At 37.0% G+C, this 123,702-nt stretch overlaps 8 protein-coding genes and 2 pseudogenes across 11 annotated transcripts; 5 read left to right on the top strand and 5 right to left on the bottom strand.

Annotated features, from left to right (window-relative positions):
• The first annotated feature begins 8,199 nt into the window (after positions 1 to 8,199).
• Positions 8,200 to 21,913, top strand: LOC132114716 (TGF-beta-activated kinase 1 and MAP3K7-binding protein 3-like). The gene is made up of 7 exons (XM_059522994.1): positions 8,200 to 8,366; positions 16,490 to 16,658; positions 17,460 to 18,621; positions 19,330 to 19,490; positions 19,918 to 20,011; positions 20,136 to 20,207; positions 21,083 to 21,913. The coding sequence occupies exons 2-7, from the start codon at positions 16,557 to 16,559 to the stop codon at positions 21,208 to 21,210; spliced, it is 1,719 nt and encodes a 572-aa protein (XP_059378977.1). The 5' UTR covers positions 8,200 to 8,366; positions 16,490 to 16,556; the 3' UTR covers positions 21,211 to 21,913.
• Positions 21,914 to 23,335: 1,422 nt separating this feature from the next.
• Positions 23,336 to 33,075, bottom strand: LOC132114717 (transmembrane protein 47). Its single transcript, XM_059522995.1, has 3 exons — positions 32,624 to 33,075; positions 24,166 to 24,306; positions 23,336 to 23,710 (listed from the first exon to the last, which is right to left on the bottom strand). Exons 1-3 carry the CDS (start codon positions 32,856 to 32,858, stop codon positions 23,532 to 23,534), a joined length of 555 nt encoding a protein of 184 aa, XP_059378978.1. The 5' UTR covers positions 32,859 to 33,075; the 3' UTR covers positions 23,336 to 23,531.
• A 2,457-nt stretch (positions 33,076 to 35,532) lies between these two features.
• Positions 35,533 to 38,896, top strand: LOC132114713 (transmembrane gamma-carboxyglutamic acid protein 1-like). The gene is made up of 4 exons (XM_059522992.1): positions 35,533 to 35,611; positions 36,154 to 36,197; positions 36,623 to 36,783; positions 37,630 to 38,896. Exons 2-4 carry the CDS (start codon positions 36,188 to 36,190, stop codon positions 38,101 to 38,103), a joined length of 645 nt encoding a protein of 214 aa, XP_059378975.1. The 5' UTR covers positions 35,533 to 35,611; positions 36,154 to 36,187; the 3' UTR covers positions 38,104 to 38,896.
• Positions 38,897 to 42,739: 3,843 nt separating this feature from the next.
• LOC132115026 (oxygen-dependent coproporphyrinogen-III oxidase, mitochondrial-like) lies at positions 42,740 to 44,614 on the bottom strand (annotated as a pseudogene).
• Positions 44,615 to 46,463: 1,849 nt separating this feature from the next.
• Positions 46,464 to 50,369, top strand: LOC132115217 (coiled-coil domain-containing protein 181-like; annotated as a pseudogene).
• Positions 50,370 to 51,718: 1,349 nt separating this feature from the next.
• Positions 51,719 to 62,025, top strand: LOC132114712 (fibronectin type III and SPRY domain-containing protein 1-like). The gene is made up of 13 exons (XM_059522991.1): positions 51,719 to 51,867; positions 53,516 to 53,611; positions 53,825 to 53,956; positions 55,320 to 55,421; positions 56,364 to 56,386; positions 56,774 to 56,895; positions 57,620 to 57,829; positions 57,915 to 58,013; positions 59,014 to 59,167; positions 59,392 to 59,474; positions 59,578 to 59,829; positions 60,317 to 60,405; positions 60,986 to 62,025. The coding sequence occupies exons 1-13, from the start codon at positions 51,853 to 51,855 to the stop codon at positions 61,094 to 61,096; spliced, it is 1,488 nt and encodes a 495-aa protein (XP_059378974.1). The 5' UTR covers positions 51,719 to 51,852; the 3' UTR covers positions 61,097 to 62,025.
• A 22-nt stretch (positions 62,026 to 62,047) lies between these two features.
• On the bottom strand, positions 62,048 to 71,530 carry LOC132114711 (signal-transducing adaptor protein 1-like). 2 transcript variants are annotated; one of them, XM_059522989.1, is made up of 14 exons: positions 70,966 to 71,530; positions 69,414 to 69,485; positions 69,086 to 69,205; positions 68,866 to 68,922; positions 68,410 to 68,549; positions 66,270 to 66,401; positions 65,913 to 65,985; positions 65,242 to 65,344; positions 64,319 to 64,411; positions 63,748 to 63,837; positions 63,553 to 63,618; positions 63,357 to 63,422; positions 62,920 to 63,036; positions 62,048 to 62,781 (listed from the first exon to the last, which is right to left on the bottom strand). In XM_059522989.1, exons 1-14 carry the CDS (start codon positions 71,056 to 71,058, stop codon positions 62,738 to 62,740), a joined length of 1,266 nt encoding a protein of 421 aa, XP_059378972.1. In that variant the 5' UTR covers positions 71,059 to 71,530; the 3' UTR covers positions 62,048 to 62,737. The 2 variants fall into 2 exon arrangements, with proteins under 2 accessions (XP_059378972.1, XP_059378973.1); XM_059522990.1 differs by having other exon boundaries at positions 65,913 to 65,982; positions 70,966 to 71,527.
• A 2,282-nt stretch (positions 71,531 to 73,812) lies between these two features.
• Positions 73,813 to 78,914, top strand: LOC132115025 (MPN domain-containing protein-like). Its single transcript, XM_059523446.1, has 13 exons — positions 73,813 to 73,816; positions 74,395 to 74,588; positions 75,097 to 75,318; positions 75,457 to 75,568; positions 75,696 to 75,780; positions 75,932 to 76,028; positions 76,144 to 76,216; positions 76,306 to 76,382; positions 76,467 to 76,635; positions 76,736 to 76,806; positions 76,894 to 76,983; positions 77,257 to 77,349; positions 78,418 to 78,914. Exons 1-13 carry the CDS (start codon positions 73,813 to 73,815, stop codon positions 78,502 to 78,504), a joined length of 1,374 nt encoding a protein of 457 aa, XP_059379429.1. The 3' UTR covers positions 78,505 to 78,914.
• An 891-nt stretch (positions 78,915 to 79,805) lies between these two features.
• On the bottom strand, positions 79,806 to 103,260 carry LOC132114710 (endophilin-A2-like). Of its 2 annotated transcripts, XM_059522987.1 has the most exons (10): positions 102,889 to 103,260; positions 89,318 to 89,386; positions 88,622 to 88,694; positions 86,766 to 86,909; positions 86,528 to 86,661; positions 85,965 to 86,123; positions 84,055 to 84,158; positions 83,829 to 83,962; positions 83,520 to 83,567; positions 79,806 to 81,169 (listed from the first exon to the last, which is right to left on the bottom strand). In XM_059522987.1, exons 1-10 carry the CDS (start codon positions 102,931 to 102,933, stop codon positions 80,976 to 80,978), a joined length of 1,104 nt encoding a protein of 367 aa, XP_059378970.1. In that variant the 5' UTR covers positions 102,934 to 103,260; the 3' UTR covers positions 79,806 to 80,975. The 2 variants fall into 2 exon arrangements, with proteins under 2 accessions (XP_059378970.1, XP_059378971.1); XM_059522988.1 differs by lacking the exon at positions 83,520 to 83,567 and having other exon boundaries at positions 102,889 to 103,255.
• Positions 103,261 to 104,475: 1,215 nt separating this feature from the next.
• Positions 104,476 to 119,587, bottom strand: LOC132114709 (nuclear receptor ROR-beta-like). Of its 2 annotated transcripts, XM_059522984.1 has the most exons (11): positions 119,471 to 119,587; positions 114,159 to 114,244; positions 112,157 to 112,192; positions 111,383 to 111,524; positions 110,655 to 111,110; positions 109,930 to 110,051; positions 109,589 to 109,721; positions 108,926 to 109,033; positions 108,493 to 108,603; positions 108,272 to 108,384; positions 104,476 to 107,416 (listed from the first exon to the last, which is right to left on the bottom strand). In XM_059522984.1, the coding sequence occupies exons 1-11, from the start codon at positions 119,475 to 119,477 to the stop codon at positions 107,255 to 107,257; spliced, it is 1,476 nt and encodes a 491-aa protein (XP_059378967.1). In that variant the 5' UTR covers positions 119,478 to 119,587; the 3' UTR covers positions 104,476 to 107,254. The 2 variants fall into 2 exon arrangements, with proteins under 2 accessions (XP_059378967.1, XP_059378969.1); XM_059522986.1 differs by lacking the exon at positions 112,157 to 112,192.
• Positions 119,588 to 123,702: the final 4,115 nt, after the last annotated feature.

Raw genomic sequence — 123,702 nt, 5'->3', positions numbered from 1 at the left:
GTTTTATAGAAAGATATTTACTGTAAATTATGTGGTAATTCATACCTTTTCCATTGGCAAGCCAAAAAACACAATTTTACAAAATAAATTTTTTCAGCATTTAGAATTCTTCTCCCATTACAGTGTATTCCAGTCATCCACATTGTATATATAGACGCTTGCATCAGGTTTGTTTGTTTTCATTCATATTTTCCACACAAACATCAGCTTGTTTACATGGAAAGCTGTCGTTGGCTGTTGGAGGCAGTATGGCTTTATCTTGAGAGTCTGTGGCTTGTCCAGTCAGTTCTGACCCACTTATCACGGTCACATATAGAGACGTGTGATAACCCAGATATCTCAATGGGTCATTCTATAACAATATTACAGCATATATATATATATATATATATATATATATATATATATATATATATATATATATATATATATATATAGACAGATAAAAATGGCCACTTTCAACTTTCTAGACAGCAGGTCTTGTTGCTGTGGTGACAGACCTGTCAGTGGAAACAAGTTTATTTGCTCATTGCTCTCTGACACAACAGCATGCTTTTGAAATGAACAGTTTTGATGCCTCCCGCAAAGCATTCATGAATTTAATTAAAAATGACTAATAATACTGAAAACACACTTTAGGCGCAGTATGAGCAGGATGGAACAGAACTGATTGCATCTCTCTACCTCACCAGCCAGCAGTGCCAATAAACATATTATTTTAATTTTGGGGGAGATTTCTGTGAACCTTTAGATAATTATTGTCCATTTTCATGTTTTCAAATAATTAGTTCAGCAAGTGTTCACCAAGATGAGCTGGAAACCTCAGCCTGAAGGACAGTCATCTGTAACATGAGCTCAGACCCAGCATGCATCTCTCGCACCCTTCAGACTGTGACACCTTCGGTACTGGAAGACTCATGTTAAAGGGGTTTAACCAGCAGCTTTGAGAAGCATTCAGAAGCTTTAGAAGGAATATGCTTGCATGAGATGTTTGTAGTGTCATGCAAGGGATTGCATTTCCTACCAAGGAAATAAAAAATAAGATATGTCATAGTTACTGTTCATACAATTCTGACTGCATTTTATGAATATGTATGAATACTGTTTCAACCTCTGAAAGTTGCTCAAAAATGTATTTTCTTCAGTTCAAAGGCTAAAGTGCTATGCTAAAAGCTCCACTCTGGAGACCAATGGGGACAACAAGGGAGAGCCTGAAATAGCCCCCCACCTGTGGGGAGAAATCAGAGCTATATAGACTGTCATGCCGCTTGAAAATGTGTTTGTTTCAGCAGTTCAGTGTGGTTTGTTTATCTTGTAACCATAGTAACTTAGTACTAGTGCATGTGGGGAAATAGGAAGTAAAATTGCCATGCGGTAATCAGCTACAGGAATGTGTGAGCTCTATCTATGGGCTGAAATGTGTGCCACCAGAAACTGTATTTGAATTGCTAAACTTGAATAATTGCATTGAATAACTGAATCTGAATAACATAATTTGAAAGTTCTATGTTTAATTTGAATCATTGCATTGAAAAACTGAATCTGAATTGTATAATCTGAAATTGTATTTATTCAAAAACTGAATCTGAATTGTAGTCTAATAAAATTTGTCCAATAAAATTTGATCCTCACTTAAAATTAAACACGCTATATATCTTCACATTCACTTCACACAATTCAGATTCAGTTCTCAAATTCAATTTCAAGTTACTGAGACAGACATCCGGGTAGTTGGAGGATGAAGGAAGAGCAATCGAGCACAGATCGATAGATAGCGTTCATTGGCGCACAGGAGCCAATCAGCACCTACGTTTTGAAGCATAGTACGTACCCACCATGAAACAAGGAAGAAGTGCTTGCCTTGCCGACTGACTTGACCACCATGGATCCGGTGTGATAAGAATTTTTATTTTTAAATATGAAAGACAAGAAAAGGAAAGTGCTAGTATTAGTTGGTTAAGTGCTGGCGAAGTTAATGTACTGTAATTACTGATTGTCTATTATTTAAGAAACTTTTGTTTTCAAAGAAAATCATACAGTAATTATCACACTATTTAAATTATGATGACAGAAATTACAATTGTAATTGACCATAACTCATAACACAGTACATAAAATAGTACATTATAATAATAATTCTACTGATTTTTTTTTTTTACACATAAATTGTCAAGCAATATGCACACTATCAATGTAATCCATTTATACATTTTTCGAAATACATAACATTTCAAAGAATCTTTACAGAAAGTCATACTGTTGTGTCTATATGGTCAAAAACACCCTCACTATTTTAATAGTTGGTGCTAAATGCTTTAGTCTTCATACATACAGCAAGCAAGCCATAGGCAACAGTGGTTAATAAAGAAAAATCTGCAAGATGTTGATAATGGAGTAAAAAACCTTTGGAGAAACCAGACTAATCAAAAACACTGGGGACCAGTTCTCCTCTGTATATTCAGTCTGAACATTTGGTACAATGTCAATAGTAGTTAACAGTGTTACTGCATTGATTCAGCTGTAAGGTTAAAGGTTAATTGTGCCATGTACAGGCAGTAACATTGTTTTCTCTGTGGCCCAGGTGATGCAGGCAGTGTTAGTGAAGAGTTCTAAGGTGCAGTCATCCATCAATGAATCCTTGCTGTTTTGCTGAAACTGGAAACAGTTCATCCTACAGTATGTGAAGTCCATATTGGAAGATTGGGGAATCATCAGTCTCAACGTAACTCGAGAGTGTCTCGGGACAGAGCTTCTGTGGTAAAGAAAAATATAAAAATGTTTAGGAACTGTAATATAATAACAATAATTATTTCCTCTCTGCCTGTGTAATATACAGTACAGTATGCTGGAAGACTTTCTTGACATCATGCAGAACGGGGTCAGAAGACATCAGAAGCAGGAAACATCAAAAATCATTGTTAACCGTAGAGCATCGGTTTACAAATCTTTCAAAATCAAGTTATGATTTATGTGTATGTTCAACTCAGTCTATTTTGCATTCAAACATTGCTTTAAATTCTTTCACCTGCCTCTTGTTTCTCAGAAACTGTGGTGTATGTACGTGAATTATTCTTTCTCTATTGTGTGTTTGCAAATTTGTGCCATTTACTTTTTTGTTGCTTCTGTAGGATCATAGCTTACAGGTGATCCCTGGATTCTTTGACATGATATGAGGTACTTGGCCCCAAAAGTTTGAGAGGCTTAGGTTATTTACATTTGAAGGAGAATATAGAAGCGTACAAACCTAGAAATGCTCACTTTTGTTTTGAAGTTGAAGGAATGAAGTCAGCTTTGCTGAAATGACAAAACACAAGTATGAAATATAATGTAAAATTAAAATGTAAAAATGTGTACAATAAAGTTAAAAAGTGGACTTTTGAGAGAAAGCAATTTTGCTATGGTCAGGACTAACTGATCAATAATAATCATATGGGAACAGTGACAACCAAAAAAAAAAAAAACCTTTGTACTGTTGAAAATAAATGTATATCACACAGCACAGTCAGCCTTTATGGTAACAGCTCAGTCAATTTAAAAAGTATTAAATCCAACTGGTCAATGCATTAATCCATTGGTGGGGAGACAGATGCTTGGAGGGATAGATCTAACTAAAATGCGACAATATATTGACATTTTTTTATTGACTAAAAAAATATACTAAAGTTTGATGTTGGGCACTGGGCCCAACAGGACCATGGGAAGGTATTGCATCTGTGAGCAAATATGTTGAATTTACTATTTCTGAGTTGTCTCCTTGTCAAAACATAGTGAGACATACAAGCTTACTACTCTCTCTCTCCCTCTTAGTAAGCAGTACCTTGACAATGACAATCACGAGGAGTAGTTATCGTAAATAATCACGCTGAAGACATGACCAGTCTACTTGGCGGCAACAACATTTTCACCGGAGGAAGAGGCAAATGCTTAGAAATAATAAACGCCAAGCAAAGATGTTGTTACCAGAGCTACATAACCACAAAAACGTGGGATAATAGCTACTGTGTTTGCAACACATCGAGAAAGATGTAATTTCCCCCGTTTCTACAAAACAGCTACAACATTAAACTAAAGATAGTTAGATCGTGAAAAAAAATAAATTGTCATTACCATATTTGTCCCAGGCGGATCCATGGTGGTCAAGTCAGTCGGAAAGGCAAGCACTTCTTCCTTGTTTCATGGTGGGTACGTACTATGCTTCAAAACGTAGGTGCTGATTGGCTCCTGTGCGCCAATGAACGCTATCTATCGATCTGTGCTCGATTGCTCTTCCTTCATCCTCCAACTACCCGGATGTCTGTCTCAGTAACTTGAAATTGAATTTGAGAACTGAATCTGAATTGTGAGAAGTGAATGTGAAGATATATAGCGTGTTTAATTTTAAGTGAGGATCAAATTTTATTGGACAAATTTTATTAGACTACAATTCAGATTCAGTTTTTGAATAAATACAATTTCAAATTATACAATTCAGATTCAGTTTTTCAATGCAATGATTCAAATTAAATAATACACTTTCAAATTATGTTATTCAGATTCAGTTATTCAAAGCAATTATTCAAGTTTAGCAATTCAAATTCAGTTTCTAGTGGCACATATTTCAGCCCATATCTATCAGTCGTTCTGAGTCGATCGCTTTTCCTTTTTCCTTTTTGCTAAGGCAACGTCTGTAAGTATTTCTCATCGTGTAATATTTGGTTACTGCTTACTTTTAAGTTAGTAAGATTATTGAGACGGTTAAATTAGTTTGTTTATCGCTGCTGGTTGTTTCTACTAGCTTGATTGTGTTTATCATATAGGCTACACTGCTATGTTAGTTAAGTGGTGCTACTTACACTGTTATTGTGTATTTGAGTTTGATTAATAATATAGACATCTCATTGTACTGTATTGCAGTTTCACAAAATTCCCAGTAAACTTCATGGAAATGAATCAACTGTGTCCTGGAGTTTCTTGGGAGTGTTTAAGCTGAATGGAACATAGCCCATGACATAGACAGCTATTCTGCTAAAAAATATCTTCTTTGTAAAACTATTGAGCAGCATTGAGTCATAATGTGTCCATGCTGTATAGTCAAGCCACCTTTGTTTATATAGCGCTTTAAACAAAATACATTGCGTCAAAGCAACTGAACAACATTCATTAGGAAAACAGTGTGTCAATAATGCAAAATGACAGTTAAAGGCATTTCATCATTGAATTCAGTGATGTCATCTCTGTTCAGTTTAAATAGTGTCTGTGCTATCATTTGCAATCAAGTCAACGATATCGCTGTAGATGAAGTGACCCCAACAAAGCAAGCCAGAGGTGAAAGCATCAAGGAACAAAATCTCCATCGGTGACAGAATGGAGAAAATAGTTGTTTCTCTGATCTCAGCATGGAGATTTAACTGCATTCTTTGTTTATTGAGGTTTTTATATATTTTTTTTTTCATTAATTCATATTAAAAAAAAAAATTAATTGCCCATTTTGGCATTGTTTGGTAATGAGACCTTCACAACAATCAAAAACTTTAAAGGAATAATTCACCCAAAAATGAAAATTTGCTGAAAATATACTCAACTTCAGGCCATCCAAGATGCATGAGTTTACTTCTTCATCGGAACAGATTTTGAGAAATTAAGCATTACATCACTTGCTCACCAGTAGATCCTCTGAAGTGAATGGGTGCCATTAGAATGAGAGTCCAAACAACTGATAAAAACATCATAATAATCCACAAGTAAGATTTCAATCCATCAATTAGCATAATTGACAGCACCCATTCACTGCAGAGGATCCATTGGTGAGGAAGTGATGTAATGCAACATTTTTCCAAATGAACAAAAAATTCATCTATATCTTGGAAGGCCTGAGGAGTAAATTTTCAGCTATTTTTAATTTTTAGGTGATCTACTCCTTTAAGCAGAGGGAAGAGCCTTGTTAAGAGTATACCATGTGTATCTTCTTTCAGATGGGCATGACTTGACAAACACTGCAATAGGAGGTGGTATAAATAGCTCATCGCTCTAAGAGTGGTGAACAGTGCTACAGCGGGACTTCTCTGTTCAGGTGAAGCGGAGGCAGTCTGGCGCTTCCTCAAGTTGTGACTTGTGACCTGTGACACCAGATGCACATTAAAATGGTTTATTGTGGTGGAAATTGTTAGAATGGATCCAGCAACAGTAGAAGAAGAAGAGTGATGTCAAATGTAATTAAACCCCTCTTTACTTTTTTATTTCTTCTCCTCTTTGCCTCTTTACTACTGTTTTCTTGTCTGCCTTGCTCCTTCTCTCAACAAGTCACCTGTTCGCCTGGTTGGGCATTTACTCTACAACAGGAACAGGTGCAGATCACAGCAGGACACTGGGCAGGATGGAAAGTTTACAGTTGGTTTGAAAGAGAAATGGTAACACTTGAAACACTTGTATTTGTTTTACAGGTGCTGAAATATGCTACAGAACAATTCACTCAGACATGCTCCAATGTTTCAGGCAATGTTAAAGCATTCAAGTACTGTTCGCAAAACATTAAGATATCCATTTTTTTTTTATCATGACTGAGGTCTAAAGGGAGCTGTATTTCCTCTAGATATCTGCTTTAAGAAGCTGAAGTATTCACTATCAGGTACCAGAGCAAAGCTGAATTAGGGGCTTGTGACAAGTGAGAACTGGCTAAATGCAGGAACTCAAAGAAGAAGTTGCCTTATCAATCTCAAATAACTTTGCTATTATCTAAAAACTCTTGATGATATAAACCAAGTCTTGAAGTTGTGCTTTGTCTTGAGACAAACCTTGGTCTTAGTGCATATCATCTCAGAACTGCTGTGGCTGCTGCTCTCGGCATCGCTATCTATCTTGCCAACTTGTGTGTGTTTGCATTGTCGGGGTGCAAATTAGCAGTATTTGTTCACTTATTGTAACTCCCCTTTTATGCAATTTCCTCCTTTTCTTCACACTCTGCCCCCACACCTATACCCCCAGTGAACAATGCACCTTTTCAAAAAGTTTTTACAACCTGAGGTGTGAAAAGCACCTCTAAAACAGGGGTTTCATGACCCTTTAAGCTGGAAGTCTTGGTCTCCATTTTGGTTAACTAATCTTAAAAATGATAATCTAAAAAAGTGCTGTAACAATTTTTTTTGCTTCTTATTTAATATTAAATAATGCATTAATAACCATAACTAATTGCACCTTATTATAAAGTGTTCAGTGTAATTATCAAATGTCATGAAGGACTATTTAACATAAATCAGTTAAAAGTTATCAGTTCATAAATTAGTTGTGTTCATCGATATATCCAGAGGGAGGGTTTCAAAGCTGTTTGTTATTATGATGCTAAATTATATCTATATCTATAGCTGAGCTGCAGTAAATGACACACACACACACACACATACATATATTTGCTTTCTAAATCAGGCTTTGGGTTGTTCTTTATTATCAAATGGATATAACATGTTAGATGTTTAACATGTTAGAGGTCGTAGAAATGTATTTATTAACCCTAAAAAGTCTGTTGTAAGGCTTTAAAATTATCCACATGATCACAACTTTGATGAAAAACTTGGTTTATACACATGCCTACTGTGGTCTGAGTTAAAAGTTTTTAGCAAGTAATTAATCTGTATAATTTGGTACATGAACAAGAATAGTTTGTATATTGTTAATAATATTTTAGGTTGAACACTTAATGAACTGAAGCAACTTGATTTTTTTTTTTTTTTTTTTTTTAGAATATCTCAGTGATATATATTACATGCTATCAGAATTCAATCTTACATTTTAGCCATAAATGTTATTATTTTTTGTGTATTTTCACTCTAGGCTGAATGAACTGTTCAATTAAAGAAAAAAATGACACTGCTGTGTATAGACTGTATTGGTTACTAATGATTTATCAATGTACACTCTGAAAAAAAGGTACAAAAGCTGTCACTGGGACGGTTTGGGTATCCTTTCAAAAGGTAGGCTACACCGTATTTATCCCTAAAGGATGCATATAAATACTTACTATCGTACATATTGGTATCTAAATGGTAAATATTAGAACCTTTTGAAAGAGTCTCGCTGCAGTGACAGATTTTAATTAGGCCTAATTTATTTTATTTTTTTCTTTGCTGAGAGTGTAAAGGTTCTTTTTTCTTTTACCCCAGCCCAGCAGAGGGCATTTTTGTGCCGTACATCGTTACATGCAAAACCTTCAACCGGAACGACAGAGGAAGAGAAAGGCGTAAGGGAAGACAGTTTTGATGCGACTGTGCTAACCGCTGTGGTCCCAGTAAAACCCCGGTGAATCGTTATTTTTCGATCACCTCAGCAGTACGGTGACATCCCCCCTGTGAAAAACCTTGCTTGGATGGTCAATGGCCGTGAGGCTCCGGCGCACGGTATGTTTTCGTACATATACGTAACTGTTATCGGCACGGCGAGCAGCCAGCCGTTGTTTGCACTGCACCGAAACTGACAGCAAGTGCTCGTTTAAACGGCTGCTTGGACTTTTTCACGATGTTAGCAAGCTTTTGACAGGAATAAAGCGCAGGATTAATTAACGTAAGACGTCAGTCAGATAAACACGCGGGAGCGGCGCGCTACGTTTCCGTTTCTCCCCGCGGCTAAATACCGGACGGCTAGCGGCTGTGCTAAATCTAACGGTTAATAAACAGCCAGTGTTTTTTCCCCCGGAGATGACTAACGTTATGTGCGAGTGAAACGACTGTGTTTATCGTGTTATTTCTAAATGCTCAAGAACACTGTGTAAGCTTTTTTTTTTTGCAATAAGACACCGTTTGTGTTGATCCCCTCAATTGTTCCTCCGTTCTATCTTTGTTCTGTAAAAATAGCGTTGTGTTGTAGCTCTTAAACGGATTTGGCGATGGCTCGTCGTGGTTTCACCGCTACCAGAAGGCACCAGACACAGGAACTGGGCAGAACTGTCGCTACTTCACTTTAATAGGTAACAAAATGTGTTTTTTATTGATGTTTAGCTGGCTCAGCTAGCAGGAGACAGCGCTGGAATGAACCTGCGCTTGGTTTGTGTTTTCATGAAGAACTGAAACTGTCAAGGGAACCCAAGTTGATGTCGTTAATATAATCTAAAATGTTGCTCTTTAGTTTTAGTTTTGCTGGTGACTCGGACTTATTGTATATAAAACTGGTGTTGCTTTCAACTGCATCAATTTGGCTAGTTTGAGGTTGGCATCCGAGCCTTTGAATTGGCTTATGTTTCGTTTATTAAATAAGGTGTTAACAGCGCTGCAATTATGCTTATGACAGTTAGTAACACCTGTCGTGTGTGGATGGATGAAGTCGAGCGGAGGGAAGTTGTATACATGAAACACGGTTGATGTCTCAGGTTTCAGGTCGTTGTTAGTGGTGAGATCGATAAACACAACACAAGCCATTCTTATGCACCGCCTCACACAGGACTAGCGTAATATGTCTTTTAGCTTTGCATTTACATCAGAATTTAACCTGAGATATACCATATAAACATGTATTTTTTCTGATAAATAGCAGTTTTTCAGGTGTAGGTTTGAAGCCTGTGTTCCTGTCCGGTAATGCGACATGTTTACACTGCGGCAGCCGAGAGTCTGAGGCCGTCCTGTGCATACGCGACCTTAACCATATAAAGCCTGACGTGTGAAATAATAGGCAGAAAAATGAGTTGTTTGATACCATACTAATGATATGTTTGATACATCTAGCTTATGTAGAATATGGAGCTCACATTCGAGGAGGGAAAAAAACAAGTTTATTCAGAGGCTCCAAAAAATTCACTTTTGTTCAGATGTTATGTTAGTTGCTGTTAGTATTCCATAACAAAAAGATGAAATCCTGACCGCTTGTAACGTAACTTAGTAAGGTCTGTATAAACGGTCACTCAATATATTGCTCTGTATCTCCTTAGGGAGATGATATTTTAATCTTTAGTTTTATGATCAAAGGACTGTAATATTAATTATTAGCACATATAGCTACTGCAGTGCAATACAATGATGATTACGTGCAGAGGTCAATCAATATATCGGTTTTGATATATATCTGCAAAAATCCTCACTGATAGTTTTTCTGGGTTGCGTCCATTTCTGGAGTGGCTGAGAAGGTCAGCTTTCATTATACAGTACAAGAATAGCATCTAGAGGCAGAAATCATTGACGCGTCATCAATCGCCGCATTTCCACTGTCGGGCCAGTGCGAGCCAGGGCTTAAAGCGGGCCGGGCGGGGCTAATAGCCTCGGGCCAGTAGCACCGAGGCCAGAATAGCGCTGGGTTTCCACAGTTAGGGCCTGAAGCTCTGCTGCGTCACTAAAACACGCCCTTTACAAGCCTCTCAGAACAACGTCATGCAACCCCATCATTTCACCAACAAAGAGAAGCTATCAGAAAACTAATAAGAAATAAATCACTAGAACATGCACAATCACACAGGAACATGTTAAAAGCAGCCGTTTGTTTGCATGCTTTGTTAAATATTCAAATTCAAAAGCATCGACGTTTTAACTATAGAATAAGTGATACATTATTGATTTAATTTATCAGGACTCAAAATTTATCACACATAAATACACTTATTTCTATTTCATTTATTTATTTATTTTAACGCTTATGAAAATAGCCTGCTTATTCAGTCGAGCCTGTTTCTTTTTATTTGTAGCCACAGCCTATCCGTCACATTTAGAATGAATGATAATATCTCTATTTTTATAAAAGCTCCCTAACAAAAACATTATTATATTTTTTATGATAGGCAACGTGAGCTAAACTCTCGAGACGAGGCTTGTGACAGATAATATAAGTTACTAAATAATTACACGATTGTGATAGAGAATAAGAAGCTGACGTCTGATTTCTTCAGGTGGTCATATTTACATAGTCTTTTACATCGCTTAAAATATTTCTGCCTTGTTTAGGTGATTATAATCCACATCGGATCAAGTTTTTTCAAACACTCGCTGCTGACTGAAAGTGAGTTTTGAGCTCAACTGATTTAAAAAAGTGTTTAATGCTGGTGTTAAAGCTGTTAGCTTTCTGAAATGATCCGCAGCGCAGACGCTCTCTATTTTAAAAAAAAACTCCTGAACAGAAATCATTATTACATTTTGATGATATATGCTACGTGGAGCTAAACTCTCAAGACGAGACTTATGACAGATCAAATATGTTAAATAAATACACAATTGTGATAAAGAATAAGAAGCTGACGTCTGATCTCTCCTGGTTGCTTTTACCATGTTTACTATGGTAACGTTATTAATGTTTAGCGTGCATAATCTTTTACATCGCTTATAAAGATTTCTGCCTTGTTTAGTGATTATAATCTACATCGGATCAAGTTATTTCAAACACTCGCTGCTGAGTAAGAGTGATTTTTGATCTCAACTGATTTTAACAAGTCTTTAATGCAAAAGTTATATAGCTGTTATCTTTCTGTAATGATCTGCAGCGCTGACGCTCTCCAGACGCGGAGAAACTCCGCCTTTGTTCATAACACCTCTTCTAGCTCCAGCTGGCCTGCTTTGGCCCAAGGTTTTCGTCGGGCCAAAAAACCCTGGCCGTTGGCCCCGAGGAAGCCCCGGCGAGGCACGATCAAGCCCTGGAAGTGACAGTGGAAACGCGACTGGCCCTGGCACGCACAAGCACGCCCGGTTTAAGCTCGCCAGTGGAAACGCGACTATTGAAGTCATTTGAGATACTGGTCTTGGCCTACCTGAAGGACATCACTGGACCCTTGCTGGAACTTCTTCAGTTTACATACAGAGCAAACAGGTTTGTGAATGGTCAGTCAACATGGCAATGCATCACTTCCTGCAACACCTCGACAGACCTGGGAATTATGCAAGGATCTTATTTGTAGATTTTAGTTAGGCCTTCAATACCATCATGCCTGATCTTTTCTCAGCTCTCCGTACCTACCTCCACTTGTCAGTGGATTACCAGTTTCCTGACAGACAGGCAGCAACTAGTGGGGTCGGGGAAACTCACATTCAGGACTCTCACTATCAGCTCTGGTGCCCCTCAGGATTGTTTACTCCCCACTGAGATCCCTCTGTGAAGTCTCCTGAAGTTTGCAGACACCACTACAGTCATCGGCCTCATCTAGGATGGTGAGGAGTCTGTTTACAGACAAGAGGTTAAGCAGTTGGCTGTCTGGTGCAGTCTTAACAACCTGGAGCTCAACACACTCAAAACAGTGAAGATGATAGCGAACTTCAGGAGGAAACTTCTTGTGTGTGTGTAAACACTTGGCAATAAAGCTCTTTCTGATTCAGATTCCAATTCTGACACTGAATCGCATGCGATTTATCGTGCAGTCCTACTAAACAGTGTGTACACATTATACTGTAGTGCATGTTTTCATATCATTACTAAGTAATTAATTTGTTGACTAGATGTTGCATTCATGGAGAAAAGACAGCAGTATGTATGAGAGGCTGAGAGGACACAAACATCAGCAGCACTGCAAATGCTTAAACCCTCTGGGGTCAGCAGATATGCCGGCACATTTTTTCTTGATAACGACGATTTTTGATCGTATAGATAACAGAGACACATCATTTGAATATTTAAAGGGTCTACTTTTATTTGAATACACTCATAACAACAAAACTTTGTGCTTTTGTAAAATAAAGGAAACACAAGGGTGTACTTTCTGCCGTCTCTGTCTCCGTGAACAACTTTCTGAAACAGGTCACAAAAATTAACCAAAACTCAGCGAATACTTGACGCACAGACAGGAGTAATGCATCTATAGAAAGCTTGAAGTGTCTACTTTTAGATGAAGTAATTCATATTGAAAACAGATTATTATCTGATAAAGTAATATGTATGACACTTCAAGTTTTCTTATATATAATCTTTGTGTGTGTGTGTGTGTGTGTGTGGTGAGAGAGAGAGAGAGAGGGCTATACGATATAACGAGGTCATTATTCAGAAACCAACTAAATTAATTAGAGCGGTGATACAGGAAGTGAAGTAAACCGAAGAGAATGTCAAAATAACAGAACATAAACCTGACATTTACAGGTTTCTCAGAAGCAGAAGTCCTCATAGTTGGGTAAATTTCTATAGTAGTGAATGGGAGACTGCCAAATATATATATATATATATATATATATATATATATTTACATACCTGTTTGCTCAAATAGCAAAATCCACGATAGTGTTTTCATGACTTTCAAAACGGTGGAAAAAAATAAGAGAAAGACTGATAATGGCAGAGAGAACCATGTCAAATTTACCATTACTCCCATAGACGCTGTATTAGAAACACTCTTGCATTAGCAATAATAACTATTTTTTTGTGTAATGTGATGCAAAGGTAATATAAGTATAGTCTTCAAAATTAATATACAAAAAAAAAAAACTTTAGTTGTACGGTGAGGATTTACGATGCTTATGACCATTGAAACGCATCACAGTCTTGTGAAAATGGTCTATAAGATGTTGGGCTATTAATTGTTAGCCTCAATGTATAACAGTTAGTTCTGATCCTCGAATATGACTGGACAAGAGACTTTCTGCAGATATTTCACCTGTGCGTTCTAGACGGGCTGTCAGGCATTGAGTCTTTAAAATGTTCATTCAACTGCACGTTCAAAAACGCTGATTCATTCAAAGAGAGATGTAATGAAACATGGTGTTGAAAACATTTTAACACTATGGAGCCTTAGTGCAAATCAGCATGCTACACATTGTTATAATTACTAACTTTTTTAATATAATTCAGTACACATTCATGAAGTGTAAAATGAAAATGGCGTAACCTTAAGTAAAAAAGAAAACCGCAAATATAGCGGTTGCTGCAGTTGGCTTGTCAATAGTGTGGCATTGCGATTTTTGTGGTTATTGCAACATTTCTATCTGTGTGAAACCAACGCAAGGTCCAGTCTTTCCTGTCTTAACTCATTATCTGTAATGTGATCACGCACAGTGCACTTCATTCATAGGACAATCATCCACGTAAGATGCACAAACAAACCCCCACATCGCCTCCATTAACAAAGTGTGAAGGTTCATCAAGTTCATCTCAGCTACTTTCCGTTCCTGGAAGAAGAATCACTGTGAGGAATAAGACAGAATTTACCTCAGAAGAAGAACGTAAAGCAACATGAGGCTTGAGCAGCGGAAGAGATCATTTCTGATGAGTAAATCATTTTTAAATAGTTGCATTAGTTATTTTGTTATTTTACTTTTCTCAAACTATAATTCCTGACTAAATGTATGAAATCAAGTAAAGCATTTTAAAATGTTACGTTTCATTGTCGCACAACACAAGGATGTTATTAATGTTAAATAAATTATAAAACAATACAATAAAAAAGTAATATGAGGATTTAGGCTACACTGACTGTAACACTATGAGTGTTAGAGTCTTAGAATGTTAAAACCAATCTTTACTGTGAAATAGTCTGTTTGTGAATGTAGAGGTTTATAACGTGCTTAACAATAATTTAGTTTCTCAGAAATAAACTGTTTTTGCATTGTATAATACATACAAAACATGCTTGTGTTTGTTTACAAATTTTTTTTTTTTATGTATGGGCAACATTAGTGATTGCTAATGTAATAATATAGTTGCTAAATATATCAGCATGCTAACAGATTGTTGTTTTTTAATATTTGTATTTTATTTATTTATTTATTTTAGTAACCAGATACCTTGAAGACTAAGACTTCACTTCAAACTCTTTTCCTCTGAGAGTGCTGTACCAACATCAGAAGCCGTTCAACTATATTGGGCTGATATTCTACACAAATATGGTAAAATAAGCTCCATTACTACTGATGATGTGGCTGTTGTTTTTCATGAATGCATGGAAAGAAGCAGCAAACAGATTAGAAATACCAGGTATGGTGTACTTGTTCCAACGGTCGAACAGGATCTGTTTGCAGCAATGGCACAAAGGTGTTTTACTTTTCAAGTCTCTGTGTTTAGATCGGTGTGCTCAATATTGTGTCTTTGATATTAAATGTGTGTATATTTTGATTATACTGTGTTATAAATAAAATACAAATAATCAAAACTCCCATTATTTTACTCTCATTCTTTCTTGCCTGCCTCGCAGTCACAGTTGCACCGAAAACTCTCTAACCATTAGGCCACGACTTTCCCACAGTTGGGGAAGTCATGGCCTAATGGTTAGAGAGTTTGATTCCTAACCCTAAGGTTGTGGGTTTGAGTCTCGGGCCTGCAATACCACGACTGAGGTGCCCTTGAGCAAGGCACCGAACCCATAAATGGCTGCCCACTGCTCCGGGTGTGTGTTCACGATGTGTGTGTTCGCTGCTGTGTGTGTGCACCATTCATTGAATGGGTTACATGCAGAGCACGAATTCTGAGTATGTGTCACCATACTTTACTGTATGCCACTTTCACTTTTTCACTTTCATTGGCCATTAGGGGATATATATATATATATATATATGTTATTTTTATTTTATAGAAAAAAACTGTAGTCTACCACATCCAGTTCTCAAAAGTCTTCTGAACAAATGTTCTCTATGTGTTTTATGGCCTTAATTTAGTGACATAAAAATATTTGTTTGTTTTTTCACTAATCAACCACACATAAATGTTTTCTCAAAAACGCAAACATGTTCATTGTTGCTTACATATTACTGTAGCACAGTTTGTGCTTGATACAGTGTAATCAGAATTTAGCTTTGAATATGTTTTTAAGATCCTGAAAAAAGCACAATGTCAGGGCATGTCAAAACTCACCCACGGCCCCAAAACCCCCTCAGACCCCAGAGGGTTAATGTCACGATTGTTACCATCTATTTTCTTTAGTTTATATCCTGCTGGTAAAATTACTGCATTTGTTAGCAAGCAAAGTTGCAGATTTAAAGATGTGACGTGAGAATGCAATCTGATATGTTGCTTCAGACGAAAGAAATCCTGCAGTGCCATTCACACAGTTTTCCAATATATTTGTCCCGAATCATGGTTAATGCACGTAATGACTTCACCCTAGGCTGTAAAATTGTGCATTTTTTCATTTTTTCAGTGAAATGTTTGTCTTTCTGTGGCTCTAATAAAGTCTGTGCTTATAGAGACCTAAAATATAGATAGCGCTGTTTCTTACCGGTTTACACTTGATGTGAGAGTATACATACAATATCCATATTTATATAACTTCAATGCTATGGGCTTTGTTTATATATTTAAAGATGGCCATCTAGTTAGAGTGAGTTAATTTCAACATCTACTAATACAAATTTTAAAGTTTCATCTGTTAACATTAGTTAATGAAATAACTAATTATCAATATATAATATTTAATTCATATCTAATTTTTTTTTTTATAGTAAAGCACTATTTTACATTTTGTCATTCTGGTTACATCCTACAGGTTTGGAACAACATTAGTGTGTGAATTAATATCAGAACTGTCCCTTTAATGATTTCTATTTGTTGCAAACACCCCAAGCTAGTTTGTTGGCAGTGCACAATAAGTAGTCAAACTCAAATCTGTGGCTCTGATGGGATGTTATTCGTGTGTTGTCAGGGGATGAGAGGAGAGCAGGTGCTGCGCTCCTGGCTGCGGACTCAGTGACTCTCTCTTTGGACTCAGGATGGCGCAGGGAGGGCCTCAGTTGGACTACCTCATACTGCAGGACCTCAAACAGCGCTTCCCAGAGATTCCAGAGAAAGTAGTGTCTCAGTGCCTTCTTCAGGTGAGAACCAGCAGTCACCGCTGAAACAAATGGGATGTTAAAAATGTGGCCTGCTCCAGCACTTTGAGACATTTTTACCCAAAACACATTGAAATGAAATGAAAAAAACACACACACACACTATCTAGTTTTAGTTTACATATTTAGATTATCTTTAGTTTTCTTTCTTTCTGCCTAATAAACCATGGGGATAAAATGGCTTTCCTGGGATAAATGTCAAGCCAGATGGCATGTTGTTTTATTAATATCTTTTATTGAGGTGATTCACTGATTTATTGTTTGAATGTTGTAATAAAATTGACAATTTGAAATGTGAGGCATTGCTTTATCAAAAATAATGTTATTCCTCAGATGTCACGTTCATCTCCAACTCAAATATTTTACACATATTTTGCAAATGATCTTATGAAAATCACCTTTTTAAGTAGGTTAACTGAGACAGATGATACACTACCATTTAAATGTTTGCAGTTAAGATCTCTTAAGCTCACCAAGGCTGAATAAAAGAGCAGTATTTATTTAAATAGAAATATTTTGCAATGCACTGTCAGTTCTGATTTAATGTAATGCATTCCTGCTTAACACAAAAATAAAAAAGATCTTACAGGCCCCAAATTTTTTAACTCTGCCATATGTATACCTTATGATAATGATGTGCAGTGAGTGTTATAAGTAATATTTTTTGCTGTGTCATTCTGGCTGAATGCCATTACTGTTCTTTTCAATACATTACTAATGCCATCAGAGTGACTTCAGGTGCAAAGAACATGTATACTTCACTGTCTTCCATTTCCTCTTCAGAACAACAATAACCTGGACCTCTGCTGCCATCTGTTGGCTCAGGAGAGTAATAGATACCTGTATGAGGAGTACCACAGCCCAGATGACTTGCACTTAAACCGGAACCACATGCTGCGCATTAGTGTGGGTTACCCTGCTACTGAAGGGGCTAAAAATAGTGCTGGTGGCCGAGCTTTGGTCCACAGTTCCAGCGATGGGCACATCGAGCATCCTCGAAGTGGTTTCCATGAGCCCCTCTCTGCCCCCGCTACTATGGCGCCATCACCCGGCTTTAACCCCTTCTTCATTAACGATCAAGGACGCTCAAACATCCCCACCCCTCCACCCAGCATCCAAGGCGTGTCGCCCACATACCACCCTGTCCCACGATACATGACTCCTATAACAGTTACCCTATCCCAGAACATCCCCTCTGCCCCACAAGCACTGCAGATACCCCCTGGTGTCTATTGTAACAGTGGGAACACGGTGTACATGCGTCCCTCACCGTCTCAAAGTCCTCAACCCACTCCCTGGTCCTCATCTGGGACATCTGTGTACCAGCAGTCTCCTTATGCTACTCCGACATACCAGTCTCCTTACAGCTCTCCCCAACATCAGGTCCAGCAGCCGCCTCAGGTGTTTCTGCCCATAAGTCCCCCGACCCTCCCTGGGCTGTCCTATCAGCAGACGCCAGTTTCCCACAGGCCTTTTATGTCCTCCAAAGTCCCTATGAAGAACCATATAGAGATCACACTGGAGGGACAACGATCACGGAGCAACTCACCTGTACATGCTCCGCAGGGAACACTCTATATGGCCAACAGCCCTTCCCCAAGTTCCCCATCCCGGGCCATTAGTATGACCGGACCCCCCGGGGCCTCCATTCATCAAGGAATGTATGTCCACCAGGGTGTGGCAAGGCCCCGGCCCGCATCCTCTCCTCAGCCGGCCAGCTCTGCGTTCATCAAGATCAAAGTGTCCCCTGGACAGGCACAGCGTTCCTCAAGCTCTCCACCAGTTGAGACAGAATCCCTCCTCAATATAGTGGACCAGGGCGAGCGCCACGGTGCACCTCCTCCGATCCTACCCATCTCTGCCCTGCCAGGGAACATCTCCAGTCAGATAAACCGCATGCCTAGACGATTCAGCTCCGGCTCGGATGACTATGCATATACTCAAGGTATGAATCTGCTTATGTAACCCCTTATGTGTATGTATATGCAAATAATTAAGTTCATCTATATATATATATATATATATATATATATATAATTTGTTTTATTAATTCAGTACTTTTATTCAGCAAGGATACATCGAAAGTAAATGCATGTGCATGTTACAAAAGATTTATTTTAAATAAATTCTGTTCTTTTAAATGTTCTATTCATCAAAATAACAACTCTTTTCAACATTAATAACGGATTGTTTCTTGTTGCTTGAGAACCAAGCCAGCATATTTGAACGATTTCTGAAGGGTCATGTGGCTGCTGAAAATTCAGTTTTGCCATCACAAGCATTACATTAAAAAAAATGCAATTTTATTATATTTTGATCAAATAAATGCAGCCTTAGTGAGCATAAGAGCATATATATATAATATAATTTTCTTACTGTGTAAATAGTTTTATTGTATTGTGGTTTACTATATATAGTTTGTTAGGCAGTTATCCAGTGAAGCAGATGTTTCTTTATACACATTTATGGAAAAAGAAGAAAAAAAACTATACTTGGGATGAGCAAATAACTCTTTCCTGTCAAAGTGGTCATTTCCTGTCCAGGATAAGCTTTTTATGCAACTCCTTTGCATCTGTTTATGGTGTTTATATGCATCAGTGTTGGGTGTATGTAAGTCTTCAGTTTTATATGCTTGTGTATGTCTCCTTCTCAGCACTGCTCCTGCACCAGCGTGCTCGGATGGAGCGTCTGATGAAAGAACTCATGCTGGAGCGGCAGAAACTGGAGCAGCTGAAGAAGGAAGTGAATGAAATGGAATTTGACGCCCTGCAGAGACGCTTCAGACGGGTGAACAGCACCAGCCTGATCCCTCGGGTAAGTGAGAGACAAGGCTTTTATAGTGTGTATAGTGTGTGAATGCATATTTTTGAAGGACTGCGGAACACACACCCACTTGTTTTACATCGCTAATAAAGGGAATAAATGAATCCTTATCAAATTCTCCAAATGAGCCTTGTGTATAAAAAACATACACACCTAGAATCTACGTGCAGAATGTGCAAATACTATGGGTTGTAAATGATTCACATCTGTTTATTCGGGTTCTCGCTCCTTCTGCATGCTTCACAGACTGAATGAATCTCTTTTGAAAAAGGTTAAACCTCTTTACATAATGTACCCATCCAGTGCAACTGTCATCTCTTTCCTCTGAATTTAACAAAGTTAAACAGTGATAAGCTGCCTTTATTTGTGCAATTAATGTGAAAAAGTAATGTACTTTGTGTCTGTTCACATTTCCTAGCCTGAAGATATGACCAGAATTCGGTCGCAAAACAGACAACTCCAGATTGACATCGATTGCACCTTAAAGGAGACAGACCTGATGCAGTCTCGAGGTAGCATGAATATACTCCTCTTTATGACCTGAACATTAGCACGACTGCACAGATTGTTGGAAATTATGTTGAAAATTGACTACCATTTGCTTCATCCATCTCTTATTTTTAATTTATGTTTTAGGCAAGTTTGACGTGAGAACCATGAACAACTTTTATGATAATATTCAGCCTGGTCCTGTTGTACCTCCAAGAGGTGGGAATTCAATTATTTTTTTAAATTTGATTAAGTCAACTGTCACAATGTTGCATATTTAAACATTTCATTATTTAATTTTTTGGTAATTCTTTACAATAAGGTTCAATTCGTTAATATTAGTAAATGCATTAGGTATAGGTAAAGCGTTAATTTTGGTTATTAATTTCTACATGTGTTAATACATTTTCAACATTTCAAATGAATTCTGTGTTCCTGCAGTGTCATAATTACCATAATTGTTAGATGATAACCAGGACATTACACTAAAGCGCTGTCATTTTGAGGGTTTCCACATGTTGTAGCAGCAGTCAGGTGGTAAAAGTTAGAGCTCTCCAAAAGCTCTTGTGAATTTAATTATGCTTCAACATTTCAGCAAGAGAAAATATTTGGCCTTAAATGTAAAAAAAAAAAATATATATATATATATATTTTTTATATATATTTATTTATATATTTATATAAGACATATTAACTAATGTTAACCGATTGAACATTAAGTTACAAGTTTTGTAACTTTGCTATGCTAGAATGTATCCTAGATGTGGTTTTCATTAAAAATCTCATTGTATTTGTAGACTAACCTCCACTGAGCTAAAATTAGCCCTTTGCTCTCTGAATATCCTGTCAGATTTGTCCTGACCTCTGACTACACCAGTGGAGTGGAGGGTATTAGGTTGCTTGTTATCATATAGCGTTTCTTGCACCCTAGTACTATTTTCATCGCTCTTTTGTTGCTATGCGGGTCCAGTGGCCCAAATGTCAATGGGTGTGGCAGAATGCTAGAGCTTCCTCAAGCCTTCAAATTTAGCTCACAGCAGTAAGAAATAAGTGTGTGTATGCTGTTTTCACACTGTTTTGTCACCTCTCTCTAGTTAAGACTCCGGTCGTGCAAAGGGACGAGGATTTCGAGGGTGCTCAGTGGAACTGTGAAAGCTGCACTTTTCTTAACCACCCTGCGCTGCACCGCTGTGAACAGTGTGAGATGCCACGCAACACTTGAGCCGGCTTCACCGCGACCCTTCCGACAGGCCATGAACCTCACTCTTCCTACTAATCTTCTGTTCCATCATGCAATGTTCAAGTCCCACCTATCATTCGACGATTTTCGTCCCTTGTGCCCTCAGCTTCACCCAGCAATAACTGAGCCATACCCCACAGAAAAAGAGACAACTACTTAATATTATCCAATCAGACCCACCTTGTGTTTCCTCTTGAGGAGCTTCCTGCACTTGTATTTCCTTTTTTTCTACTGAAAGTTTCTTTAAAAGAGGAAGTAGGGAGATTTGACTTCACAGAAACAAGGGATTTATTGATTGGCGCTGGAGTGGACCAAAAAGGTGTGGTTTTAGGAGAGGGTGGAGCTTCCAGATGTGGGGGAGGTGTGGTTTACCAATCTACCATTCCAAGAGACTGTGGTGTTTACACAGAAAAAGCCCAAACAATCCCGCGTGCAGGGCTTCTCTTACAACACATTCAATGTTTTGAGATAAGCAGGGGCTGAATAATTTTAATGTAGACTTTACACTGTATGTGCTCACTATGAGCTCTTCTCATGAATGATGAACACTACAAGACCTGCATATGAACCTATACCTGGTACTTTTATGCATATTCCGCACTGTATTCTGTTTAAGATGTTGATTTCCTGTGCAAATGCCTCAAATTGCTGAACTTAATAAAGGATCTCATTCTATGTGACTATATGCTGATGTTGAGATCATCCAAATGTAAAACCATGAATGTACCACATTGTTCTTTTTAAATGTTTATTTGATTAGTATATAAATTAGAACAGTATGCCACAACTGCATTGAGGACCTAAAAATCCTAACAGAAAGCACACAATCTCTCAAACACGCACTCAAATGATACATACACCCTAATTCAGACACATCAACATGCGCACAACAGACTCACAGTGCTAAAAAAACAACCCTACAGTCTGCCTTTAACTACCTGTATGGATACTTGTGCAAAAGACTAATAATCACTCCAGATACCAGTCAAAAAACTAGTCTATATGAAAGACCTAGGTTTTCTACAATGCAAAGTATCTTCTACCAAATCCCTTTTAAACTGAATATGCAGATTTTTCGTTGTGTACAAAGTAAGTAATGACAATTCATGTGCTATGTACATGATCTGTGCTTAAAGTAACAGCTGTCTCCATTTCTTAGCATTTTATGAGAGCAAATATGCTTTGATTGATACACATGGAGAAAGGGGTGGTCAAATTTACTGTTGTATGGCAAATTTTTGCATTCGAAATTGAGTCATTTCAATAAGAATCCGTGCAAAGGGGAATTCGCTGGAGGGTGCAAGATTTTGCAGTGGGTTCAAACTAAGTTGTCGCATTAAAAATAGCTATTTCAGTAAGGATCCAAGCAAAAGGGGAATTTCATGTGAGGATGAAAAATTTCTGAATATGTTTAAATTGGTCACGTGAAATCATTGTGTTGACCAATAAAGTTGCTGCACCTTACGTTGCAATTGACCTTGGAAAGTTCTCTCTTCTTTTTTTTTTTAACATTACTAATATTTACCGTTGATCAGTGAAATTCAGTCATTCCAACAGAAATCCATGAGATCGGGAATTTTACATCAGTTGCCCAGGCAGATTTCACTTGTATTCAAGTTGGTCACAAATTCCCCACGCTGACCAACAGAAAGCTGCTTGGTATGAAAGTGACTTAAAGCTTTTGATAATGGAGCTTTTTTACGTGCAAAATTTCGCAAACTTTGCTGCACCTTAAGAGTAAGTTCTTTGACCAGTTTATAATTAATTTCACTGATGTTGCACTGATTAGTACTTTCTTATTTTAAGTTAAAAAAAATCTGCATTTTATGTTCTCAGGTGCATTCTTAACAGTTTAATTTTGTCTTTAAACCTGTCTTGTATCTCGCAAGTATTAAAACAAATGTGTGGCACAGTTTTATTCTGTCAGATTTGTAGACTTCTGTCTGCCTTGTTTCAGATCCCAACACAGATGGAGGTTTCCCCACTGATTGACTGGCAGTATTTCTGTGAACACAGGCTGACATCTGGAGTCAGATGCTCATCTGACAGTCAGAAGAAGATCAGAGGTGTTAGAATGAGGAGAGAGAGAGATGACATGGAAAAAGAATTAGAGTTTGATGATGGGGTTTAATTGTGTGAAAGAGTAATCTGAGGGAAAAAGGATCCAAATCTATGCATCTAACAGCTCGGCATTGCCCTGCATTTTAAGGGTCTTTGTGTGTTTGCAAAGGGTCAGTTCCAAATGAACGTTCAGTGCAACAGTGAAGAGGACATTGAAGTTCATTATGGGTGTCGTAGCATGTTTAGTAGTAATCTTCGTAGTTCTTAGGGTTCAGGCAGTAGAGAATAGCTCCTCCGAAGGAGAAGATGGTGGCTCCCCAAGCCAGACCGTAGCCCCAGTTAAACTCGTGGTATATGCTCAAACTGATGGTCTCGATGAACTTGATGGGATACAGCACCAAACAGCAGGCCTGTAGGACCACTGTGAGAAACAGAAGAGCGCTGGCAATGAAATTTGAAATCATCAAAGAGACAAAAGTAGGTTAAGAACATTAAAAGTCTGAAACCTCAATGGGCTTTATTTCTTGATAAGCTCCTCAACAATGTGAGCGACTTCAAAGCAATGTAAAAATCCTCTCAAAAGAGATGTGGAAATGTCTGGTTTCGAAATACCTTACATCTTTTCCCTGTGATGCGTTCATATCGAGAACAACTGATTACTGAAGCAGCTGTGTGATGTGGCTTGGAAAAATAATGCATTTGCTGTTTCCTGGTCCATTAGCCGCAGGAGTTGCGTCTTGGAGCCAACAACACATTTTAAATTCATAATACATGAACCCTAATTTAATGTGCATGGAAAACAGAAATGAGAAACCAACTCATTAATGTTTTCAATGTAAGTGTGTGTGAGTGTATGCACGGTTGTGTCTATTTCACCTGCAGCAAAGAGCATAACAGCGACTGGTCGGTAGAAGCGTCTCCTGGAGCGAATGCAGACAGACACCAGGGCCACCAGGAAGGAAAGGAGAATAAGGAATGCTCCACCCAACAACAAGGCCAATGTGGCAATCTGCCAGTCTGCATTAAAAAAATACATAAAAATGCATTATATTCATAATTATCATATTTTATCTGATGAAAAAAAAATCCCATGGGATATATGCCTCATTTACTATATGTGCTAAAGAAACCTTCAAGACATAACCATCCAAAATGACCACTTTTACTTTTTGTGTCCTTTTTTTATGTAATTACATGGAAATCATTAATGAACATAGTATTCAGAAATTCTCCTTTTGTGTTCCTTAAAAGCCAATAGAATAGATTAAGGGTGAGTGGTAAAACTTTACAATAAGGTCCCATTAGTTATCATTAGTTAATCTACTAAATAGTTTACTCTGGTCTTTTAAATAATATTATCAGACTTCTGGTTTTAAGATTAATAAATACTTTACAAGTCATTTTTCATTCTTAGTTTGTTAACCTATGTAGTTAACTAATGTTAAGAAATGGAGCCTTATTTTAAAGTGTTACCAGACCGGTAAATAATGACAGAATTTTCAAATTTTTGTAAACTATTCCTTTAAAAGACTCTTAACATGCTGAAAAGTCAATACACACATGGCTACAGAATGGCTGACACGAACACTCACACCTTGGGTTTGCGTAACTGAAGGAATGAACCTCTACGGGCAGCAGAGAGCTTATCGACAATTCTGGCGAGCTAAATGGGGCATCATGTAATGTATTCCTCCCTCCCTTTCTTCTTCAGTCCCTCTTATTTCTGCTTTTCATTCAAGCACTCTGATAAACTCAGCTCGAGTAGGGCCCAGAAATAGCACTGAATCCTCCATGGAATGTGGGAGTGAGGGAGGGGGCAAAGAGAAAGAGACAGAGAGGAGGTGCCTGACACAGTATGCCTGCTTCCATATCTGAAGACATGAGAGTATATGTGTGGAATCTCACATGCAGTTTGGGACGACTCCTGAGGAATCTCATTAGGTAGGCAAAAGGGGAAACGCATTATGAGCAGATGAGGACTCTCTGAGGACTGACTGGACAAGTTTTTTTTTAAGCTATAGGGAGGCTGAGGGATTCATTTTTTTTTCTAATTTGTCATATTATTTCTAACTCAGAATGTCAAATACTTCAAATTATTTAATAGTGAGTAGCTTACATTTAGAGACAAATATGGTTCACCAAAAAAAGAAAAAAAAGATCCAAACAAAGCAACATTTTCTTTATTGTATGAATCAAAATGAAAGATTTAAATGACTAGTTTTGAATCAAGAATGAATCAGCGTTTTGCATGAATCAGTTGAGTGAATAATTCAATGACTCAATCATAAGGACAGTTATTTGTTTTGAATCATGAATGATTCAGCGTTTGTGAACTAATCAGTTAAGAGAATGATACATCGACTTCAAGGTATGTCACTTGTGTCATAAATGAATGGTACGGTCCCAAATGTGGACTTACAATGGCCGGTGGGCCGACAGTCAGGTGTTACAGATTCCTACCCGACAGTCAAAGCAGTGTTATGTCACAAAAGTGTGGACTCAGAGGAAGACCCCAATGATTTTGGGGCCATTTGGGTCAGGGCCAACCAGTGTTTGTAAACAAATCAGTTGAGATAATGATTCAGTGGCTCCCTTAAAAGGCCAGTCATCTGTTTTGAATCATAAATTAATTGATCTGAATGAATCGGTATATATTTCAATGACTCATTTGTATGGACAGGAATTTGTTACAATTTGTTACATTTCTAAATTAAACATTGTTTTTAACAAATGGGTTGAATGAACAACAAAGACTGTTGCATCATTGTAGCTTGCAGAAAGGCTTACTTACATTTTACTTCCAGCATGTCTGTTTTTTTCCCCTCAGTATAGGGAATTTGGGGAATTTTAAAGATGGCTATTACACAACAACAAAAAGAATAAGATACCTCTGTTTACTCAGTGCTAACATACATCTAAAAATCGCAAAGTTTCATTAACTTTCTGCTATTCAGGGGCAAGCAAACAATCTATTGCAACACTATCCATTATAAATAAAATCATAGACACAGTGTGTTTGTACTGTTACACAAGTTACAAAAACAAGTACATTACAGGAACCACTGGTCATTAATAATTTAAAAGGTTTGTTGTTTTAGATTTGAAAAACTCTGACTGGTCTTTTATTACTATATAAATGAGGCCAACAATAGCAAACTAGGACATTTTGACTAACCATCTTCTCCTGTATTGTGTTCACAAACGAGTTTCTCAAGAGTTACTTCAGAAAGTTAAAGAAATTATATTATGAGTGAGTGAAGTGACATTCAGCCAAGTATGGTGCTCTGCATTTAACCCATCCGAAATGCACACACACAGAGCAGTGAACACACACACTGTGAGCACACACCCGGAGCAGTGGGCAGCCATTTATGCTGCGGCACCCAGGGAGCAGTTGGGGGTTCGATGCCTTGCTCAAGGGCACCTAAGTCATGGTATTGAAGGTGGAGAGAAAACTGTACATGCACTCCCCCCACCCACAATTCCTGCCGGCCCGGGACTCGAACTCACAACCTTTCGATTGGGAGTCCGACGCTCTAACCATTAGGCCACGACTTCCTATATACATTAGAAACAAAGGCCATGATAATGTTTTTTAGTCATCATGTGATAAATGATTCAATTACTGAACCTGAGAAAGGATTCAAAACATTTCATAAGACATTTATGGCTGTTTGTTTAAATAAAACCATAAAAGCCCTGGATCCTGTCACAGGATTTTGTTATCACACAGTGATATCTGTAAATAGAAACATCTTCATCAGCTCAGGAAAATGATCTATAATTTTCTCTGCTGGAAAATAATCATTTCTAGCACTAAATCAAGTCAAAACATAATTTTCAGAAATTGCTGAGATTCAGCTTCATTCCACCGTACTATAGTTTCAAACATACACAAAGCCTTTTAAAAATATATATATATAAAGTTTATGATTCAGCATAATAATGATGTCTGTCACCGCAGGAAGTTGGAAAGAGATGTATGAAAACAGAGCTGCTGATATTTGCTTCCATATAAAAAATTAATTCTGACACCTCGATCTCCGACCCCTCTGGAGAGCTACCAAAAGCCTGCAAATCATCAACGAAAGTGTCTTTGGGAAAAAGATTTTGACTTCATGTACCCTTGAGGTCTACATCTGAGGGGTCTCCGGCAGAATGGAGCTTATCCAAAAACCCCTGTAGGACTACAGATGGAAATGAGGATATGACATAAAAATAAAAACATTCATTACTTTAATCTGTTTTTCAGCAAGCAAGTGCCTCTTATGCCGCGTTTCCACCGAAACTACCCGGAACATTTGTACCAGGAACTTTTTTCCCCAGGAACCTTTTTCCCCCCAGACCTGTTGCTTTCTGTGTTTCCACCACGGTTTAAAGTACCGGGAAGATTAGGCAAATAGACTGGTGACGTAGGTCTGCGCGCGTTTCTCAATACAAAGTACTCTGATTTTGGACGTGCATCCTCGGTAGATCAGACTTTGCTCATTCGACTCGGGAGTCGTACTTCATAACTTCAGTCAGCTCGCCTTGGTTACTGCCATTTTCCTCTCTGTATATTTACAATAAAATGAAATAGGATATCAAATACCACTGCCTCTTTTCGTTTTCATTTAAGCATAATAACAGCTGCAGAAATGTACTTAGTTCAGGGATATGTGTATATATATACAGTCGTGGGCTAAAAGTTTTGAGAATTACATAAATATTAGTTTTCAAAAATATTAGTTTTTTACTTTGCTGCTAAACTGCTTTTAGATCTTTGTTTCAGTTATTTCTGTGATGTACTGAAATATAATTACAAGCACTTCATACATTTCAAAGGCTTTTATCGACAATTAACATGACATTTATGCAAAGAGTCAGTATTTGCAGTGTTGGCCCTTCTTTTTCAGGACCTCTGCAATTCGACTGGGCATGCTCTCAATCAACTTCTGGGCCAAATCCTGACTGATAGCAACCCATTCTTTCATAATCACTTCTTGGAGTTTGTCAGAATTAGTGGGTTTTTGTTTGTCCACCCGCCTCTTGAGGATTGAACACAAGTTCTCAATGGGATTAAGATCTGGGGAGTTTCCAGGCCATGGACCTAAAATTTCAACATTCTGGTCCCTGAGCCACTTAGTTATCACTTTTGCCTTATGGCACGGTGCTCCATCGTGCTGGAAAATGCATTGTTCTTCACCAAACTGTTGTTGGATTGTTGGAAGAAGTTGCAGTTGGAGGGTGTTTTGGTACCATTCTTTATTCATGGCTGTGTTTTTGGGCAGAATTGTGAGTAAGCCCACTCCCTTGGATGAGAAGCAACCCCACACATGAATGGTGTCAGGATGCTTTACTGTTGGCATGACACAGGACTGATAGTAGCGCTCACCTTTTCTTCTCCAGACAAGCCTTTTTTCCAGATGCCCCAAACAATCGGAAAGGGGCTTCATCGGAGAATATGACTTTGCCCCAGTCCTCAGCAGTCCATTCACTATACTTTCTGCAGAAGATTAATCTGTCCCTGATGTTTTTTTTGAGAGAAGTGGCTTCTTTGCTGCCCTTCTTGACACCAGGCCATCTTCCATAAGTCTTCGCCTCACTGTGCGTGCAGATGCACTCACACCTGCCTGCTGCCATTCCTGAGCAAGCTCTGCACTGGTGGCACTCCGATCCCGCAGCTGAATCCATAACCTAGGTTATGGAACGCGCTTCCCATTGCTGTTAGAGAGGCTCACACAATAGCCAGTTTTAAGAAGCTGTTGAAAACTCATCTTTTTTAAATTGCTTTTATGGACTGTCAGTAATATTCTACTGTGTTGTACTGTAATGAGTATTTTATGATTTATACTTTTTACTTTGTATTGCATTTATTGTAGTTTTTGAATTTTATTTGTTTGTAGCGCTTTGGGTTCTAGAAAAGCGCATTATAAATAAAATGTATTATTATTATTATTATTATTATTATGCTGCTTGAACTCAGCTCGCTTTGGCTACTGCAATTTTCCTCTCTGTATATTTACAATAAAACGAAATAGGATATCAAATACCAATGCCTCCTTTCGTTTTCATTTAACCTGTTAACCTGAACCCCCCATTATGGGACTCACAGCTGAAAGTGCTCTAACTACCTTATAATTGTAATAGTTTCCTACTTTAGTGTGTTACAAACATAATTGTGGTGTCTTTAGAAAGAAGACCCTTTTTGCTTCACTTTTTATCAACCAGATTTGATAATACTCAAAAATATTAAAAGTTATAGACACTGAAGTGCCTTGAATTTTTTTTACCACTCTTAAATATTTTTTTTTTTGATATAAAAATACATGAAATGAGACTGGCTGCAGTTCCTCTGACAGCCACTGGTGTCAGTAACGGTTAGAAATTTCAGAACCTACGCAATGCTCCTTTAAGATACTGATGTAACTCAAATTTAAATTGTAAAAAACTAGGTGAACTCTTTGACCATCGACATTTATGAATGTGATATTTTGCTAATATAATAGACAAATTAATAACAAAATAAAATGTATTCTCTAAAGGCTTATTATAATAAAATAAAACATTCTTATCTTCTAAAGTAATGTCAATTCCTGAAATCTCTTCAAAGAAGATCCTAAAATCACACCAGAATAATTTAGTACAAATATACTTTCATCATTCAAATTACAAAAAACACATTTCAAATCAATATCCTTCTTAAATCTTTTAATAATCTCATTTACTGGATAAATACAATGAATAATTTTAAATGAAACCTCGCGAATCTTATTGATGACACAGTATCTCCTGGAGATTATAAAAGCCTCCTCCCAATTAATGTCCTTAAAGCGGGAATTCCAAAAACTTTTAGCTGGGGGTATTCTAAATGGCCGATAAATCTGTCTAAGAAAATTATTATTGCATTTTTTATCAAGAGTACTTATACCATCTAACTTTACATTTAAGTCACTAGTTATGTTCAAATCAAAAGCATCAGCAGCTCGCATCAACTGAAGAAGACCAGAAGGTATAGCATCAAAGACCACTGCATAATCCTTTGCAGAAATTGGAAGTTTAAACTTATTTAAAAATTCTCCATATGAAAGTAAAACACCATCAGGACGAAACAACTGTGTCACCAATATAATATTATTTCTGAACCAATAATCGAAAAAAAGTGTCTTATTCTTATATTTAATATCTTTATTGTTCCAAATCAAACACCTGTGGGGAGAGAAATTATGTTTGTACACCAACAACCAAGATAATAGAGCTTGTCTATGAAAGTTAGACAGCTTAAGGGGAATTTTATTTATATCAAAATTACAATTGAGGAGAAAAAAAAAGTACCACCTTGCCAGCAGGGACTTTCTGAGGGGCATTTTTTTACCCGGAACTTTATTTAGTGCCTGGTTCCTGCGGTGGAAAAACACAGAGAACCAGGCCAAAGTCCCTAGTTCCTGGGTAAAGTTCCTGCGGTGGAAACGCGGCATTAGCTAGGTTCTTTCAATCAGATACCGTGATGAGGGGAAAAAGAAGTCCAATCTTATAGACTGAATTACGTCAATAAGACACAGTGCCTCCGCAGACAGGAAGGGAAACCAGTGTAGCCTACACTTTGTGTCGTGGACTCCACACTGAACCGCTGCCTCTTCACCAGTCGAGCGTAACATCAGCACAAAAAGACACTCACACACTTTCAACAAATAAATGTTGTTCACGAATATCTCTCCCCAAGAGCTTTCCCAACCTCAGATTTCCACTAAATGTGTACATGTAAAAGGGAGTGTGTTTATGTTAGCATATCTGCTGTTAAATTGACAGTGATAAACTTAAAATGATACCCTGGAGTCGATGAAATATGCCTGTATATAGTAGGCTGTGGAGTCAGCCGGTAATTGCGAAGCTAATGAGATTTAGTTTAATGCACAGTTCATGACACAGAGGAAACAGAGGAAATGGAGGGACTGATTACAGAAAACCCAAAATCAATAATGCACTGCAGAGGGAAGTCATTCACCCAGGCCGCTCTTTTGGTATTTCGACTAAAGCTTTATGACTTTATATGGAGTCAAACTGTGCCTCTTAAATATGACGGGACAATGTCCTGAGCCAAATAAGTTATCACTGCACACCAGAGCAAAAATAACACCTTAAATCTTAACTGCTTATGGCTATCCGAGACTTAACCTTTAAAAAAAAATTGGGCACCAAATATCTCTACCAACATACAAGAATATGAAGGGGGAAGTGCCCCCAAACAGCGGTTTATTCGCTAGTAAACCTTCACAGATGCCAAAAAGGAAGTGTCTTTTTCAGGGCCAAATGACATTTCTAGAATGCAGCACTTGTTTCCTTGGTAACTAATCTGTCCACATTAGGGCCTCTAAGGAGCTCTCCTCTCACACTTAACCTCACTCCTTGGCCGGTGAGGACACCGTAACAAAGGCTCATTTTATAGACAACAAAAGCAGAATGAAACCCCAGCTGGACCACTGATTCCATCACACATTCCCACATCATCCAAAAGCCCTTCCACCAAACAAGCTGTGAATAAAATACAGCGTCCTAGTAAATGTTAAGGATCGATATCAATTAATTAATGAACAAACATTGTCTCTGTAATTAGATTAATCCTGACTTGCTGTAGGCTGGAAAGTCTTTTTATTAAACAAGACGAATTCAAGTGATACTAACTAGTAACACATACTGGGCATTTATTTTTAACTATAGTCCCTAAAAATAAATCCTAGTGATTGAAATTAGCAAATAATCCAACAGTACCTAAATTATTTTTTATCTATATGTACTTACTCGTTATATATAGTAATTACCTATTAGAATGTTTTATTTCAATAGTTGGTAAAACCTATTAAGATTTTTTACTTAATCTAGAAAAAAAAGCAACTGAAATAAAGAATGTAACTAGTAACAATTGGAATAGATCTCGAATTATATAGGATATCTAGGCTATTTAAAAAGTAGGGTAATATTGTTGAAATAGAAGTAACTTTAAAATGCATACTAATTAAAGGACTAAATGTGCAAAAAAAAAAAAAAACCTGGTCATCCCTGCTTTAATCTGACAAAGAAATGTAAAACGCAAATTGTTGACTGTTCTCAGTATTTAGAAAAAACTGGTTAAGCATGAGCTGAACAATGAGTGATAACGATGCGCTTGGGAGCGAAGGGCCCCTTTTGTTGATCTCATAAATCAAATATGTGCCTTCAGGGCCATGTTGCAGAGCTCACTAAAGTTAAAGAGACTGCGTCCTTTTTTGTTTCCCCCGAATCTTAAAATATGTATGTGCAGCATCCTGTCTGAACATTTGCAATGTGTATTGCAAAGTTAAAAAGTAGCGGCTCTCACCGGTCCCTTTCTGCCCCAGCGTGCTGTCGCACTTCCAGTCCGCGGAGGCAGCGTGCTTCCTGCACGACTCCCACAGGGACAAGTGGTACTGGTCATCCGCGGTGACCCACGCCGGGCTCAGCACGGCCCCAACATCCAGGCACAGCGCGAGGAAAATACACACCAGACCCACCAACTTCAGGGGCGTCAACGCCGACACGCGCACCTCCTCCGCTCCGCTCACGGACGAGGCCATGTCGGTTGGATGCGCCGGTGATGTGGAGCGATGTTGTGATGTGGAGCGATGTTGCGCTGCGTCGCGGAGAAGCCAGGAAAGATGATCCCAGACAATGTTTTCGGATCTGTGTGCGCGAGCAGTGTTTTGAAGATCGTGGAGCAGCTGCGCGAGAGGGACGCTGTAAGCAGCTGCCCTTGCGCTTCTGTGGACGCGACTGCACTGTACATTATTGAAAAATCTCTGCTTCTCCTGCAGGGTCCTAGTGCCTAGCTAGAACTCCCTGTTCACAAACGATGAAATGAAACGTTCCAAGCGGAGTGAACAATTCATCAAAATATGTGAACCTCCCGAGCCTTCCGAGACGCAAAAACCTGACAATTCGATTGATAGAGCAAAACCTAAACTGCTTTAATAGCCAAACAATTTAAATTATAGAAATAGAATATGTAGCTAGCCTATATGTGTTTTTTTTTCTTTATTTATTTTCATTTAGGCTATTAATTTATGAATTAACAAGCAAACCCTTTTTTCACTCAAGAAGAGATAGCCTACATTATTGTAGACTATGTACAAATAATTTTTTAGGTTACTGCATGCTTTTTATTAGGTGAATCATGGCTGCAGCAAAACAAACCGGGACATTAAAAGACAATATGCTTATTAATAATACTTAATAGTAGGATATAAAACATAATGTGCCGAGAGATAGCTGCGGTTTAGCATTTTAATAAGCCTATTTAACATGGAAGGATCACTTGACCTTTAAAAAGAATCACTGAATCGTTTTCCTAACCAGTTTTTTTTTTTTTTTTTTTTTTTTTTTGAAGCGGACTGTTCAAAAGAATCGATTTGCGGAAATGAGTCGGACGTCCCGTCACTGCTTCTCAGCTGGCGTTTAGATTGTGGCATATTTCTCTCGCACGATATTCCCTCATTTGATATTTTCTCCCATTCTCCCTCTTCATTTAGCTATCTGTGCTATGTGCTCTCACAAACACGCACATAGAGCAATGTGTCTTATTTCAGACAGATAATGAATAATCTTTCTCAGTATAATTAGAGACACATGAGTGCTGATAGATATAAATGCTTTCCTAACGTTGTGTGGGAAAGGGAAAATATTATTTCATCAAAAAATTAACTGGTGCATAATATAGCCTATCTAAAACTGTTCATTTAAAAAGTAGGCCTTTTATTTTTTTGCAAGTATATGAATGCATATTCATTAGTAGAGAAGCATGAATCACTAGCTCCGTGAAATTCACTTATAAGTCAAAAGACAGATTAATCAATTTCCTTCTTTTTCCACATTTTTCGTGATTGGAAAGTCTGTCAACAAAGGACACCTGAAATTCCATTACACCATCAATCGCTTGGCCTTGCTAATAAAAGTATCTAACAGAAAGAGATAACACCCTCAATACATTCTTTGTTCAGTTCACAAGATGTACACCATTCTTCTGTAACTCCACCGTGTGTTAACATGAATGAGCTTTTTATGTGGAGTAATGAATAATTATAAGTACATTTAAAATGAATTATTGTTAACAGGTCAAAAATACTGGTTTACCTTGAAGGTAGAATACATTCAGAATTTAACAGACTGGCAGTCTCAGTTGCATGCAGGCAATTTTTTTTCCCCCTCTGCAAAGATGAGACAAATTCTTTCTCCTCTCATCTATTCAGGTCAGTAAGGTTTTTTCTTTGTTTGCTTGTTTTTTTATCAAGGGTTTTGTGAAAGAGACAGGAATAATATGATATACTGTGTGTGTATTGCATCCTTCTGCTTGTTTCAGAAATGAATATGTATTGTACTGATTTTAAACGCCATTTGTTGTTAGCATTATAAGTGCATTTTTGTCCAACAATATAAGCAAACATTAGCTAAATCAAGAGAAGTAGCTGTAAATAAAGCACACATGCATAACACATTAAATGCTTAGCTAGAATACATTAAAAGAAAAAACTGGACAGTGTTGTGCATATCTTAATACTGCCGGTCAAGGTTAGATAATCAAAAATCAAACATCATAGGCCAAATGTGTAATCAGAGACAGAAGAATAAAGAATCCTATATAGCCCCAAAAAGACACTATTCAAGTTAATAGTGTAGCAAGACAAAAATTTTGTCCATGTTGATTAATACACACATCAGAGAAAATGAGCGAGATTACTGTGATAGCAGTATTTCATTTTATTCACTGATTTTAGGCTACTTGTTTATTTGTAAATGTTCCCTTATACAGTTTGATAGAAGGCTAATGTACAGTTTTTGCTTTGCCAAAAAAAAAAAGAAAGAAAATTCAGCAACAGTGAAATTTTAATTAAAATCCCTTTTCTAGAGAGTGACATGAAGAAGGAAAAAAGAAAAAGAAAAGGGATGTGATGAGATGAGATGAAAAGCAACTGTTAAGACTATGTATTTATGACAGGAATAAAGTATCCATCACAACCTGATCACATTTATTTAAGATTTATTTAATGCACTAATGTAGTTCACTTGTTTCACGTATTCACCGTATTTTCTGGCCAGTCATTATAACCTAAAAGCCGATATAAACGTTACGAATTCCTTCCTGTCTCATATACCTACAAAAAGGGATTTATAAAAGAAAAAATATTGTTCTGTAATTACCGCCCATATCCCACAACCCGCGTCATCAGCTTACTATCATGTTCTTCACTATTACTACCAGTTCATTCTGGCTCCTCACTGCGCATGCGCCGAATCAGGACAATTGGACTGTTTACGGCGCTTTGGGGTGGAACGGGTAAACACAGTTTTTGTTTATTCTGTTAATCTGATTTAAAGTCGCAGCCTTTTTCTAATTATTATATACAACACATAAAGCTTCAGACGCGTCAATAGATATATTAATTTGTGCCGTTTTTATGTATAAAACCGCGTCGACAAGCTTCAGGCGATAGTCATCACGTAATGACGCAATTTTGTATTCCTGTCATGTTTTTTTAACGTCTCTTGGCTGCAGCTGTACGTTTCTGTATAGTGAAACGTACGTTTTGTATACGTAACGTTTCCCGTTTTTATTCGTGTGCTGACAGTGATTGACGTACATGCTAACGTTAGTACGATAACAGTCCTTGAGCCATACAAAATGATTTATGTTTTTGGACAGATTTTTGTTTGTTTATTGTGATTTAACACATGGACATAGCTCTGTAGAGTTGTATGCCGAATTCCATCGAGAATATTGCTGTTGTTTTAGATTTGAGAAACTGAAAATGCAGAAGTGATGTCCTGTAAAAGGGTGGTCGTTGATTAAATCTGGTCGTCTGTTCTGTTGTCCCCTAGTACCAGTTTCTCTCTTTGAAAAGCTGCAGGAATCATGGGAGCTGGTGAGTCTTTTTTATACTATAGTTCTACAGACTATTTTATATTTAAAAGGATACCGGGTTTTTTTGTGTGTTTTTTTAAGGTTGCTAAGATATGTAATGGGTGTGTATGCGCAGCCAGCTTGTGATCTCATGGATGTCAAGTGAAGGCGATGCATCTTTCTGTGCTTGGTTTTAGTCACAGATTATCAACAGGGGTCTTGGCCTACATAGCACCTCTAATATTCAACTCATGCTTAATCAGATAATTATGGATCACAATACAGCATCGGATTTATTTCTCCCACTCTCAATGCTGAAGAACAGTAGGCTACTCTTTCACAAGCTCCCTATGCCTGGGAGTAACCTGCATTTCAAAGAAATCACTGTCAGTTATAGCCCCCCTTCTCATTTCTGTGCTGTGTGCTTATTGTTTGTATGTCTGTCAGTGTTCCTGCCAGCAGATGCCGCGCACTCAGTGCTGCGGAGACTCCCGAGAGCAAACTTCTTCTTGGAGGAGATAAAACAAGGGAACATCCAGCGAGAATGCAGGGAGGAAATCTGCAATTATGAAGAAGCCAGGGAGGCGTTTGAGAATGATGAAAAAACGGTGAGTTTGGGTTAGATGCATGCTTATGTCTTTGCATGAACTTGAACACAAAGTCCTCTTCGTCATTACACGCCATGGCATTTCCTCTTGGCAGGAAGTGAGCATTATCGACAGGAAAAGGCTCAGTGGATACACATTTTCTCCGGATGGTTAATTATGCATCATTCAGATTAAGGATGTTTGAGTCATTTACTTGTGGGTGTTTACATTGTTTATACGAAATAACAGAACAATATAAAGTATGTTTTTATGTAATGTGTGCTCTTGTCGAGTCCAGTACAGGGCTGCATGATTTGGGGGGAAAATATAATTGTTTTTCTTTTATTTATTTAATTTTCCTCAGATGATTGTAACAAACTAAATTAAATAAAATCAATACAGGTTTGATGTGCTTGTTTGTAGATATGCACGCATGCATGTTTGTCCAAAAATATTTTTTTAAATAAATTAAATTAAATTAAATTGTATTTTTTTTTTTTGATTTCTTAATATTTGTACTTAATACAAATATTAAAGGAAATAAAGAAAAAATAATACAACAATAATTTTATTTACAGTAAAACTTTCAAATGACAAGATTCGTATAGATGGCATTCTTTATTTCTTCATTTTCAAATATTAAACTCTTTTGTTGTAAAACCTCAGAGAGCCTTTCAGCTTCTCCTTTGTTGACAACAAATGGTTTGAAACTGAGCACTTCATATTGCTAATCTAAACACTATTTCAATGTGGTGCACAGTCGTTGGATAGGGTGTGGTTTTTGTTTTCAATACAAGCAAGTTTGTTTTGCTTATTTACATGTATCCAGACAATGTCCTTATCAAATAGTTGTTTTCTCCCTTACAGAGGCGTTTCTGGGAGGAGTACCAGCGTGAGAGCAGCCCCAGGCCTGGAGGACTGGAATCCATCGCTGGTGGCATTCATTCTCTGTACCTGATCTTACCCCTGCTGCTGGTTTTGCTGCTCATTGCTGCAGTTTCCATCACGGTTTGGAGATGCCACTCACGCAAAAGATACCAGCAAAGCCCTGCCATTGGGCGTCCACAAAGAGACACAGCCCTATCAGTGGTGTCCATGGACCAGTCGGGTCGGCACTACCATCCTGACATCAGTCCTCACTCAGAGATCAGTGCCCACAGTAGCCCAGCCTACCCTGGTGCTGACCTCACACCTGGGCGGGGCAGTCAGGGTGACCCGCCCCCTTCATATGAGGAAGCTGTGGGGCATACAGATATACAGATTGAAGCGGAGCCTCCACCACAATATGAAGACATCATCAGTAACCACAGTAATACAGTTATCATCTCCCAGGGAAAGTGATGGATCTTCCAGGCATGTTATCCAGCCTCATGTAGGGATGCATCTTGATGCCAATACACCAATACTGTAAACCCTGTCATTTCTTACTCGCTGTGTCTCGCTTCTCTTTCATAGCTTATGTTTTGGCGGGATGTGAACATGCTTTGCCCCATTTATTTTTTAAGTACTAGAAATATTTTTTTACAACATCACTACTTCTGTGACAGGCTTTTCAACTCCAGCACTAGCAAAACAGCTAAACTTTACTTAATGTGAAGAGAAAACAACTAATGCAATAACATTATCCACAGTTCTGTAACTCAGATACTGATAAACATTGAGATGCTTTGATTTCAGAGATGTTCGTAGAACTCAAAAAAACATGAGTTCTGATCCATCCCAAATCCAGTGACGGACAACTGTGATGTCATCAGCCATTCTTTTGAGTTAGTAAGTCCTATGAATGTCAGAATATCTTAGAAAGGAACTGAACATTTGGTCAGTTGTGGCCTCTCTTGGCACAATTAAAACATAATTGTAAATAATCAGATTCAGAGGGAAAAAATGCACAATAATTTCAGGAAGTTTAAATTGTATTGTTTACTGAAATTCAAGGTTCACTGTAACCTTTATTAGTTGACATTTAAACGTGGGCTATCTTTGTGTAATTGCATAGACGTCACTGGGCACTGTGAAAGCCTCAATGAAATGCTGATATTGGGTTGATTTTTTTTTTTTTTCACTAGTTGAGGCATTAAACACTGTGTTAGATTTAGTTATCATGTTGGAAACATTTCAGCTGAATGGATAACAAGTTAACAGTGTGAGTTAGCTGAGAATACATTGCTGATAATATTGACCAAACAAATTAAATCCAGATTTTATGTAGCATGATGGTTGTTAATGCTGAATCAGCCTCAAGTTGGTCAACCAAGTCAACATGTGTGGGGTTCTGATTCATATTTGGATTAAGGAAAATACAATACTGAATGGAATAATTCACCCAAAAATAGAAATTTGCTGAAATTTTACTCACCCTCAGCCCATCCAAAATTTAGATGAATTTGTTTATTGGATCAGATTTGGAGATATTTAACATTACATCATTTGCTCACTAATGGATCCTCTGCAGTGAATGGGTGCCATCAGAATGAGACTCCAAATAGCTGATGAAAACATCACAATAATCCATAAGTAATCCACAGGACTCCAGCCCATCAGTTAACATATTGTGCAGTGATGTTTGTAATAAACAAATATATACTTTAAATAATTGCTTCTGGCCAAAATATGAGTCCTCTATCCAAAATAAAAATTTCAGTGAAACATTCTGAGGCACCCGTTCACTGCAGAGGATCTATCGATAATTTTTGTGTGACGTCACACACTCATAGGAAGGAACGCCCACCTGACTGCCAGTTATTTTTACACAGTAGTAAAACGGAGATATTAAAAGGTGAAATTCAATAAACACCTTACTGATGATGTATATTTTGTACAGGCAAGTATATGAACCCATAATATAAACACAATGTGCAATGTTTCACGTTAAATTCACGTTTCTCATAGAAAACCCTTATAAGGAAAACACTGAACCATTAAGCGGATTTATATTCCGGCCTCATCTGCTTGCCTTTGTAAACTATGCATCATTAATATGCTAATTACTGAATTTGATCTTTTAATACATTAAGGCACTTTAAGTATTTTTACAACGTTTTTCGCACTGTTTACTAAAATTGAAATATTGCCATGGGTGCTAAATATGGATTGCAAATTGCCAAAACTTGCATCTTGTTCACATACCTTTGTTTTATTCTTTTTACAGGTGATTTAAATATTTTGCCGCTGTAAGACAGGCTTGTGCTGCAGTTCTATGGATGTTTTGCCTTCCAGGTCTTCGAGCCAGTCACATGACTGAAAGTGGTGTAGTGCTAAATTTCTCGGAATCTGTTGCGATGAAGAAACAAACTAATCTGTGTCATGGATGGATTGAGAGTACATTTTCATCAAACTTTCGTTTTTGTGTGAACTTTTTTTTAACTGTTGTATTGTGCAAGTTTGGTTTGCGGTTTGCCATTTCAGTCAAGCCACAGTGAGTTCAATGGCAAAACGGTCTATGCACACAGTCCAGTTTGGCAGTTTACATGGTCACAGCCTTGTGAAATTATTCTTTATTGTAGCCAAGGAATAAACAGGCATATTAAGCATCCCAAGCTGGGAATTCTAAGAAAAGCAAGATGAATTGTTCATTGTGGAGGTAATTACTAAGGAGCAAGAAGCATGCTTTTTGTTTGTTATGAGCTGTGTGCAGACTCTCTGAGATGATTGAGAGTAAATAACTGTTTTTTTCTCTAACCTCTTATAGAATGTTGGAAATAACAATTATGACTTGGCCATGTTGGTGTTTTTTATCTGAGCTCTGGTATATTTTGAATGTGTTGAAGGCTGTTTTCACACTTGGTTTGATTGTTGAAACAGTGGTTTGATTAAACCCCTTCTGCTTTCACACTGTAGTTTTGGGTCAGAATCGTACTATGTTTGCATTTACAATGCAAGTGTTAGCGGCAGCTGTGTAACACTATAAATAGAGTGTGCTACAAAGCATAACTCTTTCCCCATGACATGATTTGTGTTTTTGGTAACACTTTAACCTGACACCTTTATATATTATAAAGGTGTTTATAATGTACATTGTAAGGCATTCTTTATTTTTATAAATAATTGTAACCAAAATTAAAATGAGTTATAATATTGGCAGATTCCTTGTTACATCTAAAATTAATTGTTTATCATGTCTTAATACATAATATAAAAATGTAACAATGAATTAGGCAAGTATTGTGGTTACAATTATTCATGAGATCATACAATACATTTTAAGGTGTACATATATGCGCTTCAGGTAAAGTGTTACTGATTTGACCTTCTGAAATGTCTCTTCAGACAGTTAAAAAACAATTTTGGATATTTGACACTAACTATTATGTTGGGCTTGTCTGTGTGTTTTACAACGTTAACCTCAAACCATTACTGATTTCTTAGTCTAGTTTTCACCTCAGGCCTAGCTAAACTAAACAAAAACCAAGAGAATTTTAAATTAAGAACAAATTATGGGAACAAGCAGTATCAGTCCCCTAAAAAATAGAAGAAAAACTCAAGGAAATATTCAGTATTAAATATCAGGAAAGTGTGTGCTTGTGGGTGGGTGGGTGGGAGGGTGGTTGTGTGTGGTGGGGGGGGCATAATAGAAAAATCTACTTATTGTACTTATTCAGTATCTAAGTGAATGCACTTTTTTTAGAGCACTGATTGCTCTTTGTAAATAAATATTAATTGATGTATAAAGGAATTCTTTTATTGATGTATAAGATTTACATTTTTTAGGAAATGCTGTTTGGTTTATCCTTTTGCCTTTCTACCGTTTATATTATCAGTTCATTGACAACATGCTCAGCTGACATAAATATGCAATAAAATACATCGCCAGCACTAACTCCAGAAACCTTTGTGAAGAATCAGAATAGTCTCATTCTGCCTAAAATTATGTTGTGAAAGGTTATGTGAAATAAGAAAATACTAAAAAAAAAATCTTTCGAAATACTATATGATGTTGTAAGTTTGGCTGACTTTCTGATGTTGTTGTATGTGTACATGTACTATTCTCAACATTGATAATAGAGAGAATTTCCTGAGTGCCAAATCATCATATTAGAATCATCAATGTTAGAAATGGCTGCTAAAAATTCAGCTTTGCAATCACAGGAATAAATGTATTTGTCTTCAATTTTAATATATATATATATATATATATATATATTTTTTTTTTTTTTTTTTTTTTTTACAAATAATTAAATTGAATTGTATTAATTAACATTATTACAGTTTTTAACTTGTCTTTTTTATATAAACAACGAAAATCCTTTGAAAACAAAATGGCATAATGTACAATGTATTTGATGTTTTGAAGTATTCCCTTTTAGGTTTTATAAATGCATTTGTGGGGTTGAATACATATCATGCAGTTTTCTTATTTGTAAAAGCTTTTAAAGGCATGTCAGAACTGTTATTTTTTTAGGTTTATAAACAACTAGACTACTGTAAATCTGGTCAAAAAAGTATAGTATATCACATTAAACGACATATAAAAACACTTTATTATTTTGTAATACAGAGAATATCAACATTATAATGTCCTGAGAATACTTATACTTTTTTTCATATTCCTTTTTTTTTTTTAAACAAAGTACAGAAATCGATATGTGTAATAACATATGACAGGACATAAAACTGCTTTGAAATTTGGCATAAAGAAAATTAACAAGGTAAGAAACACAATAATGGAATGGCACTTTCATCACCACATGGTAAACATGACCATTTAGACATATGATTAACACATCCATTCAAAACAGCATACCAGAGTCATTACAGGTTTTGAATACACCAGTAGTCATGATTAAAGCAGTGCAAGCAGAAACAAAGCTGTAACTAACACTGTCACAGGAGTAAACACTGCATTTCCAGTGAATCCATACAGCCAGTGGCAGTGATAGAAAAATCATTACAGCCAAGCCAGTAACTGTAGTACTGCAGTTAGACAGCATAAACGATCAATAAGTCAAACGATGAGAACTGTTTTGTCTGATTCGTCTGGCGTGGAAAAATTTGTGTTATAAGTGAACCTCAGGGGAAACATGAAAAAACCTTTACATTTATTTAAAATCTATAAGTAAATGCTATAAAATATTGAAAAATAAAAGCTCAAGAGGATGATCCACGGTAACAGGCAGTAGCAGATGTGACAAAGTTTGCTAAATACAAAATCCTTAGCAGTAAGTGGTAGGGACATCAGGATGCTCTCGATGCGAGACCCATGTGTGGCCAGGCCGAATTTCACCCCTGTGTCATACACCAAGTTAAATTCGACATATCTAGGAAACAGAGAGCTCGGTTAGCTGCTGAACATTTATAAATGACATACATATTATATGAATAACAACATCAAATTAAATTCAAAGGTCAATTACAAATGCAGTCATAACTGTGCTATATTATCATACTGTAACATATTGAATAATTATGAACATTATTAATACTGAGTTATTTTAACAAAAACTAAAATAGACTGAATTTTTATATATTTTATATATTTATTAAGATTTATATATTTTAAGATTTTTGTATGTTGCTGGCAATTTAATATTTTTTTAGCATTATACTATAAAGCAATAAAAATATATATACATTACTGAAAAGTTACTCAAAAGTTTGGGGACGGTGGGTTTTTAAAAAATGTGTTATATATATAAAACCCTCTTCATCAGCATGGACTCCCTCTTTAACCAACCTGCCTCTCCTGACTTGCTGCCAGTCCTTCTCCTCAGGAGTAAAGGAGTCATTTAGATGTTTGTATACAATGGACAGGTAACAAGGCACCACAGTTTTAGCGCAGCTCTTCACAAAATTAAAGACCTCCTCCTGATTGGGGGAATTCAAATCATCAAAAAAGATCCCTACAATGCCTCTCGTCTCTGCTCGTGACGGATGTAGAAGTAATTGTCACACCTTAAGAGAAAAAATAAATATATAAATACTGACACTAACCTAATATTGAAAAGTTCAATGTTGTTACAAATCTAGTTAGTTACAAATAAAATTAAATTTAACAATATTATAAAATACAAAAATGAAGTACTAACAATCAAGGATTTGAAAGACTTTTGTCTTTTAAATGAGCATCGGTCTCATTCATTATAAACAAAACAAAATTTAAAGGGATGCCTTGAAAAAAAAGAAAGAAAAACAATGACTGCTGTAAACAATGAGAATTCTTATCACTGCTGAACAGTTCAAATCCACCCTGAAGATAAAACGCTCATACACACATCCTTACACCCATAACAGCTGTAACACACCCAATTCAAACTACACACAACAGTAATCAGATTCCTACCACTTTTTGAAGTCTGAGTAATACTTAGGATGGTGCTTGTCACATGCTTTCTTCAGAGTCTTGTGGAAATGGGTGGCATCTTCCAAATCAACATAAACAGGAGTGAGATCTGTTCCACCACCAAACCACCACTGCATTGTGCCTGTGACAAGGAGGGAGATGGATTGAGAAAGTGATGGGTGGTGGTCACAGATAACAACATCTCTCTTCCCAGTTCCCAGAGCCTCGAATGACTTGGCAAGAACACTCATCGTCTGCCTCCTCAATCTCAAAGTATCTGTAGTTAAAGTGCACTGTGGGAATGTGGGGTTTTTTGGGTGTATGACTGAACTCACACCCATGGCACAGAACGGCAGCTTCCCTGGAACACAGAGATATTGCTATGGTAAAAACAACAGCATCAAGTCACATCATATAAATCTTCCTTCAAAATCAATAATTCGAACTTATTACAAAATTAAAAACTAGAAGTAGGACTGAATATATAAGGAACTGGTTTCTGTCACACTCTGCGTTCACTTCGAAATGAGAAGTCAGTCTCTCACCATCTTTCCCTTTCAGAATTTTTCCACGGCACAAAGTTATAATTTAACCAAAAATGTCTTGTTTTTTCACAAATAAAACTTTTTTATATCATAAATGACTTTTTTTTATTTCATTATTTCCACTTTTGCAGTTTTGTTTACCAAAACATATTTTTTTTCTTATGTGGTGGAAATGGGCTCCTACATACCTTGGCGTGTCTTGACTTTTCGAGGTGTACTATGGGAAATGGCGTTTCCCCCCTATGAACTATGTATGAACTGTTTTATTTAATCTAGTACGGACTACATATACCATAAACGTGAAAGTATAAACTAATCGTGATATGTACTTCCGAGCTAATAAATATAAGAAATCTTTGAATAAAGTAGTGCCAGTACCTTTAAGTTATTTTTCACTCGCTGTCCTTTATAAATACCTTTTAAAATATTATTAATAGTATAATAATATTAATGCAGAAAAACCGTTGCCTTTGTGCTAGTGTCGTTGACAAGATTTTTCAAGAAAGTGAAATCTAACTGTATCACAGATCAAATCTGGCTGGATCTTCCGTCTATATTTACAAAGAGTCTGCGCATGCGCGCGCCCAACGACACATCGTGTTGTGCGTCTCTATGGCAACACCTGTTACACGCTGCTTAGAAGCATAGACCGTAAAAGAAAGCTTAGAAGCTGAGGCCAACAGAGGATTAGAGCGAGCTGCTCTCTAATGTACAGGTGCGCGCACAGACCAGATCTCTGGAATATATAGGCTGGCTAATGAATTATCATTTATTATTTTGGCACTTAAAGTGAAGCAACACCAAACAGAAGTTCTGAAGGTAAGCTCCATACATTTTCAGTCGCGGAAAGTAATAAAATTGAATTCTAAAAGCAGACGATAGGTTAACTCTCTTATGCAATGACAACACCACCAGGTTCTGGGTTGTAATATTAGCCTTAATGCTCATTAAATTGTTATTTTATCACGGGAATTTCATATTATATTTATAATTATTTAGGCATTGCAGTGCATTTAGTGGAATGACCATATGTGGCATTTACAATATGAAATATAAAACTTCCCTTTAAATATATAAGCTGCGTCTGCAAAGTCTGAGGTTAAAAAAAATAATAAAGACGAATGAATAACCATTTAGAATTAGAAATAAGATATTTCTCATTGGACAGCAATGGGGAATATTGTTAGTTTAATTGTCACTGTATGTGGACCAGTGTTGTTTTAGTATAATTGAGATACTTTTATAATTGTATTAATATTTTGAAATAGTTCATTTTTTTATTTTGCTGTATTAAAGTCATGCAATTTTGTTGTGTTTTATTGTTGTGTTTTATTGTTGTTTGTGTTAGATTTTTATTCAGTTTTAGTCCTTTTAAATTCATGAAGTTAAATCAAGTTATTATATTTTAATTAACGATATAATTAATATATATAAATAATATATATATATATATATAAATATATATATAAGGTTTTAGTTTTAGTTGACTATAATAACTTCTGCTCATTATGGATCAGTTGCCATGTCTACACACCCCTGTTTCACTTTCTGAAACTAATTAATGAGACTCCAAGTGGTTTGAATCTAAAGCCCTAATGCATTTGGGCGTTTTTTATTACATAACACTAGCTACATTAATGTCAACAATCCTACCAAGTGTGTGTACATTTATGTGATATGTCACCTATTTAATTGTAATTTTATGTAACTAAATTAAAGTGAGAATTATGAATGATCAATACATTTGTCAATGAAATCTAACATTCACTAATAAATGGACAAATAATTATTTAAATAATTATACATATTTATAATCATTTTTTACACCCATTTTTTTTACTGTGTGCTCCATTTTTTATTTGTTCTGTGTCTTAGGATCCTTCTATATTGAGAAAGTGAAGAGACAATGAGTGATTCTGCAGTCCAGAACACTCCAGATGAGTATGAGGATGACTTTGAGAAAGACCTGGACTGGCTTATCAGTGAGGAGAGCAAGTATGAGGAACAGGTGAGTGATTCAATGTGCAATGATGGCAGAAACTGGACTTCTGGTCTCTGAGAGTCTTCTGGTGTGTGGTATTCCATTACACAGACGCTGTACCTTGTGTGTGTGTGAAACCTTCCCCACTGACACAGATCCATACACACTTTCACTCACCCAGAGAACTCTGTCTCATGGCACTGCATTATTCAACACATGCGATCTATGTATCTGATTCACCCTTCAGAAAGCATGCTGTCCTTAAAGGGATAGTTCATCCAAAAATTAACATTTTGTCAATGTTTACTCGCCCTCAGTTTTTTTCATTGCTGAATACAAAAGAAGATATTTTGAAGAATGTGGGTAACCAAACAGTCTTTGGTCTCCATTGATTACCATAGTATTATTTGTTTCATATTATGTTAGTAAATGTTGACCAGCAACCCTGAAATTCTTCAAAAATACCCACATTCTTCAAAAAATATACTGTTTGTTTTCAAAAAAAGAAAAAAAGGTCTGGAACAACTTGAGGGTGAATAAATGATGACAGAATTTTCTTTTTTGGGTAAACTATCCCTTTAAATCACACAATGCCAAACCCCTTTTATTGTTGGTTTTCTCAAACTGAACACATAATTTTTTCCAACAAAGGATCCTGATGACAATGACATTGAAGCTCAGATAGACAAAGAGCTTGAAGAAGATGTGCACAAACAAAAGGAAATGGTTGAAGAAGAAGCGGATGAAAGGTGGCCAACGCCCATGGAGCCATTAGAGGGTGCCTTAGATACTGACAGGGATGACCTTGTAACCTCTCCAGATGTACAGAACAATGAAGAAAAGAAATATATTTTGGATACGATTCAAGAGGCTAACAAACAACTCCAGGACCAGGATCCTCCAGACCAGAGCCGGTGCAGACACCTGCAGTTTAAAGACACTCTGGTTGACCTGGTGGTGCATGTGCATGAGTTTGACGCTCAAGAGAACAACGCCACCTCATATGGGGATGTAGAGGAAGAGCAAGAGGTATCTGCACAAATGCAGAGACTGGAGATTGGAGAGCCTGATGATGAACACAATGAGGGTACAAAGGAAGGACGGGTTTTGGTTGAAAGGGATGGAAAGTTTGAGCTGGTGAGTCTAAAGGAGGTGGAAAGTCAAGGAGTGCTTCCTCCCTTGCCGGTTTCTCACAGTGGCAATCAGCGAGCATCTTCATGGCAAAGTGAATCTGGCCTCCATCTCTGCAAGAGTCCTGTCTCCTCACTGAGGCAAAATTCTACCTCACCTTTTCCTCCTGGCATTGAGTCTCTATACATCCCCAAACCTCCGCCGAAGCACAGAAACGGGCCCTGTTCTGCCAGGCCATCCCAAAGGGGAGCATGGGATCAGGTCAACAAGCGCAGGGTCCAGTCAGCAAATGGAGCTCCATCACATGCTACTTTCACTCTGTCACTACAGCAGAAAGAATTACTTGCCAAACTTCAGCAGCAGAGAGAGAGGCAAGCAAAAGAGGTGTGATGTGGTTTTAATATCAGTTTAATATTACATTACATTACATTTATTCATTTAGCAGACGCTTTTATCCAAAGCGACTTACAGATGAAGACAGTGGAAGCAATCAAAAACAACAAAAAGAACAATGATATATAAGTGCTATAACAAGTCTCAGTTAGGTTAACACAGTACACGTAGCATGGGATTTTAAATAATATAATAAATAAAAAGAAAACGGATAGAATAAAAAATAAAAATAAAAAAGAATAGAGCAAGCTAGTTAGAGGTCTTTGCACACACACACACACATACATATACAATTGCATAATGAATGAAAAGAAAATAGAATATAAAAAGATTAGAAAGGTAGTTAGATTTTTTTAAAGAATAGAATTAGAATAGTGAGTGCTAAAGTTAGAGGGTCAAATAAAGATGGAAGAGATGTGTTTTAAGCCGATTCTTGAAGATGGCTAAGGACTCAGCTGCTCGGATTGAGTTGGGGAGTTCATTCCACCAGAAGGGAACATTTAACTTAAAAGTTCGTAAAAAATGACTTTGTGCTTCTTTAGGATGGCACAATCAAGCAACGTTCACTTGCAGAACGCAAGCTTCTAGAGGGCACATAAGTCTGAAGTAATAAATTTAGGTAAATGGGTGCAGAGCCAGTGGTAGTATAGTGATATAGTATAGTATAGTGATATAGTGGTAATATCAGTTTCTGTCATGATCTAACAAAAAACTGATTTAATTTCCTGTTTTTGTTCTGACCTCCTTTCTGCCTCTTCTGTTTCTTTTTCAGGATGAACTGAAGAAAAAAGAAGAAGAGGAACAGAAGCGTCAGGAGAATGAGTTAGCCTTCCGATCATGGTTTATGAGGAAGAAAGAGCAGCTGCAGGTGGAAAGGAGGGTTCAGAAAGCTCAGGAAATGGAAAGGATGAGCTGCATGGTATGTCCACCAGGGGGAGCCGTTTAACCAGAAATTGCGTTCCCAGGAACCCCCCCCCCCCCCCCTGCATAAAACATGAAGTAAATAAATATTATTATTATTATTATTTAAAAATATATATATTTCATTATTATAAAGACATAATTGCAAATGAAATAATAACCTTCTACAATCTAATTGTCATTATAAAATCAAATTTTATATTTTTATTATAATATTTTTACATTTTCATTATTTGATTAAAAATAAATGTTAAATACGAATATTATGAAATATTATTACACTTTAAAATAACTGTTTTCTGTAACTCTGTAAAGTTTTCTGTAATTTCTGTAATTTATTCCTGTGATGGCAAAGCTGAATTATCAGCAGCCATTACTCCAGACTTCAATGTCACACATTTCCTGTTATTATAATAATAATATTCCTTATTATTATCAGTGTAGAAAACATTGTTCCCCTAAATAAGTGTAAGTCTGTGGGAAATACTGGAATTAATTTATATATGTATTTTAAATGTATATTTATATATTTGTGTGTATGTGTGTAATTTATTATTGACTTAATGGCATTACACCGACTGTCACTTTAATTGCTTTTGTTGTTCTGCCAGAGGGACTGTGGTGACCCAGAGGAGGCCTTTAAAAATTGGCTCCAAAAGAAACAGGAACAGCAGTTCAAAGACAAGCAGATAGAAGAGATAAAGAGACTGGAAAAGGAGAGCGGCTTTTGCCTGCACAGTCGAGAGGAGAGTAAGAAGGCCTTCAGAGAGTGAGTTCAGCACCATATATTATCCTTTTAAAATCAGGAAGCAGAGGGTGAATTGTATTTAAAACCAATGTGAAAGCATTTCCCTCTTGCTCTGTTGTAAAATAGGTGGCTGAAACGAAAGCATACAGAGAAAAGAGCAGAACAGCAGGCAGCTCGAGAGCGCTCACGCAGACTCATGCTGGAAGAGCGCAGAGCAAGACACATACCACTGCACTGTCAATGAGATCAAACCCTTCCAATTCAGTGACCCCTATGGATACTGCTACTGATCACCTCGTGATGTACATGTGACCATTGATACCATCAGGATCTGAAGTTCTAATTTCAAGAGTCATCCATACATCTGTATCTATGGATACTGTTCTATTGATCTTATTAAAGTTCTGTCTCATCTCCATGATACAGTGGATGAAAGAACATGTGGTTGGGAACACAAGCAGGAGCTTTCTTTTATTAATTGTCTATTCATCCTTTTACAAAATACAGAGATCAAACAGGTGCTTGAGTGGATATCCCAACAGCTTTAGGCACTTAAAATAATTGCTGCTCCATGATGATTTAATAAAGTTTTGCGTAACTGCTGAATCACCAGATATTCTCCTTGTTTATTTATTTATTTTTTTTATAGCTGGCTATCCTGTAGATTTGTCCACTGCTGGCTCTAGTGTGCCACACAGATACTGCAGTCTGCAGGAACAATATTAAAGCAGCAGTTCAGGCCCAAAGCTTCAGATCAATGATTTGAATGTGAGCAGCTGACATAAAATGCTTTGGAAAATGTTTATACTTCAGCTAAAACTATTTTAAATGGCATTCCTTTTATCATTGTTTTTGCATGCATCTTTATGACCTTATATTAACTGAGAAACCATATGGAATATATGTAATTTTAAAATATTTTACTAATTGCAGGATAATTAAAAAATAAAATGTAGGGATGGTGAAACTGTGTTTAAAATAATTAAAAATAAAATAAATATACATTTTGCTATATACATTCATACAAATTAAATCATAATCTGAATGTTAATGAAGAAAGTTCATAGGTATGTTATGCATCAACCATGTGCTACAGGCATTATAAATAGTTGGTTCTAGTCTGATGTGTATCATCCTGTGTTTGTTAATTTTTTTATTTATTTTATATTGATTTTTACCCAAGTTAAATGTTTCACATTTTTAAAGAAATCAAGACACCTAAAAATAAAAATTGTTTTGCACATGATCATTAATTCCACAACAGTCCCAAACCCCTCTTTAATATATATATATTTTATTACATAGTGTTCCTGTAGCTCAATTGGTAGAGCATTGCGCAACGTTGGGGGATCAATTCCCCGGCAACACATGATAGGTAAAAATTGATAGCCTGAATGCACTGTAAGTTGCTTTGGATAAAAGTGTCTGCTAAATATATATATATATAAAGCCTTGTACACTATCAATCAAAGTTTTGGAATAATTAAGATATTTAAATGTTTCTGAAAGGAGTCACTTATGCTCACCAAAGCTGCATTTATGTGCTGAAAAATACAGTAATATTACAATTTAAAAGAATGCTGTTTACTTCTGTGATAACAAAGGTGATTTTTAGCAGCCATTCCTGGAGTCTTTAGTGTCTCAAGTGATCCTTCAGTTGCTTTTTTTTTTACATTTATTTTTCAGCAAATAAATGCATGCTTAAAATTAAGAGATTATTGTAATTATTACAAACTTGTGACAGGTAGGCTATTATTGTTCAACATATTGAGAAAAATATATGTTCCTCATATGACACATACGAGTTTTTACTGGCAACAAAAGTTCACATTTAAGGTTCATATTTTGTTTCAAAAAATTACATGACATAATTAATAACAGTGAACAGTTGCACATTTGTGGTGAAGATAAATTAGGAAACCACATTACCCAGCATCCTTGTCGTGCGCCTGCGCAGAACTCACTTTGCCGCTAATGAGTTGTTGAGGGATGCAACGCTCCATAGCAACATCAGTACCAGCGGAGGAGCGCTGTAGCAGACGACCTGGGATATATATCCTGAGAATATCTGAAACAGGTGCTGCACGCGGACAGCATGGACGACCAGAAGGTAAGAGGCAACCGCCGTTATAGAAACATTACGAATGACGCGCTACAGATGAAAAAGAAAGAGGATGCTGCGTGAAAAGAGATACTTAATCCAAAATACCGTTAGCTTGTAGCTTCACTTGTCACGTCCTCCACCCATTGTGTTTGTGGATATAAGTCCTTATAAAGGACAGTCTGAAAGTAACAACTTCGCACGGTTAGGATATGCACGGTATTTAAATGTATGACGTAGGCCTGTATGTGAAGATTTCCTCACGTTGATTAACAACAGCCAATGTGATTCACCAAAAACCGCCCGGGTTCTCTCAACTCTGTAACGCGAAACGAGTATTGTTTCAAATATTCAATACAGGAAATGCTATGAAGGGAGGAAATAATATTTCAGTTTAGTCATAGATGATGAATACCCACATTGCCAGAGAAAATGTTGGTTCGGGGGAACCCTAAACCGGCCTGTATTGTTACAAGGTTCTGGCTTCAGGGAGACGCCCCGGATATAAAGCCGCTCCTGTGTGTCTCATCATCAGGGACTTGATGAAGAAAAAGGCCTGGATGAGAGGAGAGTGAAACATGACATTTCTGGTTAACCCTATGTGAGCTACAGTGATATCAGCTCACTCTCCTTCATCTGTGTAACGTGCTTTAGCAGTCTGCACTTGTCTCCCCATGAAACACTCTAAAACAGACAAGGGAACAATGACGTCGATGGCAAAGTATCATCTGAATGAGATCTAACAAATTGATAAAGGTGCACTAAGTCGTTTATTGCTAATTAAATCGTATTAGTTTTTTGTTGTTGCGAAAATAGCACTTTTGATAAATATTAAAATTATTCCAGTCATATCAGTCTTCTAAAAAAAGAAGACTGATTTTAATTACATGACCAGCCATCATGCAATTGTTCATTTATAAATAACTCAACAAACCAAATAATAGAACAAATATATTTCCATATATACTGTATAGTCACACTATTAGCTCAGAAAACATACAATTAAAAAATATGTAATTGTTCATATGTGATCTTTATATGTAATGAGCTTAAAAAACATGTTGCTGTAAGCACAGTAATAAAAGCTGTAAAAATGTTATATATTAATTTCATATCATTTCTATAATCTATTTACATTGTTTAAATTAAAGGCGTAAAATTGTCAAAATACAATTATTCATGTGATCGTTACATGCAATGAGCTTAAAAAACATGTACAGCAAGCAAAGTATTAAAATCTTTAAAATGTGTTTTATTAATTCTATATATTTGTAATGCAATAATATTATTTAAATTAAAAGTGTGAAATGGTCAAAATATAATAGCTCTTGTGATATTTATATACAATGAGCTTAAAAAAAACATACATTAGCAGAGTAAGAAAATATAAAAAAATGTTATGTATTAATTCTGTATAATTTATACTATTAAAAGTATAAATTAAAAAAATATAACTGAACTTTATGTGCTATAATAAAAGCTAACACAAAGGAATGATACAATTCTAATATATCTATCACTACAATGAATCTGCTTTGTGAGACAGGCCTCCGTCCCGCACGTGTTGCCATTGTTAACCTATTATTGCTTTAATTAAGTGTTGGTTTTATATAACTCATGCATGTGAAACCAGAAATGCATTCATACTCTGTTTCAGGAGTCACTGAGGAAGATTATCACTACGCTGGCTCTGAAGAATGAGGAAATTCAGAATTTTATCTGCTGTCTAAAACAGAGTCTAGAGAACCTAGAGGTAAACACCTTCTGCTCTTTTTATTCACATATTCATAATGAATTGTTTGATGAATGAGGAAATTTCTTTGTCAGGTCTCAGATGGCCCAAATATGTTGCAAGCACAGTGTTTGTCCAGACACGTTTCACTAAACCAGCAATTTGCAACAGTAATACCATTTTAAGTCAGAGGAGGACAATCCAGCTTTAACTCTGCATTTTTGATGTTTGCAGGCGAATTCAAACCGAGTGCAGGAGGATCTGGAGTCAGAGTTTACTGCTCTGCATGCTGTCCTGGATGAACTGAAAGAGGGCATGGTCACACGAATCAAACAGGAAAGAGCCGGTCGCACATATGAGCTACAGGTGAGAGTGCTGTGAGGATCCCTAGCCATAACACAGGTTAAGACATTCTTCCTAAATTAATTCAAATGTTTTATTTTTGCTAGACTGATTGATCAGATATATCAGTAAAAGGCAGAGTGAGATGGCTTTAGAGCTTGTGCATGATTTAGATGTGTCATGTTAAGAGAAGGATAAAAGACACCTTTGAGGATTACAGTGGGTGTGTGTGTATGTGTGTGAATAATCCAGATTGCATCCTTGTATCCCTGTACGGTACATCTGAAACAAAGCAATTTACAGCACACATTCTTCCTATCATCTCTTTCACTGAGTGACATCTGTCATTACAATCTTTGTTTCTTTACTTCTTTGAAAGAATATTATTTCAAAGCACTTCCTTGTGACTAATTGTGTGGCCCTGAAGTTACAAAAAACTAAATCCTGATGAAGATAGGCTCTGTGTGATAGGCTGTTATTACATTTTTGAAGCCTAGGTATGCCCACTTTTTTCTATTTCAGTTATCCACTAATGCTTTTTCGTCCTGTTCGTAGTTATTTTATACTACATGACATATGATTACCCATAGAATTTATTTATTTATTGTTTGTTTTTGTTTTTTTGCATTTTGACTGCCTTTCAAAAGTTTGGGATCTGTAAGATTTTTAATGTGTTTGAAAAAAGTCTCTTATGCTCCCCAAGGCTGCATTCATTTGAAAAAATAATAATAATAATAATAATTCTGTAGTATTGTACAATATTATTAAAATTTAAAATACCTGTTGATTTGAATATATTTTAAAATGTTACTTATTCTTATGATGGCAAAGGTGTCACATGATCCTTTAGAAATCGTTCTAATGTACTGATTTGGTGCTTAAGAAACATTTCTTACTATCAATATGTTGAAAACATTTAATATTTTTGTGAAAATAAAATCAGGATTCTTTGATGAATAGAATGTTTTGTAGCATTAATTTCTTTACTCTCACTTTTGATAAATTCTTATTGCATCCTTGATGAATAAAAGTATTCTTAAAAAAAATCTTTCAGACCCCTGACTTTTGAACAGTACATTGCTTACACGAAAACACATTTTGACTAAATGGCAATTACTTGAACAGGTGGCAAAGCAATTGTAATAATGTAGCAAAGTATTTAAATCAAATGCAAATTAAGTTAAGCCTCTAGTATCGAGAAAAACAGCAGTATGCAAAATACAACAAAGCTACAACAATTTAGCACACTGCTAGATAAGTTTATAAGACTACCAAAAGTCAGAAAGATAATTAAGTTACTATAGATGAATAGAGTTATTCAATCATTTATTAAACTTCAGCCAGATTATTTAATTGTCCAGTGATATTGTTGTGATGGTCTTTTCAGAGTCAGTTGAGCGCATGCACCAAAGCCCTAGAGAGCTCAGAGGAGCTGCTGGAATTAGCCAATCAGACGCTCTGCTCATCTGAGAATGACAGCTTCACTGAGGTACCGCCCACTTGGAATCTTTACAACACTGTTACAACTAAATGACTCATCTATTTACACTTAAAGGGCTCCTATTATGCTCCTTTTTACAAGATATACTGTAAGTCTGAAGTGTCACCAGAATGTGTCTTTAAAGTTTTACCTCCAAATGCCTCACGGATCATTTATTGTTTCATGCTGCTGCTCCCTGCCCGCTTTTCAGAAAAGGGTAGTGTCTTTACGGTTCGTGCATTTGATACATCAGCAAAAACAAACAAAACATCTTCATGCATTTAAAGCCTTGTCAGTGTAAACTCCCGATATACAGTTTTCTTAGTCCACAGAAAGCCAGCTGTCAGACGGCAAGCTGCACATAAATGCACACATGTATGATTGTATTAGATCGGTGAAATGGTGTCTCTTGGATATGGTGACAACACACTAATATCACAACTCAAGCAGGCCTCGTCCCTTCATATTTTTCTGTTTATGCCTTGGACGGGAATTATTTAAATTAGGGACATTTATGTTCCTGGAAGAAGAAAAAAATATTCAACTCGAGGCATTTAAGGGAGTTCAGAAACAGCACTTATTGGTATAGAGAATAACTCCCTAAAGAGTGGACTTTGCAGATCTTTCTCATGCTCAAACCACAACATAATGCACTAAAGAAATTTGAAAGTGTAAAAAGCATAAAAGGACCACTTTAATGGCTTTATGGTGTTTCAACCATTTATCTTTTTTTTATAAATATTTGAATGAAATTATATTTTTACAATTGCTTTTAGGAGACTTTAGCTGTTGCTTTCTCTAACAAAGTGGTCAGATTGTGTCAGATGCTGCTGGCTTTTCATGCTAACATGTGCTGGTATGACTGATGTATCGTGTTTTGTTAAGACTCAGTTCTCTCGCTCCCTATCTCTCTCTGTCCCTTCTTCTTTTTCTCCTTCCTCTCCGCTGCAGGCTGCCAAAGGGATAAAGGATAGGTACTGTACAGATGTCCTTACTTAGATCTTTGATTGAGTTCAATACACAGTGTAGAACATCTTCAAACACTCCTCCTGAAAGTTCATTCATTTGATCATTAACTAATTATATATATATATATATATATATATATATATATATATATATATATATATATATATATATAAGCAAAATTCTAGTAATTTTATTAGTGATATTTGACTCATTTTCATTGCGTCTGACTCCCCAAGTGTGTGTGTGTGTGTGTGTGCATGGAGTGATTTACTGTACTCTCATTGATGTTTCCTTCATAACATTCCCACATTCCTGTTCTCAGTCTGTCAGATGAGTTTTTTTGTCTTTGTAGACTGACTGTGAATGTTTATTGTGGGTCCGTGTATCTGCAGTGTGACTATGGCTCCAGCATTTCGTCTCTCCCTGAAAGCAAAGGCCAGTGACAGTATGAATCACATGATGGTGGACTTCTCTCAGGAAAGAAATATTCTACAGGCCATCACATTTCTTCCAGGTCGGTGTATCATCAACAAGGAAAATGTCATGAACGGTTTAAGCAAACTGCCTAATTTGCATGTAACCGGTTTTACTGGTGTCATGCCAATGTGTGGAGTGTCGATATATCTGATGGTGTAACAGCTTTGACATCAAGATCCGAAAAATACAAGACTTCCAAAATATCTCATAAATGCTGACTTGATTTTCTTGTTTACTTGTCTAGTCGATTCAACCTGAGGCTGGGTAAAAGGTGCCATTTTAAGATCAAATTAAATCAAATAGAATTTTAATCAGTGGATAAATTATAATAATAATTGTAATAATAATTGTATTAAAATGAATATAATAATTTATAAACATTTTTCACGTTTAATAACTATAATAATTTCAGAATTCCAATATATAACTAATTAACCATGGCACAATTTTCAGAAAATCTGACAGTAAACTAAAAACAAGTGTGTCACTAGAGTGTGCTTCCAGTGTAGGTTGATTATATTTTGACTGAGTTAGTTTACATTTTTATGACTTCGTTATCTCTCTTTTACTGTATCAAATAAACAAAGTTATAATAATATAAAATTATATATACATATTATTTACATTTTGAATGACGCCAATTTCAGAATTTCCGTATCTCATGTTTCGGATTATTGGGACTCGTGAAAATTTTAGGCTTTGGCTGGTATCTCTATAGAAAGGTCTCCGGTATCAGATTTCTCTGTTTATCTCCCATTTAGTGCCTGCTACACCAGAAATTCACGTGGCTGAATGCCAGGTGTTTGATAACACAGTCACAGTGGTGTGGACCTTACCTGGATCCGACTCCAAAATCGACCACTACATCCTGGAATATCGGAGAACAAATCATGAAGGTCCTCCTCGGGCTCGAGAAGACTACCCCTGGATGGTGGTGGAAGGGATAAAGGAGACTGAGTACACACTCACGGGTAAGTGTTGATATTTGTTTTGGAAGTGATCTTTTCTTGAGTAGTTTTAGATAAAGTTGTGACCATGATGTCATTTGTTTTTCAGGCCTTCGTTTTGATACACGTTACATGACCTTTAGAGTGAAGGCATGCAATAAAGCTGTGGCGGGTGAATTCTCAGAGCTGGTTACTCTAGAAACACATGGTAAGTTTCACTTACACACACAGAAGGTAATGAGGCATGAAGTTTCTTGTCTGCACAGAGAGAAGAGTCTAACAGAAGTTACAAAGCACTTTAAAAGCACGTACAGTACTAAACAGTCTGGTTTAGAGAACACTGCTGTAGTACGTCTGCCCTTTTGTGAAATAAAAGTTAGGGCTGTCAATTTAATGATAATCTGTGTTAATTACATTACATTTAGTCATTTAGCAGATGATTTTATCCAAAGCGGCTTACAAATGAGGACAATAGAAGAGTGCAAGTGTTAGAGGGTCAAATGTTTTTTTTAATTGATATGTTAAGAAATGTTAATTTAGTGTAATTAATTCTAAAATAACAGTAAAAATATAAGCAAGTGAAAATGCCCCCTTATTTATCCATTGAATGCCTATTCAATACATAATAATTTTTTTGAATTGTCAATATTTAGATTATGTGATCAATCGTGATTTAATTTGATTAATTGGACGATTATGCAATTAATTTTTTTTTAAATTATGGGAATATAAAGGGCTGCACAATTAAATTAAATAAAGTGAAAATGCAATACACGATTATCAAATCGCAAAGCACTGATATGGTTGGTTCAAAGTAAAGAGCAGCACTGTTGATCTTGTACCTGCAAGAAGCTAGTTATGAAAAATAATATAATAATAATTTTCTTTTACAGTTCAACAGTACAATTACAATTCAGTATAAACTAAGTAATATTGAACTGAAATTATAATTACAGTTAATAATATAAATTATAATTAGTTTAATATTTTTATTTGGTAAAATAATATAAATAACAATTAATATTATTCTTATTTAGATATTGATTTTTAATCACAAAATGCACATGCACAAAAAACCTATTATATATATCAATCACAATAATTTTTTTACCTCGTGCAGGCCTAGGAGATTATTTGCCATGTTCTGAAAACATGGAAAATAACATTTTCTTTTCTTACCTTTAAGTCTCCCTGACATTTGCTTCCAGCGTTCGTCTTCAAACTGGACGCAGGTTCAGCCCATCAGAACCTGAAGGTGGAGGATCTCAGCGTGGAATGGGACAGCAGCGGTGGGAAGGTGGCCGTCCAGGACATCCGTAAGGAGAAGAACAGGACCAGCTCTCCTATGCACTCTCCTGCCAGGTCAAACAGGATTGCCCCTAAACAGCTGTTTCCATTAAATAAATGTGTTGATTCCTTCTCATAGCTGACTATAGTAGACAGAAAGTGGATTTTCATCGTGTCCTCTTTACATATGCTGTCATTGACTAAATTGTATGCCAAAAGCAGACTTTGCTGGAATGTTCACCCAGCTTTAAGCCAGATATACTGCCCTGCTTGTCCAATCAAACAAATGTCTCCCTCAGGACAGCCATGATGTCCCCCAAAAGAGCTCCATCTGCTAGAGTGGGCCGGGACCGCTTCACAGCGGAGTCCTACACTGTCTTAGGTGAGTCAACACAAACGTTTTGCATTGAGCTACAAGACACTGAAGAACCCTCAACTTTGAGAGCGTTCATTCAAAAGCTCCCCAAATTCTCTCCAATGTCTAGGAGACACAATGATCGATGCAGGGCAGCATTACTGGGAGGTACGGTTTGATAAGGAGAGTAAGGTGTTTGCAGCAGGAGTCGCTTTGCGGTCTCTAGGTCGCTTTGATCAGTTGGGGAAGAGTAACGCTTCCTGGTGCATTCACCTTAACCACTGGCTTCAGCAGAGCCTCACAGCCAAGCACAATAATAAAGCCAGAACACTGGACTGCCCCATTCCCGACCGCATCGGCATTTACTGCAACTACGAAGAAGGTGAGTTAATCTAGAAATATGACAAAATAGTGTCACAGTACTGCTGAAGCTGTTAGCCATGGTAAAAGCAAATGGATGATGATTGGCTGTGTGAGAACCGAATGGTTGCAGCAGTCACAGATTGTATATTTAATATAGTGGTTGACAGATTATATTGTTATGGGGAATATTTGGCTGTTTTTAATTGTTGTTTGTCAGAATCATAGAATCACTTGTTTGCTCTATAAAGTATAAATGTGTTTATTTTATAAAATTTTACCGTCATGTTTTTCATATTTATTTTTTTTATTTTTTTTTATTTGGTAAATAATATGTAAACATAAATTTAATTGCAGAATGTGTCATTTGTATTTTAAATTAAACTAAATTGTAAGATATTGTATATCTTTACATTGGCCATCAATCACCCTGCTCTTTAAAGTATCGGTCAGCCACTAATTAGTTACTTGTTAACTAGTTTGTTCTTGTTTTTCCTCTCCCCTTTCAGGCACATTGTCTTTTTACAACTCTAGAACCAAAACTCTTCTTCATACCTTCAGAACCAAGTTCCAGCAGCCTGTTATACCAGCCTTTATGGTAAGAAATAATACAGCTCACTTTGTATTTACCAATTTAATCACACATAAATTAGGGATATTTTGAACATGCTAGCCGGCTATAACGAGTTCTTTGCGTAGGATGCATTTTTGCATTCCAAAACATCTAGGTGGAGTGCAATGCATTGGAATAGATTGCAGGTCTATTTTTAACTTGGCAGCGTCATAAAAATGCACAGTTGGTGCAACAACAAAAAAAACACTAGTTACAACATGTTTGGATATGAATGGTTGTTAGAGAGGTGCTTCAAATGCAGTGCAACTTTAACTAACTTACTAAAACAAATAAGATGTATAAAATGTACAAGAAAAAGTGTACATTTATTCGTTTACCAGACATTTTTATCCAAAGTGACCTACAAACTTACACAGTACTGTACATTGCAGAGGACATAAAATATCACACTGAACGGGAAAGGTCATCAACTCACTATTTCACCTTTAGTGCACTTACAAACTATTCTAACTTAAACTTTCAGAGAAAATGATTGGTAAATAAAGTGCAAGAGTTGTCAGAAGCGTAATGAGGTGACGCTGAAATTCTCTTTTGCCCCCTATAGGTGTGGAATGGGAGTTTCTCTGTGCAGACAGGCCTTCAGGTACCCAGCATCGTGTTGTGCGGTCAGAAGCGAAACAGTAATACGAGCAGCTCTAATGCCAGCCTTACTTAAATCATACTCCACTCTAGAAGCTACACGTACACACAGGTTTGGAGAACATCTGGCAACCCTGACATAACTCCGGTACAACAAAGCCTGGAGACCTTCCTATCATCACTATGTCTTCCCAGCACTGGGGGAGAGCTGCTCTAGCTTGCTTTCCTCATTCCTATTAGCTCACTCATCTGGATCCTGTGCCTTTCAGTGTCCTGACATTATGAGGTATTACTCTGTTTCAACATGCTAATAGCTTTAATAGCCTTGAGTTCATGTGTATATCACTAGGGCCAAAAGTAATGTTTTTTTTTTTTTTTTTAGCATTTGTTCATTCATATCACAGTATTTGAGCCACATTTGAAGTTATTTCAGTACAGCAGCAGCATGTTGGTGTTATTGTTTGAAATCTCAAATGAAACTGTATTATATTTACACACTGAATGTCTTTAATTATATGCCTCGAATTCTGCTTCAGTAGCTGCTTCCGTAAAATTTTTAAACATACAGTATCAGAATAGCACAATCTTAAGCTTAATCATAGAAATTAGATGCCTTTTATCGAATGTATTAATTCAGCAGTTCCAACATCTGAGGCGGAAGGAACCATTTGGTTGTGCACGGTTAATGGTGTGTGTGTGTGTGTGTTCATAATCCGTCACCCAGAAAGGTACTTTTCAGTGTTCTTGATGCAAATATTTACTAAACTTGATTTCTTTTTGTATGCCTGGTGCAATTACATATTACAGATCACAGAAAACAGTGATTTTTGTTGTTGTTGCCACATTACCGAGGGATAGTTCACCCAAAACTACAAAAATTCTGTGACATGTTTTTCCAACTAACTCTGTTTCTGTAGAACACACAATACAGTTTGAAAAATGCTATAGCTTTCAAGTTTAATAAAGGACATAACATTATCAGTTGGTAGTTTTGGGTAAGAAACTGCAATTCTGTAAAATTGTGCTATTACACTACCTGTTACGTCAATAAAACAAATGCCAAACATGCTTTTGTCTTGCACAACCACACATGGAAGAAAGTGTGACACAGGGTACGTATTTTCCATGATCAATGTATTGTTCTCAAAATATATAGTATAAAACATGTTGTAACAGGAACATAAAAACAACATTTGTTTGATCTGTTTCTCTATCTGGAGAAAGATGACCTGCAACTTCCCCACATAGTAAAGTCACACTATAGATCAACATATTATCAACATCCATTTGTGACTATTATAGCAAGACTGATATTTTATGATCAGAGATAGAGAGGAGAGACTTAGACCAGCTATCTGACACATTGGAATTCAAGAAAATATTTAAACTTGACTTTCCATCTGAATAACTTAATAAATGATAAATCAACAGTCTGTCAATGAGATCAACTACACAAACAGCAGTAGTGATTTACAGTCAACAGCTATGCAACATGACACATGATGATTGATATGTTGGTCTATAAATGATTGTGATCAATCAATCAATCTCTGGATTCAAGTGAACATCAGTGGGAAAATATCACAGATTCAGTGTCCTGGCAAGTAAAGCTGTATATCCATATATCTGCTGGTATACATTTAAGAATAGCTTAATACTAAGGAATTATTCCTCATTCCACAATGAAACCATTATCATCGTTTTAGAGAGATTACGTTTATTCCTGGTTTCGTCTCCTACTAAGAACCTCTTGGAGCTCATCTGTTAAGCACAAAACCACAGTGAGTTGTTTTTTTTGGAGTAATTACAGATATCAGAAGCAGGAAATACTGTTCTGATTTGAAAATAAAAGATTTATTCGAGTGAAATGGTGGCACAAAAACAATAACTTGTTCTTACTTATGTCAACATGTTTCTGCTCACACTTCGGAATATTCTTAGGCACGCTTGACAAACCGTTCCTTCTGGAAGTTGTTTTACAGTTGCCAGGATGTACCAAAATCTTTTTTTCACCATCTACATTAAAACAGAAAACATTAAGAAATTATTTGTAACAAAATCCACAGATTAATTCTGGAGGCACTGAATTCTGATGTGGTAAATATCGCCTTGCTTAAACTAAATATCATCATCATTGCTTAAACCAAATACCATCATCAGAATGAAATCGATATTGTAATTAACAATATTTTTTACAGCATTTATTACTCATTGTTAATGTCAATATCAAACAAGAATAATAAAATTAAGTGTAAATTTACAATAAATGCTGGAATAGAAAATTCATCTAATAAGTTTTTATTTAGAAATATGGGACATTGGGCTATTGTTGTTACCTTGAAGACGTGGCAGGACAGGAGGTGGAGGACATGCCGTCTGATCCACCTCATACTCCCCAACATCTGGAAAACACAAACATACAGTAACTGAGGATTAACAACATGCATTAGACACACAACAAAACATTTTAAAAAAGCTAAAGAACTGCAAAACCCTAAATTTACAGATACTTTGAAGTGTATAAGGACTCACTTGACACATTGAGATAGGTGCTTTCATGTGTGTTTGTTTCTGACTGGGATGTTTGATTCCTTGGTACTAAACATGCAAATCAAAAGTTACATTACTTTGCATGTTTTCTAAAAGTAAAGCTGTCAGTTTAAGTTCAGTTTAGGCCACTCATTAAATACAATGGAGTAGGTTTTAAATGATAGGATGATGTATTACCTGGTTTTGGGGGTGGCAGAGGAGTAGGCGAAGGGCATCTGGGAAGATGCACACTTGTCTCACCATTTTCATGTTTGGTCTCGACAAATGCTGAAAGAGAAAGAGAAAGAGAAAAGAAAATGGGAATCGTATAAATCAGGTCTATTGAACTAGCCCACATGAGGTTGTCACTCATTTCACTTGACTGTTTTCCCTCGCAAAACTCTGTCTGCCCTGTTCTGTGGAGAATGTGTGTCTCAATTGTCTAACATTCAACTTTAAAAGAAATACAATCAAACAATACCAGCATTCATTACGTTGGAAAAAGAGAACCAAAACCAGCAGTTTAAACTATAATAAAATGAATATTAGATCACGCTAACAAAAACTACTTCTCAACCAATGGCTTTGTTATGCAAAAAGACCACATTCACGGTTTCAGCTCTGGCATCAAGTCTAATTTACTTCTAAGAGTAAAGCTGCTAGCTTAAATAAGACACACTAAAGTCAATACATGTTTAAAATGGTAAATCATCTAATCAACAGTATTCAGTATCTATTTTTTCAAAAAGATGATTTAAAAATGTATTACCTGGTTTTGGGGGAGGCATTGGAGGAGTAGGCGAAGGTGCTTTGGGACGAAGCACATTTCTCTCACCATTCTCCTTATCGGTCTCAATAAATGCTGAGAGAGAAAAAAGAATAGTATAAATCAGGCTTATAAACTAGCCCACATGAGGTTGACAGTTATTTCTTGAAGACTGCTTTCCATGTGTTACAATACTCAATGTTATTTTTATACATGGATGATTATTATTTTCTATAAAACTCTAATGTCTACCCTGCTCTGTGGAGAATGTGTCTCAACTGTGTAACATTCAATTTAAAATCAATACAAACAATGCCAGCATTCATTAAGTTAGAAAAATATAGAACCAAAACCACAGTTTTCATCTAGAATGGAAAGACTACACAAACTAACTAGTTCTCTGTTTTCATAAAGAGCTCGGTTTCAGCTCTGGAAATTTCACAAGGACTTTTAGAATTTATTTTGTAAATGTTTTTGTCTCAAATGTACTGTTTTTCTCTGAATGAAACCTGAAACACTTGTTTTATTGGGTAAAGGCTTATGTTTAGTAAAAAAACGTAACATAAAAAAACAAAACAAAAAAACCCAAAAACAACTTGAGCAAACATTTAAAAATTGTTTCTTAGAAAAAAAGAAGTTTTGTGCAATGTATTTTTGTATGTTCAAACAGCAATCAAAGAAAAAAAATGTCAGCCAGCTGGAATCCCATAATGTAATTTTAATTAAAACTGAGAGCAACAGTGGAATAGTTTGTCAGTCATTCTTTTAGTGGTTTCTATGATAGGGTGACATTATTTTGTAACCTACATGTCATTCGTCATTCATAGTTTTGTTAACATTTTCTAGATGTATGATTCATACCTACAAATACGTCAGTCTGCCTGACAAACAAGTTTTTTCCTAATAGTCCTAAAAGAGTCTCTTACTGATACTTTTCTCATAGTGTTCCTCCATCAGAAGAGGCACCAAAACTCCATTGGACTTCTTCAGCATGCAGTTAACGACATCATGCAGGGTCTCACAGGTGATCTGTGGGTTTGTGAACACACTCACATTTTCTGATACACATACCAGAGAAAATGATTTGATTGTGGCAATAAGCCTAAAGTTCAGTAGTACTTAATGTACGTTTGCTCACTGGAGAAACATTTACCAATAAATACACAAAAACACACATGTCCTGTAATATACAAAGAGAAACCGACGAATGCCGTTTTTTTTTAATCAAAAACTTTGAATTCTAGGGTGTGGTTTAAGATAAAAGTCAAAAGACAGAGCTGCTCCAAACTACATAAGACATCAGTTTTACTGATCCACTGCTTCTGATTCCCAACACTGACCCATAAAACTTTGTCTTATGAGAACTTTGCTTATAGAGCAATCACACATTAAGACACAAAGAACAAATTGCCTAGCGCAAGAGCTTGGAGTTCACACAAAATTACCAGTTCGCAGATGGTTAAATCGTTAAATGTTCTGAGAGTCTTTCTATTAGACTGAAGCTTTTATCAGGCATATTGTGAATGTAATTTATTATTTATCAGAGGCTTTTAATCTTAAGTAATTTGAGAATCAAGGAACGTAAACTATTACTTACAGGAGTCTCAAGGGCAATGGTGAATCCTCCTTCATGGCTCCGAGACACACGATAATGTTTGAATACTGGTCTGCTGGGCACAAGATAAGAGTCTTCAGGATTTATTCATTCTTAACTAATACAGCTATATTCAGTTTTATTAAAACTTCCCAGAACACACTGATTATTGGGTAACATGCTTTAGGATCAAGGTCTAAGGTTCAAGACTCTTCAACCAGCAATACAGATGATCAAGATAAATTACAATAAATTAAGTTCTTCAGGGCATCCAGCAATCTCTGATAATGCATGTGCAAGCTGTCTACCCAGCATTCAACATGGTGCAGTACTGATTACAGAGGAGAGCGTCTGTTTTACCCGTTAATATCTTGGCGTGTAGTGAGGGCAAAAGATGTCCCATCATGACCAGGCCTCAGCAGTAAGTTTCCCCGAACACTGTTGCTTTCCAATAAGTATTCAGCTTCGACACGAGTAACATTTTGATAACACCTGCACAAAGCATTATTGCATTATTACATAATTTGCATTTTCTCGTGCATGTGAATGAAATGTGCAGTGTGCCTAACCTTTTAATCCCTTAAACATGCTTTTATGTTTGGGTTTGCTAACTTGCTGTCAATGTTGTTTTTTTAAATTAAAGAGAATCCTCATTTTAGGGGATTTCATCATACACATCAACCAAAAGGACTGTAAAATGACAAAGGACATTTTATTTTTACTGGACTGTTTTAATCTTACGCAGTTTACTAGTGGCCTAACACAAAACAACGGTCACACAGTCTCTAGGCTTGTGATTGCAAATGATGCAACCCTGTCACAGCTGTCTTCTGTTGATATTGGTCTGTCTTTTACATTATTTTCACACACTGTTAATTTCTGTTCATGGAAATCAATAAATCAGATTTTGAGGTATCACATAAGAAAGTTACCACTTGCAAACTTGATCCCCTCACTACAAGCTTATTTACTGTAAATCTTGTTCTCAGCATTGTAAATGTAAATTGCTGCTGTAACACCTGTTCCAAGAAAGCATAATATTAATTGGGATAACTTAATTATCGCCCCATAACAAACCTTCGTTTTCTTGCAAAAATCTTAGAAAGTATTGTGGCCTTGCAGCTGAACAATCACTTTACACTAAATAATCTGAGCACCTTCAGTTTGGCTTTTGAAAATTTCATAGTACTGAGACAGCCTCAATCACAATCTATTACCTAACCATCCTGAAACTGTATTTGGTGTTTCTGAAACCATTTTAACCTGGTTTAAATCATATCTCTCTGATTGTTGACAGTTTATCTATATGAGCAGTCTTAGGTTAGCTCTGTCCCTACGGGTGCTCCTCAGGGTTCAATTTTAGGCCCCTTACTTCTTTTGCTTTTGCTTTTAACATCACTTGAGCTTAGTTATTATTTCTATGCAGACAACACGCATATAATGGATATCTCAAAACTTTTTGTGTCTTAAAAAAATATACAAATAAAATGTTTTCCTATCTTTGTGACTGAAAGGCTTATTAATACTTTTGTATTTTCCCAAATTGACTACTGTAATGCATTTCTTGCAGGGGTTCCTAAAACTACATTCAACAAATTACAATGTGTGCAAAATTCTGCTGTAAGGATCCTGACTGGAGACAGGAGAACACATTGCTCCAATTCTAAAGTCCTTGCACTGGCTTCCAGTCAGGTTCTGAGTTGAATGCTAATGCTCACATATAAGGCACTGCATGGTCTGGCCCCTCAGTATTTGTCTGCACTTTTAATTTTAAATACCCACAAGTGTCATTTGTGCTCCTCATTTAGGGGAAATCACAGCCTAATGGTTAGAGAGTCTGACTCGCAATCGAAGGGTTGTGAGTTTGAGCCTCAGGCCGGCAGGAATTGTAGGTGGGGGGAGTGCATGTACAGTGCTCTCTCCACCTTCAATACCATGACTTAGGTGCCCTTGAGCAAGGCATCGAACCCTCAACTGCTCCTTGGGCGCCGCAGCATTAATGGCTGCCCACTGCTCCAGGTGTGTGTTCACAGTGTGTGTGTGTTCACTGCTGTGTGTGTACACTTTGGATGGGTTAAAAGCAGAGCACGAATTCTGAGTATGGGTCACCATACTTGGGTGTATGTCACGTCACTTTCACTTTTTTCATAAGCTGGTTTACTGGCTGTTTAATAGACACGTTTGCAATCTGTAGAGGACAGGGCTTTCTCATCCTACACTCTTAGATTTTGGCAAGAGACTGGCAAAACAATACATTATTAAAGGTTAAGTGTGTAATTCCTGTATCGCAGTCAAAAATACTGAGTTTTCCCACATCCTCCCTATCTGCCACTGCTCTGCCAAACTGATACTTGCGTCCCACCCAATCCATTGAGTTAGTTTTCCCTTCTTATTAAGCCGGCAGAAAGTACTTAAACATCAAACACCAAAAATATTACACACATCACCTTTAAACTTTCATGTTATGTTATCATCCTTAAAGCAAGTGGTTTTAACTTACGGAGGCATGTCTGACTGTACAGTAACAAAGGGAGGTGGAGGAGATGAAAGAAGCCGCTGCCTTATTTTCTCTTTCTCTATTATTTCCTTCATCATGTGAATCTGACCAGGCAGCAGGTTCAGAGAACTCGGCACAGACAGCTAAAGGACAGAAACAATGAGAATTATCATTTTATATTTATATAATTTGGGTATGGCGTAGGACTGTTTCTTGTGGCATATGCTGACCAATCGATAAGTCATATAGAGGTACTGACAGTTCATCACATAGATGAACTCAAGTAAAAAAAAAAAAAAAAAACTCTCTGGTTTAGTGAACACTAGCCTTTGAGATAAAGAAGAATGAGAACCAGAAATCACAGATGAAATGGGGGGAAATTACACATTTTCAGATGATTTTTAACTGATTTTAGACCCATTTATATATTAAAAGATGTTTTCGAGAAGCCCAACTAACCTTAGAAACTGAGAGCATGAAGCCTTTCCACAGTTCTCGGGCCTCAAGGCTTGGGGCCTGAGAAAACAGAGGAAGAAGGAATCAAGGGTACCTGTGCATTATCAGATTTAAATAATTCCAGGTTAAACAGCTGTAAGTGTATAGCAGTAAAATCAAAGTCAAGACTATTTTTCACAGAGTTAGTTTTGCATAAAACGATTAGAGATGGGAGAAGCCCTACAATCATCTTGATGTCTTCATTTTTCATGTGCAGCGTGAATCTAGCAGCATCCAGGTTTCGGTCACGACAGCGGTCATCATTCACAGAGACAAGATCAGAGAGATCCAGCTTCTCTATATACTGCGTTTACAAGCACAAGCAAACAGTTGATGCACAAATAATCTGTTCTATATGTAGGCAAACATATACAGAATAAAATAGCATTCAGGCCTGCACGCATGCATTTGAATACATTTATGCAAATATACAAAATGCACACACACATTGAAATTATTTTCAAGCAGCTAGTCAACTTAAACTGAAAAGGCAGCTTATAAGAATCACTTACAACATTGTCTTTGGTGTTATTGTAGAAGAAGAGTACATTGCCACATAAACTGGTCCAGAGTTTACGACCCCTCTGTGCAGAGAAAAATAAACATTTACTGAAAATAAATACATTTTCTGAATAAATTTTTTAAAAACCAATAACTTCTGAAAAATAACATATTTTGCATCAATTTTCTAATATCAAATTTCTGTGTATTTCCAGGTTTAAATTTGTGTACATATGTACATATATATGGGGTTTTCACAAACTGCATATGTTTGTCATTATTGACAATGGTTGAGTTGATTCATAAAATACATACCTATGGAAAGACCGAACCAGTTTTTCAAGAATGAAAAGAATGAAGAAAGGAATAAACACTTCAGAAACAAGACTTGATCCAAAGGCATGATTATTTTATAATAATTTTAACCAGTGGACATGAAATTAGATTGTTATAAGACTTATATTAGTTATAAAAAAACACAAACTATCGGGAATGTGTATCGTTAAAGTGCATGTCATGACGCAAAATATTTACCCTGTGCTGACCTACAGTAAATAATGAACAAACACGAGACCACATTTTTACAAATGGGTTAGTGGAGATGTCCTCTATCAGCTGATCAGCTAAGACCTAAAATGCAAATGAAAGAAACCCTTCTTTACTAAAACCACCGTCACTAAATGCAAATCGGTTTTCTGTAGTGTCAGAGCTGCACGCAAGTATGCAATCAAACCAGTTTTTAACTTACGTTGAAAAACGTAAAGCAATTCATAGAACTGTGTCCATAAATAACCTACCGCTCAAAAAATGCTCAATTCCTGCTACAAAAGTCAGAGTTAAAGTTAAAAGACACAAAATTTATGTTGAAGATTAACTGTGAAAGAATTTAAATGACTCTTTGTGCCATTTAGAGAGGGATGATCCTACAGAAATACTGGGATAAATGCTTATTAAAGATTTACAGTAACACTAGTAATGTGCGACACTGTAAAAGATAGGAATAACCCATGGTTATGATAAAAAATAAAATAAAATAAAAAGATGGTTCACATTGCTAAACACTAACTGAAGCATACAGCTCATTCTCTTTATGCAACTACAAGACACTTCTAAAGATTTTCATTTAATGTTGGGTGGTAACATTTATCATAATGAACTGTTTAAAATATTATTATTATTATTAATAATAATAATAATAATAATATGAATGTGAATGGATACATTTGACTAAATGGGTTACACAAATTGATTCAACTGTTAAGCATCCGATCGAGTATCGTTTCGTAAGAAAAAAAAATTATATATATATATATATATATCCCACTATATATAACCCAACCATTTAAACTATAGGCTACATGACGAATATACAGGAACAGCTGTAGAAGGAAATAACCCTGCTGATGACAACTTAAACCTAAGGGGTCTAAAGGGCTTTGGGGTGCACGTTTTAAAGACTCAGTTAAACCATCCAAAGGAGATAATTTATTTAAACTATTTTCCCCTAACCACAGATGTACATAATAAAATATTTTCTTAAACATCGTGGACACACTGACTCACCTTGTCTTTGATTGATTTCTTTTCCAGAAATCCTTCGTAATAGCATGTTGGAAGCTGAGATCTCCCTCGTCCAATGCGATTTGATGCTGCCATAAGTTACACTCCTGTCAACTGCAAACTTCTTAGAAAACAGTTCAAGTATTTGAAAGAATACGCTTCAGTGTCCGCCTCAACGTCCTCGTTTAATGCGTTATTAAACTTTCAAATTCATACTAGAGCTCACGTGCTAAAGCTTTATAAAAAAAAGTTAGTGACGAACAGAAAGCTTGTGGACTAAAAGTAACACAACTGCCAGCAAATGCCTATTTAAAGAGATCTACGTGCTGTCATCTTCCCCCACCCCTTGGGCTACCTGAACACAGGTGAGTTAATGTGCTCGAGGTTTGCCGGGAGGTACGAAAGTCCCGCCTATTAAGAAGAAGAGTAAAGCACAAATAACCACCACCCCTAGGCATGGCACGTAGGTTATATGAATTATGAAAACATATTGGGGAATTCCCGGTTTAAAGTAACGCCAACATCCAAAGCGCTTCCGGTAAATGAACACTTTGAAAACACCAATTTTACATCCTTTTGATTTTAACAAGAAACTTTCAGATGGTATATAATCGGTTTTTCAATTTCTTTAGATTGTTAGACGTCTGAAACACAATGCTCTTACTGAAATTACAAAAGTAGGATAAGTCACACTGTACTGTAATGCATGTAGGTCGTGTAGGCTTACCATTGGTGTTGCTCTGGAAAACCTGATTCATGTCATAGAATGATTATATTGTTTCAAATAAATACAGTATATGCTCAGAGTATCTTTTTTCTTAAACATTTCAGGTTTGGGCTGATGCCATGGTGATTTTGCTGTTCTGCTGATAATTTTCATTATATGTGTTAACAGTTTTTCAATATGAAGTGTATTATTCCACGGTATATTGAAAATTTCAAAGAACGACGACATCTAGCGGTCAGAATTAGACACTGCGTTCCATTCATTACCGTAAATCCTATAACGTTTACGCATATTTCCCATTGAAACCAGAGCTGGACTGGGACAAAAAATCGGCCCGGGCATTTTTGCCCAGACCGGCCCACTATATGATCATAAACACCACCCATCTTTGCACGCCCTTAATTATATGCATACCAACTCCTATTCATTAAAACCACTAATGCCATGTAATGAGTGAGTATAGGAACGAGTGAGAGTTAACAGATGAAATAAGTCAAAATTGTATATTTATTAATACAGTTGAACTATACTCCACAGCGGTGAATCCTAAAACAAGCTATAAGCGGATCTGGCATAGCAATACCAGTGTTTCTTACAGGATTTTTCTTAAAACTATGGTGGTGTGTCCTCGGTCCTTCTAGGGGGGTTCGGGGGCATGCCCGTGAGAAAATTTTGTGCATTTTAATGTTAAATTCATTAATCTGATGCACTTTGAGAGTTCAAAATTAAAAGCTCCAACCCATATTCAGTGTGCAAATTAAACAAAGAAAAATTCAAACCTCTTTTAGTTACAGTGTCTATTTACATTACACCTATACATAATAATCGTTATAATATTAATCCAATGACAGTAATAGCCATATTTTGTAAAACAAATGCACAAAAAAATAAAGGAAACTTTCTTAATTAGTTGTACCAATTTCTATACTTGAAAGAGATAAGCACATGATCTTTTATTTTGAGCAAACTGCATCAAGCTTTTATTTTGGCGGAAAACATGGTTTACAAACGCCTCTTATTAAATTTCTAGTGAATTGCGGTAATCGTCAACTATGCAGATGTGGAAATAATCTACACTCATGACATGGCCTCAGTGTTTTGAAAGTAGTTATGCTTACCGCAGGCTCTACACTTTCTCATCTCTCTCCTGATCCTCCGTCCTCACTATCATCATCTGCCACAGGAGCTGATGAAGGTCAGAAAACATATATTTTGACACAGTTTACAGTGTCTGCTTTAAGGGCCTGGTTCTATTTTTTCACGCTATTTATCTGCACATTCCTTGCGTTTCTTCTCCATCTTTTTTTACAGATACACACTGACACTGCTGCCGCTCGCTCACTCGTTTAAAGTTGTGATTAGGCCAGCCCAGTGTCAATCAAGAAAAGAGCCAATGGGCCACTGATCTACGTGTTTCATGGGCTGGTCTGTCAGAAAAAAAAAACTAACACTGACTTTGACCAATGCATTACACCGGCACAAACCCAGCGCCGCCAATTAAGCAAAACAAAACAAAACGAATGGGCCGCCGATGTACAAATTTTATGGGCCGTTTAAAAAAAAAAAAGTATGAGTATGAGATATCGGCCCAAAAAGCACGTCGGCCCACCGGGCAAATGCCCGGTATGCCCAATGGCCAGTCCAGCCATGATTGAAACCATCTGTCCACTGCTGGTCCCAGTTCTGCTCATTTGACCGTGGTCCAGAGCCATTAGAAACTGTATCTAAACTGATATAAACTCAAAAATTGCAAACTATGTCATCCAATTTGCTTATAATATTTCCGCGATATGGCTTCCGTTTTAACAGTAATGCAAAACACCTCCATCCTCCCAAGTGCTGGAGAGACTGCCGCCACAAACACCGCTAATTTATAAAGGGGAGTAAATGACAAGGACGGGTAGGAGGGAGAAAGGGGAGGGGAACTGACATTAAAGAAACACTACACACACACAATGAAACTACACTGCAGAAACACACGCGCCTTCATTTTACGTTTTTGAATAACAGCCTGCACAGAAGTGTTACATTAACACCTTTAAACTGAACTGGCGGAAAGAAAGACAACACATCAGTCAGAGGAGAAGTTTCAGAGTAAAGCGTTTTCAGACGAGTATCGCGAAATGGGTGAGAATAAAAAAAGTGATTTTTTTTTTAATAAGCTGGTGAAATTAACAATTACTAGGCCGCGGGGTTGCGGAGAGGAGCGAGAACAAAACACGCGAAGGATGGACCGTTTCTCGACACATTATCAGAACCGTTTTGTCTTAATTTCTTTTTAAAAAGCTTATCAGGTAGATATGGCAGCGGACGCTCGCTGATTCCCTGATGAGCGCCTCGCTGTGTTTACCATTTCTGTCCCACAATAAAAGCTGCATTTTACCCACATACGAGTCCCGAGTAAAGACTTTGTTTAAATTACATTATAATTGTACGATGTACAATTTTATGGAATTACATTTGAAAACAGTTTTAACTTGATCTAAGGACATAAAACTTTCATTTTCTTTTTAAAATGACTAAATTCCATTTTCAACCAATGTGATTTTTATTATAATTCCTTGAATAAAAGAATAGACATCTGCTCTCCTTGCAAGGGTTTAGATAAGACTTCATCTCATTAATATTAAAATGATCTTAATAAATATGCATGATGCATTCTTGCCTGTATTAATTCAGTGTTTCTGTCTGTTGATTGTCTTAAGGCTCAGAGGCACCCTCATCTCCTCAGGTGGTTGAGGAAGGAGCGGATGAGGAGTTGAGCGGGGCCGAAGATGCAGACCTTAGGGCCTCCTCTGGGAGGGGGTCCCTCTTGACCAGGAGAGGCATCACACTGAGAGTCCTCTTAAAGGATGGTCTCGTGGAGCCTGGAGACGGCATTCTGTCCATACACTACCTGGTATTGTCCAGAAATGACATCATTAGGGCCATTACCATTTACATCATTAAAGAAATGAATGAAAATCTGTTCACCCTAAACTATGAAATTGTAAAGCATTGGATTTACATAAAGAGTACAGAACTATAGTGCGTCGAAGAAAAAAATAAAAATGGAATGTAATGAAATATTTTCCAAATAATATTTTACATATATTGTGTATTTTTCACACTGAAAATTGTCTTTATGTATGAAAATATATAGCTTCCTTTTCAATTCTAGGATGTGGGTCCCAACCACAAAGATGATCATATTTGGGGGCCCATCACATCTAAAAGATTAAAACAAAACCCCTGATCTTAACAGAATGTCATAGCTACGCGCCTTTCTTTTTTCCATAAAATGAAACTGAATAGTAACCATGACTGTCATTAGGGTAAATAATAATGCCAAAATTGTTATATTTGGGTGAACTATGCCTTTAAAACTTTTCCGGTCAGGTGTAAGGGCTCTGTCTGTCTCTCCACAGGGTAAAAAGTTTGTTGGAGATCTTTTGAATGATGGGAAGATTCGTTGGGTGGAGACTGGGCAGATCTTTAACTCTCCAAGTGCTTGGGCAACACATTGCAAGCGTCTAGTGAACCCGGCCAAGAAGTCTGGCTGTGGCTGGGCCTCGGTGCGCTACCGGGGACAGAAACTGGTCCAGTACAAAACCACCTGGCTACACAAATACCAGCCCAGTGCTGACATGGTGAGCAATGGAGGAAAACTGAAATAGTCAAAAGAAATGTAAAATGTAAATTTTAAAAGGTGATAAATGAGTTACAATAAATATGAACGATCATGGTGCAGCCAGCAATTTGTGTATGATTTGATTTGTTTACCTCAGAGTCTGGTAAGTGAAGGAGAAGATGATGAGATGGGAGATGATGAAGAAGAGCAAGGGAAAACAACCATACCAGTAGAAGACAAGAATAAAAAGTCCAAACCTGAGCTGCACGGTATGTCGTCGTCATGTACAGTACATAAACATTACACAGAAACATCTTCACAATCACATAGACTCCTCATATCAAAACAGGACACCCGAGAAGGCATTAGTAAAGATGACTTGGCCAGTTTATACAGTTATTTCCTGTTTGTTTGTTTTTTCTCCAGACAGAGAGAGAATTCCAGTCAGGTATTGCACTCTTGGCACCCGAGATGCTGCAAGGTAATTATTATATTAAAAATGTTTCTTTTTTTATATGGCAGTTATAGAGATTTATTCGACATTAACTGCACTAAAGCAAAAAAAAGAAAAAGCAAAAAAAATAATTCTTACTGACCCAAACGTTTGAGTGTTTCTGTGCTTGTCTCGACAGGGATCCTCACACTCTCGTAGAACTGTCTGCCTTTTCTGCGATCAACCGCTTCCAACCTTTCAGTGTAGCAGTGTCCAGCAACGTTCTGCTGCTAATGGTATGAAGTGCTCATGGATTTAAGATTTTACAGTAGATAGTAAATACTGATGATATGCCAATTAAATTCAACAGTTGAAGCCAATATAAACCTTTTAACCCACCTCTGTTCATAGGATTTTCACTGTCACCTGACCACAAGTGAGGTGGTGGGGTATTTGGGAGGCCAATGGGACACTAACACACAGTGTAAGAGTGATCATTTTTGTAACTGCTATACAAACTAACAGCAAACTGCAGGTTAGAAACACTAAAAATGTATAGTTCATGTTCTTCAGTGCTTACAGTCTTGAGGGCGTTCCCTTGCCGTACACAGCTGGCAGATAGACACACCGCTCCAGCTGTCGAAGAAGAGGTTAGTCTGCAAAATACATTTTGTTAGTTGTAAAAAAATAGTGAAGTTCCAAAGTCTGAGTTTAACTTATAAACTGTGTTGCAGATTTGCCAAAATCTCTTCATGCGGGGACTGTCATTGGTGGGATGGTATCACAGTCACCCACGAGGTCCCGCCCTTCCGACTCTGCAGGACATCGATTCACAGATGGATCACCAGCTCCGCCTACAAGGCAGCAGCAATGGCTTCCAGCCCTGTCTGGGGATTATCTGTGGTGCGTGATGGATTTCAGTTGATTATTACGCAACACATTGTCCTCGTCTTTTATTGGATGATGTGTTTTGTCTTTTGTCTTCTTTGTCCACCACTTATAGGGCCCTATTACCAAGGCAACCAAGGTGTGGCCTCCACCATCACGCCATTCTGGGTAGTTCCCCCTCCTGAGGTAACTGCTCTCAATCATTCATTGACATTTTTTTTTTGCTGTTGATACCAAAATAATAGCTTGCTCTAATTTTCTTCTTCCACTTAGCAACGACCCAATGATTATGGCATTCCAGTTGCAGTAGAGGTCACATATGTGCAAGACACCTTCCTCACTACAGACGTGCTCAACGAGATGGTACGAAAACAACTAGCATGCCAAATTTATATCTATATTTGGAAAACAGGGATTTTAATCTCTTTAACAGTTCAGTGTGATTCGGAAACAGTAGTTTTTTGAAGCGAATCACTCACTGGTTGTCTCTTCAGTTTCCTGCAACTATATATATATAACATCTCTATATTAGATTAAAACAGCGTCTAAATTACATCCTGTAGAATTAATTAGTACGATGTGTAAAGTCTTTATGAGAAGCTGAGGCTGATGTGTCTTTATTTTATATGTGTGTAGATGCTGTTGGTGGAGTTTTATCGGTGTGCTCCTGACCTTGTGCAGTTCAGTCAGAAATGGAGTCCTAATACCTCAATACTCGACAAAATCAAGGTCTGCCATAATTCATACATGCACAAACAAACAAAATACAATATCTATTTCATGATTTACAACTAACATCAAGAATGTTCTTAAAGGTAAAGTGTGTAATTCCAGTACTACTAGTGTCAACAAAGACAAGTGGGGCGGGGCCGAGAGCCGTGGGAACGGGTCGAGGCCGGTTGAGTGATTGGAAATGAGCGACACCTGCGCCACTCACCGGTCTCGAGTCCCACGGAGGAGCTCCGGAAGTATAAAAAAATGAGGAGTTACGACAGAGAAGGATGAGAGAGGACCAGGCCTGGATTTTATTTAGTGTTTTGGTTTTGTTTGTGTGCGGCAGTCGTCCGTGAGGGGCTGTCGCGCTGTTTTGCGTTTATTTTGTTATTAAAGCTTTCATTTAAATTTCCGCCGGTTCCCACCTCCTTCCTGTGATTATGAAGTTTTTATAGCATTACATTGGTGCCGAAATCACAGGAAGAAGGAGGCGGGAACCGGCAGACATTTAAATGAAAGGTTCCCATGGCTCTTGGACCTGCCCCAATCGTCACATCACATTAGACTCAATTTTGTAAATCAAATACAACAATAAATAAAAAGGTAATTTTATCATTTCATCTCACAATTCATACTTTTCTCTTGCAGTTCTGAGATCGAAGTGAGAATTGTGGGACTAGTGAGATATAAGCTCTGAATTGAGAGATACAAAGGCAGAATTGCAAGATATAAACTCAACTCAATACATAAACCCACAATTTAAAGGAAAAGAAATCAGAATTACTTTTGTTTTTTAATTATGTGGCAGAAACAAACAAAACAGAATTGTGAGGTGTACACTCATATACAAACCCGCAATTGCAAAATAAAAAGTTAGAATTTTGATGTCTTAAAGTTGTCTCTACCTATTACGCAGTTAGTGCCTTTAACAATAATCTCAAAGCAAAGCATGACTATATATATGACATTCGAGATTTTTTATTTGTCACATACACTATTATACAGAGCATATATAACCAACAGTGAAATGTGAGTGGGGACATATATGTCTGAACAGTAATGCTAATTTTCTCTCATCCTCAGGCTTCTCTGAGTGGCCACGCACCCAAAGACCAGGCGTACGCACAGATCCTGGAGCATGTGTACAACCAACTGCGCAACACTCAGTGAACGAGCAGTGTACGTCTTTGTATTTGTATTAAGCTGTAGAACTGTTGACTTGGGACCTCCCACTCTGTGCATTACGTCTGTGCACTGTTATACTTTATATGAAATGCCTTCATGGAGGATATATCATAGATGCTTCCATCCAAACTGTTGCCTTTAGGACTGTTAGGTCTGTATCACTGGCTGTGGTTTATATGATTCTGTCATATCTGTGCTGTGAAACTTGTCTTCCTCTGTGGTTGAAACGTTTGGTGGGTAGTTAGGAAAGAGAAGAAGATGGGTAACCGAGTTCTCTCTTTCGGCTAGTATTTATCTGTTTGTGTGGTTAGATTTGTGCCATGTTGACTACGCAATATGCAAACAATGCCTTTTACCTGCTGAATACCTTAAAATATACACTGGAACAAATGAAATTTGCTTCTGGCTTCGAACCTTGTAACAAAGTTTTTTCTTACCATACAATTAAAGAAACCATACACAAGTAAAACAAATGGAGTACTTTCTTGAATTTATTTACTTAAAGATGAGTGGAGACAATAAGATACAAATATTTAGGGTTTGGGATATTTAAGAATAACAATAATGCAGTTAAATCTGAAACGTACAAGAGGAGACTTTAAAACTACAACATACACCAGCCTGCTATTAAACTAACATGCAAAAATCATTAATAAAAAGGTTGAATGGTTTTGTATGCATATAAAAAAATAATAATATAATACTAAAAAGAACAATACCAGAATTATTTATTTTCATGAAAATCATTCTGGTACCCTCGTTCGATTAGATCTAATTAACCCATTTGTTGTTTTCTTAAAGTTGTAGTGTTGCAAAGGCACATCTGTACACATGCTTGTACATCTGGGTCACAGCTCATGCCAAATACTGAAACCAACAAGCCCTTTGTAAACGAAGAAAAAGGACAGACAAAACTACATATTAGCTCGAAAATCATAATTCATATTTTGTTTGGTTTTCTAGATCCATTCTTGCCATCAAAAAGGCACTAAAACTCTTTTCACAATGAAACCGTGATCGTAGCCTGTCTGCTTCAGCACATCTACAACAGTCTGTTACGGTGAGCAAAAAAAAAAACCATGGACAAGACATGTAAACAGATGTTGGGAGGAAAAGGACACAGAGGTGCTCTAGTCGGGGTGCTTGGAGTCGGGTGGACGGTGTAGGTCCATGCTTTTATGGAGTGTGATGGAAAAATGAAGAAAACCATTTCAACCACTTTTAAAGCTCTAAAAATACATTGCCCATGATGGAGGAGAGCAAGAGATGTAGCACCATCCCTTCTCTTCTGAAAATGGGAAGATTTATTTTTTTATATCAAAATATTCTGTGTTAATTAGACTAATACGGGGCTTATGAGCCAACATCCAACCTAAACACACCCACATATACACACCTGAAATAATGGGACACTGCCAGCAGCATCAGATGTAGAGACTACTGTAAACTGACATTAAAAGAGGAGAAAAAGAGAGGAAGACTCTATTACTCAGGCATTAAAGAACTATTTGGCTGTGTTTCCTTCAGAAAAAGTCTGTAAATGGTTTGTCTGGAGCCCTTAATGTGTTAGAAGTTGTAAGGGGTGCACAAAGTGTTTCAAAACAGTTGTAGTGCAGTAAAACCCTCTCTACATGACGCAACACATCCCATAGGTGTTTTCGCTCACCTTTATGACATAATGCAAGGTGCAATTCAGCATCTAATTTCTATTAACTTGTAAAAAATATACATGAAAACATATTAGATGACAAATAGCTATAGAAAAATGTTAAAATTATAGAGCGTACAAAAGGACTTATTCCTCTCTACAGGTCTGTGGCTCAGGATTGCTGCACATTGGGACACTGTACGCACAGTCCCACAGTGCTTACGTGTTCATCACAGATACAAGGCAGTTTTCCCTAATCTGAGGAAGTTTAATGTTGCAGCCTGACCAGCAGGGGCAGTAAGGAGACCAGTCGAGTCAAAACGCAACTTTTCACAATCCAACTATTGAGAATTTGTACTGATTAAGAATAGCCAGTCTACTCTTTAAAAGTATAATCATTTTATCACAGGGACATCATAGTCTGTAGTCATTTCTTTTCACTTAATGCAGCACAAACAGAATGAGACATTATTAAAAGACCTGGACAATAAAGCGAGTTAGTGTGTCTGAAATTTTAGCTCAAGCACCAGGTTATACTGTCCATATGTCAGTCAACCGGTCAGTCAGTCTGTCCTGGAATGTGAAAGGTCATCATTTCCCAAAGTTGCGTCCTTCAAAAAATAAATCAATGTGTAAAAGTGCCAGAGTACAGGTACATTTGGATCAACGGCAACAATGTGGTGAGGATGAAGACCAAGATGACTTCAACTGGTTCCTTTCTCCCTACCTCACTTCCCTCCAGGTTTCTCCCTTTCACTTTTTTATTGCTCTTTCTTTCTCTCCCCCTCTTTTCCTCAATGAAGACCTCCTAGTGTGGCAGAGGAACGATCACCTCCACGTAGTTGAGAGGGAAGAATCCAGATTGGCCACGCAGCATGCCTTCATACCAGTTTTCATCTATCTGATTGGTCAGATTGATGATGTCACCCTCGCGGAAGCCCAATTCACCTTCATTCTCCGGCTCGAAGTCATAGAGCGCCTTACAGCATGGCTGCTCCGCTGCTAAAAGCAGAAAGGGAGAGATTTAATGAGAATGGGATATTAAGTAGAGATTTTGGGAATGAGGGATGTTAGTATACAATGGAGGAAGTAAAAACTAAAAAGGAAATATATTGTTAGCACTCATAACAGTAATTTAACTATAACATCCTTAGGGGTCAGATAATATAAGTATTTTAAAGACATTTTGTTCTTGTCTGGAAAAACTTTTTTTAATTAAATAACATTTCTAAAGACAAAACAACGCTGAAAAAAAAGTATTAAACCAATATTTGACCTTTTAAGTCCTAAAAAGTAATTATTTACTCTAAAATGTCACATTCAGGTTGTATATACACACCCAAAATTAATTGTAGAAATACAAGTTAGACCCTTTTTGATTTTTTTTGTTTCTTCTAATTTCTATTTTGGAAAAAAAAAACATGAGATTAATCTGAAATGAAATTCACTAAAGAACCAATAAAATGCTTTTTGAACACTTTAATACTTCATAGCAGTATTGGTATTGTTAACAAAAAATGTAAAAGTGTTTTCGGTAACAAATACATTTGAAATAATACATAAATATCAGATGAAAACTTAAATTAAACAAAAATCAGAAATGTTGCAATGGCAGCTGAATAAAATAGATATGTTTAAGTTGAAATACTAAAATGACTTAAACTAAAAATGAGAAAAACAAGTTAAGCTATATAGAAATTATAGATAAACTTAAAATGAATAAATAAAATAAACAATTATATATACAATTTAGTAATAAAAATACTAAAGTTAAAATGAAAACTGAAAATTCTAAAATAAAAGTAAAAATATCATAGCAGTATTTCATAGCACAAAATTAAAATGTTAAGTTAACCCTTCCAAGACAAGTCTGATAAACCAAAGTCATGGAGTGCCGTAGTGTTAATGTTTAACACACAGTTTTAATCCCACTACAACCATCTGGGTTAGGATGAGGTGCTCTGTGTTAGTGAGGGGTCGGGTGCCAAAGCCTGGGTCTGTGGTCATGTTACAGTTTCAGTATGTAGCAGGGGATCCCTCTGTTATGTGGAGCAGTACTCTGTGCTTGAGGCCAACACACAAGCGCACATTTACAATCACACACACACTTTAGCCCCTTTCACACTGCCATTCCAGCAAATACACGGGTAAAGTGTTCCGGCAATTGTTCCCGGGTCGCTAGATTTTCCACTTTCACACTGCCAGTGATTACCCGGGATATGTGCGTGCTTTCACACACAACCCGTAAAGGTCCCATAACGACACGTGACATCAGGGAGTGACGTGTAATGTACCGAGTCGAAAACGTTAGGCACGTTATACTTTCACTGAAGCAAGCGAACGATCTCGGCGTCAGCACGGAAAGTGAGGAACTAACTGATCTCTGCTTCATTACAGTTTGCCCATATTTTTTTGTCATGAACATTGATCTTCCTTCAAAACAGCCGGTAAAAGAGTCGCGCGATAACGTGCGTCATCACTTCGACACGGCATTAGATCTGGCTTTGGTTCACACAGCGCTCGTCCCGGGTTGAACTTGGCAATGTTACTAGGTCCCCGACCTGGGTTCAATGCCGGAATCAATCCCGGGACGTGTTTGCTTTCACGCAGAAGGAGACCCGGCAATGTTCCGGCAATATGCCGGGTCCGACGTGCAGTGTGAAAGGGGCTATGCATAAAGCACACATACCCACCAAAAAGACACTATATAAGCTGTAGTTTACTGTGTGTCAGTGCAATAAACTACCATTTAATGAAGAGCTGAACCTTTCATGAACTTTGCACTTCCCTTCATAAAATTACAAAAAGCTTATTTTTGTAACTGTTGTACTGTTTCATAACTTCCCCCACATTCTTTTTTAGTTCTCCTCCATATAAAAATATCAGGGATGCACGATATGATAAGCCCATGATTATTTTATGGGTGATAAATGGCCCATATATATTTTAATTTTATAACGCTGTCTACAGCAAATGTAAAATTAATTACTAGATATTAAACAAGTAGTTTAAAATTAATAAAGTTAATCGCATACAACAATTGAATGTACAGTATGGAAAAAACACACTCATAGCTAATGATTACATTGCACAGTGTTATTAAATGAGGGAAATCTAAGTCTACAAACACTGGGCATGAGAATACAAAATTAAATATCCAAAATCTGGTAAAATATAATGATTATACACCCAGAAAATTTACCATTTTGCACATTCCTACTTCCTTTACTTTCTTGCACCTTTCCAATAACCCCCCCCCCCCCCCCCCCAAGCTTTTCGTCCAACCAAAGACACATAAACAAACAGACATTCCCATGCAAACACATACAGAGCCACACACTCTCTGACTCACGCAATCTGGGTTTCCACATGGATATTCTGCCAAACTGGCGGTATGGCTCTGATGACGTAATAAGAAGAGAACACAGAACAGGGTCACTGGCTGACAGCTGTCCATTTGTCTTGCCTATCCCGCCACATGTACAGGCGGTCTCATCACACCCTGCCACCGGGCCGCACAATGTGCCTTTCTCTCACTAGTCTCACGCCCAAGGCATTTCCTCCAATGTAATGAAGATCATCTATCCTCATCCAGGAACAGCTAAATTGGTGAAATGTGTATTTTATGACCATGTTAAGCAGGTAAAGTGTCTGGTCTTACCTGCATTGCGCATGGGTGGAGCAGATGTTGGGGTGAAGCCACCGTTTGACTGTTCGTTGGTCTCTCCAAAGTCAATTATAGGCTTGGGCTTGGCCACATACTCTTTACGAGGACGTGACTGAGCATCTTTCATCCTGGTTGGTTAAACAAGAGTCATTATTGCTTCTTTCGACAGAATAAAGAACAAACACATATGCTTTGCAAAGACACGTGCCCACATACACACCTGTCTTGGAGTTTGTCAGAGAGTTCCTCCAGGACTTGAACAGCCTGCCTGTGGTACTGCAGTTGAGACTCAACCAGTGATGACAGCTGGCTCACCTGCTCAATCTGCACAGGAACACACACATTAAATACAGTGTTTCCCATATACTTACACTATGTGTGGCGGCACTAACCCCGGAGGAAATATATAAAATAGCATATGTTCTTATTAAAAAATGCTAATTCATTCTATGCCAGCAGGAGCCGTTTTTGGAGTGGCAGAAATAGTGGTTTCTCCGGTAATGGCTGTACACAAAGCAACACTTGTGCTCATGAATGCTACTTAGGCATCATAGGAAAGATGAAATGAAAATGACATTGAACATTTTCAGAAGTCAATGTTTTTTGGAAAATCTATTTGTGGCAGTCAGTTTTTTTTAAATTGTGGCAGGCCACAAATAAATTAATGAATGGGAAACACTGAAATATATAAAGATGTATTTATGGCAACACTGGGAAAGCACAACAATATTCCTCATCGGCCATCGGCACAAGACCACGAGAACCAGACAAGTGCTCAATCTGATGTGCGTTGAACTTGAAGCCTGGAATTAAACTAGGTCACGCTGGTTTCGGCTGGCCAGAAGAGAACTGGCCCCCCGACTGAACCTGGTCTCTCCCAAGGTTTTTTCTCCATTTGTCACCAATGCATTTTTGGTTCCTTGCCACTGTCGCCTTTGGCTTGCTTCATTATCCCATTAGGGGATACAATTTCTGGCAACTTTTGGAAGAGAACTGAACTGAGCTGGACAATGACATCATTGAATCAACAATGAACTGACTTTAAATGATAAATTGACTGTTTTCTATTGTCCTCTTGCATTGTCAGCACACAATGTTTTCTGTTTAACACTGTAAAGCTGCTTTGACACAATCTATATTGTATAAAGTGCTATATAAATAAAGGTGACTTGACTTGACATTCATAAGCAAATAGCCTAGTTAATGAGTAACTCCTGAGGTCTTGAGTTCACATGGATCTCACTTGACTGCTGAATCTAGACTGGAAGCTCTGCTAGCTGTTCACACTAAATGTTTACATGTTTAAAGCTGTATCATACTGTATTACTTTACATCTAGCACTAGATGACTTTAAAATAGTCTTGTTCCATATACTACACCAGCAGATGTTTATTCCTTCATCAAGTTATTGTCATTTTCAACCAATAGATGGCGCTCTGACCACTCCATTAAAACTAAAAGCTAGAAAAAAGTGAAAGTGAAGAAAGTGAAGTGACATTCAGCCAAGTACGGTGACCCATACTCAGAATTTGTGCTCTGCATTTAACCCATCCGAAATGCACACACACAGAGCAGTGAACACACACACACACTGTGAGCACACACCCGGAGCAGTGGGCAGCCATTTATGCTGCGGCGCCCGGGGAGCAGTTGGGGGTTCGATGCCTTGCTCAAGGGCACCTAAGTCGTGGTATTGAAGGTGGAGAGAGAACTGTACATGCACTCCCCCGGCCCGGGACTCAAACTCACAACCTTTCGATTGGGAGTCCGACTCTCTAACCATTAGGCCACGACTTCCCAAAGCTACAAAAGCTACAGCCAAGCAAGAGGATTTTTATCCTTCCGGCTGCACTACAGCTTTATTGGATTACCTGTCTTGACCCCAGCCCGGTGATGAGCTCGAGTCAAAAAAGGACAGAAAGTTTTTATCTTCCAAACTGCTAATTCTAAATTGACTTTGTCTTCGCAAGTTCTTAAAGTAGAGACAGCAGGTACAAAATCAGTAAGGGTAAGGTTTTCCAGATAAACATTGAATTATTCAGTGCTGCTAATAGGATTAGCACAACCCCCAAGAAACAAAAGCACAAAAACACACCAAATGAAGCATCGAGTCAGATGGTAAATCCTTACATCAGTTTCCAGAAGATTGTACATGCTGATCTCAGCCACTTCCTTAGATTCATGAAACTTCTCCAGAGCCTGCCTGACCTCTTCATCTGGAATTTTTCCCTGACGTTTCTTCTTATAGTCATAATCCAGCCTGCGCCCTTCAAGCTTTTTCAAATGGTGCTGCAAAAGAGGCAAACTCTCCATTTCAATACTACAATACATATACATATTTTATCTGCACCTTCGGGGAAATGTGCATAAATTGCATCCTTAGGGTACAACAGCTTGTCACTGAGGCTGTACCCTTGAAGGGACATCTTTGTACCTTATGTACCACTGAAAGGGGCATATTAGTACCTTTTTGCAGTAATATGTACCCTTAAGGTACTACTAATGAACCTTACTCTAAGAGTACCGGCCCAATGACAAGCTGCTGTACCCCTAAAGGGTACAACAGGGTACAAAGGTACCCCAATTTTTGCAGTTTTTTTCTTAGAATATGGGCATCACATAAAATGTATACAGGTATGTTTAAATCATATATGCGTGTGAGACCGACAGAGAATGTAACCTGTAAAGCAAACCTGTATTTCTCTCAAGTCCTTGTCAGCCAGGCCTTGTAAAGGGTCAATGAAATTCTGTTTGACATCAATGTCCAATGAATCCTTCACCTCTGCTAGCCTCTTCATACTTTCACCAACGTCAACTAGAGCACCACCTACAGACAGACACATATGTGGTTGTTTTGTACATTTGGTTAGTGGGAGAATTACAAACAAAATCTCTGAGAATTTAAAAGCGGCACTTATTTTCTAAACCCACCAAAGTTTGTCTCCTCTCCGAGTTCTCTGCCATACTTCGCCATGCATTCTCCCAGCAGCCCCTCTGCCTGTGGATAACCTGGACTCTTCACCTGCCCTCTAATCTTAGACATTGTGTTCAACATGGAGAGCTTTGCACGAGATGCTGTGTGAAAGAAACAGAAGGAAAAAGATATTTTACAGTAATGATCAATAACGTTTATTGTGAGCATCTGTGTTGCCAGAAAAAAAAGTATACATGTATTTGGTACAAAAGCTTAGCTCATGCGTACATCTGAACACAAAGCTTTCAAAGCATACCCCTTTTGATAATGTTAGTGAACATATGCCGCGTTTCCAACGAAATCACCCGGAACAATTGTACCAGGAACTTTTTTCCCCAGGAACTATTTTCCCCCCAGACCTGTTGCTTTCTGCATTTCCACCGTGGTCTAAAGTACCGTGAAGATTAGGCAAATTATCTGGTGACGTCTGCGCGTGTTTCTCAATACAAAGTACGCAAATTTCAGACTTGCATCCCCGGTAGTTCAGACTTTGTGAGTTCGACTCGGGAGTGTGATCTCCCACGGACGGGACGACGGTAATTCTGCAAACAGCAGTGTACTTGATAACATCAGTCAGCTCGCCTTGGCTACTGCAATTTAAAATAAGATGAAATATGTTATCAAATACCACTGCTTCCTTTTGTTTTCATTTAAACATATTAATTAAGAGAAATGTGTATTTATACAGCCTACATTACAATGAAACGAAATATTATAGAAATTTTATTTTCATTCAACATATAGGTAAAGTGAATAAAGACCAAAGATCACCTGTTAGATTTACCCAAAACTAATTATATTTTATGTTTAACCACTAAAGAGACATCAGAGCCAGTGGGAAATGTCAGAAGGACTAGCCGAGTTGAGAGTGCTCTCCTCTGTAACATGAGCACTGAGGTCCCGCTGATCGCGTGGAGCTGATTGTCTCCAAAATTGGCGATACCCATTTTTAAATAGGTGCTGTCTTTCTAAATAAACTGCAGATTTGAGTTTTATACAACTAAATTCTCACCTGAAATACTTTTAAAACTACATTTCGTGACACAATAACAATAATATTTTGAAAATTATCAGAATAAATGGTGGTTGAAATCACAATGCTGCATGAACTCGACCAATCAGCATGCTCAGTGCCCAAGTCCCGCCCCCGAAAGTTCCAGACCTTTGAAAAAGTAATACCTCACGAGCAGGGACTTTCTGAGGGCCATTTTTTTTTATCCAGAACTTTATTAAGATCCTGGTTCCTGCGGTGGAAATACACTGAGTACCAACCCAAAGTCCCTAGATCCTGGGTAAAGTTCAGCGGTGATAACGTGGCTATAGGTGCTTAACACATGCATTCTACAAAGTTTAAGCATTGTTCAGTGCCTGTGCTATATCTCTCCAGAAGTTAGTATCGATAAAATGTCTCATGTACTCGTGTAAACTATAGCTGCAGGTATCTTTTATTCCCCTTTAATAAGCACTTGTAAACATGTGCATCTATTGTTGTTGATGTTTACAGCAGTTTACCTGAGTCTGGATATATCTGCTTTCATACTATATGGTAGCTGAAAAACGGTAAGTGAGCAGACTGATAGGTCCAAATTCACAGTACTTATAAAACAGTAGGCAAAACATTCCAGGATGGCTTAAGACTAGGGTTTCCTACTGTCCCATATTAGCCGGGGTGTCCCATATATTGGGCTTAATTGATGTGTCCCGTATGTGACCTCCCTTGTCCCATTTCCCAATTCAACTGGCAGGCTTAAGGACTATGTATGCAAATCTTAAACAGACACAAAGATAGCTCCAGTAGTGTTTTTGGTCTTACCTGGATTAGGCTGCAGGTACTCTGATGTTTTAGAGATGACTTCTATCACAGCTTTATTTGTCACATCCACTTTCTATAGAAACACAGAGGGGAAGTCACACACTAACCAATATAACAAAATGTCTCTGTAATAACATTAGTATCACCTTCCAGATGAGGTGTATTTAGCAATAACGACCAGCAGACTACACTTTTACCGCTTCCGAATAAATATTGTACTGAATATCCCTACATAAGATCTATCAGAACACTGCTCTTCATTTCATCTTTATTTGGTAGTATTCTACAAAACCATTTACTCAGATAATTACAGCGAACTGAATGAAGTGGCAATATCAAATCTGTGAAGTCATTAATGTTTAGTGTTAGTTGAACGTATATCAAACAGTGTTTTCAAGAGACCGAATGATATCACTAGGGTATAGTGGACAGGATTATTAAATTTAAAAAAAATTATAATTCTAAGACACTGCAGTGAATAAACATTTCAGATAATAATGAAAACAGACAATCCTGGATCACTAAAGCCACACCAATTACACTTAGTAAGTGAAAGAAACTTTCCAGAAAAACACAGGTGGTATAGAAAATTTTACTTATGGAATGGATGTGTGGTCAAGCCTTTGAATTACTTAATCTGTTTAAATCAATGTTTTTAGAAAGACTGTTGGCTGCAGTGTGGCTGCAAATACTTACTCTCTCGAGGTCCTTGAACTCCTCGTCCAGTTTAGTTCCCTCGGCACCACCAACCTTCTCACTCACCATCTGACAGAGAAAGAAACCATTTTAATCCAGTATGATGACTGTATTAAAAAGATGATAAATGCAACTAGATTACATAAGGTTGTACAGTACTGATCATAACACAAAATCAAATCAAGACACACAGTGTGACAAGTTCAATTCAATTCATTAACAAATAACCCTCAATGAGTGATCTAAATCTGTCAGGGTGGTTAGTGAATCTAACTTATAACAGATATTTATGTCAAAATGAAACAACTTTTGTGTTAAGGTTTCTGAAACCTGCATTGGAATCATTACTCACTGGAGTTTCATATGACACGGTGTAATCAAAGATTGTGCAAAGCGTAATAAAAGTTAATAAAAAAGAAATATTAAACATAAAAATACTGCATATTCAAGTCTGACTGAAAAAAAAACTAGTCTGATGCTATATCTAAAACGGATTTAAAAATACAATATGATTCAACCATAGACTGTAAAAAATATGGACAAAGCGTCTGTGACGTCACCAATAGACTTTCTGAAGAACGGGTTTGAAGCCGTTTATGGGGGGTATGGGCAGCGCCATCTTGGAAAATCTAGGGAAATCCTAACCCCGCCCACCTTCTGACGCAGCGCGCTTCACTCAGCTCGCTCTGCAAATTCGGTTATCTCTGTGTATATTTTAGGCAACGAAATATGTTATAAAACACCATACTAACTATTTTCGTTTTCATTAAAAGAAATCTTAAACATTATAGCCACACAAATGTGGTTCAGGCAACGGATATTGATTATATTCAACTACACATAACGTTTGCCTATTTATGAAAAAACTAAATATAAAACACAAACCTGCCTCTTTTCATTTTAAATATACAACCCGAATTCCGGAAAAGTTGGGACGTTTTTTAAATTTTAATAAAATGAAAACTAAAAGACTTTCAAATCACATGAGCCAATATTTTATTCACAATAGAACATAGATAACATAGCAAATGTTTAAACTGAGAAAGTTTACAATTTTATGCACAAAATGAGCTCATTTCAATTTTGATTTCTGCTACAGGTCTCAAAATAGTTGGGACGGGGCATGTTTACCATGGTGTAGCATCTCCTTTTCTTTTCAAAACAGTTTGAAGACGTCTGGGCATTGAGGCTATGAGTTGCTGGAGTTTTGCTGTTGGAATTTGGTCCCATTCTTGCCTTATATAGATTTCCAGCTGCTGAAGAGTTCGTGGTCGTCTTTGACATATTTTTCATTTAATGATGCGCCAAATGTTCTCTATAGATTAAAGATCTGGACTGCAGGCAGGCCAGGTTAGCACCCGGACTCTTCTACGACGAAGCCATGCTGTTGTTATAGCTGCAGTATGTGGTTTTGCATTGTCCTTCTGAAATAAACAAGGCCTTCCCTGAAATAGACGTTGTTTGGAGGGAAGCATATGTTGCTCTAAAACCTTTATATACCTTTCAGCATTCACAGAGCCTTCCAAAACATGCAAGCTGCCCATACCGTATGCACTTATGCACCCCCATACCATCAGAGATGCTGGCTTTTGAACTGAACGCTGATAACATGCTGGAAGGTCTCCCTCCTCTTTAGCCCGGAGGCGTCCGTGATTTCCAACAAGAATGTCAAATTTGGACCCGTCTGACCATAAAACACTATTCCACTTTGAAATAGTCCATTTTAAATGAGCCTTGGCCCACAGGACACGACGACGCTTCTGGACCATGTTCACATATGGCTTCCTTTTTGCATGATAGAGCTTTAGTTGGCATCTGCTGATGGCACGGCGGATTGTGTTTACCGACAGTGGTTTCTGAAAGTATTCCTGGGCCCATTTAGTAATGTCATTGACACAATCATGCCGATGAGTGATGCAGTGTCGTCTGAGAGCCCGAAGACCACGGGCATCCAATAAAGGTCTCCGGCCTTGTCCCTTACGCACAGAGATTTCTCCAGTTTCTCTGAATCTTTTGATGATGTTATGCACTGTAGATGATGAGATTTGCAAAGCCTTTGCAATTTGACGTTGAGGAACATTGTTTTTAAAGTTTTCCACAATTTTTTTAAGCAGTCTTTCACAGATTAGAGAGCCTCTGCCCATCTTTACTTCTGAGAGACTCTGCTTCTCTAAGACAAAGCTTTTATAGCTAATCATGTTACAGACCTGATATCAATTAACTTAATTAATCACTAGATGTTCTCCCAGCTGAATCTTTTCAAAACTGCTTGCTTTTTTAGCCATTTGTTGCCCCCGTGCCAACTTTTTTGAGACCTGTAGCAGGCATTAAATTTTAAATTAGCTAATTAAGTGGATAAAAGTGTAAAATTTCTGTTTAAACATTTGCTACGTTATCTATGTTTTATTGTGAATAAAATATTGGCTCATGTGATTTGAAATTCCTTTAGTTTTCATTTTATTAAAATTTAAAAAACGTCCCAACTTTTCCGGAATTCGGGTTGTAATATAAAAATATTAAACATTTTATGGTCCAGGCAATATGTGCATTTGTACTAAACAACAGATTTTGCAGTAAACAACATTACAGATCATCTTCGTTGTATTAAAATTTTAAATGACAAAGCTCAACCCAGTCTCTTTTTGTTAAATTTCAGTTTTATCAATATTAGCCATTATAAAAGTATAAGTAAAAGGTATAAGAAGCTATACAAATAAAGCAAACAATTCAGTTAAACATACTAAGTCAGCGCTCTAGTCTAACCATACATCGGTAAAGTTAAATAGCTTATAAAGTTATGAAACTTCCCCTCAGCCAAAACGATTGCCCAGGGAAAAAATTATAGATTTACGAGACCAAAAATCGCCCATTAGATATACACAAGATGAATTATATCTCATGTTTAACCACTACAGAGACGCCAGAGTCCGCGGAAAGACTGCTTCAGGCGGGGTACATGAACGCCGAGCGCCCGGTCATCGCTGGATCAACTGGATAAAATTTTCATAAATCTTTAAATAAACCACAGATTTGAGCTTTAAACAACTACATTCTCGCCTGAAAACCTTTTAAAACTACATTTCATGATACAGAAACAGTAGTATTATATGTCAACTGTATTAAAAAATGACGCTTCTTGTTGTCATTCGCCGTGGCGCTGCCTTGTCAGCTGTCAATCAAGCTGTCACTCAAAGTTAACCACACCCTTATTGTCATATATTTTATATCTAAATACGATCTAAACTAACGAGTTAGAAAAAAAATCACCCCCCTCACAGTTGTCAGGCACTCGGAAGCTATCGAAAAATACAATAAAAGTCTATGGGACCAACTTGTAAAAACATGAATTTATGCTGTGAAAACGTACATTTTAACATGGGGGCTATGGACATTTGCTCCCTTTTGGGACCTTCCCCTGGCGGATTTTCGATGTATTGCAGTTTTTCGCACTTCCGGGTAGGCTTCATTTTTCAGATCAGAATGTTGCCGCTTGGATTCAACCAGTTCACTTTCAGAACTTTCAGTGATTATAAAGTTCATTGACAGCCTCCCTGAATGTCAGGCAGAGAAAACACTCATAATGTATACTCACTCACAAAAAAACACTTGTTATGTATAAGAAAACCTGTGTGATGTCAGAAGCTCATTTTAAGTCTAAACCACACATAAAAGCAAGGATAGCAGCAGTTTTGACTCACAAGGGGCCCAAGGCAAGATCAGACATGACGCACGCAAAATTTTGTCTTTGTCTCAGACGTTTCTAAATATACACTTTACCCTCATCTCTAGATTCCTCAAAACCAAATATAAACTGTACAGAAAATAGCTATCTTTCTCAAAGCATTCATTTTAGCACTGCACACATGAAAATCCAATTAGCCCTCCCCTCACCCCAATTCCAATTGCGCTCACTTAGGAGGGACCATTTTTCCCCTCTGTATTTCCATAGCATTCATTCTTAACATTTTGACTGGCTTCAATAAGACAATTTCTTCTTAGTAAATCAATGTAAAAATTATACAGCACATCATGAATAACTTGGCTACATCAAGCTTTATACAAAAAAAAGCTCTGTGTGAGAACCTGTGTCTGCCACAACAGTTGTTGTTCTCAGGACTCAGGACACATGCTCGTCCCACTCCTCTTAATGTCCTGAACGTGCAATAGTGAACCAAAGACAGTAATCATGCAACTGTTGAAACAAAGCCACATGTTAAGTCTCAATCCACACCAACATATGTTATTCGTTTTATTGTTTTTTTTTTACCCTAGCTGAAGGAAGCGTATACTTCAACATGGAAAGTGCTGGATGTTTGTCATATCACGTCATAAGAACATTAATCAAAAACATGTCATTTTATGGTGTTAACTATGGAAGCGTATGGGTAGCAATATTCAATTTGGGATATAATATGCAAAATGACAATGCAATATGTAAAATGACAATGCATTTCTGTATTTACATTTACATTTTCCAATACATTTGTGCAACGTTTGGTGCAAAATGAAAATTAAATTACATAATTTTCATTTGCCATATCATACACCATTTTTAATATGTAAAATGAATACAAATTTTAACGCTTTATAAGTTGCAAAATTAAAATGAAAATGTATTACAGAAATGATTAGATATGTCTAACATGTTCAAGCCAAAACTGTGGCAAAATGATCATTTAAATGCTATTTTTCTTAAATGCATTAACACTCACAGTCAAGACACTTACGATTGCATTTTCATTCAATGTCCCACAATGAATGTAGCAAAATTCAATGTGCACATTGAAAATGCATTCCGAGCCGATCACGTGTCCGCCCCCTCCCGCCATGCCAATCACTGCGTGAACAAGGCGGGGCTTGCAGAAGGTCAAGAGACTCAAATCTCAAGAAGAGGATTCAAGTGAGAGAACATGGACAAGACAGTTGGCCCGTGTACGTTTTGATCATTTCGGTTTATGGCTTCAATATTTCATTCGCACTTGTGGGCGGAGCTGAAACACTGCTTTCATCTGATTGGTCGAATCGCTCCACCTTCAGCTCGGTCTTTTCATTCTTTCAGGCAGAATAAGAGTCAGTGCAAGTGCGGCACTGTAATGTCTGAAACTACCGCTCACTGTTAATTAGCATAATATTTAAATCACATGTAGCTGGCCACATAATTCGTGCTGCTGCGACTTGCAAGAGACCCCGTTAAATTATTTCTAGGTTATAGTATTGTATAAATATTGTCCCACTGATAAAAACAGTGCAAATAGTTCTGTCTCCTTGGATAACAGTGAAGTGGAAATAAATATAGTTAAATTTATGAAATAAAATTATATAGGATTTTTTGGGAGGGTAAGTCTTGCCAGTTAAATTAAATTATTTCTAGGTTATAGTATTGTATAAATATTGTCCCACTGATAAAAACAGTGCAAATAGTTCTGTCTCCTCGGATAACAGTGAAGTGGAAATAAATATAGTTAAATTTATGAAATAAAATTAAATAGGATTTTTTGGGAAGGTAAGTCTGGCCAGTTATACAGCAACACGAGTCAGACGAGTCTGAAGATCTGAGCTGAATTTGGTGAAATGTTAAAGTTCTAGTCTGTGTAAATTACTCTCATAATAAATAATAATAATAATGTTACCCGTATTTTCGGTATAAGTTGCATCAGTCCAAAAATACATCATGACGAGGAAAAAAACATATATAAGTCGCACTGGACTATAAGTCAGATTTATTCAGAACCAAGAGAAAACATTACCGTCTACAGCCGCGAGAGGGCGCTCTGGGGTAGGCTACAGGAGCACTGAGCAGCATAGAGCTAATTTTACTATTTTTATTTCAGAAATGTAACTATATTAATTTTTACAATTATTTATTAATGTCACACACACGTACCTAGTGCCTTATGACTTAAAATATGAGAGTGGTAAATGTTACAGACATGGAACTGTTCAGTCTATTATTGATTTTTATTTCCACTTCACTTTTATCCAAAGAGAGAGAACTATATAAACTGTATTTATCAGTGGGACAATTTTTATACAATACTACCACCTAGAAATAATTTGCAGGTCTCAGCAGCACGAATTATGTGCCCAGCTACATCTGATTAAAATATTATGCTAATTAACAGTGAGCGGTGGTTTCAGAAATGATCAAAACGTACACGGACCAACTGTCTTGTCCATGTTCTCTCACTTGAATCCTCTTCTGACCTTCTGCAAGCCCCGCCTTGTTCACGCAGTGATTGACATGGTGGGAGGGGGTGGACACTTGATCGGCTCAGAATGCATTTTCAATGTGCACATTGAATTTTGCTACATTCATTGCGGGACATTGAATGAAAATGCAATCGAAGTGTCTTGACTGTGGGTGTTAATGCATTTAAGAAAAATAGCATTTAAATTAGCATTTTGCCACAGTTTTTGCTTGAACATGTTATACATATCTAATCATTTCTGTAATACATTTTCATTTTAATTTTGCAACTTATAAAGCGTTAAAATTAGTATTCAATTTACATATTAAAACTGGTGTATGAAATGGCAAATGAAAATTATGTAATTTAATTTTCATTTTCATTTTGCACCAAACGTTGCACAAATGTATTGGAAAATGTAAATGTAAATACAGAAATGCATTGTCATTTTGCATATTACATCCCAAATTGAATATTGCTACCCATATGCTTCCATAGTTAACTTACAACGTTGAGAAGTTTGTGTTTTTGCTGTTTCTGATTCTGTGTTCCATGAATTTATACTGTAGGTGCTTTCTACAGTTTAATCAAACTGTAAACATCCAGGACTAGTTTGTGAACAACATAATCCAACTGATCTTTTATATTTGTCCAAAGTTTAAAAATACTTTTTTTTTTTTTTTTAAATCCATTAAGGGAGGTTCTTACAACATCAGTTGTATATATTACAAAGACATCTCTTGCTGCTAGGTTTGAAAAAAAAATATCTATGAGCAATATATATGAGCAATTCAGATTATTTAAACTAGGGCAGTCTATTTAATTAATGACATTATATGTTATGACATATGATATGAATTAAAATTACAATTATTCGCATAATATTTATTGACTAAAGCCGTCAAATTAAGAAGATTCAAAGACATGACATTGTGGCAGAAAAAAAGACGGATGAACAGATATAACAAACAGTGTTTTTAGAGGTCAATAAAGTGAATGTAAACTTTCCACTGACTGTTTGATAATATGTCTGTGGCGGCCTTTCATACAGAATTCTTGCATTTCACCTGCAATATTTTTAATTGTTAGTGTAATAATTTACATATGCAGATTGATGTCATAAAAAAACACAATAAATTATGTGTTTACACCACCATGCACAAAAGCATCTCTAAACAACTTGCATGAAGATGAATAACATTTATTTTAAGCCAAACACATCAGCACAAGAACGCTCCATTACAACTGTAGCTGTGTTTGGCACAGAGGTGTCTGCTTGCAGTGACCTTTTCAGTCCTCTATATCCTCTAAGCATGTTTGCATACTGTATCTGTGCAATTCAGTCAATATTTGACCAGTGTTTTGTGGCAAATCAAGTGGTGCGTCCAAACATCTCCAATATGTTGAGGTGGGGAAAGACACTGGATAGAGTCAACACCATAAACTGGGTGGAAAACATGATATAGCTTAGATTAAGGCCACAGATAAAGACTGGCATATTCAAGTTCCTTTTAATTTAACATTCCAATGAAGGCTATATTATCAGTGCCACCTTCCCAAAAATCCAATTTTGTATACAATATTGTGGTAATAAAAGAATTTATATACATTTTTCATATACTTTTAATGTTTTTAAAAACATGTTTTTTTTTCTCTTTTTCTCACCAATCGCTACATTTATTTGATCAAAATGACAGTAAAATAATACACGTTTTTAATACTGTTTTAATATATTTTAAAATGTAAATTATTCCTGTAATTGTTAAGCTAATTTTTTTAAGCAGCCATTACTCTATATTTTTCAGTGTCACATAATACTGCAGCAATCATTTTAATATGCTGATGATTTTGTGCTTATGAATTATTTCTTATTACCAACGCTAAAATTTTTATGGAAATAATGAAATTTTTTCTTGGATGAATAGATTGTTCAAAAGAACGTAAACGTCAGTACTGTCACTTTTGATCAGTTTAATGCATCTTTGTATAAACTTATTAGTACAAAATTATATTATCAACAAGCTACATCTGATGCAGATGTAGATGTTTTTTTTCCAGAAAAAAAAATGTTCAAAGAAATCCCAAGAACACCAAAAGGCCATTTATTCTCTCCAAAAGTAATGAACTCAGTCAGACACTCCCTTAATGAAACTTTACAGCTTGTTGTACAGCGTGCAACATGATTATTTATATTTATGAGTAAGAGAGGCCTTATCTGCAGCTATAGAGATAATACAGAGGCTTGGTTCTGACACACACTGTTGATAAAGTATGCAAAGTACTGCTAACTTTGACACAAATATTTATACCCACACACACACAGCCAGCCACTTATCCAAAGCAGACCCAGCAGGAGAAGAGTGAAACCAAGACCAGACTCCATAGATAATACTGTGCTTGTGAATCTAATGAAGAGAAGAATGCATGACTGTGATTATAACTGCCACAGAGACAACGCAGGAATTTCAGAACAATACCACTGACGCAATGCCCACACAACAAAACAAATCCCAAGCAAATGTGTTACTAGGTAGACACCTGCTTAAAGGTTATGGATCCTCAGTTAAAATAGTTTCTCCAATACCACTAGATTATTAGTAACATTCACTACACAGGGCCATAGCTCACTGACAAGCTACACATTATTGCGTATGTTATTGCCAATGTAATGCCAGTGATGAAAGCGTTACTGCGTAGCTCGTCAGTGAACTACAGCTCTGTATGGTAAATGCCATGCTCCATTTAAATGCAGGTGATGGAGATTTACTGCTAATCACATGACTAGCTTTAATGACGAGATGCGAATGATCATCGCATTCAATTATTTGCATAGACCTAATGCTAAGGCAACTAGAAGGCATTTTTAGGATGATTTCTAGGATGATTAACAATGGGGCGCAATTAAAACACTGCTGGTTGTTGAAGCATCTGAACAAGTCTAACATAGCAACAATGGAGCAACCAATGGCATCTGTTTGTCTGACCAGTGGAAGACAGAGGGAGCATTCACAAAAGCAGTTCACTGTACTGCAGTGGTGCAGAAATTACTACCTTTTAGGCTGGCACCACCCCACTGACTGCAGTCGGTCAGAATTAGACGGATGAACTTCAGTTTACAGGAGCTAGTCCACTTTCCAATTTCCAAATTCAGACTCAATGAGTGTATCCACTTTCAAAACAATGACATCATAACCAAATAAATATCTCATGCTATTAAGATTTTGATCAACAGAATATTATCATAAAAAATATTGATAAATCAGTGTCTACAGCAGACAGAAGAGCCCAAAATCTAAATGTAAAGAGCAACTTTTTACATGAAGCTGTAATCTATAATAACGCTTCCTCTCCTGTTGTCCTGTAACATCAAAATCCACCAACATATTTATTTTCTAACTGTTTTGGACTATTTCTGCTTATAAATGCTACTAAATTTGCATACTTCTCTCTTGATTCAGAAAAGGTGGCTTCTTCCCTGGAGAAAGCAATATAATGGATTGGAGTACTCATATTTTAGCCAGAAACAACAGTTTGAAGTTCAAAACATCTTAATGATGAAGCTTTCCACTTCACAAGACATTAATTGATGGACTGGAGTCATGTGAATTAATGTTATGCTTTTATCAGCTGTTTGAACTTTGATTCTGATGGCACAAAAGAAGAAACAAACTCATATACCTCTTTGATGGTCTCAGGGTGAGTAAATTTACAGCTTTTTTTTAAATGAATTCATTCATTTACTTAATTTTTTTGGGAGAACTATCCATTAGAATAATAAATATATACTAATTCCACAGTGACTTTAATAGATTTCTGGGGGGGGGGGGGGGGGGGTATTGCATTTATCCATGGATTAAAGCTTTGTTCTTTTGAAAGTAGATTTATTACAGGTAATTTTCATATATTAGCCAAGATTCTATACCACAAAGGCTACGCTGTGGTAAGATGTGTTATCTATCACACATGGAAGTCATTCTAATTCTTACGATTTCATGGTTTTCTACCCATTACCATTTGTAAACAAGGCTGGAGAATGCCAGTGCATAAAAGCACTGTTTCTGCTATAAAAAAAAGCAAATTTAAAAACATTCCTTGGTGTGTACATTAAAAAAAGCAATCACACAGTATCTCAAACAGTTCTACGGACAGCACACTGAGAGGAAGGCTGGACTGAGGGTGTGACTGGTGTCAGAGTTTGTCTTTTGGCAGGGTGTCCGGCCTGTGTCAAGTATTGATTACTGTGGAATGCTGTCATGAGTTTGCTGCAGCACTGCAGTCCAATAAAAAGATCCAGGCAAAAGAAGGAGACAGCACAGCTAGCAACCCCCCTTAGTATTGCATGATTCATACTCCGCCTCTCAGGCCCAAACGCTGGCTATTTTCCTTTGCCCTGCTGTACTCCTCCACTCATGTAAACCCCCCACCGAGGATCGGAACATGTTCCTAACAGGAAACTGGGAAACAGATTGTCCCTTCCTGCTGAGATCAGCGAACAGGAACAGAGATGTGCTGCTTTTACTACATCTGTGCTCATGTGCCCTTTGGAAAACCCTATCACTGGCAACGAGAAACTAACAAACTGACAAAAAAACACTTTAAGTCTTGAGTTAATTACACCATAAACCACAGACAAAGAACCTTCTCACAACAACACAAGAGCAGCCAAAATCAGGGAGAGGTTTTCATGATAACACATTTGATTGTCTCATATTTTAAGCCAACACATTGCTTGCTGCGAGCCCACAAACATGCATAATTCTGTTTCACTTTTACCATTTTAATATGTCAATGTTCAACTAAACTAGAAGGATATAATTTTGTTTAGATATAACTGGCCAGAAAACCTTATTCTTTTCTCCAAGGAGTTCTTGCTGTAATGCAGTACACTTTTATTCTCCCATCATATGTATAAAAATATTGGTAAATATAATAAACTCACAATTGGAAACCAATGAAAACCACATTAGTCAGTTATCTTTAACCATAATATGACAATTACAAGAAAATAGGAGCAAACTTTTAAGAATTTAATTACTTTGATCAAGAGCATACTAACGTTTAAGATGAGAAAAAAAATGTATTTAAGGGGTCATATGCGATGCGATTTCAATTTTTGCTTTCTCTTTGGAGTGTTACAAGCTCTTGGTGCATGAAGAAGATCTGTAAAGTTGCAAAGAATAAAAGTCTCAAATCCAAAGAGATATTCTTTATCAAAGTTAAGACTCTGTCACGCCTCATTAAAACATGCCTACACATACATCACTATGTGGAAATATTTGCGTAATGCCGGCCGCCCAAATGTTCACAAAAAGAAAGAAGGCATGGTGGTTTCTGTAACTACAGTTAATGTTGAAGCAGCCATGTCAGGGAGATGCTGTGTGTATCTAGGCGAAAGCATAAGCACTTTATTTGGCCTTACAAAAGTAGATGCAATTAGGAATCTTTAAGATTACTTACAACAGAACAGCCACGCATTTTATGACAACAGTTTTGTGAACCTAGGAGAGGAAGTAATTCTGACTTCCCTACAACAATCTGGCGCTTCTGAATCAGCTACTGTAAGTATGTTTTGTTATTAGTTTAAGTATTTGCTATTGAATGTTCAAATGTGCAGTTTTGCACGTTGCGTCTGTGTGAGTGTGGGTGTGTGTGAGAGAGAGAGACAGGGTCACACAGTGGAGTCAGCTGTCTTAACCATACGTGGCTTGTGTACTGCAAACACATATGAGCTTCATCACTGTATCTGTCACGCCACTCTGTTCCCCTTTCGGGCTTGAACTGATGGTAAAACTAAGGACATTATTAACTGTCTTTACATTTATTTTGAAAGATGAAGCTCGCGGTTATGGAAAGGGGGGGTTACATTTCTGACGAGTGCTTGTGGTGTTCGGCCAATCACAATGCACTTGGTCAGTTGGCAAATCAGAGCATACTGCTCTTGTCGGAAGGAGAGACTTTGTAGACAACTAAGCGTTTGAGAGAGGCCTGAGAGAGGTGTTTTTTTGAACATTAAAGCATGTCAACATATTCTGTTACACCAAATACACAAAATAATGATCTTTAAAAAAGCATCATATGACCCCTTTAAAAATGTTTCAGGTGTTTCTTTGTTCTTTCCTCACTATAATCAAAGTATTAATTAAAATGTGTTCTAACAACTAATTTTATAGATTTTTTTTTCTGTTTTCAATTTCACTTTCTATCCTGTTAGCCTTTCGTAAGATCCAATTATATCAGAAACACCAGCAATCAATTCTGTGATGTTTTGTGGTATTAGTTGCTTTGCCTCAATCCTTTGGACACAATTACATAGATTGGTGTAGTAGCATTTGAACTTTCAGTTTCTCACTAAGCAAAGATAAATTACAGCTTTTTATTTTCATTTTAGGATATTTCATATTCCCTGTATTTCATATTCTGGCCATTGTGTAAATAATAAGATATAATTAATAAATTTTAACTACCTGAGCTTGACCCCAAAAATGTCTGAAACACTGCCATACTCTTCTATAGACATACCATGCATTGATATATGCAATTTTTTCACATGCATATTTAATTCTGAAAGCGCTTAAAAGTTACTGCATAGCAGGATTGTGTGATTAATCAGATGCAGGTTTCTTTAACCCACTGACAAGTTACATGACTGACTTTTGCTCATTTTGAAAACGAAAGCCAGTGCTGTAAGCCACATTTTCCAACTAACGTTACATATGGCCAGCATAAAGTGTGAACCACAGAAACAAGAGACACAAACAAGACGTGATTGTCCAGCAGACGCATTGAAGTAAACTGCGGTAATCTCGAGTAAACCTGATGCTGCAGTATATTCTTTGTATGCAGAATTAGCATATATATGCTTACATTTTAAAACGACCCTAATTCACGAGTAGATCATGAGCATATGCTTAGAGCCAAATAGTTCATTTTACTACAGTAAACGTGGCAAATGAAGTGATATAGTAAGGACGTGGGCGTTGTATTGCAATACCAAGCTAAAAGAAAACACAGGCACTCTTATGCATATTTATAACACACTGTAACCTCTAATTACGTGTGAACGTACCCGAAAAGTGACGTTGACTATTTATGACCAGTAAAAGCTGTTAAAAATATTAAATATTGTAATGACTACAAGGTAGGACAAGACAGTTAGCAGTTAATAACTCTACAGGGATATGATATGACAGTTAAACAACAGCACGGTTAAACGTGATACATTTTCTGTAAGAGTTAAATACATATATAAAGAAAAACACACAAAATAGTTTTAAAGTCCAGAATAGCGGACTGAAGTTTAGCGCAGCGTTAGCAGGCTAAGCTAGTTGGCACAGCATCGCGGTTCAATGGAAGAAGACAACAGGAAAAAAGTAACTCGCAAACCTGGCTAGCTTTGTAAAACTGTTTCTTTAAGCCCGCCACGGACATCTTCAAAGCGTAATCCTCTTTTCCTGACGAAAAAAAAAGACTTGCAAAGTAGGTTTGTATACTGACACACAGTGTGACAAAAGTCAACGGTCGCTGAGTGAAATATAAAACCCAAGTCCTCAGATAAACGATTTATGACCCCGCTCCACAAAAAATACTCCAAGTGGCTGCTGGGAAAGGTTTTATAAAGCTATGTTTTTAAATGTTCTTCTGGTGGCTTTCCATTAAATTCTGACTTTAATACGGTTCACAGTGCAGCCACCGCATTTGTCTTCAGAAACTAGCGGTTTCCTGCGCAACGCAAGCACATTCCTTGCGCGAGCGGAGAAGGGATTGGATGCGGGACAGCAGCGCCCCCACCGCTCAGGAAATGCACTGCACCCAAAGCTTCTGTTGACCAGAAGATGGGGCCAGATGTCTATTTTAGTGGAGCTCTACAAAAAGACTCTATGCCATAGTTTTCAACTTGTGGGCCGCGGCCCCCTAGTGTGTCGCGATGGTATTGCAGGTGGGCCGCCAATAACTATTAAAAGCAATAATAATATTGTTCATATATGTAAAAATGTCTGAGTTATAACATAATAACATAATTTCATATAATTAAATAACAAAAAATAAATATTAAACTGTAACTATGCTTCCACTATTCGAGCTCGCTGATTGGTTTAAGAATAAACCACCAATTTATCTTAGATATTCTTGCTGCATATGCTACAGAACAATAGCATTTGTGCCAAGCGGTGCCAGCCCGAGTTATTTTCTGTTCATTGCCAGTCCATTCAATAAAGAAAAATTCAATAGCAGGGGCAGGTGATTTTGTTGCAGTGGGATGGGCAGACATATGTGTTTGGTTGTGTGGGCCACGAGTTGAAAAAGGTTGGGAATCACTGCTCTATGCTAATACTATGCTGAGATGATCTTGGCAGCATGTGGTTTCTGAGCACAACATTTTGTCTTTGTAATAAAGCTATTAGATTAACAGCAATAACGGAACTACAACTATTAGGCCTTTTATAGTACATAATTATCTGATGCTCACCAAGGCTGCATTTATTTGATCACAAATACAGTAATATTGTAAAATATTTTTACAATTGTTTTCCATTTTATTATATTTTTGAATGGCAAATAACCTATATTTTTATTTTAAAGTTAAGCGGTTGTGTTAAGCCTTTTTATGTATTCTCCTTCAATGAAAAGTTCAAAGGAACAGCATTTAATTGACATTTTTTGTAAGTCATTATCGATCGATTTAATGCTTCTTTGTTAAATAAAAGTTTTTTTTTTTTATAATAAAGAATCTTACTAAGCCCAATACAATGAACAGTAGGCTATACACAAACCTATTTATTATCAAATAAGTTAGCAGTACTGTTGTAACTTACCCATCTAAACACTTTTCTCCCCCCTGTCTCTAGATATGAATAAGATATGGGAACTTTGGGGATTTCGGTCTTGCATTGCATTTTACATAAAAATGTAATAATAATAAAATAATAATAATAAACAATTCAATTAAATTCAGCCACAGAACATTCAGTATAAAGTAAAAATACCTTTATTACATTCTGGAATCCATGTGTATCATTCTTATTGTACAATATTAACTCTAAATGGGGTTCTTTTATTCTCTGTATCAATAATATACCATAAATTATATTCCTTTAAATCTATAATATGATTTATTTGCTTAAAAATAAAGTTACAACTGAAACAACCACAGTAGGACCATGGCAAAGCATTATGACCCATGTCGGTGATTTCTGCTTTAAAAATGCTCTTTAAAAAAATACAATTTAAATTCTTCAAGACAAAGGACGACACTACGTGGGTGAGAAAATGTTACAGAAAAGCACAGAAATTATGAAAGAAAATATCACAAACCAATAAAAAACACACTAGATTTAAAGATTAAATCCATCCTTGTATGTGTGTGTGTGTGTATATATACACATACATACACACACACACACACACCTTACAGTTTTGATCCTATTCATTTTTCTAAGCAATTTAAACTGAAAAAGTCCTCCAAAAGCACTGATATAAGACAGGGGTAAAATTCTTTCATACTTCTGTGATTAACATTCACAAGAACACAGTGATCAAGGTTTAAAAACTTCTATTTGGTGCAAGGTGTCTTGCTAGGCTAACTGAAGAAGACATTTTAGGACAGAGAACCCAGCTATCTCCCTGAGTGACTGAGTGCACATTTCCAGGACTAGCCTCAAGGACAGGCCGGACACTTGTGGCTTTTTTTAGGGCTGTGAATTACACTCCAAAATATACATAGTCTAAAACTCTAAATGTTTTTTACAAAGTAGTTCCACTTTGTCACAATCTTTCTCCACCTTCACACATTAATTTAATTTAAGATAATAGACAAGAGTAAAAAATAATGTGTAGACGGACCTTAGCAAAGGGGGTGTTAAACGATCTGAGATGGAGTGCTTATGAAATCCAAGGAGACCCTCGGCTTGTGAAAACCGTCAATACTAAAAATGGAAAGACTGACTATTGCACAGGTAGACACTATGATACTGTGTTAAACACCCAGAAAATGTGAATTATACCAACCATATAAAATCTTACAAGAAAATATACAGTTAGGCACTGGTCCAGCAGTGCAAAAATAAAACATCAGACGAGCTTGATAAGTTTATCTATCAGGAAACTGGACGTTGATAATTATCAATCATTCAAAACATCTTTTATTATCCCTGTAATCTCAAAAAGCTAGAACTGGGCACTAAAGGGTTTCGAAAAGCCCTCCTTTGGGCTTTAGTTTGCATTCTGGTTTCTGGGCCACTCTTACACCTCCTCTGAGACCAATCCTCAGAAGAACGGACAGATAGTAGATCTTCCTCCTTTGGTTTGAGTTTTGGAACATAAACTTATCAGTATTCCCTAACTCAGGGGGGTAGCTGATGGTTCTGTCGACCAATAGTTGTGTTAGAAGTGAACACAAAGGGCAAATGGATGATGGGGGAAAAATAATCACACAGCAACACAACACTGATCCCCGAATCAGACACAATGCAAAGCATGAGGTATGGCCTGTGAATCCACTTATCCTCCCAGCTGTAGAAACAGAAAAGTTACGACATTTCTGTGGTGTCCTCATGACTGACGGTGAGCTCAGGTTGGCCGTTGTCTCTAAAAATATAAGGTTCCTTCCGAGTTCTTTGCATTCTCCCAAGGACTTGCTCCCAGCAGCTGTCTGAGTGGTTTGCTGCGCTTCAGGAAGTCTCATAGTGGCATTGTCTTTTCGCCATTTAATGTGGGGCGACAGCAAAGACCTGCTCTTGCAAAGTCCTTTTTTTGTGGAGTATTTAAGTGCTGTCCACCTGCATCTAAATCTAAAGCTTTCAAAATTTGCATGTCATGCCAATTCCAACTCCAGCCCAGAATTCCTCTCCTATGATTGGGAAGTCTTTGAAAGGGCCTGAGAACATTCACTCTAAGGTGCATACTTTCTGTCTCTGCCTACACACGCTATCTACAGGCTCTGTTTATAAATATACTCTCAAATACATCTATCGTTCTACATACGTGTGGTTTCGTTATCAAAATATCATCTGATGTCATTATACAAGTGGCATTTGCATGGGAAAGGGAAATAAGGATGAGGTTTTCATTAGTTTAGTTGCATCTTTTAAATTTATATGCAAAAATAAAGAGCTCAAATGACAACCATGTGCACGTATGGTCTGTGCAGTGTGCTGTGCATTAATGTTCAGTCTGTTAAAGTGAAGCTGCTCATCTGGTGTTTACAACCTCAGGTGTACATGCATTGGTCCCTTTAAACAGTTTTGCATGGATTCAAAACTGTTAGTTTACAGAAACAAAGCCTTAAAAGCTTGTTTTATATTTGGGGCAGGAATACATAATACATTCTGTCTTAATCCTGAGGCTTTGCCACATGTCAGTTGAGTTACATTCATAGTTTTCTTCCTAAGTCTACTCTGAAAATGGGAAGTATCCACTTTTCAAGCACTTCGAATACTCTTTTTTTTTAAATTAAATATACTTCATTTACTCTCTTCGAGTCACTATATGTAGGTAGCATGAGTATCAAGCACCTTAAATGACTGCTGATATTAAACAGCATCTTATAAGAAATGTGGGTCCTGTTCAAATAGAGAAGTGAATCACTCCATCAGGAGGGAGATTATAGATGGAGTCCTAAAGTGTAATGTGCAAGATTGTCAGTGTTGCTGGTTTTTCTCAAACACATATCCATCTACCTCCTCCTATTTCTATTCCCTGTCTCTTCCTCTCTCTGTCTCGCATCAGAGCCAATATGACACTTCAATGAATGCTAGCCCTCAGTGGAGTCTGGGAAGGAGATCTCGCTGCAGAAAACCTCTCTGTAGAGAGCAGGGAAGCTGTAGGCCGTTTCTGGGTGAAGGAGACGGAAAAACTCCAGCTTATCAATATGGAGGTTGCAAATTGACTTCATCATGGGCAACTTGGATACCATCTATTGAGTCAATAAAAAAAGAAAAAGCAGTTATAACATTTCCTACATAACTTGACAAAAAAGATGTATAATATAATTTAATTTTAATATGATTGATACATTGATTTAATATTCTAATGTAAATGTAAATGTTCTTGTAGTGAAAAATGTATGCACTTGGGTCTTTTTAAATTAATTTTAGGGAAATTAATAATATACACTATGAATCAAAAGTTTGGGGTCTGTAATATTTTTTTCTCTTATGCTCTTTCTTATGCTCACCAAGCTTCATTTATTTAATAAAAAACAGCAACATTAATTTAGTTTTTTTGGTTAACCTCTTAGCAGTCTTGAAACATAAAACTTCTGAATAATTGTAATTGTCTTTGCGGTCACTTTTGATCAGTTTCATGCATCCTTGTAGAATAAAAGTATTCCTTAACTTTTAACAACTTACTGATCCCAAACGTTCTAACAGTAATGTGTAATAATGAAAAAAATAATAATGTTTCACCATACAAAGATGAATATTATTAATTCATAAAGAATTTGACACATTACATCTATTATTATAATATTTAGAATAAAATGAAGCCTTCTCCATTATTCACTGACAAACAGGACCTTTGACACATACATCTGTCATAGTCAACTCAGGAGGTTTGGATCAGTTTTTAGAATTCACACAAATCATAATAAAGAAAAAAAACAGTTAAAATGTCAAACTGATTAAGTGTGTGAACAGCATAAAAATCAGAATGGCATAAATATATTTAATTGCATGTGTTTATTTTGACAGCCCTGATTTTCTCACATTTAGCAGCTGTGAGAGTGTGAACTTGTTTTTCATCCATTCTTAAGATTTTTTCCCAGTACCTTTGCCAGTTTCTCCTCAGGGGAACAGCTTTTATGAAGACAGTGTTGTAACGCAACATAGACCTTCTCCTGAAGTTTCTGCACCTTCTGAGCATCTGTCAACCACGGTCTGTCTGTAAAATAAATTGGTGGAAGAGTAAACTCTAATGTCTGGTTATGTATCTTTCGGAAAGACTGTAAGAGTTAAAGATTACTTTAAACTAATGTTATAGTAAAACCACCTGGAGACAGAAGCACAGTGGCGGTAAACAGAGCCATCTCCTCTTCAGACAGCTGTAGCCGACTCAGGGTTTTAGCCATCTCAAACACAGCACCCACTAGATCATCACATCCTACAGACAGGAAAAACCCAGAAAACACATTTGAAAAAAAAAATAAAAATAGTAGAGCACAACTTACCAAGAGCAGTAAAAATATTACAACATTTGCCAACTTCAGCAATCTTTTAATTCACCTGGAAAGGTTTTAATTGACCTATTTTGCATTTAAAATGAATGTTTGTTTAGGTCTATATAAAGAGTAACAGTGACTAAATCATGTGATTTTACAGCACTTGGTGTACCATTGCTCAGGTTAATTGCATACAAGTACCAAACATGCCCTTGAATGCCACAAGGTTCTAAATTATGTGAAAGGTCTAGGGAAGAGACTCACCGAGCGCTTTAAAGAGTTGCAGGCTTGCGAACTTTCCATCGAACAACAGTGTGTTGTTGATGGGGTTGTAGGCCCGACACATTCGGATCAACAGCACGTCCAGGCAGCCTGGATGGGCACCACCACATAGAAGATGGACATAGGAAAGGCAGGAAAGAGGGAGGCAGGGGGAAGAAATAGGCAAACGAATGCTCCACGATATACACACACACACAGGAAAACAAAAAACAGTTAGGATTTAATTGCCCAAATTACAAAATATTTTCAAATTGAGGTTTCATTAAAACAGTCATCATTTTCACAATCAAATAGTGATGTCAACATTCAATCGAATGGCAATGATGGTTGTTTTAAAAGAAAAGATAGAAAAAAGACAAAAGGGTTGTTTGTTTCCATTTAAATCGGGTAAAAGGCACACCACACAATGCAAATAGGGAGGACATAAGCGGGGGAAAATGGGTGAGAGAAAACAACAACAGAGCCATTGTCAGAACACAGTTGAGAAATGAAACATACAACTATCATGCCATAAAAAATATGCTGTATTAGAAGGGTTAACCAGAAATATAAACTGGGCACTTAGGTGTATTTACTGCAGGTATTAACTAATGTGGATAACAGATAACTGATTTGGTTGCGGTCTTGCACAGAGTTGATGCTGACCTGCTTTGAGAAGGATAATCTGGTCATTTTGACACAAGTCCAGGAATCCAGAGATGCGCTTGGCAAACTCGACCACATACTGGATGGCGTTTGTGATGTACTCAGCACACTGCTGCCACATTACCTCTGTGGACTTGGATAAAGCAATACATTTTAGACTCTTCCACCCATATCCTAATTATTCACAATTATGATGTGCATTTGACGTACTTTTTAATCTGTTTTTAATTAGCCCCTTAAATATTAAGTATTCTGTGTGATTCATTAAAATGGAATTTAAGGTTGGGCAATTGCTTGGATCACAACATACATATTGTACATACTGTTACACCCTGTGGTACCTTGTTTTGGAAGACATGCATCTCCTCAGGTGTGTAGAGCGTCCAAGTAAATCTTTTCAGTTCTTCTGTGCTATACTGACTTGTCTCGATGTGGGATTTTACCACATTCTGTGTAATCCGTTCTAAAGGAAACACACATTTTTGCAATATGATCAAAAACACAACATCATAAAGATTATATAAACTATGGAAGCATGTCACAAAGATATATAACATAAATTAGTTTTTATTTTTTAGCGGTATCAGTCGATGCTGAATGATACATGTTAATTTTCAAATTGCTCACTTAAAGTTAACATTTAAACACAACAAAATAAAAAATAAAACTGTTTTTTTTAAACTGGAATTTTTAGCATGTAAAACAATTGATTTGTTCTTATTTTTTATTTATTGAGAGAAAATAGCATAATTTCTAATGCAAACAAACAAATAATTAATCATAGACATATTTAATAATATTCAAAAAATACTGTTTAAAAGGTTTGGGGTTGGACTGTTTTTGTTGTTGGAAAAAAAGTAATACTATTACTCAGCAAGGACACATTCAATTGCTCAAAAGTAACAGCAAAGACATTTATGCAGCCTTGGTGAGTTTAAAAGACTTCTTTCAGAAATATACAAAAAAATAATCTTACCAACCCCAGTCTTATTGCATACTGGTACATATTATATATACAGTAATATAATAGAATATGCATACATTCCCATTATCACAGTATACTAACCGAGTTCCATCAAGGAACAGCCTTCAGGTGGGTTAAGTAATGAGCGAGTGTAAAGTCCCGTCTCGTGCAGGGTCTGGTACTCGTGTTTGATGCGTGTTGTGTCACTAAACTCCTGTCTGTTCGGCTCAGGAGAACTCTGGGAGGACAAACTGCTCCCACCGCTTCCTCCCAGCAGCTCTAGGCTGCAGTAGTCAGCAGCTTCCTCCGGTGTGAGCGGCAGATCAAAGAAGAGACCGTCTGGTAGCGTGGTTATGTCATCCAGGTCACTTAGTGTGGTGCTGGAGCCCCGGCTGTAGGTCCGGCCCTGGCTGCTGCTGTTCTCCCCAACCTCGTCACCAACATGGCTGGGTACACTATTGCCTAAACCCCCTGTCCGCTCCTGGGACTGCTGGTGCTTCTGAACCTCGGCATAAAGGCTGTCACGCTGCTTTTTTGACATGCGTCCAAACTTCACCGCTGAAGAAAAAAGGAGGGTGTGGAAAGTAAGACAACAGTTATATTTGATTGTAGATAAGAGCTGAAAAGCAAGCTAAAAAACATGGAACGTGCCAACATCATACCACACAGGGGAGATCAAAACTGAAACTACTTTCATGCCGACTGTGTTTCTTCGGCCAGTGGCTATATGAAGTCCTAAAATTCATACTAACACCACAGCTGTGTTTAATAGGACTCAAGGATACTCCATTTCCAGTAGGAAATACGATCTGTCATAAGATTAGACTCACCATCACGGCTCATGCCCAGGGCCAGACATTTCTGCAGTCGGCAGTGCTGGCAGCGGTTGCGATTGGTTCGGTCAATAAGGCAGTTCCTCTGCCTGGAGCAGGAGTACATCGCATTGTTCTGCTGACTTCGACGGAAGAAGCCCTTGATGAATGAAAATGTGAAAAAAGAAAAGAAAACCGAGGTCAAGAAATGTGGCCGCGTTTCCATTTCCTCATTGTTCGTAAATCAAGGTCAAAACCTCAATTAACTCTTAAACCTCACTGTTTTCATAGTATCAAAATCTCAAGGACTAGCTGTATTGGTTCAGACACCAGTGCAATCATACAATTATTTATTAATACCATACGCAATCCATGACGGTTTGAAAAAATGATAATGTGGAGTAATGTGGTTCAATACAAATAGCATGTCATTTGGCAAAGACTTTCGGGCAGAGAGTCTGAAACGTTAGATCAGATCTGGCACACATTGTGTGTCTTGTGGTCAAATACAAGCTGACTGAGATTTCTGACTCGTCAGAGAGCCAATCAGATAAAGGGGTTGAATTGTTTACCGTTTCAGGAAACAGTCTGAAGACGTCATCAGGGTGTAACTACAAGGTACTCTAACTTTCTTTGAAAGTCTTGTATACTTCAATAGTGTTTATTCTACCTTTTTTATCTGAAGAAAAGGGAAAATTTTGGGGAAAACAGTTTGACAGAAACCTTTAAACCAATTCTAAGAAATGTTGGTCTTTTAAAGAGAAAAATAAAATTCTATAATCATTTACTCACCCTCATGCTGTTACAAAGCTGTATGATGTTCTTTTTCTGCAGAAAACAATGTTTTTAAAAAGTCTCAGTGTTTTTTGCCCACATGGAAAGAATCTATATGTGGATATATGCGCATATTTGAAACCTATATGCAGTGTATATGCATATATATGCTGCATATATGCACATATATGATAATATATATGCTGCATATATGCGTGTATATACTGCATATATGCTGCATATATGCCATGTATATATACTGCATATATGCTGCATATATGCTGCATATATGCGTATATATGCCACATATAGGCAAAATTGAGGTGCATATATGTGCATATACAGGAAATATAGGTCTCCTGTATTGCTTCTTCATATCCACATATAAGCCCTATACATACAAGATATGTCTTCTATATAGCTAATGGCAGGATCTGGTCATTTTGTAGCTCATTTCTCATTTTTGACTGTCATACATGATGCCTAGCTCATATTTTCTATTATCAAGGCAAAAACTAAGAATTAACGAAAAAAATTATGCAAGTACTTATGTGTGTGAACGTGAAATTGGTATCACATGTAATTGGCATGTTATGGAATTTAACTATGGCAATATATTAACATGATATACAGAGCCGGACAGTAACGGAGTACATTTACTTGAATACAGTATAATTTTGAGGGATCTGTACTTTACTCAAGTATCATTTTTGGGGAGTACTCATGACTTTACTCAAGTATATTTGAGAGGCAAATATTGTACTCTTTACTCCGCTACATTTCTATCCATAACCGTAAGTACCCGTTACTTCTTCGGCCCCGTCCACACGGAGACCGACCTCTGATCTTTTTTTTCCTCATCTCAAGAAATATCCGGGTCCACACGAAACCGATGTAGTATACATGCCAGACCAGCATGTGGCGCTGTAATTCTGCCACAGAGATACACTTAAAACGGAGAAGAAGACATGGATTTGGTGATAAACCTTGCGTGTGCTACACAAGCGAACATGGAACAATACATTTATTAATCCGTGTTAATGTTAGCGTTCAGTGTTTGTTCATGTTTTTGTTGCTGTTACGTGATGTACGTTAGTGGTGTTTGACTAGGGGCGAGAAGTGGACTGATGATATATTTTCAGAAAATGTACGGATTCGCCGTCCAGACGAAACGCAAAGACGAAACGCAAATGCGGCGTTTTCAAATATATCCACTCTGGGACCCGGTTTCAAAACATCGGTTTCACTCTTCCAAAACGCCAGATCCGTGTGGACGAAAATGCCTATCCGCTAACAAAATATGTGCGCCGAAAAAAAAAGACGAAAAAATAAAAATCTCGGACACCCTATCAAACGTCATTGGAAGTGCAGGAAGGAAGAGGAGGCGGATGAGGAGGAGGATGATGAGGCGCGTCATGACAGACCTTCAAAGAATAATAAAGATAATTTTTTTTCTGTTCAGTTTTTTTGTCTTATTTTTGTTCTTGTACTATTTGATTGTTCTTGTAAATACATAATGTACATTTCTATATTTTGGACTTTTATTTATGTTGCCTAGCAGCTATGGATTTTAATTTTACTATTATAGGTGAACATATAGGTGCATGTATGTACCTATATAGGTATATGTATGCACATATATATGTGTACATATATGTGTGACTATATGTACATATAATATAGGAAAACGGCCAATTTTATATGTGTCACATATATTAAAAACCTATATCAAAACCTATATTGAAACACATATGTTTATATAGGTTTTTTCCATGTGGGTGTCCATACAATAAACAGGGGTTTAAAGTTTTGGGCCCCTTTGGCTTTCACCATATGGACAAACAGTGAAAAAGTCGACAAAATATCTTAATTTGCACTACACAGAAAAACAGAACAACGTGCAAGTTTGGAATGACATGAGGGTAAGTAAATTATTATAAAATTGTCATTTTGGGGTGCTCTATCCCTTTAAACCTTGTGTAGAATTGAAAATGAATTGATTGAAAGGATGCTCTCTTACCTTGCAGCCTTCACAAGTGATCACGCCATAGTGGATGCCCGATGACTTGTCCCCACAAATCTTGCATGGGATTACTTCGATTTGTGCTAAGAGAGGGAGAAATGGAACATGAAACATTAGCTAAAGTTTGACACACTTACCCAGCACCTCCCATACACAGCCTATAGAAAGGTCCTGACACAAAGTGCAAAAAGCATTGAAATTCATCTGCTACTTACAGTTCTAAAGTGAGCTACAGCTACAATGTTCTTTGTTTGACCCATTGATCTTTGAGCAATCAATCAAAAACATAAAAGAAATATGGGCTGGCGCCGAGCCCGAAGGTCTGGTTTGACTCTCACAGGGACGTGGAAACTTTGCTTTTGTCATATTCCTTCAACAGCAACAATACACAGCTAATGCATAAAGAGATGGGTTAAGCGCTACAGCTCATATTCAAATACTTTAGGTTTTGACCCACTCAGGATGACATAATAACACAAGTCCTTGGACCACAGGATCAAAAACAGCTTTATAAACAAAGCTTGCTCTCTGCTTGGCACAGCTGAGATGGAATTAAGCAGATTGTAATGCTCTGTATGGGAATTATAAACAGTTGCAGGTTCATGAATAGTAACTTTGAGTGCAAAGAGTTCCTCAGAACCAAATAACTTTATACACACTTACATCTGAAAGTCCTCTATATCCCATTAAAGCAAGCTGTTCTTTCAAGCAGAAACACTATCCTTCAACAGCAGGTCAATATAATTTTCCTTCAGGGGCCTATGGTAAGGAAGCTTCACCTAGTGCAGATGAGCCAAATGGCACAGGATGAATCACAAAAAAGGTTTTTATCACGATGATGTGGATGTAGGAAAGGTCATTCATGTTTTATGCAATGACGCAATATCTTAGGTAACGGTTGTGACATTTGTTGTGACAGGGAACCGGCACTCCAGAGATAATGACATGAGGACTCGCACTTCAGCCCGAATGCTTGTTGATGTGTGTCACATTTGAGCAATGGAGTCTGAGAGCGGGACAAAAAAAAAGAGGGAACATGAGACAAGTTTGTTTGATGTTTCCAGAAGCTCAGTTGAACACAATCTGCTAAAGCACTTTTCAAAGCATCTTGAAAGAAAATAAAAATGTATTCCTTAATACAATAAGTCAGTGAAATTACTAAATGGAACACATTCTATCTTTTTTCACTCGCTGTCATTCCTTCTACTCCATTCTGAGCCCCCAGCCCCCACCCTCCCCGTGTTATATAACTGCTGTCTGGCTACATTCCACGTACACACTCATTCAGAGGAGATCACCCTAGCAACGGAGTGACGAGCATTACTCCATCCTGCCCCTCCCACCTTCCCATTGGCTTGTGACTGTGTGGCTTTGATTCTGACTTGTCTGCTCACATGCCACTCACCTGCGTAGCACAGTCAGGCTATGGGGCTGAACTGTTCTACTGACACACTTTCCTACTGAGCCGAGGGAGGCGCTTGTGCGGTAGCCTCACAAGCGCTGTAATCGGATTAATCTTTTTCTTTCTTTTTTTTCCCCTTCTTGGCATGTTTAAGGAGGAACTGCAAAAATCAAAGACCATTATATTATCAGGAAAAATGTCATTTCAGTTTCAGACAAATCCAAGGCCTCTATAAGTGACTCCAGATATATATATATATATATATATATATTTTTTTTTTTTTTTTTTTTTTTTTCACAGACACATGATCAAGAGGTGCACTTTATGTAATGCCATAGAAGTGATATATGACTTTTGCACATTTGAAATATCTACAGTACACTCATTAAGGGCTCTGTAACTTACACTTGCCCTCAACATGTGGCAGCCTGTCAAGAATTTGAGCACAGTCCCAGCTGTCTCGTAGCGCTCACATAAAACTATTTTTAAGTTTTGACTGCTGTGCATGGTGGTTGGAGGTTGAATTAAATAAAGACTTGGTTTTACCATGCTATGTGTTAGTTAAACAAAACTTTTCATACAGAGAATATCACACAGCAAAATGTCAGGTAAAAGCAAACTGCACAGATTACATGGCAGTATGACACACCAAACAGTATTGTCAAGACACATTACAAGTTTTTGGCATAGTATCAATGAATTGTGGTAAATTCATCAATGAAAAATGGGAATAAATATATCACTGACTAAAACTTTGAGGTCAAAAGGGCTGACAGAATTAGCAAGATGACCGCCTGTTGTTAAAGTCAGGAACCTCTGATATTTAGACTGATAAATCTTCCTTTATCACTTAAAAAAAGTTTAATTAGTTAATAGAACACATCTTTTGAAAGCCATTAGTCATAACATATCAAGCCAATCTCCCACAAACATTCAAATAAGTCAAATCAAAAGTATAGCAAACGGCTCTTGTTTCATTAACCGATTCGAGCACTGCTGTTAAAACCAGAGGCAAACACAGTCAGACTACAGAAAACTAATTAAGGGGAGATTTATTAGAGTGCTATGTTTATCGGGCAAGCTGGGGTAAGTAACCTAGCTCTTCTTATCTCCTCTCTCTAGGCCACTCTATGTCATTTAGTCAGTATGTCAGTCCATCAAACACCAGTCAGCAGTTTCACAGAGTAATGCTGGGAAAAACCCAATAGAAATTCAGAGACTTTGCCCTTTTATCGCACGTAATCAAACAACTTTGTTCAGCAACGTCCAAAGGTTTCATTTACCTTGCATCTGCATAGCACGGTGTATAACTAACCTAACTTTAATGAGATTTGTGTGTGTGCAGTTCATATTAGAGCCAATTTTTGAGTCTGCTCTGTGTTCTCACCAGCAGGTTTGCTCTATGAATTACACAAACAGGGTTCAATTTGCATCCGCTTACTTTTACTTGAGATTTCATTTGTAAGGATTTTTCCTCTCCCACATCACTTAAAAATGGCCTACCTATACTAAGTAAACTGAGATGGTGAAATGACACCACAAGCCTCTCTTTAAATATGTACAGAGGGATTGAGTAATTCTTTGGTATAAGTAACAACACCAAGTTGAAAAACATGAGCTGATAGGGATTGTAAAGTGACTCCTGATGGGTATTAATTATCTTGATGCCTGCTGGGATTAGGAAACAATAAAAGTCTCTACAAATACATGCATTCAGTCATTTTCCAATCTTGTGGTTTTATATGTTGAATTTATAATAAAAAAATAACCTTGTTGAAAAAAGATCAATTTGTATAAAAATACTTAAAAATATTAAAATTGCTTTGTCATTATCATGATCAATGATTCATGAAGGAAAAAAAAAGTGAGAGTTAAGCTTTACATAAAAAAAGGCTGGGTTTAAGACGCATTAACTAAAAACCCATAAGAATGCACCTTAGGCGTGTAACAATTATAATGTATTTATTGTTAAGAATTACTGAATATCTTGAATTGATGTTGAAAAAGAAGATTTTAATCCCTCACAGTTCAAATGGCTGGTCAAATTCTCCCACTGCCTGGTCTTAAATTGTGGTTTAAATGAATGGAAACTTCATGGGCAGGTGTCAAAGTGCCACTGCATTAAGCTCCTCAGCATTCATTTATAGACGGCTCATTGCTTAAGTCTTTAAAGCCAATGGTGGCTTATAGTCTATAGCTCTCGGCATACAGAAGAGTGCCTTTCCTCAGGATCATGGACAAAGTCAAAAGAAATATACTGAATATCCAATGCTCAATTCATTAAATTTTTCAGTGGCTCTGCTTTAATACACATTTTCAGTTCTACTGGTACTGTAGACTGTTTAGCACATGCTATGAATTTCATAGATGAAACTCTAACAAAAGTCTGCAACATTCAGTTGAAAAAGCATAAATATCTGATATAAACAGTTAATATACAACTGAAATTAAAGGCAACTAAGCTTGACTGAGCACATGTTGTTACGCCTTTGCACCAAAGGAGGCACTGTTTCCTTTGTACGGCATTTCAGGTTTAACGTAGCTTTGCCAACACGCTGTTTTTTATGCAGTGATGCAGCACTGGGTAAAGGTTAAAATAGAATTCCAGTAAGGAAAACAATAAACCGATATTAAAACTGACCAAGTCTCTTCCTGATCTCGTAGTGTTGTAATAAGCTGTAATCCTCAATGACAGAAGTAGGCCAATAGGGCAGATAGACTCTGTCACACAGGCGGCCATGCTGAGACTGAAAAACATCAACACGCACAACTCCGCAGTCACATCCCCACTCCCTGTGCCCCAACCGCTCACACAGCCTATTGACAAGCTGAGAGTCTCCCCTCAACTGCTTGATAAGCATTATCACGATAAAGACACAAACATTTAGCGGAGCTCAAGTTCAACATGGGGGCTAAGGGCTTAACTATACATACTTAACCAAACGCATATAAACTTTGCGTTCGACCATAATGCAGCATTTGAGCCTTCAATGATTTAATTCAGTTCAAATGACAGTAGCCAGGGATACATTTTAAGCATTTTTAAACACGTTGTTTGATTCTTACATAATAGGTTTGGCTTAGTGGCAGTTAACAGTAACTACAGTTAGAGGAGTGTTGCCAAATATCACAATAATTAATTTTTCAAAATAAGCAAACGACGTAGAAAAGAGTTGAATAGATTATTCTAGCAAAATAAACAAATAGTCTAAATTGTAACTTACTGCAAGGTACGTAATTGCAATAATTATATCCCTTTAAAAATAATTAAATATTTCAAATATATGTACTTGTTAAATAAATCTCTCACGCGCACATCTTTTGGCTAAAATGCGTATTTACATGCGCGGCTATACTGTAAAAAAAAACGCCAAACCATAAACCAATCATATTACAATCTCAACTTGCTTATAAAAAGCGGACATGGCAACTCATGAGACGTTTCCTTCATGACGCTCATCGCTTTTCTTTCACGTTTACAAGCGAAAAAACAAAACAGAACCAGGCAAAGTTTACAATTTCAGTGCACTTGTTATTTTCTTTATATGTCTGAGTGGAGTGGAGGTAGAGTGGAGTGGGGTGGGGGCTATCAAATAGTAAAGAAACATATGTTACAAACAACCAAACAGTTGCAGATTTGCTGCTGGAGATATATTTGCGCGCTTTACATCGGTTAAGACTTTGCGCAGTTCGTGCAACATCAAAGCAAACCCATTCACGATACCGCTGACAAAGTGACAGTATTGTTTCCATTATTAGACAATATTATTCTGTTTATATATATATATATATATATATATATATATATATATATATATATATATATATATATATATATATATATATATATATATATATATATGTATGTATGTATGTATTTATTTATTTATTTATTTTTTGAACTTACCTCTCATTTTGATGCTATATTATCTGGGAACGATAATTAAACTCCAGTACATTTGAACTGCGCCGAAAGTTAAACTCAGGTAAATAAAAAACATATAGCGGTTGTAAGAAAATAACTTAAAAGAGTAAATTCCGCTCCATCATAGGCTTTTTTCCTGCGTAAATGTGCGCACTGTCAGCTATGCAATAAAATGATGCCCTCTTCTCTTTCTCTCTCTCTGCGTCTGTGCTCTTCTGTAGTCTAACCTACTTTCGGCGCGTGGACTCTCTCACATGATCCAGCTCCACCGGCCCGCCTCGTGCCCTCAAGCAGTGGCGCGCGCACTCGCACTCGGCCACGCGCTTTAAGGAGGATCCGTGTGCCAGAGCCATATTGTAGGCCAGAGCCCAAGCGCGCGTGGGAAAGTGTGGCAGTTTGTCACCACAACAGAATCGTGGGAATCTTTCGCGGTTCCTGTGGCTGTGATTGTTTGTGATCACAGCACAGCGCCCGTTGAAAAAAATAACAGTATCCTTCCACATTTAAACCAAATGTACTTGACTGCTGACGAAGCTCTTTCAACACAGTTTTACCTAGTGTTAATAGTCAAGTAAAGGTTCGAGTTCGAATAGTTCGAAAAGGTTAGAGAAATTGCACATAAATGTTTTATAGGTTTAAAACAGACCAGACCAGGTTATCATATAAAAACAGTTGAAGACCATTTTAAAAAGGCATCTAAGTATTATTGTGTGCTTTTAGGTGGTTTTGATTAAATGAGACATTGCATGAATATACCATAGTTTTACAATATTTTAGCAAATCTGCACATATATTTATGAGGTATGGATATTTTTCAGTTATTTGTGGATTGTACCAAATTAGCCAAATGGAAATCAAATCTATTAATCAATTTCATTTATTCTTTTAGCATCCAATTTTATTCAGAGAAACGATAAAGAATAAAGCAATGCACAGAAATTAATCCAAAACAGAGCTCAATACAAGTATCTTTGCCATTTAGCAAGGTTTAATTACATTCTCAAATAGCCAAGAAGAAGAAATGTTGTGCAAAAATGTTTAGATAAGTGATGTAAATAATTAAATCTGGTCTTGTTCTATTCAAAAAAGCATTGCAAAAATGCAGTGTTTAATGTTGACAAATGAGACAACATTTAAAATAAGAAACATGGACACTCCTACAAATGAAGGGCCCAAATTGGATTGGACCATTTTTGGGTTTCCCAAAGAACCTTACTATGAACAATACTTAAAAGAATCTAGTTTTTTTTCTTAGTGTAAATAACATTTTAAGAATCCTTTTACATTATAAAGAACCTTTTGTGCAATGGAAAGGTTCAATGGATGTTAAAGGTTCATCATGGAACCGTAGATCCCAATAAAGAACCTTTATTTTCAAATATAAACACAAGTTTATAAATACAGATTTGCAAATTATCTTCTTTTACATCTTGAATCAGAAACTCATCTGATGTTGGATAAATGCATAATGTTGACATATGCATATTGAGCTCTTATCCACTAGATAACACCAGCACAGGTTGTGTGTGAGTTAATAAATCAAATTTCAGTGAACATCTTTTGTATAGGTGAGGGTGACTGAGAGTTAAAGCAAAGTTTGAGAGAAGGCAGGGAGACTGAGTTTTCTTCAGGATGCTACTCTAACAATGACAATAATTATGTGGGTTGAAATAACAGGACGTGCGAAAGTGGAAAGGATGGAAAGGGCATGATGTAACCAGGGAGTCTCCATTATGAAATGAGGAGAGAAGAGATTATAGTATGTAGGTTAGTAGAACAGCGGAAATGCACAGAAGCTGACAGAAAGCTTTTTTCACTCCCTCCTGCCCGGTCACTCCTTCTTCTCAGCTTCAGCTTTCTTTCCTTCTAATTTCTCATAACTCTCTTTTTCTAGACTTATGCCCTTTATTTTGAATTACACTGTTGTCCCTATCGTCATGAACCTTTTTGATTCCCTCAGACTTTATCTCTGTCTCGTTTTCAACTTTTTTTACGCATTAAACTGAGTTCTTCGTTTTAGAGAACGGGAGGAAATTAGCCTTTCGGTGTTTGTGCAGCGTTGTCAAAACAGACCTCCTTAGGGTAAAAATATGAAAGTTTCCGCTCCAGGAGCATTGCTTCCCTTTTCATTATTCCTCTGTTTAGATGTCTCTTTCTGTTTCAGAGTCTGTTCCTCACCTTCCTGCAGTCTTGAATTGCATATTTTCATTCAAAAGTGACACACACACACACAATCACTGACCTCCTGACCATCTGTCTCATATTACCACAGTCTCTTAAATTAGAGCTTGCTCCCTCAGAGAATAGAGTGAGACTGTAGGCTGCCATTAGTTGGAGGCACACGGATAGACAGTGAATGAAGCATCATTTCTATTAAATGTCTGCAGGAAAACATGTCAAGAAAGTTATCGTGAAGTGAGATTAGAAGTGCATTATGATCTAATGGCAAATGAGTTTCAGGTGGAGAAACAAAGTGGATGAGGTTATGGAGAAATACAATAAACAATCAGTGCTAGTGTGTTTGGCAGTTGATAAAATGTTGGTTTTCAGAATGGATTACTGTGAATCCAGCTCTCATCAGCGTAATCTCCTCACCACTCCTCTTCATTATCTCTTTAATCCGCTGACTCCTCTCCTCTTTCACAGGCTGGATAATCCCTCTCTCTTTCTCTGTGCGAGGGTGTAATCCAGTTTTAACCTGCCCATCCTCTCCTCCATCATTCTCTTCTCCTTTCATCTTCTGTTTCTTTCTCCTCTCCTCCCTTCTGCAGCTCCCTTGGTAATCTTCACTCAGGCTAAAAATACCACTTTAAAATCCCTTTTACTTCAATTACATTATATAAACTACATTATATTGTACTATAGGAAAGAATGTTCCTGAATGAATCCTTCGGTCTTAGGAGACTTTCAGAATTGTAGTCAGTGTTTATTCCAAACTGTCATCTTGGGCCTGTTAAAGCTTCCTTCACATACCGTTGCTCATGGTTTCCATGGTCTGCCTCGTCCCAGATGGCTGGAATTGCGTCGTCTAGATGTTTTTATTTTTTTATTTTTTGTTTAGCAGCTAAACACATAAAGCCATGAATCTCTGTTGACTCATCTCTAATTATCGAGAATATTACAAAGAGATGATTATCTCATTGCTCATCTGCCATATACAATGGATAATTTTCATAATTTTCTTGAATGTCTCAAATGAAACTAATGAGCAACTGCAAATAATCATCTTAATCTCAGGCTGTTCCCGCTGGGCATCCTGAGTATCATGAAAAAATGTCAGATGACGGTTCTTGAAATTAAATTAGTGACTTGCATACCAGTGTTGTGCGATTACAGTTCTGAACCAAATAAACATACATTACTCATGCAAGTAAATACAAGCTGCCCAAATGATTTCTTAAGAGATAGACAGCTACAGATGGATATACAATACGTCAACAGCTATAACGTCACCATGAAACAACAAAAGTAAGTTGAAGACGGTAAAAAAAAAAATACAATCTATAATTACTGTATAAAATTGTAATGGTATATAAAAAATGGTGCAGTTTATGAATTGTATAACAAATTATACAATGACATACAGGGGTCCATATAGTTTAGCACAACTTTTATTCATCAACGATGCATCAACTTTAACAAAATTACAGTAAAGTAAAAGTACAGTACAGTCAAATAACTTTTAATGTTATAAAATGTTTTTTTTTTCAAATAAACACTTTTGCTTTTTACTTTATTTTTATATTAAGATGAACAACTGTTTTCAACAATAATATTAATAGGAAATATTTATTGAGCACCAAATCAGCATATTAGAAACATTTCTGAACGATAATGTGACACTGAAGACTGGACTAATGGCTGCTCAAGCTTTACCATCACAGGAATACACTACATTAAAAAAAATAAAATAGAAAACAGTTTGTTACAATATTTTACAATATTATTTTCACTGTATTTTGATCAAATAAATTGTAGCCTTGCTAAACATACGAGACTTCTTTCTAAAAACTATTTCAAAATCTTATTGACCCCAAATGTTAAATTGTATTGTATATTGTTTTAGAAAAAAATATAGGCAGGGGGTTAGTTTTTCTTCCTTAGATGGGGATGTGAAAGAAGATGACTGTACATCTTTTATATCTTTTCACCCTGCTGTCATGACAACGACTGGCATGACACGACTATCCTCACTGTAATGAATAGCCACTACT

Source organism: Carassius carassius, chromosome 34, assembly GCF_963082965.1.
Source record: "Carassius carassius chromosome 34, fCarCar2.1, whole genome shotgun sequence".
NCBI lineage: Eukaryota > Metazoa > Chordata > Actinopteri > Cypriniformes > Cyprinidae > Carassius > Carassius carassius.
The sequence above is the reverse complement of the archived record's forward strand: the minus strand, read 5'-3'. Positions and strand labels throughout refer to the sequence as shown.

Coding starts and splice junctions, on each gene's coding strand:
- LOC132114717 (XM_059522995.1), bottom strand. CDS start 32,858: ATGGCCTCGTCCGTGAGCGGAGCGGAGGAGGTGCGCGTGTCGGCGTTG. Junction 24,307..32,623: donor GCTGGGGCAGAAAGGGACCG/GTGAGAGCCGCT, acceptor TTTTTAATGCAG/ACTGGCAGATTGCCACATTG. Junction 23,711..24,165: donor TGTTATGCTCTTTGCTGCAG/GTGAAATAGACA, acceptor TGTTTCTCACAG/TGGTCCTACAGGCCTGCTGT.
- LOC132114713 (XM_059522992.1), top strand. Junction 36,784..37,629: donor TTGAGAATGATGAAAAAACG/GTGAGTTTGGGT, acceptor TCTCCCTTACAG/AGGCGTTTCTGGGAGGAGTA.
- LOC132114709 (XM_059522984.1), bottom strand. Junction 111,111..111,382: donor CCTGGGCATGAGCCGTGATG/GTGAGTCTAATC, acceptor TTTTTTCTTCAG/CGGTGAAGTTTGGACGCATG. Junction 108,604..108,925: donor GCAACTCTTTAAAGCGCTCG/GTGAGTCTCTTC, acceptor TCCTGTCTGTAG/GATGTGATGATCTAGTGGGT.
- LOC132114716 (XM_059522994.1), top strand. CDS start 16,557: ATGGCGCAGGGAGGGCCTCAGTTGGACTACCTCATACTGCAGGACCTC. Junction 16,659..17,459: donor TGTCTCAGTGCCTTCTTCAG/GTGAGAACCAGC, acceptor TTTCCTCTTCAG/AACAACAATAACCTGGACCT. Junction 19,491..19,917: donor GCACCAGCCTGATCCCTCGG/GTAAGTGAGAGA, acceptor CACATTTCCTAG/CCTGAAGATATGACCAGAAT.
- LOC132114710 (XM_059522987.1), bottom strand. CDS start 102,933: ATGTCCGTGGCGGGCTTAAAGAAACAGTTTTACAAAGCTAGCCAG. Junction 84,159..85,964: donor ACAATCTTCTGGAAACTGAT/GTAAGGATTTAC, acceptor GTTCCTGTGCAG/ATTGAGCAGGTGAGCCAGCT. Junction 81,170..83,519: donor CATGTGGAAACCCAGATTGC/GTGAGTCAGAGA, acceptor TTCTGCTTTTAG/CAGCGGAGCAGCCATGCTGT.
- LOC132115025 (XM_059523446.1), top strand. Junction 74,589..75,096: donor TTCTGTCCATACACTACCTG/GTATTGTCCAGA, acceptor GTCTCTCCACAG/GGTAAAAAGTTTGTTGGAGA. Junction 76,217..76,305: donor ATGGGACACTAACACACAGT/GTAAGAGTGATC, acceptor CATGTTCTTCAG/TGCTTACAGTCTTGAGGGCG.
- LOC132114711 (XM_059522989.1), bottom strand. CDS start 71,058: ATGGCAGCATCAAATCGCATTGGACGAGGGAGATCTCAGCTTCCAACA. Junction 68,550..68,865: donor TCATGCTCTCAGTTTCTAAG/GTTAGTTGGGCT, acceptor TCTGTCCTTTAG/CTGTCTGTGCCGAGTTCTCT. Junction 64,412..65,241: donor ACACTATGAGAAAAGTATCA/GTAAGAGACTCT, acceptor TTTCTCTCTCAG/CATTTATTGAGACCGATAAG.
- LOC132114712 (XM_059522991.1), top strand. Junction 58,014..59,013: donor GGTTACTCTAGAAACACATG/GTAAGTTTCACT, acceptor ATTTGCTTCCAG/CGTTCGTCTTCAAACTGGAC. Junction 59,475..59,577: donor GGAGTCCTACACTGTCTTAG/GTGAGTCAACAC, acceptor TCCAATGTCTAG/GAGACACAATGATCGATGCA.